Source organism: Dipodomys ordii, unplaced genomic scaffold (assembly GCF_000151885.1).
Source record: "Dipodomys ordii isolate 6190 unplaced genomic scaffold, Dord_2.0 Scaffold136, whole genome shotgun sequence".
Classification (NCBI taxonomy): Eukaryota; Metazoa; Chordata; class Mammalia; order Rodentia; family Heteromyidae; genus Dipodomys; species Dipodomys ordii.
Window position 1 is genome coordinate 11,515 of NW_012267352.1, and position 144,179 is coordinate 155,693.

Genomic DNA, 144,179 nt, shown 5'->3' on the forward strand with positions numbered 1-144,179 from the left:
AAGATTAAGTGGTGAGAGTAGTCTCCTCAAATGCAGAGGCAAACAAAAGTAGACTGTTATAGAGCTTAAAAAATAATAAAAACTAAAAAAAAAACCTGTAAGCCAGCCTTTGATGATACTAACACCAGCAATGCTAAACACTTAATATAAAAGCTTCCTCCCTTATTTGATCAACATTACAATTATGACTGCATTATAATAATATATCATTACTGGATGTATATGTTATCACAACTCATATGTATATATGTGTATATATACAAACTTCAAATAAGCACACTATGATCATCAATCCTTCCATAATTTATGATAAGATATTATTACAATGAATCCCTGAAAGTGAGTTTCAGGAGTTGGCACTTACACAGTCTACCCGAAACACCTCTGGACTCAGCTACATGAGATCATTTCAAAAGTAAATTAATAATGATTCAGTCATTCAAGTTGCCTTTGGGCACAGTTTGCCTCCAACCCGGAAGTATACACCCTGCAGTCAGCATCCAATGTGTAATCAGTAGCTTCAAGGTAAACAATGACAGCACAGATTGCAAAGACAAAGATACAGAAATTACTTTGCTTTTGTCATTGGATGTTACCACAGGAGTTTTTATTTGAACTTAACATTTTAAGTGACAAAGGCCTGCAAACTGGAAGATGTTTATTGACTTGGTTAATACAAATTTTAATTTATACTTGAAATGGTTTACCAAATTTGAATAAAATATTTAAAAATGGCATTCAGTCTTTTGAAATTGTGTTTATTATTTTTTTAAAGACAAATCTTGGAAACGAAGATGATTACTAACTTAACCATGATAATTGCTAAAATAGTTTCATGATATGTATAATATATAATGTATATAATGTGAATGTTTATATAATACATAATATTACATATAATTAATAATACATTGATATATAAGAAAACAACAATATAAATATATAATGTATATTAGATATACTGTTAATCAAGGTGATAATGTGGGCCATTCCTCCCTTCCTTTAAAAGTATTTTAGTATCACCTCTCTTCTTTTTTATTATATCAATATTTTAAAATAGTTGTACAAAAGGGTTTCAACTCAACAAATCATTATGTAAGTGCAATGCATCTTGGTTAATGTCATCCCTTGCATCATTTCCTCCCATCTTTCTCAACTCTACACATACCTTCAAGTTACAGGATTCCATTTTGACATAAGTACATTAAAGATAATGATATTTGCCCACCCTCCCTCTCTCCATTTATCTTCCCTCTCTCCCCTTGATCCTCTCTCCATCTCTGATAAAACACATATCAGTTTCCTGGTATTTATTTTGTTAAACTCTTCAAAAGTTGTTCAGAGGTTTTACCACTGGAATCCTTCCCTGAGCGTACCATACTTTAGTAAATTTGTTATACATGCACATGATGTTTTCACATATGAAAGAAAGCACACACCATTTGTCTCTCTGAACCTGATTTTTTTTCATCTAATGCATATTTTTCCAGGTCCATCTATTTCTCTGAAAATATATTATTCCTTCTGAAAGATGAGTAAAATCCATTCTATATAAGTCACATTTTCTTGGTCATCTCCTTTACAGTCCTCCTGTTTTCAAGCTTTCCTGTTTCAGCTTCCTTCACACATATTCTCTTAGGCATCCCTCTCTGTTGGCTGTCTCTTTTGCAAGATCACCTCCTTCTCAATCCTTGACACACCACACCATTGCACATGGTTATTTTGTCCTACCGACCTCCAAGGCTCCTGAGCAATCACTAAAGTTGTATGGTTTCAATAATCATCTGTATGTGCACAACTCCCACATCTATCACTTTGGCTACTTTTTTCTCTCCTGCAGTAACAACCATTCAACTCTTTGCTGAACATCTTCCCTGAAACCTAACTTAGATGTGCCAAATTTAAATTTAACAGTAGGAAATTGAGCTTCACCTTTATAACTTCAGAGCTCGGCCTCTGGGTTACTATTTCAGTAGCCTTCATAGGCAACTGGTTTTCTTTTGCTTACTAAGCATTGTTCATTCTATTTTCATTCTGTAAGTTCTGAGGAAAACATTACATCCTCTGCAAAGTCTGACCAGGCTTGCAGTTGGATTAGAGGCTTCCCTACTATACCTTGTGAGAACACTCATCAGTCATTGCAGTTTTTCTTCCCTGTAAGTCCTTCATTGCACTTAAATTCTAAGATGGATACCTGATCGGTCTTATTCATCATTGTATTTCTAGGGCCTTATTAGGTGCTTTTATAGAGTTGGTGCTAATAAATATTTTGTAAAATGAATGAATACATGTATGAATTGCTTCTACTCTGACTACAATTTCTCCAAACCATGCATCATGGCTCCTCTGTCACACACTATCAATTGTTCCATTTTGACTCATTTCATTCCTAGAGAACCTTTTGTATGCTTTATTATTTATAATCACATTAATGATTTAGTTCAGAATGTATTGTAGTATAAAAATGATACACGATAAATGAAATCTGGCAGGTTTTTATTTTCACCCTCAGGAAGGAAATGGAGGTATAAATATATTTAAAATCCACCATGTGGTGATGGAAAACAGGGCTTTTGGCCAAACAGATTATTTTTTTTTTCAATTTTCAATCCACACACCAACAGAAATGATCACTTTAAGTCTCTTCTCACTCTACATTTCAAGGGATGTATGGACATAGAATGGATGTTTCCTGATTTCCAAATAAAGAGATACACACAAAAATGAGAGGGCTTTCAAAAAGGAGATGATGATTTTTTTTTCACTGAAAAGGCACAGCTAAAGTCTTAGGCTAAGTAAGAGAGGGTCTTCTCATACTGTTTAGCCAGCACAACCTTCTTTTCATGTTTATATCAACAACAGTCACTGGCTCCTGGTCAGATGTACATAAAAAGATGAGAAGCCACTGGATGATACTCTTATTCCATGCTGGCTCAAGGCAGGGCTGATGGCAGCAGGTAACAGGCACCTGCACAGGGCTCCTCATGGGCCATCAGGGGTTCTAATCAGCTTCTCTTAGCTGGCAGATTTTGAACAGTGGGTATGTTCCAAATATGTCAGGGCATATTTTTCAAACATCACTGCAGATTCACTCGTTACGTCTTGCCTTTTTTTAGACCTTGACAATAAAGGAACAGTTTTAAACAAGGAAGGAAAAAGGAAGCCAGTTCACACTGATATTTTATGACATGCTAGGATCCACAGTGAGATTAGCCTATTTCTTTAGCATCTTTGGGGTTCTCTTATCAGAGAATCCTTGTTATTTGCCACTTTACAGCTGCAATTATATCTCCAAGAACCCAACTTCACTTTTACGTCTACGTGCTCTTAATTTCTACCAGTATCAAAAGTATATACCTGAAGGAAGATATTGAAAAAACACGGGCTCTGTATGTGCTCTAGCTGTTTATATAGATGTGTGTTCTCATAAATTCTTGAGAATCTCAACTTAGAATATAAATATCTGAAGCACCAGAATCTCATCATGCCTTTATTTTTCTTCACAGGACAAAAAGCACTTGATATTTAATAAATTCTCTCTTTCTCTCTCTCTCTCTGTCACACACACACACACACACACACACACACACACACACACACACACACACACACACCCTTAAAAAATGCTTTCCAATCTATTTTGTGCCCGTACCGACCCAACAAAGATATTAAAGATAGAAAATCTGGAGTACTAAAATAGACTTCTCTGTATTTTATTTACTTCCTATGTGGTAGTAAATGGTATGTTAGATTCTTAGGACTTCTGGAACAAATTGACACAAATAAGAGAAACAAGAGAATTTTAACGTGGCTTAAGACAACTGAAATTTATTTTTATACTTTTCTGGCGACCAGATATACAAAATGAGTTTCACTAGCCACAATTCAGGTGTCAGCAGGAACATACTTCCTCCAAAGTCTCTACAGAAGAATCAGTTCCTTGGTTCTGCCAGCTTCTAATGGTTGCTGACATGCCTTGGCTTGTGGCCCCCTCTATTTTACATTGTCTTCTCTCCTGGTTGTATGAATTTGTACCACTGTTCCTCTCTTGTAAGAAGACATTTGATTGCAAGTATTACCAGCCTATATTATCTACAATAATCTCCTAACCTATGAATGCTAATCTTAATGTTTTTATTTCTGGTTGTTACACTCACAGAGTGATATTTCCCTACTTCTGCCATGCCTTTTCCTTAGAGATAGGGGTTGGTGAAAGAGAAGATTAAAAACTTCTACTTGGAGAAAACAAAATGAAAAACACAGATGTTTGAGATACAAACTTGAGAGAATTCTCTCGCTAAATGAATAGAAGCAAGGACCCAGGGATGAATTAGGGACTAGGACATGCTCACTCTTGAACACAGTAATTCTGACATTAGAGATGAGAAAGAAGCAGAGATGATTTTCTCAAGGACTACCATTTAGAGAAGAAATAGTTTTTCAGCATGAACTAGTGAATGTAAAAGAATCTGTTTGCAGAGGTTGTTAATACATAAATAAAGGTGATCCCTAGTGGATTAGAAACTGTCAGCAAATCTTGAAAACTACAGTTATCCACTTAGCAAGAACATTCAAGGGCAATTTAATAAACTAATCAGCCTAAACCACAATCGTCCTATGTGCTGAAATTGGCTTTGGGATGTGTTTAGGTTCAAACTGAATATCCAACTTTGGAAAAGAAAGAAAAGTTTAATCACATAAACATGTTGAAATAAACCAATAAGTATAATGATATCCAGGTAGACTGTACCACAAACGAGCATCCCTGTATTTTTTAGATTGACATAAAATGAAAGAAGTTCATCCTCATTCTTTTTGAGTCCTACAGTATAGTTCTGCTCATCTCCTTTCCAGTTATATGTGGATCTCATCTCCTAAATTAAATTTTTTCCTTTGGATTATTTTTGTTTGAAATCCCTATGGCTTGTTCCTTTTAGCTTCTAGCCTATTATCTGTCATCTGAAAAAAGTTAATAAATAAAGAAAAAAACTGAGGTCCACACAAATGCTCACACTGTAGTGTTTATAGCAGCTATATCTCTAATTGCCAGAAATTTGGTGGGGGGAAAATGTCTTTCAATAGGCAACTAGATAAACAAAATTATCTAGAATGGATTATTAGCCAGCAATATAAAACTATGAGCTAGCCGGGTGCCAGTGGCTCATGCTTGTAATTCTAGCTCTCTGGAGACTGAGATCTGAGGATTTTAGTTCAAAAACATCCTGGGCAGGAAAGTCTATGAGACTTTTATCTCCAGTTAAGCACCATAAAGGCCAGAAGTAGAGTTATGGCTCAAGTGGTAAGAGTGCTAAACTTGAACAGAAAAGTTCAGGTACAGCTCCCAGACCTCGAGTTCAAGCCCCCAAAAACCCCAAAAACCACTGAGCAATCAAAACTATAAAAAGAGATGGAAAAAAAACTTTAAAATGTCTATCACTAAGTGAAAGATGCAACTCTGGAAGGTTATGTACTGATAAATTCCGATTATATGCAGTTCTGGCAAAAAAAAAAAAAATCCTATTGTGAGAGCAATGGTTTTCAGGACCTTGCAGTGAGAGGTGAACCAGGAAGGAAGCACAGGGGAACTTTAGGGCACCAGCCACCCCTAGATAATACTGTATGGTGGGTAGGTAGATGTCACAAATTTAAAGTTCATATGAACAAGCCCCATCATGAAGGGTAGATTTTAGTTACTAATGTATTAATATTGATTACTCAATTGTAACAAGTGTGACACACTAGTCTAATCAGGATGTGAATAAAAGAAGGAAAACTTGGTATAAGGGAAATTTTTTCCACTTGGGTTTTCTGGTAGCATATATATATATATATATATATATATATATGTATACACACACATACATACATACATATACGCATATGCATATACTACATATATACATATATAGTTCTAGATTCCAAAGTGTCACTGAAACCCTTACAAAGTGAATGTATAACCAAATACCCGAGACTATCAGCTCATAAAGAGGAAAGGTTTCTTTTTGTTTCACAGGATTTGACTTTTCAATCTATGGTTAGTTTATCTTGTTGCTTAGGGTCTATGTTGATATATCACAGTGGTAACAGGTAGTGAAGAAAACCATTTATCTAGGGCCAGGAAGAGCAAAAGGAAGAGATCAGAGCCTCAAATATTTCCTTCAAGGGCATGGTTCCCATTGGCCTCGGAACCTCCCATTAAGCTCCAATTCGTAAAAGTCCCACCGCATCCCAACAGTGCCAAGCTTTGAGTCTTAATGCATAGGTATCTGAGGCACTTTCCAGATGTGAAGTATAGCACTAAAGTCAGTGTCCACTCCATATGTAATGCATGGCTTCATATCACATTACCTTAGGTTTACACATTTTCCTCAGGGTGAAGAGATGATGGAAAGAAATCTGATTTTAAAATATGCAGACTCACAAAAACAAACTCCTTATTTGTGATGTGAAAATAAAAGTAGGATTATTCTCTATATACAACTAGAAAGTCTTTTTTTCTCTAAAGATAGCAAAGGGCTTTAAAAAAATTGTACAGTGTTTAGTGATCAATACCAGGGTTTTGAGCATGCTTGGGAAGCGCTCTGTCACTGAGCTACATTTCTTCCTAGAAACTAATAGGACAAAACAAAATAATATAGGGAGAGTCTGCTCATCCTGACCAAAGCTAGGGTCATCATACATAAAACTTTTGTCCTCCAATATACACATCCCTGTCTTCAGATATTTCTAATTACACAAGTCCTCCCTTGAAATATTCCCTTTGAGAAAGACAGTATTTTAAATTTTTATTTTTAAGTAGTTGCACAAAGGAGTTGCCTTTCAACAGAAAAGAGTCTTGAAGCCAGAGATACCTATTTTTTTTGGTAGAAGAAACCATACTGGGCAGAAATCACACTGAGTTATGTTTATTAGTACTTCATGCTTAGAGGAAGCCGTCTATTCAATCCCTATTGAAAATCAATCTCCTCATCCCAATACTGTAAATTTAAAATTTTCAGTGCCGGCGGAGAGATGTCAAATGCAACCAGAGTAATTTCAGTGAAGACCTTATTTCCTCTCTTAGGAGCTAGGGATAGTAAATAAGTAATTTTTTTTTCTGGGTAAAGAAAATGCAGAACTTAATTTCATGGAATCACAATAAAAAGGAAATTATAACCAATCAGTCCAATTCCACAGATAAAATAAAGTGGTATTTCTGGAGATTTATTTATTCTTGTTATACACCTTCTTCTGGCATAACAAAATGCAAAATAGGTCAAAACTTCTACTCTATTCACCAAACATGCATTTCCAGGACGAACTAAAAGAAATCCCCTCATCTTTAGGGGGCTACTTGGCAGCAAAGCTGACTTGACAGCAAGGACATGGCATTTCCATGGTTACAAGCAACTGCAAAGAGATCTGAAAGGACCCACTTGCTCTTCATGTTGGAAAGACTGCCATGATTATCTTTATTCGCAGAAAACTAAGTAAAGTGGGACATTAGTATATTTGATTATAGAAGTGAAAGTGTATGTAAGAGCACGTAATGATGTCAGAGCCCATTAAGCCCTGAATTACTGTTATCTTCTGCTTGGAGTATCCCTAGAGTTTAGTTATGAGTCCCTATATTTAGACTACTTAAGAGATAAGTATCTGTGTATGCTTTTGGGAGTAGGGAGGGGTGAAAAAAGCTGCTTTCCCATTTTGTTGCCAACAAGAACAAAAGCAAAATTGTCCTATGGATATATGCCCAGATTTGTATGAACATATGCAAAGGCCACTTACTTTTAATGAAGTACTTTATATAGTTGAAGTGGGTTGGGGTGATGTGAAGGTGGGTAATAACTCTGAAGCCATTCTCTTTTGATGGACAGTGTTTACTAGTAATAGAGAAACATTAGGGAATAAGGAGAAAATGGTCTTAGCTGGAATTCCATAGTTCACTGACCCATGTTATGGCATTTAGTCCACTGGTCTTGTTCTTTTGTCTTGTGACTAAATTGAGCTTTTTTTTTAAATCCATATTTGGATCCATGCTGTATTTTCTAGAATATTTTCACCAAAATCAAAGGTGATTCAAAGGGAAAATCATAGTTTAGAACTTGAGGACTTGGTGAAGGTTTGGATTAGCATCACAGTTTCGTCTTTTGAATTTTTTTTAACCAGGTAAGGAGAATTTCCCTTAAAAACTCTACAGATTCAAAGATGCTATGGTAAAGCCAATGGGAAAATATAAAATTCAAAGGCAGGATGTTCTAGAAGATAGTGCAAGGCTAGCTGGTACACCCAATGGAGTGCTAGTGTTTTCACAAGATTTCAGCATGCTCATGGAAAGCTTCACCATAATGGCTGCCAGAGGCAACGCTACATCAGAGAACACTGTAGCTTGCTAGGTCTTTTCCTTTTCCAATATAATCCCCACAGATAAAAGGTTATCATTCAAAATGAGCAAAACATAACTGAAAAACACTATTTAGAATGTTCAAAACTCATCTTCTGACGGTGGAAGTATGCTATCTTAGTTACTCCTGGCAAGATTCATACATTTACTTGCAGACATTTTTAAGAGCACACCAAAAATGTGGCCGAATTTATGAGATTTTAGTTTCCTTCCAATTATTACACTACTTGAGAGTACATGGGATTTAGAACAGGTAGCCTTAAACTTAATTATGATGACTTCATGAAAATGGCATATTATTAGACTAACTAGAGAACTAGAATAATAATTTAATAATAAATGCTAGCAAACTACTCTGAAAAGATGTCATACCACTTTATTCTTTGTCTACACATTTTATGGAATAAACAAAAAATAAGGGTTGACCCAATAATGGAACATTTAGAATCATTTTCTGTAGTCTAACATGTCAGTTTAGAAAGTTTAAAAAAGTTATTTCCTCACTCATAAGCTTGAAATAAAACTTCACATAGGTAATGAATTACAAGGAGTTGAATTTAAATCATAAAAAAAAACACCCCCACACAAAAAAAACAAAAAAAAAGGGCTCTTAAAATTCCTCCATTTGTTACTTTACCTATTTGCCAGGCTTTTTTACCATATAACCTAATAAAACATGGCTGTACACTCTCATTCTGCTGGTAGCATCTATATATAAGAAAGTGCAATTTTTTTCACACACTAATAATGTAAAAAGCAGGATGTATTTCCAGTTTTTAAATGCTTTTATTTACTTATTTCTAATATCCTGGCAGGCACTGTCCATAGAACCAAGGCCTTGCACAAGCTAGGCCAGTTATCATTGACTTACAAGTTGAAACAGTTTAAAAAAAATTATACCCATCTATAGAACCTGGATTATATCGATTTTAGTCCTAGAAAATGGAACTCATCTTTGAAAAATTCCTTTGTCCCAAGTCAAACTAATCTATTTTTCTAAACCACTAGGCCATAGGATAAGAAAGGTAGAAGATTTTCACTAAAAAAGAAAAAAATTACTTATATTTAACCACTCATAACCAACACACATGCGGTATACAGTTGCATATGTAACTGTATGGACAGGTACAGCAATCACTTTTGAATGATCAAATATTTTTTCTTCTTTTGAAAATAAACACTGATGGGGAATTCATAAAAGCTCTAAAACAAAGGCTGTATACTTATATGGAATCAACTTCTTTAATACTATACAAATCTTTTTTCATTAAAAAAAATTTAGTGGCCATTCAATCACAAATTGATTGGGGAAAGTGAAATTCTAGTCTTATTGCCATTTTGAGCTTCATTATAATTATCTTATTTTAAATGTTATAACTTGCTAGCCAGCTTCTTTTTCCTTTTAAGAAAGGGAAAACATCTTTGAAAATCTATTTTTACAACCTGGACTTGTAGGTTTATAGACATCTAAATACCAGAGGAAGTTCACAAAATAACAGTCATTTCAAACTAGAGGCGATACAGTTTTTGTGTATTTTTTTTGTTCTCTCATTTATTCAAATTCACTGCAGGAAGTAAACACTAAAAGATTAAAAAAAAACAAAAAATTCACACTGCAGTATGTACAGTTTCAAGACATCACATGAAAAATTAAATTCCTAATAAAAATGACAAATTATATTACTGAGCAGATCGCATCACAACTGGCTTTGTAAACCCCACATTTCTTACCATGAATGGTAATGTGCCTGTATTCCAGTATTTGCTAGAATACTCCTGGTATAATATTATGTTTCCAACAGGATTTAAAAAATTCATGAAAGTGAATTGATTTGGAAAATAAAAATTAAGACCCTTGGATTCAAAGCACATTCTTTCACAAATCTTAAGCCACAGAAGTTATATCCAGAAATGGAATACTGTCATGATGCGATGAACATCTGATCTGACTTAAGACATTTTGCCAAATGCACAGATGCACAGGGTTCCCCATGCGCTTTTCATGCAGCAGGTAATCACAACTTAAATAAAAGGTTTATTCTATACATTTGTCCAGACTTGCAACTGTATACATACATGCACAATTTTTAAACCTGTCTGATTATATTTACACTTATACATGGAATATACAGAAACCAAAGTGGATTAAAAGGCTTTTCTGTTGCATTAGAACAATACAAAATATGTATTTCTCATTAAGGAAATCACTATTTACATCACCTTTAAAAACCAATTTTAACATCTTCATGTAACAAGTCAATATATATATATACATATTATATATATATATATAAAATATATACTCTCACCAGTTTACTCTTCTATATGTAGTAGCAGAGAATAAACAGGTAATGCTACCATACTGATGTCAATGAAAGCTATAGTACCCTTTCACAAACGACTTTATTAGCAAGAAATTGCCTAGGTATCTAAAATAGTCCTTGAAAATGTGAATATGTGCATTCTTGTATCTACATATGTATAAACAAAGTGGATCTGTGGATGTATGCCTTTGCTCAGTGCTCTTCTTTAAAAATCACTCTAAATTGAAATTGGGAATATCGTGTAGTAAATCAGAACAGCATTTTTTTTTGCAGTCATATTTATTTCTGTATTACATACCCTCATTCCTTTAATTGTTAACAAAAATAACCAACCAACTAAAACAAACCAACCAACAAACAAACAAAAAAAAAAAGCACTGTTGGCTCTGGTTACTTTCACCCCACCTGAATGTCACTCTCTTGTTTAAGAGAAATATTCGGAGGAAGAAGAATTTTCTGAAACACTTCTAAGTCTCTAGACCTTTTGCAATGACCAAGAAAAATGATTCACTTCAACGCTTGTTTATACAGGATAGACATTGAGATTGTCACAGTATGGACATGGAGAATAAATTCACTGGCCAGTGGAATTTTCATGTCAGAACAAGCATGTGCCTTCACCTCTCTATAATGTAGCATCAGATACACTCCTGACTATTGTGAGATATCCAGTAACTATGTACAAGTCACTTTGAGAAAAAAAATATTTAGACTTTTAGATCATATTAGGAAAAAATGTCTATTTTTAATATAAAAAATCTTAGAAACAACATCAAGTAGAACAACTTTTAATTTCCTACCCATTAATAATTGCCTATACAGTAATTTTTTGACAGGCCAGTTGCTTACCTGGTTCACAATTGTAAACAAAAATACGTGTGTGTGTGTCTGTGTGTGTATATATGTCAACTATGGATTGTAAAACTTGAACTTAAAAATATTTATTTCCACAATGAAATCCCATGTGGCTCAATAATGTTCTATAACTGTCAGTTTTCTTTGCGTCATTGTTTAGAAGGAATAGATCCAGGGGAGTGACTGTACATTCGGAATGTACATTCTGTCATGGATAAGTGCCCTCTGTTCTTTTGCTTTAGTCAATCTCAGTTTTAGTGCCTTTCTTGAGGTTGAACTAAATGCTTCTAATATTTGTCAGCATTGTTCATAGGACAATGGTCTTAATAGAAGATAAGGATGTATTCAGGAGAAGTTTCCAAACCATCCTGGAATCACCTGAGTTTGGTAAGTGGCCCTGTTATTCCATCCCTAAGGCTAATTAAGTAGATGTTACTCATTAGAACACATAAATAATCACAGATTTTCCTGAGATGTTGAGCCAGATATGAAAGTTGTCCCCTCTACCCAATTTTTTTCTCATAAAAAGTATTCTGAACCCGATTTCCAAAGACAAAACGAACAGCAATATAGGAACTACAATAATGCAAATTTTGAGTTATGTGTAGCTGTATTGGGGAAAATATAGGCATCAAATAGTTTTACAGTCCCATGTTCTGAGAAAAGTCATAGCAATGGTTTTCAATCATCGGTATGCAGAAGAAACACCTAGGGAGCATGCTAAGACGCAGATGGAAGAGTCCCAGATCCACTTAGCAGAGATCCTCGTGCTTGTAGCTCTGAGATGCTGCCTATGAATCTGCATTTTAAAGCAAGTGCTCCAGATGATTCCAATACAGATAGATGGTCTGAGTCCAGCTTTAAGAAATCCTGCTCATAAGACTCACAAGGTACCATAGGAATGGTGAGAACTTTTACAAGAGATGGTGCAAATTGTCCAAAGAAAAACCATTTTGCTTTTATTAAAAACAAATTCATAAATAGTCAACAATTCAGGAAACCACCTGAAGATAAGTGTTAACTTTCCAAATTCTGTAAAAGGAGGAGTATTAATTTAGTAAAGTAGTTAAAATACAAAAATGGAAATCTGCCTGTTTTTTTTAAGGATCTATCAAACTGCCTTCTTTTGTAATCAATTTTTACTAAATAGTACAAGGTTTTAAAGAAATATATATTGAAAAGGTCTGAGGTGGAACAGACACATTGAGAACCACAAAACCACCTCCAAGAGTTAAAAATAAATGTGTTCTTTTTTTCTGTTTTTGTTTTTTTTTAGCAAAAGTGAAAAATGTATGTTTTTTCCTAATTTATTCTTGAATTGAAAATGAGAGGTGAATCAGAGCTTTTTTTTAAAATTTAATAATTATTCTTTAAAGAGTTAACTGTTTGGACATTAAAAATGTTATGTAGACTGACTTCTGAGATGCAAAATAAAGTACCCTCATAAAGGCAGCAAAATGCATTGATCCACTAGGATGGAGTTTTACATTTCAATTTATGCCTCTTATTCATTATTACAAAAGATTTTATTCATAGGCTACTCACAGTTGTTCTCTGATGCATACAGAAGTGTTAAACAACCAATTGCTAGTTCAAATAGTTTCCTCATGACATCTAATGTTAAGCAAAAATTAGTATGCATATTTAAACATCACCAGTAACCAGTACTTTTCAAAATGAAAAAAAAAGTTTCAATTATACCATGCTTGTCTCAAATCATGCTCTTATTTATACAGATCTCAAGTTCATACTAATTAGTTTTAAAAAGATCTGGGGCTGGATGATGGCAGCTACATTTTATTCTGATTCCTTTTTTATTGTTAGCACGTTTCCCAGAAGTCCATAAACTTCTCCATTTGCACTGTGTGGGCGAGAAGCATTATTTCCCATATGGCTATTGTAAGGGCTTCTTAAATTAAAGAAAGAAGCTTTAGTTTCTGCAGGAGGAAGTAACTCTTCCTTGACTGTAACTTGTGAGACACTTTCAGTAGATGAAGACTCCCTCCAGATGTCCTTGTCCTGTGTCTCTTGACTGGTAACAGCAGTGCCTCCCTTCTGAAGCATGTAATACAGTATTGGATTTGTTTTGGTCAGTCTTGGAGAGTCTTTTTCATACTCATTCTTATCCACATCTGTGATAACCCACTTAATGGGCCCCTTCTCACTAGTCATGGTACACCCATTCAAAAGCCCAGGTTCTAGCCTAGACCCTGAACAGCCCAAGTGCTCAGGGAAAGAAGGGCTCACAGGAGTTTTCATCAATCCTGGGTATGGAAATGTCCTACTATCCACACAACTGTTGGGTTGAGTGTTGCTGTACATCAGTCCATTTAAAGAAGAAATGCTGAATTCAGGTTTGCTACTGGTCACATGATTTTTGTGTCCCTTTTTTTTAATGTCCATGACAGAGTTACTCCTGTGTGGGGACAAATCTCGCACACAGTTTTCTGAGAGAAGAAGCTGTTTTAGAACATTGAAGCTTTTGCTCTCTCTGACCCAACTCCGATGTTCATTGTCGCTGGTGGAAGCATGACCAGAAGGATACTTAAATTCAAGATCATTTCTGCTCAGTTTTAGCTCTTCCTGGTTAAGCAAGGGCCCATAGAGTACTTCTGGAGCACTGTGATTATTTGCAGCATCAACAAGGTTGTTTTTCATTTTTTTAAATGGACTTTCTAATGGCTCAGTATAAAGCTTCCTTTTCTTAGGAACGGTGCAAAGACTCTTTGATTCTGGAGGTGCCAGTTCACTATTTCTATGATTCTTGTCTGTATCATCGGCTGTGTAACTCTCTTGGTTCTGTCTCAGCAATCGACTTAACAGACCATTTTTCGAGAAAGAAAAGTCCTGAGGTGAACCAGGCTCGGACTTGAAGTCCTCGGACACAGGTAAGGCAGTTGCGCTTCTCTGCATGGAGGGAGTCCTCCCTAAGAACGGGGTGGTCTTGGCATCATGGCTCAAGTGCATGTTGGTGTTATGAATATGTAAGTCATCGCTGGGTTCCGATTTTATTTTCACCATCAATATTTGTTCATTTAAAGCTCTCTCTCCATGCTCCTGGGTGCTCTCATCTCTTAGGGATGGTTTCTCTTTCTTCTCACTCTTCCCTTTATTGGGATTTCCCAGTAGTAACTGGAGGACAGTACGTCTTTCTAGCAGGTTTTCTATTTCAGAACCAGAAAGTCCTGGTTCAGGACCTGTTGGTTGGCTACTAAAAGACTTATTTTCTTCAACTGCATTTGTTTTAGTTGAGAGCAGAGGGCTATTTATTCTGTCAATCATACCTACAGTTTTATCTGTGTTTACACTTAACAGCGGTTTGCTAGGTCGTGGCTCTTCAATTGGCATGGAAGACTGCATTCCACACTGTGCCAAATTCTGTAACAGTTTACTGGCACTGAAGGTTGCAGAATTCTGTGCACCTTCATTTGGCGCTGGTTTCTCTCCTTGTGATTCTTTGCTTTTTGAAAGGTCCATCAAGTGGTTAGATGCAGTGTTTGTCAGGTTTTCAGATGGTGTACCACAGGAATATGGTGGGGAATTCCACTTGATGACCAGAGAGTGTTGAGAAAGATTGATGGGAGAGTCTGCTTTGGTTGCTGTGTGTAATGGTGGAGTGCTCACTGGAGTAGTCCTGTTAATACTGGGGCTTTCTATCACCGAAGTCCTTGTATAATTTTGTGTACTGAATTTTGTCACATCGCTGTGTATTCCCTGAGGGCTGGTGTTTGTTTCTACATTTTCTTCATTTTTATGGCCAAGAAGTAACTGAAGAAGTGTTACCTTCTGGTGTGAATTTAGTTTAGAATTTTTTGAGGTATCTTGCTCTTTGATATCCATTTCTGGGACTTTTGGATCCCAGGTGTTTAGTAAGGACTGAGTTAAATTATCAAAAGAGACAGGTTGGTCAGATTCAGGTTTTTCTATCCGGTGCTTACAGGACAAGTCTATGGGAACACAGTTGGAATATGAACTTTCATCACCACTGCTGTCATCTGTAAAACTTGGGTTGTTATCTGAATATTCATCCATAGTGGTTGGTGTACTACTATCCTCAAAAATGCTTCCTCTCTCATTCTGGCTGTGTCCATTCATTGGCTTAGGTATGGTCTGGCTTTTAAGAAGATGTAAAAGCAAACTACTGTTAGCAGCTTGCTTTATATTGTTTCGTTCCAGGGAGTTCTTATAGCCTGAACTTTTAGGGGAAGAAGGAACAGTACCCATTGGATTTTGAAATGTCGCAGCACTGTTTTTGCTACCCATCACCTTGCTTGAAGATGTTCTTGCCTGACCATTAAGATGGCTTGTCATTCCTTTTGACAGCTGAAAACTGCTGACATCCTTCTGACCATTTTCCTGTAATCTGGCCATGGCAGCAAGTCTTTCACTTGCTGCCTGATTTGCATTTTGGGTTTTTAAAGCGTGTTCCCGAGAATACTGCTGCAGATGGGCTTCGCTTGAAAGGAGCAATGCTAGCTGACTACAAGCAACGCTAGGTTTCGGTGATGTGGCAGGACTAGCCCTTTTCTCCACCATGCTGGCGACAGCCTGCAGCCGTGCGGCACATGACAAGGGTTCACTCAAGACTTTTGTTCCACTCTGTCCCCCAGGATGAGGCGACTCCACAAACCTGTCTCTGATGAGGTTTTTAGTTACATCAGGAAGACTGGTATCAGGCTTTTGATCTTTAGCTTTACTTTTCTTCAACAGAGTTTTTAAGTGACTGGAGGCAACACCATAGCACCTTAAATCCTTCTCTACTTTTAGAGAATCATGACTGAGGGCATATCCTTGCTCCTTGAGGCTCTGCCTAATTTGTTGTGACAGAGCAACAGTCTGCAGCCTAGAGCTGAATGACTGAAGCAAAGAGGCCAGTAATGTGCTATCCTGTTTGCCTTTAGGCACCGTGTCAACCATGCCAGCTAGCAAAGCTTCCTTCTTTACATTTAAATTCACGATGGAATCAGACAGCCTCTTCCGCTTTGCTGCATTCCAGTCCTCAGAAGACTGCAACAACCTGGCTTTTTTGAGATGCAGCATGCCAGATCCCTGGTAAGTATGTGTATTGGGAACTGGACCATTACTTTGACAGGTGGGAAATGCACTGCCAGAAATGTTAAAGTTCTGATCGTCTTCATTGTGTCCAGCAGACTTTTTGTCGACGGCGGTGCCTGATCCCCCCGCTGCCTGATGCATTAGTAATCCTTCTAGGTAAGTTAAAACTATAGAATCCTGATGCACATCAGAGCCAAGCTCTTCTCCATGAGTCATGTTCAATAGAAGTGTTCACAGGGGCTTGGTTTCTAGTCACCTTAAAGAATGTTTTTTTTTGTTGTTGGTGGTGGTGGTGGTGGAGGGGAGCAAGATGTAACTTTAAAAAGCAAGTGACAGTTTATCACTTTCCATAGCAATTAGACAGAGCTGTGCTGTTACATTCTGACCAGAATTTCCTCTGGCAATGGAAAGACAACAGGCAAGTAAACTTGATTGCAGTCTGACCACAGCGTTGATCAACTTCCCAATAAGAAGCTGAGGAATCCTGTAATATGTAGGTATGTAGTAGCAAGTAGATGTCTTAACGAATATATTGGTTTTCTTTCTTCATTTTTAATTCTTCATCAAATGCAAATAGCAGTATTCTAAAAATAAAAATGAAAATAGTTAAGGAATAAGTAGAATCATGGTCTCTCAGTAAGCAAAAGAATGTAGATTTACTAAATATACACATATGCAATACACACATGTATACACATCAGTCACTTCTTTAGTAATTTACTTTATAATTCCTTATCCTGGAAGTCCATGAGTTAGTCCACAATCTTACATAATCAACACATTTAGAAAAGAGGAAAAAATGGTTTGTGACTTTCAAAACCCATCAAAATTTTAAATATTCATGACAATCTTGCTGTGAATTAATGTGGATGTTAAATTTGCTTTCAAGTTTTCTGTCTCTTTAAGGGAACTAGAATTTATTCCCTTATATTACTGGGTGCTTAGGAAGAAACATAAGGAAATGTGCTTAAAAAGGACAATGAAATAATATAGCATGATGTACGTGATACAACAGAACACATTCACCTCAAACATAACCACACACCAAATATTTAATAATTTTTCAATTTAACATAAATGGAAGAGTCAAGAAGTAGAGTAAGATTAACATGAAAATCCAAGTGACATCTAACTGTCTTTGTCCCTTGTTATGTATCTTAAAGGTAAAGATACACATAGTAACTCTTGCTTATAATTCCAGTTACTCAGAAAGTGTAAGTCAGGAGGATTGCAGTTCAAGTCAAAGACAAATTACTCACACTTAAAAATCCCAGTTATTTGGGAAGATGTGATCCTAGGCAAAAAGTATGAGACTCTATCTGAAAAATAACAAAGCTCAAAAAGGGCTGGGAGTGTGGCTCAAGCAGTGGAGCACCTGACTAGTAGGTGCGAGGCTTTGAGTTCAAACTCTACTATGACTAAACAAGACAAAAAAACTTAAAGTGAAACAGAAGAATAAAATCATTGGAGCACTTTTGGGTTAATCACATTACTCATAAATATCTATATTACTCAAAATAATATAATTCCTAAGTTTCCATATATCACTCATTTCTTAAAAAAAGAATGAGTACATTTTTCAATTTACAAAGGACTACAGACTGTTTTAACAGGGACTACCATAGTTTCTGTCTTCAAAGAAGACAGATGAATAAAAATCCCAGGAAAACAAAATGACTCTTAAGAATGTTAAATATATTGGGTCTATGGCCATGCTAATCATTTGTAAAGTGTTAACACCCTCAAAATGTAACTGAAAGTAACAATACATTTTTATACTTGTACACATAATGAGCTTCTCCTCTAAAAATATGGCTAAGTATGAACCTGAAGCAAGTAAAATGGTAAATGTAAAAACACACACAATCAGATCATCACGGTAAGCCAAAGGAATGGCAGGGCAAGGGTATACTAAATATGTAATTTACTAATCTCATATAAATCAATACAATAGAAGTTATTGGACTCCTAATCTTGGAGACCTGTTCAAGGACTAAGGGATTATGTCAGTTTAAGGACTAGGGGAGATGTTATAAAGAAAATGGAGATGATCAAGCAGGCAAATCTGTCCTCAGTTTCTAGACTGTTCCTAATATAAATGATTTCTTTTTCCCCACCCATATTATTTCTTTTCAGGTGACATTCTTCATCAATAAGTACAAATAAATTTTAAAAGTTAATATGATTACCATAATATAATGCTAACTGTATATATATATATATATACACACACAAATATATATATATATATATATATATATACTAAATTATCATACTTTTTAGAAAAGTGGATATGAAAGAAAATTTAGAACAACTTTTTTTGGGGGGGTCCAGTCATGGGGCCTGAACTCTGGGCCTGGGCACTGTCCCTCAGCTCTTCAGTTCAAGGCTAGCACTCTACCACTTGAGCCACAGCGCTACTTTCGGCTTTTTTCTTTCTGCTTATATTGTGCTGAGGAAATGAACCCGGGGCCTCATGCATGCAAGGCAAGCGCTCTACCACTGAACCACCTTCCCAGCCCTAGAACAAATTTGATGGGAAGAATAATTGCAAAAATACTCTAAAGTCAAGGTGACTATTTTTCATTAATTTTGTTGAACAGACATGCTATGGAAAGCAATGATGATATGAAGCAGTGGAGAAAAATGGGTTTGTCCGGAAAGTTAGTTTTTTTTTAAAAAAAATAACATGAATTTATAAATCAAAGGCTGTGGTTATCTGGAGAGCTTGCCTGAAGTTATACCACGGCCAATATGTACTACCACCCTACCAGAAAATGAAATGTCCAAGAAAGCAGTTGTTCTGAAACTATGTAAGGTCTGAAATAGTTAGATTCGAAACTGAAAGGTCTTTCAGGGGTAGAATGAGCCAAATTTCTTCATATAACTTATTTCTTTTAACATCTTACACAATTAAAAAGGAAGAAGTCATTATCATCCCTGTTCACATTTGCATATCATAGTTTTTCATTTCTATGGTACAAAATGTAACTGAGAAATGCTAAAAAGAGGTATGATATTGGATATAGTATAGATCTTCACCAGTGACAATTACCACCTAAGAAACATTGTAAAGTTAAAAATGTTACTGTTTTCAATATCATCCTGACTCAATGTCTACAGTAAAGGATGACGATGTTTTGAAGAACTAGGAAAGTATACCTCTATGTGTGTCTGTGAGGAGATCTGCAAAGAATGTGGATGAATGTATTGCATGGGTTAGGGACCAAGACAGAATGAAGAGTGGCAAAGAGAAGGCTAAGTATCAGACAATGTCTGCCCTCTGTGACTCTGCTACCTGGCTACCAAAATGCAAAATTTTCTCTTTTTTTTGGGTCCGGTCATGGAACCTGAACTCTGGGCCTGGGCGCTGTCCCTCAGCTCTTCAGTCAAGGCTAGCGCGCTACCACTTGAGCCACAGCACCACTTCCGGCTTTTTTCTTTTTGCTTATGTGGTGCTGAGGAATCGAACCCAGGGCCTCAGGCATGCAAGGCAAGCGCTCTACCACTGATCCACCTTCCCAGACCTAAAATGCAAGATTTTCTGCCCTACATCATCTTCCCAACATGATGGACCTCTGAGGCTATAAGGGAAAATAAATCTTTCCTCCTTTTGCTCAGGTATTTTGGTGCAGTGACAAGAAGTCTAATACAGTTTCTAAGACAATAAAATGGAGAAACACTTTAAAGATAGAAATAGTAAAATTCCTAAAATTCTATCACTTACCTTCAATTTATGAAAGGTTCCAATAGATGCAATATTGCTAATAGCAAAGTATACTTTATTATATTAAAATATATTCATAATAATTTGTTTTGATCATCCATGGGGCTTGAACTCAGGGCCTAGGCCCTGTCTCTGAGCTCTTTTGCTCAAGGGTAGCAGTCTACCACTCTGGTTTTCTGATGGTTAAGTGAAAATAACCTAAGTATTAACATAATAATCTAATAATAAATAATCTAAGTATTAAGATTATGTCAAAGTCGTTTTTATTGAATCTTTTATTTCAACAATACAATGCAAGGCAAATAATTTAGAGAACTCTTGGTGTTGTCTTAAGTCAAGCTATGAAAAGAAGTTTTAAAAGTTAAACAGGAAGCAAAAACCCAAGAACAATTTAAATCAGGATGTAACAGCAAGCATTTCATCCAAATGGATGACACAGCATTCCAAAACAAGAGCCAAATAAATTAAGAGCAATAAAACTCAATGCTTCATCTCATAGAACAAGAAAGAAAAAGGTATCATTTTAGAGAAGGATTCTAAAGCTTCATTCGAATGTGAAGACTAGAGAAGGATTCTAAAGCTTCATTCGAATGTGAAGACTTTGTATTTAGTGAAGAAAACAAAAATGAAGACTACATTTTTCCTCTATTCAAAATTAAATGTTAGAAAGCTGTTGGATGTAAAACAAATAAGAAAAGTAAGGAAAACATTCAAGTGTTGCCAGGGCACAATGGAAAATAAAAATGCAATAGAAGAATAAGTGTGAATATTTATGTATTAGAATACATTTCTAATTTATTGCAAAATGAATCAAAATCAGCGTATATCTTTTTGAGAAAGTTTGAATCCCCAAGACAGTAACTTTCTGTTGAGGAAATGTCTTTACCAAAAGACACAGGTATGGCTATACAACTTAATAGGCACAACAAAAAAGAAATGAACCTATTTAAAACAAAAGAAATGAACCTATTTAAAACATTTTTACTCAACTGAGTCCTACCATTTGAGATTAGCCCTTAGAAGCCTTACCTTTCCATAGCTTCTCACTTTAGGTATGAATATGCTTCAGAGACAGGTAGCACAACGAAGGCACTGGCATTGTAGCCAGAGGAATAGCTGCCCGAACTGCTCTCTACTGCAACCTGAAGGATTTAACAGATTTTTGCCCAAGGCCAAATTTGCTCCCAACTTCCAGGTCCATCAGCTTTAACTTGTCAGCTACTTCACAGGACTAAAATAGGTGGCAGTCATATTTCCTAGTCTAAAAGAGACTGGAGACACTACTGCATGACTAACTAAAGCGTTCAACCAAAGGACTTAAGTCTATGAGATCTTCTTCATTTTTGTGATTCCAAGTAATCTGTCAAACTGGAGTTGATAAAAATGACAAGTATTTTAAACAGAAAGATGATATGCTGTTACAGAGTGGTACAAATTGCCCTGACAAATATGTTTTATGGTCTTGTTAGTGAATTTCTAGTGGAAAGGGAAGGTTTTGAGATGGCCATACACCCAACCTACCAAATTCCAGAATGTTATTTACCACCCACTATCTTTTTTTTTTGTCAGTAGGATCACAAAATTTCAAGCACGTTTACTTACATATGAATTTATATTCAGACAAGAAATCTTGCCCATCTCATATTGTCTATATAGTAAGTAAAATATAATCTTATTAACATGATCCATGAGGAAATAGTCAAATGTTAAGAGATGAATTAATTGTCCTGGTATCAGAAACGAATAGTTCTATAACTAATACAATAAAATAATACAGGATTTATTTTTTCTCAATTACCCTCAGAAGGGTATGTATATGACTCAGATTCAACAAAACTGTGCTGGCTATCTAGTAAATGTTCACTATTAACTTCACTCTGACTGTATAGTCGATCTAAAAAGAAATCAAAGTTAATTTAAGATGAAAATGTTAGAAATTCTAAGTTAAAAATAAAAGAAGTAGAGAATCAAAGGAGCTATAGGAAGGCCTAAACATTTGTTTTTATTTAAAAATACAATATATGCTTCTATATTGTGCTATATTGTCTTGAAAAATATAAAAACTGTATTTTTTTAAATCCAGGAAAAGATACACTCAACAGTTATTAGTGCTACAGTCTATTCATTATCTGGTACTTTTTCTTTTCTTTTTATTATGTTATTTTGAGACAGAGCCTTCCTGTGTACCTGAGCTAGTTTTGTACATATGGCTTCTTCTCTACATTTCTTTAAAAAGAAATAATAGTTTCACAGAACCCAAATCATTACTTCATTTTTTAAAAAAAGAATAAAAGAATCTAAATCTGAAACTAACAGAAGGTAAGAATTTCTCTTGACCCAGCTTAACAGCCCTTCAAAGTTGTTAGTGCTTTCTACCACTTTTCAAAAGAATAATTTTTTTCCACTCAATCAAAATAAGAAGTATAATGGAAAGTTGACTTTTCTTCTGGAATTGTTCGAGTGTTGATAGTGTATATACAGGAACATCCTTTAAGATTGGTGCGTAAATCTTATCAAACTCAACTATGGTTTCCCCATCCCTAAAATAGATTTGACACACACAGACAGAAGCACAAGGTCGAGGTCACAGATCAGCAAGAACGATTACCAACAGAACTGATGTAACAGCTGGCACTTGATCAAAGCTCCTAGGGTTTTTAGTACATTAAGCAGACATTCTGCATTTACTCAAGGGGTACACTCTGTTAAAAATATTCCTCCCATCTGAGGACAAGATCTTCCTATACTTTTTATTATACAGCATGGTCTAAAATATATATTGTATTACACCAAACAGTAAGAAGAGAAACCTGTGTGAGTTTTAGGAATGTTCATTTTTAATGCATGTATATGTGTATATGTATATATGTCTGAATTTTTGGAAATTTTTGGAAATTTTGGTCTTTGTCATGTGAATTTTGTGACTAACTTAATTCCCTAACTATACAAATCTTCCTATCAGAGGCTGAAATGAACACTAGGTTCTAAGATATCTTGGGCAATATACAGATTTCTTAAGTATTAGTAAATTTTTTACTTTTTTTTTTTGTCCAAGACTGGGACTTGAACTCAATATCTGACACTTTTGCTCATTAGCAGGCATCAAACTCCAACCCCAGTAAATCTTTGTTTCCTATTAGTTCAAGCAGGAAAGTGCAATAATGTATCCAGTTTTCCTTAACCATTTTCAAGTCATAATATAGGTAGAATGAGGGAATGGAAGGTACTACAAGAAAGGAAATCTGATCTCATTACCTGACATGTAATTGTAATCCCTCTTTTGGTCACTTTATAATAATAATAAAGTGAATTTTAAAAAAGGAATTAACAGGCCAAAAAAAAACTGCCTACAAGTGATTTTTATTGGAGAATGCAATTATCTAACAAAACTGATTCTTTCATAGTTCAAACAAGACAATGAATTTTTTAAAAGTATATTTATGAGAGCATGAGTTATATGATGACAGTTCCCACTAAAGCATTATAATCAAGAAGCCTTCCTTCCTTCCTTCCTTGTGCCAAGATTGAAACCAGGGCCTTATACATGCTAGATAAGGACCCTCTTCCAACCCTACCCTTAAGAAATTCTTTTTAAGAGGATACAATACCATTGAGACAAATTCACAGTATTTAAGCTTTTGTTATTAAATCAAATACTACCTGCTATAGCTTTATATAATTTCTAAGTTATTTATGATACATAAAAATGTTCTTGAAAAACATTAAGGGAAAAAGTCTTATCAAATTACCAAATTAGATATCATTAAAAATGAAACTTCCTCTATTTGGCAGGAGTAAACTGTCAATATAACAAAGGTAGAGTTAATGGATGAATCACAAATACTTTGTCTTAAAACTCTAAGGATACATTCTTTAAAAAAAAAATTATTTCCTTAAAAAATATACTATCATAGCCAGGTGCCAGTGGCTCACGTCTATAATACTAGCTACTCAAGAGGCTGAGATCTGAGGATCATAGTTCAAAGCCAGCCGGGGCAGGAAACTCTGTGAGACTCTTATTTCCAATAAACCACTAGAAAAACCAGAAGTGGCACTGTGGCTCAAGTGGTAGAGCGCTTGCTTTGAGCTGAAGAGCTGAGGGACAGCGCCCAAGCACAGAGTTCAAGCTCCACGACCAACAACAACAAAAAAAATCCAAAACAAAAAACACCATCAAGTCTTTTTAGATGAATCACTTATCAGTTAATAAATACTTCTTTATGTGGTATCTGGGCAAAAGTGCTGACTTGCTGTGGCTGGACCATGAACTTTGATTTAATTTCTATGTGACATTACTCTTGCTAGTATTGGCCCAGAATACAAAGAGTTTTAGGTTGGTATGTAGAAAAGAAATATCACTACAGACACAATCCATGGTGAGACAGACAATATTTGAAAAGTGAAGTCAATAAATTTGACAGGATCCCACACTAGATGATTAATAAACAAGACCAAAGAATGCTAAATGGACAATGCACCTGGAAAATTTCTCTATGTCTTTAAATAGTAGATGAAGTCACTGGCACACCATTAGTAGATTTCCTTTCAATTGTTTCATACTTATTGCCCTATGTACCTTTCCCTGATCTCTCTTTGGTTCACTGTGCATATAACCCAGTGTTTGAAGTAATTATCTCAGTAATTACAGCTGGTCACTGCTAATCTGAGACCCAGCTTTGCTACTGTCAGGTCTAACCACTTTCAGTGCCAGCGCAATGGCAGCCTGCACATGCTCCCTGCCTTGGCACCCACCACTCGGAGGTAGAGATGGACTGAGGTGAGAGCAGTAAGGAGATTTTACAAAAGACTCCTGTGAGCTGGAGCAGAAATGGGGAGAGCAGTAACTTAGGTAACAATGGACCAGGCTTTTCTTACTCTACATCCTGAACAAACGTATTTCACAATTTTCCCTTCACATTAAAATCATCAAAAGAACTATTTGTTGTCTACCACTGGCATAATTTAATAAAATGAAATCATACTAGTACCAAAGTACACCTCAACTTAGTGGAAACCACCCATTACCTTTCTATGTCCATTCACTGCTTTATGAGATAGAACGATATGTGCAATAGGACATATATGTGCATCTTCTTACATTAATATTCCGTACTATTCATGTTTTCTTTGTGGTTTTGTCTCTGTGGTTTCATTTATGGTATTTGAATGAAATAAATCATTTATATTATGTGAAAATTCTTGTTATGACATACAAGGATATAAATAGCAAAGCAAGGAAATGACAATGGGCTACAGGAGAAAGAATGTTTTCTGTTTAGTGCCTTTCCTCCCATTTGTCCATCTGATCTCTATCATTATCGTCTGATGACCTTTATCATTTTAAAAAACAAATAGCTAATCATATAGACAGCCTTTCCTGAACTCTAGAAGTCATCGTGGAGACTCTGTAGCACCGAAATTTTCAATCACCTTACTTACAAAAGTGTATTTTGCTATATATATGTCTAGCTCCTCAGCAGCTCCTGCTCATGGGCAGGAGTTATATTATCCTTGTCATCCTATGTCCCTGGGCTGGGCAGATACATCCTTCTAAGGAGAACATACAGCAAGTCAACCTCTTGGGAGACTCAGTCTGAAAAAAGAAAGATGGATTGTCATGGTTGTAAGGTGCCTCAGGTTTTAAAATAAGATGCTATTCCCAATGTTTGGCTTCAAAATGAGGACATCTTCAGAATATAAGCTATCAAAAATGACAAAATTAAAAAGCAATGAAGTTTTTTTTTTTAATTCTACATAGAAGTCCAGTAGGCTTGGAAACTATGAGAAGCCATTCTGGTGGAAAATAAAATGGGCCAAGAAAACATGGTATATCTACACTCATCCATGCATTTATCCATGCGAAAGAATGACATTGTATCTTTTGTAAAGAAATGGAAACACCTAGAAAATAATTTATGTGAAACAAATAAGTCAGGCCCTTAGAGACAAAGGATGCATGATTTACCTTACAATTAGAAATTAGAATTAGTTTATAAGCTTATAAGTAAGGATGATGAATGGTATCCATGTGTCTACAAATGTATTAAATGAAATATGGTAGATTCAAGAGAATTTAAATAGTGTAATTCCTTAAAAAGTCAAAAGCAAAGTTCAACAAAATAAACACCAGGAAGCTGGTACCTGAAAGTAGTGGAGTAGGATCAAGGGGAAAAGAGTAAAGGAATGGAGAAGAAGGGCAAAATGTAGTCAAGAATGCAATGTATATCTTATAAAATTAAGAAGATCAAGGAGACTGAGATCTGAGGATTGCAGTTCAAAGCCAGTCTGGGCAGGAAAGTCCATGAGACTCTTATCTCCAATTACCTTCTCAAAATCAAGAAGTGGAGCTGCAGCTCAAGTGATAGAATACTATGAGCATAAAGCTAAGGAACAGTGTTCAGACCCTAAATTCAAGTCTGGAGATACATGTGAGCACATGCATGCAAACACACACACACACACACACACACACACACACACACTTTTAGAAGACTATGAAGTCAACCTTTATTTTAACATTTCTTTATAAAAACTCATTGTTTAGTTTCTTTTAATCATTATATTCTGAGAGGATTAAAAGCTTCAATGTAATCAAACTACACCAAGAATGAACTTATGTTTCAGCTTGCTGGTACCATTACGTTCATCATCCCCTCTCCAATTATTTCCATTATAGAAAGATGAATAAAATTCACTGAACACTGAAGTATCACTTTGCAATGTTTTGATTGAGATATATTAAGAAATGAATTATCACTGGGAACTGGTGGCTCGTGTCTCTAATCCTAGTTACTCCAAAGGATGGTGGTTGGAGCCCAATAAAGACAGAAAAAATCTGCTTGACTCTGCCTCTAAAATAACCAGCAAAAAAACAAGGCTGATGTTATGAGTCAAATAGGAGAGTGCCAGTCTAGTGAGCATTGGGTGCTGAGTTTAAACCATAGGCAATGGAGAGAGAGAGAGACAGAGACAGAGACAGACAGACAGACACAGACACAGAGAGAAACATAGAGAGAGATGGGCAGAGAGGTAGAGAGAGAGAGAGAGAGAGAGAGAGAGAGAGAGCACCAACAAAGAAATAAAGTATTATACCAAAGTACTCAATCCTAGAAGCCAGGCATATCAAAACATTCTACTACAGTGAAACATGAAAAGTAATTTTAACTTTACTGTAAGAAGCATATTTAGAAAATATTTCTCTACACCCATGTTTGATATTAAATACTGAGGAAGATAATAAATATATACTAAAGAATTTAAATTGTTTAAATTGTGATAAAGATTAAATCAAATTGGTCAAAGCTATTTTTGGAATAACCCTTTTCATTGGAACCCATGCTGACTAGAGAGCATCAATAAAAATTTTATCTTAAAACTAAAGTGATTCAGGGCTGGGATGTAGCTCAGTGGCAAAGCGCTTGCCTAACAAGTGCAACGTCCTGGGTTCGATCCCCAGTACCAAAAAAGAAAAGACAAAAAAAAAAAAAACTAAAGTGATTCAGTGGGAATATATAAATGTAATCAAATTACCCTGTAAGGATTATTCAATAAACTAAAAACTAGTTCAACAAAAAAGTTATCCCCGTAAGTTTGACTTATATTTTGATAAAATGTGAGTCAACATACCAATGCCATGTGTATTCTAGTTTTTACTAAACTTTTAAGATGCAATTAGTAGAAAAAAAATTGGCAAAACAGAGGAGGCAACAATGCTCAATAGGATATGTACTCATTACCTTGCTCATGTAACTGTAACTCTGTACAGCATTTTTACAATAAACAACCTACAAAATAAAAAAGAAATAAAATCAAGGCAATATGTGTTGAAGAACTGTATTGTGTGTTAAAGAGCTATGGTTTTGGTAGTCTTGTTTCTTGTAGTGGCATTAAGCTGTAATATTTTCTCAGGTATAAGAAGGCTAAGCAGTCATCTGTGCAGATAACATCTAGCTTTGATAGGGATGGGTAAGAAGAATAGCAAGATATAATTTAATCTGTACTAAAAACAAAGTAACACGCATCTTACTGTATTGTAAAAGCTAATGGTTCCTTATTAATGCTAAACATGTAACTATAATGCTAGGTATTCAAATTCATGGACTTTGTAGGAAGTTGGAAGAACAGCTAACAGTTAAATCTTTTTTCCTCTAACAATTCTATTACCAGGTTTCATTTTTGAAACAGTATGATTAACAAAGTGATCTCTAAATATGACAGAATCACAGAACCTCTAGGTTAGAAGATAGCTGAAGAGTTATGTGCTTAATCATTTGATGCCTGATCCCCTTCATAATCTATTTGTCAAATAACTTGTTCGCTCAGCTTATTTCTGCAAACCTCTAGTGGCCATTGCCTGTTTTCCAAGATGGTATCTTTTGGAATCATATGGCTGTTGGTACAAATTTTGGCTCTTTTATTTACCAACTATTTTACCACTCTTGAAAGTTAGTAATTTACGAATTCACAAAACTAATTAATATCTATTGCATACAACCATCATGAGGAATAAATGTGACCAACCTCACATAGGCTGAGCACAGGATTAATAAGATTATCTTGTTTAAAAACTTGATCTGGGGGTTGGGAAGGTGGCTCAGTGGTAGAGCACTTGCCTTGCATGCCTGAGGCCCTGGGTTCGATTCCTCAGCACCACATAAGCAAAAAGAAAAAAGCTGGAAGTGACGCTGTGGCTCAAGTGGTAGAGCGCTAGCCTTGAGCTGAAGAGCTGAGGGACAGCGCCTAGGCACAGAGTTCAGGCCCCACGACCGGACCCCCCCACCAAAAAAATAGAAAAACTTGTTCTGTGTTAGTACAAATGTAATAGTACAAACTTCTTCCTCTTCCTGAGCTATCACCTCTTTGTAGTCCGATCACTGCTCCTTTGAAGCTACAGAACACAAGGCTAATCCTTCAATGTTGCAAAGGTACAATTCCTTACAAAATTTTGACTGGCCGAAGAAGTATATAAAATCTCGTGGGAGCTCTCTGCCACACACTGTTGACTCCTACTAAGTGTATTATACATTTTCAAAGCTCTGGTTTTTCAAAAGTGCTTTAAGCAGCCCCTTTTCCTTTATCAAATGAAATACCACAGTATATTTTCTTTCATTTGCCTCATGTGGTAGTTAAGATAATCTGTCTCCATCCACATTTTACCAAACAAAGACATAACAACTCAGATAAACTAAGAGATTGGTTGTAGAAAGTATAATACAAAACAAGGTATTCTTTTCTATGTAATCCACAAACAACAAGGAAAATGAATCTGGAATCCTTTGGAAAGGGAAACAGTTCTGTAGCATTAAGAGAATCGGGGGTTACTTTTCTTACCCTAAAACCTTGTCTCTACAATTTTAAATATCTTTTTTTTAGAAAACCCAGAGTCCAATAATTAAGAAAACAGTTTCTAGGTTCCTGTGATTCAGTACTGGTTGATTTGGGTTGATCTACTTCTCCTTATTAGGCTCTGTCTCCTTAGCTGAAAAAGTGAAGCGGAATAATTGTATCCACCTCATAAAGCTGATAGATTAAATGGAATATGTAGGTAAACTGTATCATAGCTAACATTTCCTAAGAACATGACAAATTTAACCCTTCAGTTATTTGTAGATGGAAAAACAGACCAGAGAACTTTCTCACTTTTTTTCCCCATTTGCTTGTCACTTGCTATATATAAAGTTCCTTGATATCTATGGATTCCTAGAACATCACTGAAAATTATGTTTGAGCATATTCTGTGTGAGTCTTGAAAAACTTAAAATGTATTTAAATATGTGCAGTAATTTGCTTAACCTAACTAATTTTTGAATTTCTCAATCTGATAACACTGATCCACTAATAAAAAGAACAACCCCATGTACAGCTCACCTTTGCTACAGTTTTTTTTTTTAAATAAAATCTGTTCCCTACACAAACCTTTAGAACCTGACTGAAAGGCACAGATTATCTCTCCTTGTATCTAGAATTCAGAAAAAGCAAGCTTCGTTAGGTGTGGGTAGCTTTAATGAGGCCATATTTTAGCTGCATTACAGGGGAGTTAGTATGCTGAAATGAAGACTAAGGCAAACACACAGTGAGAAAGAGATGAGAAAAGTAAAATGGAAGAGAGGGAAGACCAGCAAGGAATTGGTGAACTGCCTTCCTGTTTTGAGGTGAATCAGAACACTCCTGCGAGGAGTTCCTGAAGATCCAACTTCATATCTCCACTAAATCTCCCCTGAACCTAGCTTTGTTGAACAGGATCTATTTCATCACTATGATGCTGCACCACTAAGGTCTAAGACCCTAAAGAACTCCATACATAAATATTAATCTTCTTGTTCCTTCCTTACTCTTCTTGGGACAACTTCACCTTCAGTATGGCAAAAAGAGTAATATGTATCTCTGCTCTTCAAATGAGGAAAGCTAATGGCACAAAGGGTTAAAGAGATATCCAAGGTCACACTCAGGATTTGTAGGGGTGGAGTTGATAACAGAATCTCCAATTTCTTATTCCCAGGGGCCTGCACTAACCAATAAACCAGCTGTTTCTCTTGATAGATCTAAACTATGCCAATTAGCCAAACAGTGTAGGAAACATTGACCAAAACAGGGGTTAATTGGACATTGGTTGTTTTAATTCCATAATCAGTTCTTTCCCTTAGCTACCCTGGGAGTGAATAACATATCTTTTGCAGGAATGGGAAGGAGGCCAACATAGGCCATCTGGCTGAACATGTCCTTTCCTCAAGTCATCCCTGCAGCTGTGTGAAACTTAACTGATGAAGAACTTTACAGTTGAAAATTGTTTCACTAGTTTCCATCCACTCTAGTAGATTTTAAAGTAGAATAATTTTTTTTTAATATGAGCCGGGTCATTTCGCTGATTGTCAAGTTATTAACATATGCTGATTGTCAAGTTATTGTATAATCAAAAACATTAATACTCAGTGTGTACATGTGAGTGTGCATGCGTAGGCAGGGGTGAGATGAAGTCTGCTTTTTTTAATGTTAAAAAAGACTTCTCATAAGAATATAATTTTTTTTTAAAAAAAGACTTCTTATTTTTAAAAAGAGGGCAAATCAGACTAGGACGAGTAACAAAACCTCAGTTCTTTTGATATGACAAATGAAATGGCTGAACATCAGTGTTTCATGCTTATCATACTAGCTCCTAAGAAGGACGAGATTCAGAGGATCAAGGTTCAAAGCTGGTCTAGGCATACATGTCTGCAAAACTTTCACTTCCAAAATTACCAGCAAAGTAACAGGGGTGGAAGTATGGCTCAAATGGTAGAGCATCAGCTGCACAAGCACATAGATCTGCATTCTGCCCGCTTCCCCTCTCCCTAACTCATATACAATGGTCTTCCCATTGATCAAGGAAAAATGTAGCCATGAATTGACATATATCCTACTTCCTCAGCCATTTTTGTTCCCTTTCCTGCTATATAACTTTGCTAAATGACAAAATGTCTGGATTACTGAATTCAAGAACACTGCCTAATACCTAAGAAATAGATGTGCTTGAGATTGCACCTCACCCCAGTTAGAATGGCTACAATCAAGAAATCTAATAAGAACAGATGCTGGAGGGGATGTGGCCAAAAGGGAACCTTACTACATTGTTGGTGGGAGTGTAAACTTGTTCAGCCACTTTGGGAGGCAGTATGGAGGTTCCTCAAAAGACTCCACATAGAGCTCCCCTATGATCCAGCAATCCCACTTTTGGGTATTTACCCAAATGATCACAAACAAGACCACACTAAAGCTACCAGCACAACTATGTTTATTGCAGCATTATTTACCATAGCGAAGATATAGAACCAACCCGGATGCCCCTCAGTGGATGAATGGATCAAGAAAATATGGTATATTTTTTCATACAATGGAATTTTATGCCTCCATCAGAAAGAGTGACATCGCCCCATTTGTTAGGAAATGGAAAGACTTGGAAAAAATTATGTTAAGTGAAGTAAGCCAGGCCCAAAAAACATAGGTCCCATGGTTTCCCTTATTTGCAATAACTAGTGTAAGTCTAGGACAAGCAGAAAAGGCCAAAAGCTATGTACATATAACCATATAAGATGGTATTAAGCGAAATGAATTCCAAGATAGGGACACAAGTTGTTTTTTTCTTTCTTGCTATTGTTTTTAACGTATTTAAAATGTACTATCTGATTTTTTGGTTTCTCTTATATGTTCTTCCCCGACAGTATAACCCCTGTTGTCACTGTATTTGATGTCACTGCCCTGCATCTTGTATATAAATTTTTCTAATTTGGGGAGGGGAGGGAAATAACAAAATGCTGAAATAAGGATACAGGCTGACCCATTGTAACAATGAGATGTACAGGACAGTATGTTGAAAATGAACTTTACAACTTGGGGGCAGGGAGGAGTTAGGAGGTGGGGAGGGAAGGGATGGTAGGGGAAAAATAAAGGAGGTAACAATGCTCGACAGGAAATGTACTCATTACCCTACTCATGTAACTAACCCCTCTGGACAGTATTTTTACAACCAAAAAAAACATAAAAAAATTTAAAAAAGAAATAGATGTGCATCTATCAAGTGGGTTTTAGTGCTACAGGATTTTAGTGCTACTAGCCTCAAAGCCATGCTACATGTAAGAACAAACTTTTTACCTCCCATCTGTTCTTGCTCCCAGCCTTCCCTGACCCCACCTCTTGTATGGCTTAGGCTTTGTCTCTTTTCTTTTTTCCACCTTTTAAATCTCAAGTTTTACATTCTTGGCATTCATCACTATAAAGGATCCTCAGACTGCCATAAAAGCCACATTCTTTTTGTTAGGAATGCTATACTACGGTGGGTTGGGGTTTCTCTTAAGCAACACAAGTATTAATGCCCAAGTGTGTGTGCAAGCCTCATAAAGTGAATGTTGAGTCCTGAGTAGAATTTGGGAAATGAATGGATGAAAGAAAGGCAAGTAATGGAGGAAATCTCTACTCTACCCAATGTCTGGTTTGGTGCTCTGTCTACAAATTGTAAGACAGTAGTGGTCCATGTTGGGAAGTAACAATCAAAACCAGAGAAGAAGGGATTAAATGTTGAGGAGAGGGCTAATGCTCAACCTGTATGTGTGGGAAAAAAGGAAAATTAATTTCACATGAAACCTGAAAGTGGGTGAATGTTTATGCTGAAGTTCCCTAGCAAACAAAGATCAAATGGTCCTTCCTGGGCGTTGTAGATTGCACAATGTTAGATAAGTTGGTCTTGATTCAACCAACATATACCTAGCAAAATAGTCACCTATTTCCCATGAAATGTGGGATGGTGTCTAACTGTAAACAGCCCTTACACTCTGGATATTACAAAAGTTCATCAAAGAAGCTGAGTGGGAAGAAGCTTTACCCTGGGTTAGATAAGGGTAGCTCCAGCTAAGTGCTCCGTGCTTCTCTTGTTTCTTTACTGCTATAAACTATTGGGTTTCGACATATGAGTCTCCATTCTTAATCCTTGGCAGCTCGTGGTCATGGATTATAGCTCTGGCACCAAATATTTTAACTATGTTAAAAAAAGGGGAGGAGTCAGAAATAATAATTATTCCAACATGGAATAATCACGAAAAAGAGGAAGGTACGTTCCACTGCTGTGGTTCTCCAACTACTTCTTAATCAATTACTTCCAGAGTATCATGTAACCTGTCTCTTGCTTAACAAGGCAGGCAGCATCAACAGCAGGGAGACAGAATTTGCCATGAGGACCAACTCTGGGTCTCTGAGAGGTATGGAAGAAGATATCCAACACAGTGTACTTCACTTGACCCATTTTAAGGTGGGAAGTTAGCAAGCTCCTCATTAAGATTGTGCCACATCTAACTGTGTTCTAGTTGCTCTCTCCCCTTATTTTAAAGGCCTGCTACAGCTAAACCTAATCACTTTGGTCTCCATTTATCTTTTCTACCTTTTAGGACTGATGTTTCATTCGGGCCCAAGTAGGCACTATTGCTCTAAATTGAATGAATTGTCTAGTTCATCTTTTCTTCTTAACCATAAATAGGAGACTTTGGGGGGGGGTCAGTCATGGCCTGAACTCTGAGCCTGGGCGCTGTCCCTCAGCTCTTCAGCTCAAGGCTAGTGCTCTACCACTTGAGCCACAATGCCACTTCCAGTTTTTTCTGCTGATGTGGTACTGAGGAATCGAACCCAGGGCCTCATGCATGAGAGGCAAGCACTGTACCACCGAGCCACCTTCCCAGCCCCAAATAGGAGATTTTCTTTAGAAGTGTCCTTACGTACCAATGGTTCTAAAGCCAGACAGACCAGGGGAAATTGAACTGTGGTCAGCTTACAGCAAATACAGGTGATATTCCTTCATGTACTTCCCTTAAAACTAAGGGACCAAAGTCATTTAGGGGAAAATGAAACAGGATAACTGAGGCCTGGTGAAGAAACTCAGAAATATGGTATTTAGAATCACAGAAGCGCCATCTTTGCTTCAAAGAGAGACACCAGGATGCATTCCTTCCTGAGGGATGCAATTCTCACCCCAAGAATGAACACTTGTCTGACAGGATATATGCCCTCCTGAAAAAAATGCTTCCTGCCAAACTCAGAAAGTAACAACAGGTGTGATTAGAGCAAAGAAAAAACACTTATCTTTGCATAACTTTGAAGACAAACCCCATGCCTTTACCCTATAAATACCCCAACAGTCCAAGGAGCTGTGTGTGTGTCTCTATTGCCCTGCCCTTCTGTTTGTCTGCTGTTTGTCTGCCTGCATACTTATTCAATAAAGCTCTGCCAAGTTTTCTTATATTGTGACTTGTCTAGAAATTCTTATTCTGCGATTGAAGTCAAGGATCCTAAGAGTTCCTACATTTGAAGAGGAAATTCACTAACCTTCACCTTCACCCAGTGAGAGTTCCTTTCTATAATCCTAACTACTTAGAAGGCTGAAAACTGAGAGTTGCAGTTTGGAGCAATTAATTAGCAAAATGTTGCAACTTAAGGAGTGGCTCAAATAGTAGAGAGCCAGTCATGAGAGAAAAAGCTGAATGGGAGACCCTGACTTCAAGTCCTAATACTGGTGTGGAAGGAAGCAGCTTCATCCCAGATGTAGTTAACCTGTAAACATACTGACCAAGAATACTAAAAGAAAATAAAATGTGCATAAATGAGAGGAAGTTTTCAAAAAGTGAACAATAACAAAAATATACTCTCCTCGAGATAGGAACAAATGAAAGAACACAGGTAGTTACTGTTCCATTTGCTTCTTTACAACCATCCCAGAGGATGGTTGTAATACTAGCTACTCAGGAGGCTGAGATCTGAGGATCATGGTTTGTAACCAATCTGGACAGGAAAAGTCAGTGACACTCTTATCTCCAATTAACTACCAAAAAAAAAAAAAGAAAGAAAAGGAAAAAATCCAGAAGTAGAGCTGTGCTTCAAGTGATCTAGCCTTTAGGAAAAAAGCTCAGGGACAGTGTCCATGCACTAGGTTCAAACACTCCTCCTCCCCCTGACTGGCACATATTTATAATTTTCTTCCTATGTCTAGTTGCAAATGTGGATTTCATCAGAGATTATTTAGAAAAGTTATTTATCAAGTAAGATGCTCCTCCAAAAATGCCATATATACTGTAGAAATTCTAACACAATGGAGGTAACATACTTGTATGTGCTAAAAACACTCCCGAAATTTTGCAATATTTTTCTTCCAAATATATTATTTAGTAGCATGAACATGTAGCAGAACTTCTTAGGCTATATGTTCAGCAATAAATAAATAAATAGGATAAGTGGAGTTCTGCATAATCAGCAAAAAATAACAAAGATGTGGGATTAAAACATTAGAATATTAAAATGATAAGATTAAACAGAAAATTTACAAGGCAGAGATGATAAGGGAGGCACAGAGGTCATTAGAAGTGAAAACTGTGGTGAGACACAAGAAGAATCCACTATACTAACTCCAATGTTTCATTTGTAAATTTTGTTTATAAATGCAGCTTTGGGGGAGCAGTAAGTCAGTGAAATGTTAGTCAATATACAATATCAAACATTAAAATCTGCATATTGGTAAGGAATCTCTCCTTTTAACTATGGAGCTAAAAGAGGGCAGATAGCTGATAAATTTATCAAACCTTGTAATTGTGACAGAGGGAAAAAAATGGATTGGTTAAACCTTAAAATCTCTGTTCAATAATTAGGTTAGATGCTAATATGAAAATATTTCCAGAACAACTACAGAGAACAATATTTATGTTTCATTGCTATATATGTTTATCTTTGTGTTATTAGTGATGAGTCTAAAGATAAAACACTGGAAGTAGGGCTGGGAAGGTGGCTCAGTGGCAGAGCGCTTGCCTTGCATGCATGAGGCCCTGGGTTCGATTCCTCAGCACCACATAAGCAAAAAGAGAAAAGCCAGAAGTGGCGCTGTGGCTCAAGTGGTAGAGCGCTAGCCTTGAGCTGAAGAGCTGAGGGACAGTGCCCAGGCCCAGAGTTCAGGCCCCACAACCGGACCCCCCCAAAAAAAATCAAAACACTGGGAGTAATAAAGAGTAATGAAGACCAATAACAAAAAATACTATGAGAAAATTCCTATATTTAATTTCACAAACTATTTTATAGCATTGATTATTCATAGGACTATATACCAGGTATCAATCTTAATAATTTGTTATTTCTTATGTTAGTCCTGACAACTTAAAGTAAATATAAGAGTTATTTTTGCAGCTGTCTTAGAATGTCTTTCATTTTGCATATTTTTTTTGCCTTGCTTTCTTTGTCTTTTTATACTTGTTTACCACCTATCTTTCACCAGTGGACTGTAATTACTCTTCCACAAAGACAAGGACTACTTTTATTCTTTTAACCATGGGCAAGTTTGAGAAACTAATTATGCGGAATAAATGCATGTCTAGTCATGTTCCTAGGGTCTGTCTGACCTCATATAAATATACAAACCTAGAAAACAAGTGGTAATAAAATTTACATTCATTCAGAGAGAAAAAAATATAAATAAATATACTCAATTATTTAAATTATCAGGTAAACCAAAGATGTGTATAGGGTACAGCTTAAAGACCTTTCTTAGTTTCAAGTTGTATGCTTTTATAAGGATCATAAGAAATAATTTCATTTAGAATCGTAAGTGTCATCTAGTGAAAAAGTAAAACACATTATTTAAATTTAGCTCAACTTATAAGGTATGTCAAATTCATTCTTAAAGTCTAATAAAAAATCACATCATTGATCGACAATCATATTAGCAATCGTATTATTAAAGTAATAGACCATTTTTTTAGGTTAAAATCAGAAAACAGCAGAACAGAAAAGTTTAGAAGCAGCTTCATCATGCTGTAAATAATATCTGGAAAGACTGTAACTAAAAATGTAAGAGTTTTCTACATCCTATGAGAGTAACATAGTCAAATGCTCTATTGTTTTGGAGGAAAAAGTAAATAAATAATCCATTTCATACCAGTATAGAACATCATCGTCTTATACTCAGAAATGTGAACTCACAAAAACAGTATCAATGTATGTATGTATGTATGTATGTATGTATGTATGCATGCATGCATACATGCCTGCATTCATGTAATGCTCTGGGTCCAACACATATATCTTTCCATTTAATCCTCTTAATAACTTAAAAAAAAGAACCTATAACAGTCCTTATTTTGCAGGTGGGGAAGAGCAGTTGGGAGAAGTGAATTTGTTTACAAACTATTGAACTAAAAGAAACTTCTGAAAATTACTTTCTGACCAAAGGGCTAAAGAAGATTAAAAGCATTTAAACCATTCCTATTCCATTCCCTCGATTTGTATGCTTATAAACTTAATTGTGAGCATGAGACAAGCCAAGTCCCCACACCACATCTGTACTGCAGACTCATTTCCCCACTGCCTCCATGGTTGGTCAATATGGTTTCTAAATGTATCTGCTTCTTCCTGGAAATAAACTTAGTAGATGAATGAAGGCCTCACCTACTCACAGCTAAATCTAGTTTTGTCAGCCTTGTGAAATAGGCACTTGATTGTTTGATGAATTTTCCTGGACACCTTTTTATTTATTCTCTGGGACTTACCTATAATCCCTTAACTTTTCATCCTGAAGTCTAACTGTTCATAAGCAATCTGAGTTAGAATCTTTGTTGAATATGACAATTGAGCATTTAATTAGCCTTGGAAGAATTCCATACTCTGTATCACCCATTAAGGGATAATCCACAGGTTTCTTCCTTTCTTAGCCTAGCCATGATTACAATATTAAAGAAAATATAACTCCCAAATTTTAAATATTAATAGATTATAATGAATTTATTTGTGATTATATTTTTCTAAATTTATTAGATACTGTAAGAGTTAGGCAGACTTCCTACCATTTGAGGCACATCCTCAGACCGGTGATAATCTAACTGTATACAAAATTTTCTTTAAATTTTTCATTTTTCTTGGTAATATCCAATAATTTGACACATGCTCTTGGCATAAAAGTATACTGTGTCTACACTCATATTAGGCAGTCCACAGCTCTGTGTATGTGTGTGTGTATACAAAAGCACATGTGTGTACCATGCATAATGTCTATTTAAGTTCCCTTTGGTTGTGAACTAAAATTTATTTTGGATCCAGGTATAAAATTTGGTTAATAGTAACATTATTTTAAAGACACATGAAATTAAATAGAGATGATATGTTTAAGATTACTTCTTAAAAATCCCGGCAATTTATATTTTAGCCCTAAGTACTAAGGCATTCTATAACAATGACTTAAGTTACAATCTATACAAAGCTCTGTGTTCTCATCAGTTACACAAACTCTTCACACTATTTCCTAAAATTTTTCTTGCTCAAACAACACTATGGTAAGTGTAGATAATAATGACACCAAACAATAAAAATATTTGATTCTGCAATAGGCTTAGGAATGTCCTCCACATACAGTTGTTCTTGTACAAACTGTCATTTCATGGCTTTACTTAATAGTCATAATAGGATGTCACGTTTTTTTATTTTGTCTATAACTTAGTGTTCCTAGATAGCCCTGACTAAAATTAACATGATTTGGTTGGATGTTTAGAATACCTTGTTGGTCTTGGTAATAAACATAATGTAGCCAAATTCATAGAACAACACTATAAGAAATAGTTTCACAGCTTCAAAACTTCAATGTCACAAAAAGAGTGGAGGCAATCTAAGGTGACAAACAACACATTTGGAGGAAGAAAATAGAGTTATTGGATTGGTTTAAAAAGAATTGGATACTATTCTTTTAATTAGAATATATTCAGAAGACAAATGAATGCTTGCTTCTATGGATATATAGAATTAAAGTTACAAATAAACAAGAGAGAAGAAAGTGGAGGGAAATACTTGAGTATTCATCATTTTTTTCCAACAAATATTTACTGAACATCTACAGTGTTCCAGGCAAAAAACTACGCACTATGGACCATTTGGTAAACAAAACATAGTCCTTCACTATTAAAAGTAACCCAAGAATAAGAATAAGGCAAAAAAACATAAATTCTAGTTTTCTTTTTGGTATTTCATTCTTCCATTGTTTATTGTCTATAGCTAATTATTGTACGTGTATATATAGGTTTATAATAAGCATAATTGTTTGGTTATACATATATATATACACAATCACATATACATATATGTATTGCACAACAAGTATTTCTTTGAAAGAGTGAAAGATTGCAAATTTTTTTCAGATTAACTAGAAAATTAAAATGAGAAAGTTTTAAAGGACAGTTTCTCATCCTGAAAAGTAATATATTATGATTCCTAGTTTTGTGATTCATTTTTCCTATTTGCTGATACCATTTTCATCAGTAAGTAAAACCCCCAACAAAACTACATATATAAAAACAGTTTGATGACTACATTCAATTGAAAATAATTTAATAATTTTATTTTTGCTGTGGAACTCAAAAGTTCTTTGAAAATATTCTATTTCACTTATATAGAACATGACCTGAAATAGTTAATTTCTTCATTGTTTTATGTCAAAATTTGTGTACTTGTCTCTGATTTCAATGAACACATTCCTATTCACACTTTAATGCATCTGCTCTAATGCATTAAATACATTTCTACTTGTCCATTTTCTAAAAAAAAAAATCGATGTCCACAGCATACATGGCTATGTCTTTATCCTGCTGTCTTTAGTCATGCTCACATTTAAATTTCTAAAAAAGTAATCACATGTAAAGCTACCTATTAATTTCAAGACTACAAAAGTTCACAATGTAAAAACAACTTCAATTCATCAATGTAGTAGTCTAAGCAAATTTACTTCCTTTCTCCTAAATCAAGCGCTGTGAATACAATCAGAGCATTAGGAAGAGGGCAGAGGAGGCAAAGGGCACCTGCAGTTCACATGTGGCCAGAAGCTTGGACACGAGAAATACCTTCTTCCCTTTCACTGTACAGATTTATACACAACCTAAAACATAACACTACAGCCACCTTTCAAAAATCCTGGCAAGAGGTTCAATTTGAATCACAGAAAATTTAACCATGTTGGTAAAATGTTAAAACCATGTACTCGATTCAAAGTAGGTAATCCCAAATTGTAGTGCATGAATTAGAGTACATACAGAGTCAGTATATGGAAAACATTCACAGATATTAAAAAAAAAATCTGAGAAAGATAATAATGAAATTTCCTTACCTACTAAACAATCAAACAGTTAATGTTAATACAAATAAATTAACCAAAGGATAAAGTAAACAACATGTTTCTTAGTAATAGTTTAAGGAAGTACAGAAGCCATCTCATCTTTTTTTAATGAAAGTCTCTTTCTACCACATAGGACCACTAAGAATATGATGTACTGAAATGAACTTAAAATAATTTCCTCAACTAATTATGTCTGTAACAACCTCCATGTTATCACCCAATTTGTAGTCAAAAATCGTACATTAGCTTGAATTTCATCTTTCCCTGACATATTTCCAACAGGAAAACATATTCGTGTCTCAGAACACTTTCCAGGGTTTCAGTATCAATCAGTTTATATTCCCAGTGACGCTTTCAGCAAAACGATCTTATTCGAATGAACTCATTGACTGAAGTAAACAAAGCTGTAGCCTACTGCCCTTTCACACTTTTCATTCATTTCTTTCCCTTTTCTTTACTTAGACTTGCAGCACGTGTCACAGAAAAAGTGCATGTTAAATATTCCTGGAGTGTCACAATATGTAATACAATAAAACAGATTACAGCCCTACCTTTCTTTCACAGCAGTGGTGCCAAGCACAGGTACACCGAAGCAATCAATTTGTTCTGCAGACAGTAAGGCTTTCATGGAATACTAATGCAAAATCTCTTTTCTTTCTCCTTTGCCTTGACTCCCCAATGCCCTGGTCCCGACCAATACAAGGAGGAGGGCGGTATGTCTTCTGCTGAGATAACCACAACTACTAATCAAGTATATGTGTACAAGGGCACAGGATTAAACCTCCACCACGCTTGAGTCAGGGTTTGAGAGCAGCTAAGCACATGCACAACACGGTCAAAATTAAACACATACACACACACACACACACACTTTCACATTCTCTCTTCCCAACCCCTATTCTCCTACACACATGCTAGAAACATACAAATCCATCTACTTCTGTAAACTAATTCATCATGCTTTACCATTCCTCATTCTTCTTTATGTGTGTGTGTGCATGTATTATTTTAATTTTGGAAACATAAAATTGCATTCTGTTGAAGGGCTTTTATCCAACAGTGCCCAACAATTGTTTTCCCAGAAATGAGAATCATGTTCAGTATTCTCTATATTCAATGGTTCACTATTTTTAAAACAATAAATTTTATTTTTTATAAGTTATATTGCCAATACAGTTCTCTTGGATTACTACTTTCAATTATGAACACAGGGTTAATAGACTCAGCATGGAATCTTAGGCTTTTACACTTTTAAAAACATACTGTTAAAGTGTAAGCAATAGCTTTTTAACTAAAGAAAGTACATTACTAATATCAAAAAGGGATCCATAATATTTCCATTTATCCTGAAGCTTCAAGATAATCCCACACTACTTAAATAATATTTTCAGGTCTCAGATATAAGGTAAAAAAATACCTTTAACACTTTTATAATTATGGTAGTACAATGGCATTTTTGATCTAATAAATCTAGAGTTTTAAGATTATTTTTAATTAGGCTCTTTTATTTGGCTTATTTTTGTTTTATTCAGAATATGAAAAGGCATGTCAATCATTGACAGAAGTTAAACATTAAACTAATGACTTCACTTTGCTATAATTTTCAAGTAACTCTTGTAAAGACAGTCAAGGGGCTGCAAAGAAGCAGTAACTAAGGACCAAATACTAAAGAAACTTATCAGAAGACTTTCCACATCAACTTTAATATCATGTAAACAACTGCTCTGCCTCCATGGTTAAAATACGCCTATCATATTCTATATTCTTGTTTTTCTTAAAACAAAAACCAGTAGGATGATTAAAGAATGCTAGGGAACCCAATGAAGTATTGCAATCATGTTTAATCGATGCTGATGCATTTGTCCTTGACACAGTGACCATGTCATCAGGCTACTGTCATGTGATATCATGTCATTTCTCCACCTGGCTCATGACCTTGTCCTCTAAATGACCTAAAGCTTCCCTGAAGTAGCAGGAGGCCCCTCCCCGCTGTCTCAGCAAGGTCGAATGGGTCAGCTTGTCCTCATCTATAATCCACCACCATTTGTCAGCAGGGAGGCTGGAGGAGGCAGGCTTGCTACAAGGGGAGAATGCCCAATTAGGCAGCTGTCACACAAAGCATAGGCTGCAAAATTATCCCCTGTCAAAAGAAAGAGCAGCTGCGGGTGCCAATTACAGCAACCTTTCAACCCTTTAGGTACTGGAAACTACACAGAAGTAAATGAAGAACAATTAGTGATAACAAATCGATGAATTAGGACAGTAAATTAGAAATTACTAGCAGGTGAGCTTGGGTCATACATGACATTTAGAGCATAGCAGACTCCAGGCAAGGACAAGATGCGAGTAACACGAACCAATTCTTTGCATACAGATCGTCCCTCCGATGTATTCTTTCTGCAAACCTGAACTCCTTTAAAATACCCATGTTAGATAAAAAATATGTATTGTTGTGAATTTCATCTTTTTTTTCTCTTTAGCGGCCCAAAGGCAGTATTTCTTGACAAGAGGAAATTTTTTCAGAATAATGAATGTAATAAATTCTAAGTTGTTCTTACATAATCCATCATGTTATCCCTTCAAAGTTAAAATTTTGAATATGGCCCACAAAAGTCTGTTCAAATAATCATACTTATAGTGCTACACATCTTTACCTAGTACTCATCTTTGATTCTACTTTAACCACACTTAACAGAAAAACGTGGATTTTAGAAAGCAAACTGGGTATGAATTCTGAAAAAAAAAATTGATCTGCTGAGATTATGAGGCTGAAGTAAAATTTCTCTACCAGAATGTGATCTTGTATACAGAGTAACTGGAAGATGTGCTTTTATATGTAAAATCTATAAAACATCAACCATAAAACTACTGTCTTAGATTACTTGACTCCCAACCTATGAAGGTGATATGCATTATGTCTGAAGCATGGCAAAGCAAGTTACATAGAATCTATTTCACAAATGTACTTACTTGGTATTAGCATTAGCTGGCAAGGGAAGAGGAAGAAGGAGTCCCACGGTAGAGAAGGAATCCAATGTAGCTGTTCAATGTTTATGAACATGGTGTCATGAAGCCTTAAAATGTGTGTTCAGAAACAACTTTTGTAAAGTCCATTTTAAACTAAAATTAAGTTTTATGTCCTCAGAAAAAAAGTCCTCACACTCATCCAATAAAAGGAGAAACTGAAAGATAGGCGCTGTAATTTCTAAAGAGGTATGTTACAGAGCTCCATGATGTATCCAAGGCACAGATGTGTAAAAAGAAGAGAAGGTTTCTACATAAAAAAGTGTTAACACACACACACACACTGCAAATGAAACACACACACACACTGCAAATGAAACACACACACACACACTGCAAATGAAACACACACACACACACACACACACACACACACACAGAGCAAATGAACCACATTTGCCAGAGAGACAAGCCAGTCTCTAATTCCTACTTTCTAAATCAAACCATTTCAACTTGAAGCAGATGAATGTCATGGGGGAAAAAAACCCAAAACTTCTCCATTAAAAGTTTATCAGAGCCAGGATCTGAGGATCATGGTTCAAAGCCAGCCCAGGCAGGAAAGTCCATGAGACTCTTATCTCCAATAAATCACTAGAAAACTGGAAGTGGCACTGTGGCTCAAGTGGTAGAGTGCTAGCCTTGAGCTGAAGAGCAGAGCACAGGGACAGTGCCAAAGCCCAGAGTTCAAGCCCCAGGACCAACAAAAAGAATAGTTTATCAGAATGTGAGTTAAAAACTGTATGTAATCCTTGTAAAAATAGCTCTTCCTTCCCCCCTCTACATATTATATGTACACAATTTATTTATTTAGGTATGTATATATTTAATTTTAGAATACAGCCCTCTAAAACATACAGAATTCAAAGAAAGGGCAAGGGGACAGAAATGAAGGAGTTAAAGCCTTTAGAATTCCATTTTCATCATACATGGGTGACTATCTCTTTAAATAATTTAAATCCTTTCCATCAACTACAAAGCTGTTTTGAAGCCATTTAGCTTTGTTCTTTACATGTGTTCTAATTAAGAAATGACCTTGTCATCACACACACCAGAAATCCGGGATTATTTCCTACAGCAAAAAATTCACAAGGCGCCCCCAAAAAAGGAAGGAAAAGGAAAAACAGACTTCTTCCTCAGTTCCACACTAAAGGAAGTTGTTGGATGGCTGAATGCTGAAGCAGTTTCACCGCATAATTTTTTTTGTTGTTGTTGAATGTCACAGGGCGGGTTAGTGTGACCTTGAGCTGCATCAGCAGCACAGCAAGGGTCGAGATGCCTGCAGGCGCCCTTGTACTGGATTTGCAAGACAAAAACCTTCAAACTGGCTGAAGGACATCTTAAATCTCTTCAAAGGTTTTCTGAACTAATCTGGGCTGCTCTTAGCAGGATCTGAGCCAGTGTGAGAAGCAAAATTAAAAACAAGGTCTCAGACAGGATGTTGTCTCCTCTTAACCCTTCCTAAGCAGAAGAGAACCAATCTCCAGCATTCCAGAAAAGGGTTTACCTAGAAGCTTTCTTTCATAACAAATTATGTAAGCAAGCAGTCACAAAAGACTGGACAGCTAATAGTACTTAAAAAAAGAGTAAACAACCTTTGCATTGTGCTTACTAATAAATTCTCCTTGATTTTTTTCCTTGTACATATTTTCATGTAATAACTAAAAGCTCTTTGTGTACTTTTAGATTTGTAGCACACCCACAACTTAGCATAACAGAAATATTTCCATCAACATTAATCTCTAGAATTTTCAATTTTAAAAGAATAAGCTTTTAACTGGTTAAACCACAAACTTCATGCATATTGCATCTGGGATACTAAAATTACAAAGAATAAAACTGCATCCTATGGTTAACAGATTTCTTATTCCTAAGTGAATGGATATAAAGAAAGAAGGGAAAAAATCAGAATATCAGAAGTGCACATAGGTAAAACAATGTCAGTCTTGTTGTAAGAAAGATTGGCATGTTGTAAGAAAGATCAGCATTTTGCTATTATTGCTTTTTAACATGGATAAAAGTATTAGCCACAGCAGAGTTGACCCGGAATGAGTCCCCCCAAAATTCATGCTTTATAAACTTCATCTCCAAATTCAGGAGTTAATGTTAATAGTCTTTGCAGATGGGGCCTTTGGGGGATAATTGGGATTAGATAAGGTCATGGAGGTAAAGTACTCACAAGGCATAGGGACAAGGAACCACTCAGCTTAGCAGGTTTGAATCTAGCCACAAATCAACCTCTGACATCTTGTGCTGCAGCAAGACGACCCTCACGAATACCAAGTACCATATTCCTGGAATTCTCAGTCTCTAGAATCATGAGTAAATTCATCTGCATTCTTTATTAATTAATCTCAGATATTTTGTATAGCAGCAGAAAACAGATTAAGACAAGTGTGTTTGATTTTTCCCTTGGCAATACCCCCAGATGAATGAAACAGTCCCAGCTCTCAGAAATGAAAAGTCCAATGAAATAAATGACTGTAATACTTAAGATGCATTAACCTAAAATCAGCATATTAACATTTATGATGGTAGTTCACCATTATCAGGTGTAAGATACATCATGATTATTGCTAAAGAGTAATTAATGTAAGGTAAGAAGTTTCTTAATGTCTAAGAATGTACAATGTATATTCCCTTTAAAAAAACAATAAATCCAAGATTGCGTTGAATAACAACTGCACTCAAATTCATTCAAAGACACTTTCCCAAAGTACAGGAAAAGGGTAGAGTGATCTGTGTTCATAACACATGGAAATGAACAGTACACACAAATCCCTATGCAAAATGACAGAGTAGACACTGATTGCATGAACTGCTATAACCGAAGTATGTACAAAGTAACCTAAAACACAAAGTAGGCTATGTATACACTATGTTTCTCATTCCTATCTCTATGTGCAGGTGATAATGAGAGATGTGTAAAGGCTAGTCTGGCAGAAAAGAATGGCAGCTATTCTTGGCTGCACAAATACACTTGCAAAGTCAGGGAAGAACTGATTGTGACAGGAAAGAGGACTCTTCCTCTTGACTGGAGATTAGGTTGGAAATGCTACTAGACCAAAGACTTTTTTTTGGGGGGGGGTCAGTTCTGAGACTTGAACTGGTCTGTTCTGGGCCTGGGCACTGTCCCTGAGCTCTTCAGCTCAAGCCAAGTGCTCCACCACTTGAGCCATAGTGCCATTTCCAGTTTCCTGGTGGTTAATGGAGATCAGAGTCTCCTGGACTTTCCTGCTTGGGCTGGCTTTGAACCATGATTCTCAGATCTCAACCTCCTAAGTTGCTAGGATTACAGGCATGAGCCACCGGCACCTGGCTTAGACCAAGGACTTTTGAGTCAAGGCCATGCCAAGGAGCTTCTGGCCTTTATCTGGTGGACAGTGGAAGGTTTATAGGCAGTGAGATGATTACATGCATATTTTAAAACAAAAACAGCAGCTCTGGGATTGTTGATAGCTTAGAGATGAGAAGAACTTGTAGAGCAGCTAGTGCAGAGAAGCATAGTCAAAATAAGGCAGGGGCAGGAAAGTAGAAGAAAAAGCTCTGAAAACAATGAAAGATTGTTTAAATATTCAGAAAAGTTTGCAGCACATAAACTGTGCTATAAAATAGGAGCTATTTAACAGCTAATGATGAAAATAATTAATATAACTTCAATAGTTTAAACCTAAGGTGTATAAAAAATTATGTTGGAGTGATTCATATCAAGTTTCAAGGAAAACAAAAATTTTGTTAGTTTTTTTTTTAAACAAGTCAGCATTAGCTCTTGTTTGGAATCTGAACTTTATACATTTTGAATATCAATCTTCACTAAGTATTAGGTAAGGGTTCTTCTTGTTAAGAAAGACACATGTACCTGTCCAGAATAATCTGAAGACATGTTTCCTTTGGCTCTGATAGGGAGTGAGAAGTGACGGATTGTTTGGCTTAAATTATCTGGTTAAGTTATTGTTGGAGTTAATAGTTTCATCTAACACTAATAAGAAAAAAATTAACTGGGCAAGTATTTACTATTTGCACCTACTATGTTTGGACATAGCATTAAAAGATAAAAACTTCCAACATTCTGTGAGCTTTGGCTTCTAGATTATCACTCATTAATGATACTAAGTCCCCAAATTCCAGTCAAATCATGACATCATCTTACAATAAAAAGACCATGAGTTAAAAGAGCTGTTAATAAATCAAGAGTCTGAGTAGCAGCCATCTTGTATTGCCATCCAACTGAAAGGTACATAATGCATTCCCAGAACCCTCAGGGAAGACCCTGTACCTACGCAATTTGAAGAGTCGTTAAATACTCTAGAGACTGACTGTCCTGCTAAGACCTCAGAAAGAATTTAACAGAGTATCAGCCAAGGTAAGAGAGTAGAGAGTGAAAAAGAACAGGAGCCACTAGAGCCAAGTAAATATCTGCCAGAGAGCAGACTGTACTCTCAGAAAAGGAGTTCCAACATCAGGGATCAGGTTAAGGCAAGAGGAGGAGAAGGTCAGACAAAGGAGAGATGAAGGAAAGACTTAAAGAGAAACCTATTACTGCCACCAAAGAAGACATCAACTGTATTCCAGTGACCTCATTGAGAAAATTACTAAACCCCCAAACCTCGGGAGAAAGAAGAATCCTTTTAAGGGGAATCATTTTGAGGAGTATTTGGAAGTTCACAAGTCATTTAAAAGCCAGGGTTACTGTCAGGGCATAACTAGGAATGACCTTAACAGTATCCACAAATAAAATGACTTCTCCTTGAGTAAGCATCTCTTGTCTCATGACTGCCAAGCTAGCACTGGTAATTAGTTCCAGCACATTCTATGTCTAGACATTAATAGGAGAGATGGTAATATGAGAGGTCTTGAAGATGTTAAAAAAATACCACCAAAACTAACCTAGAAACATGAAAGCTAAGTTGTATTACTAAAACAAAATACAGACTCTGAAAAGTCCTGCAACACAGCAGTTTTCAAAGTGTGGTCCAGGGCTCCCAAGGATACTGATGATCATCTATTCAGTAGGGGCAGGAGATCAACTACTTCTACAAGACTAAATACTAACTGCTTTTTTGGTATTTTTCTCTCTTGAGTGTACAGTGGCATTGTCCAGAGGCTATGTCATTGCTCTGATAACAAATGAAGTGTTTTCTGTGTATTTAAACTTTTCTCATTTTAAATTTTGAATGTGGCAAGTATCATGATATATGCCTCCTACCAACAAAAACTTAGTTGGGACCTGAATGGTTTTAAGAATCTAAAAGGATCCTAAGAACAGGAAGTTGAAGTACTTCTGTGCTACTGAGGTAAAAGAAGGACAGTCTTGGTTGTCTTCAAACAAAATATCTACTTTCTAATTCCAAGAATTTCTCCCATAACTATCCAGATAAAGAATGTTTTTTATGCATCATCTAGTTGAAGTAAGAACAATCTTTTTGTAAAGAAGAATAATAGACTAAGGATGTCTTAAAACATCTCAGCATTATCCTGAATTTACTAAAAGTACCAAACCCACAAATTCACAAATGTTTGTAAAGAAGCTGGCAGATGTTAACAGCTGAAACTACAAGGATAACTAAGTGATAAAGTAGAGTTTACTAAGTCCACAATCTGGTCATGAGAAAATATAATCTGTGATGTAGTGTGACAATACTTAAGAAAAGGCATGGACAAAATGGAGAAAGCACCAAAGGGCAAATTTGGGGAAAAAGAAAAGGAGACAAAGGAGGGAATTATCTTCAGAAGAGGCATGTAGATAATGTAGATAACTCTAGGGATAATCAAGGCTTTGCCAAATGGAAAATAAACTTCAGCATTCTTTAGAGTGAGGGACTTCAGCCCAAGAAAGGGAGTGTCCATGAAATAAAGTATATGTTAGAAAAGCTTTGCCGGGCTCTAGTACCTGCCTATAATCCTAGCTACTCAGGAAGCTGAGACCTAGAGGATGGAGGTTTGAGGTTAGAAAGGCAGGAAAAGTCTGCAAGACCCATCTTCAAAGTAACTAGTAAAACTGGTCTGGAGTTCAGGCCCCATGACTGACAAAATACAAAAAACAAACAAACAAAAAACTGGTCTAGCAGACTAGCTCAAGTGGTGGAAGGGCAGCCACCAGCAAGAAAGTGAATGACAGTATAAGGCCCTGAGTTTAATCTCCAGTATCATAAAGGAAAAAAAGGGGGGGAGGAAATTCCTCAAAGAACAGAATTGCTAATAACTGGGTAACTTTTGTAGAACGAAACAATAACCCAATGTCTACTGAATTTAATGACAAAATATTGGGGCTTAGTTTCCATCTTTTTCTCAATTTCCAAGTTGACATGGGCCAAAGCCTTTTAAAAGTATACTAGAGTTGTATACTTAAGTATACAACTCAAGTATACTTGAGTTACTCAAAAGTTGAAATAAAATGAAAACACACAAGCAAGAACTGGACCACCATCAGGGATACTTTGAGATGTTCCAGCCTAGAGGTCAGTCTTCAATAGGCAGGGAGGGAGCAGAGAGGCCTGGCAACAGCTGGAGAATAGCTTTACAACAGAAGCGTGGTAGACTGGCAATAAGAACCATCTTGCATATAAAATGAAAAATAAGAGATCAAGATAGTTAAAAATTACTAGTTTATTTCTCATCTAGAAATGGAAGGTTCTAGCTTTTTTAAATAAAATGTATAATAAAAACTCTTAGAATAGCACCAAATTCAGATGTGCAAACCACAGACCACAAAGTTGAAGGGTAAATGTGAAAAGAATCAAGGAGAATATCAAGTTCACCAGTTAGCCCAAGCAAAAAAGACAAAGTGAAATGGCAGTACCATCCACAGATTTTTAAATTATTTTATTTATTGGAAAACTTTCAGAGAAAAGAATTCATATGGGGGTTTTAGTATAGTAGGAATTTCCCTTGATCAATGAAAGGACTAAGTAAAAGAGATAAAACATGTCCTGTTTTAAAGATATTATACTTAGAAAATGCATTAATAATAATAACATTTTCTACTGCAATAGCAAAATAAGGTTGATCATTATGCTATACAAATCACTACGTTTGTTTTCATAGAGAAGTGACATATACAGTGGCATTTTCGGAAGCTCTGGTCACATCAGTAAAGAGGAAATGATAAGACTAAAATAAGATGGTTGGCTGTGAGAAAGGAAATTAGAGTGAATGGAAGCAATGTTGAAAAGTAACAACACTTCATCTGAGCCAAGCAATCAGATTTTCTTACCAGGGTTGTCCACGAAGCCAAGGAAATGCCAATGAGACAGCCAAACTGGATAATGGCAATTACAGCCATGTTGGTATATGGCGATTAATGGTTACCGAATTAACTTACTCAGACTAGGTATTGATCTTGTTTTGCCAGTAACATGTTCTTCCTAAAAGTTGGGGGTAGATGTTTAAAGAGTTTTTTATAACCTGCTATTTCTTCTTATCAGTGGCTTTGTTTTCTACAGTTTTAGTCATCTGGGATTCAGTTTGGTTAGTACCATACACTAAGATATATTTGAGAAAGAGAAAACAACTTTTTGCTAATTTTATAATAGTGTTACAGTTGTTCTAGTTTATTACAAGTCATTATTCTTCTGTTGTGCCTAATTCATAAACTATGCCAGGCATGTAGGTATAGAAAACAGTGTGGAGCTGTAGATGTAGAATTCTGTAGTACTCTGGCATCAGGCATCCAACTGAGAAGTATGGATAAGAAGGGGAAACCACTATTCTTCCATTGCTATTGCATCAACAAGCCGTTTGTAACAATCTGGCAACCTAACCTGTCAGAACTAGCTGAATCACTGGCTATTTTTGTATCATTATACAAATGGCTCTACATGTAACATAAAAGTAACACAAGAACTCAATGCATTTATGCCAAGTCATCAACAATTCAATCACACATTAATAAAAAGCACAAAAAAATACAACAAAGATGAGTTTTATTTTGTTAGCTACTATATAAGATGAATATATCCTTGACAAGAGGTTAAGTATTAAAGTAAGGAAGGAAAATTTGGTCTAACACATAAAACCTTTATGACATTTGTGAAATTCAATAACAAAATTATTTTCTCCCTATACTCTTCATTTTGCTCTCATTCAAAGTGACATTCTTAAAAATAAAACATTAATCTTTTAGAATGTTACTATATGACAAAATATACAAGTACAAAGTCTTCAACTAGTCAAATACTGATCTATCAGATTCACCATTTTTGAGACACAAGCTCCTGATGAATGGGAAGCCTACTGAGAAGAAATGAGACCCACATCTCCCAATTTATTTGACCAGGAGCTCCTCATTCCAAATGCTGAATTGCTTAATAATAAATGCATTATAGAACATATGCACCTGACGTATTCACTATTAAAATATTGAAATGTTTTTGAAACACTTCTTATGCTTTTAAAGTTATTTACTATTTTAGAAAATCAATTTTTAATCTAGAAAGAAAATCCAACTCTGATTTTTTCTTTTCCCTTCCTCCATCCCTTCCTCTCTGTCTCTCTCTGTACCCCTTTTTGCTTTGTTCCCTTCCATTTTTAGAAATGCCTTGACTAATGCCACCTCCCATGTAGCCTATTCTGGCCCCAAACTCTCAATCCCACTACCTCGATCTCCAGAGTGTTAGATTATTGAATGAATTTGACACATTGGTATGATTATAAGATATAATAAATAAACAGTAAAGAGCAAGACTGAAATGATTACATCACTTGGTTTTCTGAATATAAACAGAGTAATTAAAGAAATGTACTATAATCACTGGACAAGCGTATTAATTCCTTTTTTCTATTTTCTTTCTTTCTTTCTTTCTTTCTTTCTTTCTTTCTTTCTTTCTTTCTTTCTTTCTTTCTTTCTTACCAGTCATAGGGCTTGAACTGAAGGCCTGGGCACTGTCTCTGACCTTTTTTTGCTCAAAGCTAGCGTTCTACCATTTGAGCCACAATGCCACTTCCGGCCTTCATGCATGCTAGGCAAGCACTCTACCATTAAGCCTATTCCAAGCCCCAGGAATATTATTTATATAGATAAAGGTTTGGCTCAAAGTTACCTTCCCTATTTGGAAATATCATGGTAAATTATTGACACTGAGTTTTAGAACACTGTATCTTCCACCTCCCTTCTACCTGAGTCTGCAGTACACTAGCTGAAAGTGAACTCATCATAGTGCTTTGCACTTGCCCAAAAATAAATAGCATAAGGTTTAAAAGTATAAGACATGGCAAATGAATTTAGGTTGTAGCTATACTAGAAAACAGGAATGTTAGCCAGGCGCCAGTGGCTCATGCCTGTAATCCTAGATACTGAGGAGGCTGAGATCTGAGGATCACGGTTCAAAGCCAGCCCAGGCAGGAAAGTCCATGAGACTCTTATCTCCAATAAACCACCAGAAAACTGGAAGTGGCACTGTGGCTCAAGCATTAGAGCACTCGCCTTGAGCTGAAGAGCACAGGGACAGCGCCCAAGACCAGCGTTCAAACCCCACAATCGACAGAAAAAGAAAAAGAAAACAGGAATGCTAATCCAACTAGAATGAACTACTCAATCATCTGTTTTGTTCACTGCTCACCTACTTATGTTAATGTAATCCAATTATTCTATCATTTCTCTGAAATGTCTTGTAAGTGGTAACCATTTTGCAGAATTCCAAAAGTAATCGGTGACCTATACCATAATTAACCCACAATAACAATACATTTTGCTATTTTTCTTGAAAACAATAATTAACTTTTACTTGAGGTCAGATTGCTATTTCAGGTTTTATATTAACCTTTTATTTCCTGTGGGTTTTTTTGTTGTTGTTAAAAACTAATAAAGTAACATCAGCACAAATATTATTTATTATGTTAAGCTTCCCAACCTCTCTCCAGAAGTAGCCTGTCCATGGCATCCTCAAGAATATGTTTGTTTTTCTATTTAACCTTTTTGTTGTGTTTAATTAATTTATTTATATTTATCCTTTACTTATAAATTCCTTCAAGGTAGGATGTTGGTCTCTTTATTTTCTTAACCACATTGTGTAGTGAAAAAATTCACACAGGTAAAGCACAGAATATGTATTTGGGATTCTAAGATAATTTACAACTGAGAAAGAATTGTCTGAAATACATTAAAGCTACAATGATTAAGCCCAAAGAACTCAGGAAAAATATTCTCACCCTCTGTTTCCAAGCTTTGAGTGTCTTGCTTTCCGAGAAGGAAAACTGAGAAGGCTGCTGAAAAGTAGCTCTGGTGTCATCTGCAGTCTTCAGATTCTCCCCTCCTCTCTCGGTCAGCTGTGCACCATAACAAGACAGAAAAAGATAGTTTGGTAACAATTCCAAACAAGTTGCAAGTCTATCTAATGCGATTCAATAAATGTGGTACCTTTTCTTCTTCAGTACAATATAGAAAGAGTCCTTTGGCAGGGAAATATAAATTGTGTGTATGTGTGTGTGTGACACATAAGTATGTCTTTTTTTCTTTGATTTAGCTATTCCAAGCCTAGAATTACTCTGATTAGAAGAAACAAAACAAAACAACAATAACAAAAACCCAGCTGTGGAGGACATGTACATATATTTAGCTTTAAGGATGTTCCCTATACACATTGTTTCTAATACCAAAAAAATTAGAAATATCTATTAAATGTCAATTTTTTTAAAAAACTAGAGGTATATTAAGAGATTATTATTCCACTGGGATCTATGTAGTCTCTAAAATATTATATTAGGAAAATCAGTTAAACTGGATGCTATCAAATAAGTGATAAAAAGGAAGTAACCTTTTGTTCAACATAATTGCATTTAAAATTTTACAAACATAAATGTAGCAATTACTCTTGCATTTGAAAGTATTATTTTATCTTCCTTATAATTCATTCTAGTTTCTCTACAATAAAAAACATATTGCTTTTCTAATTAAAAGGTTGAAGGATGAAAACACTCATAATTTTTTTTTTTTGGTTGGTCATGGGGCTAGAACTGTATGGGCCTGGGCACTGTCCCTCAGCTCTTCAGCTCAAGGCTAGTGCTTTACCATTTGAACCACAGTGCCACTTCTGTTTTTTTCTGTTTATGTGGTGCTAAGGTATGAAACTCAGAGCCTTATGCATGCAAGGTAAGCACTCTACCACTGAGCCACCTTCCTAGCCAGAAGACAGTCACGATTTTAAACTACCTACTTCATAGTAGAAGTATGAAATAACAATTCTAAGAGGGAGGTACACACTATGGAGGTAGTTCTTTCTGGATTTTCATGCCATCTCCATTGAATAAAGAAGCAGGTTTGGTCAGAAGAAGGAAAAATGGAAGCAGTCATTAAGCAAGACACATGCTTCACCAGTTGGCTGCAAAGTTCTTTCACAAACAGTGTCTTATTTGATCTTCTAACTCAGTGAAATAACTAGAGTTCAGATACTGAGTAGAAAACCAAAATGTATCTTAAAATAAAATCAGTCCTTGATTTTAATTCTGATAAAAGTTTTCAGAGGAGCAGGAAACAATCATATTCCTTAATCATTTATAACTAGAAAAAAGCTAGTTGCACATGTATTTAAAAATACCAAATTTGCAGTAATACTTATTAGAATGTGATAAGAACTTCAGGAAGGGGGATTGGGAGGGGAAGAGGGAGAAAACTGAGGGAAGGGGTAACAAGTTAGACAAGAAGTACAATCACTACCTTACTTACGTGACTGTAACCCTTCTGTATATCACCTTGACAATAAAATTTTTAAAAGAAAAGAAATGGATAGAACTAAAGAGGAAAGGAAGAATCATGAAAAAATTTTAAAATAAGAACTTCAGGAATTTTCTCAAATTATAATCTCCAACCTTGGATACCATACCCAAAGCAAACCCATCCAGCAGCTTGTCAATGTTATCTATCAAATCAATGAAATTTTAGCAGAATTTAATTGTCCCATTCTCAGTTAGATTTCTCTCCTTCTTGAAATATATTATTACCTTCTATTTTAAAGTTAGAACAAGAAAGTAACCGTGACTATATTTAAGAATGCTGTCAATGGTGACCTACAAATTGATGTCAAATGATTCAACTTGATGGGATTTTGAAATTTTATCTTTCTAGCTTACTCTTTTTTCAGTATAGTTACCCAGAAAAGAAAGTCTCCAAAAGACATATTCTGTTTAAAAAAAAAAAAAAGCAAACTACCAACTATTATACAAGAGTAATAATAAACATTTTAAAGGAATGTTATTAAAGGGTACCTCAGAATATGATGCTCCAAAAAAGCAAGATCCTGTTCATTTGCAATGAACATAACTTAGTTCAACACTGTGCTGGAATTACTACATGAGTTAGACAAACATGGAATCAGAGTAATTGAAGCAGTGAACCTAAGGAAAAAGAGAAAGCTGCTTTACTAAAACCTTGAGGAACTGCTTCTTGGAAGAAACAATGCAATGATACCCAAATATCCTGAAGCTCTCATCATTAAAATAATAATAACCAAAATATTTTCCAAAGGCCAAGAAGAAAACAGGACTTGATTACCTCAACCTGAAGATGACAAGGAGTGATAAGAAGTAAGCAAAGCAGAAAAATGGAGAAAAATGAGAATAGAGTAATTCGGTTTGTTTTCAGTAACATGTATATGGACTGAACACACAAAGACTCACTATATGGCAAGAATAAAGACCACAATTTAAGTGGTAAGTCTAGAAACAAAGTCTACATAAATCTAAAAACAAAGTTTCAGTTTTTGTTCATGTTTTCTACAAGCTCAAAAATTAGCTGTATAAAACATCAGAGTGAGAAAAACTATCTTTAGAACCTACAGTCCAATGTTGAATCAAAGTAGTACTCTGTTCCCAACTTTTAAGGGGAGAAGTCAACTTTTCCCTACAATTATACATTAGCTGTAGGATTTTCTGTTGTTGCTTTCTCTACTTATGGTTTGAGTTTGTTCATTTGCAGGATGCTATCAAAAGCTTTTTCTACATCTACTGAGACAATCAGCAGATTTGGGTCCTTTGTTCTATTAATAATGCATATTACATTAATTGACTCTGTTAAAAACAACCCTTCTAGTGTGAATGTGAGTTACACAGCAAGCATCATGCAAGTGGTACAAGACCCAATGCATTTTTCTGTAAGGTCACAAAAAAGGCAACGAATATAAACAATGATATCCCCACAATACAATAAAGCAAGAAAAATGAAGCTAAATGGGTTGAAAAAAAAGTTCAAAATATCCTTGTACGTAGTCCTTATCATTTTGTGTGTTGGTAATTCTAAGAATCTGCTAAAAAGAAACCCTTTTTCAAATGCTTAGAAATATAAACAATAAAATCCCCTAAACCAAAACCCATTTGCATTTCATTTATATGCTAGGAATGCCATTACCTATTCTAAAAATGAATTCATTCATTTACAGCACAGCTAAAAAAATGACTTATTAATAAGCTTAACTAAAGGACAAATCCTGCATACTCAAAACTACAAAGCACTGTAGACAGAAATTAAAGATCTAAACATAAAATGATATAACCCATTTTCCTCTTGATAAGACAAAAAGATTCAACTGACAATCAAATTGATTGGTCAATTGCCCAAACTAACAGAACAAAATCCCACCTTGATTGTTTTTTTAACATTAAAGTTACAGGTCTTAAGTTACCTGACATCAAAACTTACTATAAAGCTATACACAAAAATATAAATAGGAGAACAGAATAAGTGTACAGAAGAATAAATGCACATTTGTGTCATTTATTTTTTTCTCAATGTTTCATCGCAATTTAATGAAAAAAAGTTTGTCTTTTGAATAAATGGTGTTGAAATATTTGGGTAGCTATGTGCAAAAGTGAATAGATATGTCAGTAAGTATAAATTTTTATAACAACATAAACAATGAGGATCATATTTGAATCAATTAAGACAATCAGACCTCCAAAAAGAAGAAACAAGCAGAAAGCTTAGAAACTTAAGCTAGGAAGATTGCTTAAGTAGAGCAAGAAAAACACAATCCATTTTTAAAAACTAAAATACTGCAAAAATCTTCAAATGACACAAGTAAGAAAAAAAAAAGCAAATCCTAGAGTGGGAGAAAACATTTGCAACTCACAAAAAGAAAAAGAATTGATAACTATAATTTACTAAAATCCTCAGAGAACTCACCAATAAAATGAATTAACCATTTTAGCCATTTTTTTAAATCGGCAAAAGACACAAAGGCAAGTCACCCAAAACAAGACAACATATGAATATTAAGTTAACATATAAAGAGATGTTCAATATAAATCATTACTCATTAGAAAATGCACATAAAATCCTACTAAGATAACTATAACTTTTAAAAATTGATCAAATAAATGTCAAGTTGGGAGGGAACAGAGAGAAATAGCTACCTATCACAATGCTAGTAAGAATACAAAACAGGCTATCTGCTTTGGAAAACAGTTTGGTAGTTTGGTAGTTACAAAGTAGCACAAATACACACATTTTCAATACCCAACAATTTAAAACTTAGACATTAAACAAATAATGATAGCAGTGTCCATCATAAAAGCCAAAGTTGTAAACAAATTGAAACTATACATCAATTGGTAGAGAGATTAAATATAAAGTGATAATAAAAAATTAAAAAATGGCAAATGCAATGAACTGATAACAAAAAAGCACAAATTGCAGCAATGTAATACTTAGTAGAAAAAGCTACACCCAAAGAAAATTGTATTAACTGACTCTATTTATGTCTGAAATATCTAGAACTACTAAAATTGTATTTTAAAACAATTTTACCTCCTGAAGAAGACAAAGAGGGAAGCAGTACAGATGAACCTTAAGAAACTTTGTAGCAGTCAAAATGTTCTAAACCTGGACTGTGGCAATGCTTTCACATCTAAATAAACTCACTCAAATTTATCAAATAGAATAATTACGATTGGTGCATTTCATAGGATTTAAATTATACACCCAGCTAAAATTTCAGTAGGTGTACACTGCCTGGCACAGGTGGCTTATGCCTATAATCCTAGCTACTCAGGAGCTGAGGATCATGGCTCAAAGCCAGCCCGGAGTCTCTTAGCTCCAATTAATCACTCAAAACCAGAAATAGAGCTGTGACTCAAAGTGGTAGAGAGCTAGCCTTGAGCACAAACACAAAGGGACAGGGCACAGGCTCTGAGTTCAAGCCCCACCACCAACCAAAAAAAAAAAAAAAGAATATACACAAAGAAGGTATGGTGGTACATGCCTAGAATTCCAAGTACTAGGCAGGCAGAGATACAAGGATCATAGTCTCAAGCCAGTGAGGGAAAAAGTGTAAGACTCTGGGAAAAACAAAACAAAACTAAATTAACCAATAGCAAAAGAACTGGGGTGTAGCTCAAATGGTAAATTGCTTGACAAGCAAATGCTAGGCTGAGTTCACTTACCCCCCAAGAACCCACAAGAACGGGCTTCTTTTTCTTTTTAAATAATTTTTAAAAAATGTATCTTTAAGTAGTTGTAAAAAGGAGTTGCCACTTAAAGCAGTTTATGAATATGTCTTGATCAACGCCACGCCTTTCAACATTCTCACGATCCCTTCTCTACCCACCCCTCCCTTTACTCTTCTTAATTTTTTAGGATATACTTGGATCTTGTCTATATTTCTCCCCTCTTCTCCTCTTCATTTGTCTACTCCTTCCCCCTTGATCCCTTTCAAGTACAGGCTTTCTGGTGTGTTTTCTTTTTCTGAACTTTGACTTTGACTTTCTAAGGAATCATACCATTGGAGATCTCCACTGAATCTACCATACTGCAATTAAAATACATTCATATACACTTGCATACCACCCAATGTTTTTATTTATGAATTTGTAAGCTAAATCTAGCTTCCACCTATATACAGGAAAACATACATCCTTAGTCTCTCTGGGCCTGAATTTTTTCACTTAACACAATGTTTCCAAGTCTTTCCATGTCTTTACAAATGGCACTATGTCATTCTAATAGATAAATAGAATCCCACTGTAGATATATACTGCAGTTTCTTGATCCATTCATCTACTGAGGGGTATCTGGTCTGATTCTATACACTGATTCTATAGTGAGGCAATAAACACGGTTGTGCTGGCAGCTTTACCATATCCTGGTTTATAATCTTTTGGGAAAATGTCCAGGAACAGAATTGCTGGATCATAGGTTAATTCTATGTTTAATTTGTTGAGGAATCTCCACGCTGCTTTCCAAAGTCATTAAACAAGTTTCCAGTCCCACCAACACTGTATTTGGGTTCCCTTGTGGCTGCATCCTTGCCTGCATCTGTAACTGATAGGAATATTCATTCCAAAATCATTGTACCACTAGTTAGCATGCCAGCACAGTCTGAAATCATCTAGGTGAGGACTTTGAAGGACATAATTTAAAATCTCATACCCCTTCTCTCAGATCTTCCATTCTGCCTTCTTTGCTTCTACTTTATTCAGCATTTATTAGTAAGATACCATAACTGCCAGTTGGGGTGGTATACACTGGAAAGGCCAGCCTTTTGAAAGGTAGAGACAAGAAGACTGCTTTTTCAGACCAACCAAATATTAGAGTCCCTATCTAAAAATAGACCAGATATGGTGGCTCACATTTATATATATATATATACATATAAATATATATATATATATATATATATAATCCCACCTACTTAGGTAGTGAAAATAGGAGGATCATAGTCTGAGACTGGCTGGAAGCAGGAGGAGGGACTGGAAGTATGAGTCAGTGAGAGTGCCTGCCTAGCAAGTACAAGGTCTTAAGTTCCAACCACAGCAATGCAAAGAAAAACAACAACAACAAAAATCACCAGAAAATAGAATGGATTTGTCTATTTACAAAAAAAAAAAATGTAAGCTCCACAAAGACAAAGAAGGATTTTCTTCTCTTTAGTTGAGTGCTAAGGCCTAGCACCTAGAACATCTATAATTCATTAAGTAGGCACTCCACAAGCCTGACTATTTTGTGATCTCAGAGGAGAGTTGGAAAAAATTTGAAAAACACTACAATCTTCACTGGATATGAAAATGTTATGGCCTCAAACTTACTTGCTGGCAGAGCTCACCCTCTTTCTCTTAGGAGATAAATCCTAATTAGGCCAAGCTACTTGTGACAAGTAATGTTTACTCCAGTAATAAGGGGCATGGACTTAAGTACATGATGCAAATTTTCCCAATGGAACTTACTAAAAATGTCTCTGTACTTCAAACAGTAGAGGAAAATGCGGACTGCAGCTAGGAACACTGCCACTGTCATGTTCAAGATGCAGGGAAGGGAAGGAAAGTACCAGGTTGAATGGTCTTTGAGAACATCTTTAGGACAACTAACTACTGGTACTTTGAATTTCCAGGTGGGTGAGTTGAGATACTACTGACTGTTTTATGTTAGTATTCATACAATCTTCTATAACTTATGTTTTCATTAACAGAATATTTTTTCAACTATTCACACAATTTCATGTAAAATGCCCACAATAAATTAAAATGTAAGTGGGTTCATTCACCTGAGGGAAAAGACACATAATTTTAAGTCACATTTTTCTCATGGGAACCTTATAAACATCAGCATAACATTTCACTGATCCTAATTAAATTGAAAATAAATATATGTCAAAGCAAAGGCTTTCCAAATATATTATTGAAAATAACTGAAATGGTAAAATCATGCTCCATATTACCACCTAGCTAATGATGTTCTGCAGAACTGTACGTGCTCATCCAAAGGAAAGAAAATGGGAAGGAGAGGAAATGTAATCACTGGAAGAAGGAGAAAGGTCCCAAGGCCAAATACACTCAGGAGATGATGAATTAAACAGAGGATGCAAAGACACAGTGGACACAAGGGGAAATAACACTGTAGGTGAATGCCCTGTAGGAGTAAAGTGGAGAACCCTACCAGGTGAGATGCTCTCCTGTCATTCTTCAAGTAGTCCTACATTACAGGTCAAGTTGGAAACGGAGTGGGTCAATAATGGTCTGAGTCACAGGACTAATTTGAGTCAAAGGGCTTTTATTTCTAACTCAAAGCTAGGTATTGATGGCTCACACCTGTAATCCTCTCTACTCAAGAAGTCAGACTAGGGAACGAAAAATCTGTTAAGACTATACTTCCAATTAACCAACAGTAAGCCAGAAGTGGAGCTGTGGCTCAAGTGGCAGAGTGCTAACCTTGAGCAAAATAGCTTAGGCACAGAGCCCAGGCCCTTGAATTCAAGTCCCAGAACTAACACAAAAAACAAACAACAAAAACAAAACCCTACAATTTTAGTTAGTAGCCGTTCTAAAACTTTATTTAAATCTAGAAATCTTCAAGTTTTATAACAATGTAACATGTTACAATGCCTCTTTGTACAATATTTAGTAATGGGACTTAAGAATTCTTATAAATTCATCAATTTCCCACTAGAAATGGGAAATTTACTTAAAATAAACAATAAACTTGAAAATAAACTTAACTCTATAAGTAACATCAACATTTGGCTATCATTTTCAAAAAAATATTTAATCATGTCTCAGAAAAAACAATACATGTAAAGCCACTAAAAGTAAGAGATTTCCTTCAAAAAGTTTAAACCATATTCTCTAGTACTACTGGAATTATTAAATTGGTACAGTTTTAAAACACAGTCAATGAGCTGGGCATTGGTATTTCACACTGATAATCCTAGCTAGTCAGGATGCTAAAATCTGAGGAGAGAAATTCAAAGCCACCAGGGCAGAAAAATCCAACAAACAGAAGCAGAAAAAGCCAAGCAAAAATTCAAGGCTCTGTGTTCATGCCCCAAAACTGGCACAAAAATACCAAAAACCAACAAACCAACTCACTAAACAAAAGAAACCCAACCTACTTTCATTGAATCAATTCAACTAAAGACTTTAGAGAAGATAGATATATGCTTAAGGCTTATAATATATTGATCTTAAGGACAGAGTTTTCTCCCATTCCCCCTTGCTCCTTCTTTGGACCCAAAATACATAAGAAATCTAGCAGAAGGAACAGCAATCTTGCTGTCAAACTACCAAATGAATAATAATATATATGATATTAAAATATTTGTAAAATAATCTCCTAGACGACAGAGAATCAGAATATGGTACAGATAAAAAGTAATAGAAGGTAAAAATTAAAATAATCATCTTTGAACTACCTTATATTAACATAAATCAAAGAGATAAGTAGTATTCAAATAAAATGAGAAACTATTTAATCCCCAAATTCTAACATTAATCGCCCATCAAAGAACTCCCCATGGGCAGAGAAACCCAAACAGCCATACAGAAAAATGAGGCTTTCATTTATATTTTCCAAAACAACACTATGAACTGCCCATTTTATAGAACAGAACATGAACATTAGTTAGGGCATCTGCCCAAAGTAACCTATCAGTGAGTGAATACCAGAGTTGGGATTCCCACTTAGATTATCAGGTTCTATGTGAAACCATGACAGTGTTGATTTCAATCTTCTTGGGATCAAAGGTGGTAGCTTAACAACTTCAAGCAGATTCAAATACCTTTTTCTGAACCTGGATATGTGGGAGGAAATTAGTCCTACACTGTACTCTCAATATGAAATATAAATTTATATAAGCATAAATTTCCCAATATGAAATATAAATATAAATTTTAAGCTATTTAATGAGTTATTCCTGGTTATTATGTTTAGCTTTTACAAAGCAGATGCAAGTAAATACCAACTATTTCTAATACTACTGAAGTCTAATGGTACCTCAATCATTATCCATAAAATAGATAAAAATAGATATAATCCAGTTTACAGATGAGTAAAGATGAGTCATTTGCAGGGAAGAGGCAGAAGTAGGATTCAAATTCAAGCCAGTCTGTTTTTGTAATATGTTTCACAAATGCCATCTAATAAAGTCCTTCTTCGCTTAGTACCAATGCATAAACACTCAGGATTTTCCTTACAAGGAGAAACCCTGCTAAAACTTTTTTCCCCCCTCCAGGACTTTTTAAGTATCAAAAAGCCGAGGAAATGTTGGTACTTTAAAATAAATCTTGACCCAGTAAGAACTGGCACTGGGCCTTTTATTTTCTTATACTCAGCAAAATACAAACCTATAAAAATTCAAATAGTAGTGAGTCACTTCCAAACACGGACCTTATACTGAAAACTTTTTTTTAAACCTGGATATATGGGAAGAAAACATATTTAAAACCTATAACTCCAACATAATGGGAGGAAAAAGCAAGCCTATGAGGAATTTTACTAATTGTTTTTCTGGAAATCGTGTGCCCTAGGGGAAAATCAATAACTATTATTACTATTGACTCTGATATACCACCTTACCTTAAAGTGGAAAGTCAGAAACTGTCAATCCTACTCTGGACTGGTCTAGATCTTTGCAAAAATGAAATAAAGGCCAGTTTAATCACATTATGACATTTGCAATAAAACAAATGGATATGGGGAGGGAAATGTGATGAAAGCAGAGAACTGGGTCAAGTAGATAGCAGTCTTAACTGGTTCAATGATTTTACTATTAGGGATAATTGCTATGCATAGGTTCTAAGGCATTTAAAAGAGGGCCCCTGTGGATTTCCAGAGGCAGTCCTGATCAACTTATCCATGGACAAAGAAAGGATGACTCAGTAGTTGCCCCTTATCCAAAGCTTTACTTTGCACTCATTGAGTTTGTCTGAGATCAACTATGATCCAAACATATTAAATGGAAAAACCCAAAAATAATGTGCAAGTTTTTGCATTACGTGTCATTGTGAGTGGTAATGAAATCTCATGCCACATCCATGAAGAGAACTACCTCTTTGTCCACAATATCCATTCTGCTCCTCATTACTTCCCATTAGTTACTTAGTAGCTCTTCTATCACAGTACAGGTGTTCAGGTAACACTTATTTTACTTAATAGGAGCACAAAGCATAAGAATAGTGAAACTCTCCATTTGCATATACCAAAAAGACAAACTTTTAAATAAAAAAAGTAAAAGTTCCCTACTTCATAAATTGCTAAGATGTACATAAGAACAATTGATCCATGAAATTGTTAAGAAGAAAAAATTAATCTGTGTTACTTTTGTTGCCATATTTCAAGCTAGAGTTAAGAAATACACATAACCTAGCATATGCTCAGGAATAAGCACAGTACATATGAAGATCATCAGTACTATTGTTTTAAGGATCCACTGAAAGTCTCAGAATGTACCTTTTGTGGACTAAGAAAGATAAACTCTTTTCATTTTATACAGTGGTATATAAACAAAAGCCAACTGGATCACACTCTTAAGCCTATCTATTCAGGAGACTGAAATATAAAGGATCATGACTTAAGACCAGCCTGAGCAAAAAAAAAAAATGTCAGAACTTACTCAATTAACAAATTGGGTATGGTGTTACTTGTTTGTTATCCCAGCTACCTGGGAAGTATAATAGGAAGATAAAGCTCCAAGCAAACCTAGGCATATAAGCAACTGACAAGCAGAGGAAAATAATGCTTCTTTGCCAGTAGTGAGCATGCTTTAACACAGTTTTTCAAATGTTTATTACCATAAAAAACTGCTTCCATCAAATCACAGAAATGCCTACTGACAAGTGATTCAGAAAATGTGTAAAAGTGGTTTGTGTTATTTTATATGAATAGATACCATGAATATTCAGTATATAAGTATATATTTAAACAATTGGTCTAGTCGCTGCAACATAAACAATATTATTTTATTGTGTGCATTTATATACCCTTCCTTTATCTATTTCTATTCCAAGCTAGATGTCTACCAAAAAGGTGGTGGTATTGTTTTTTGTTTTGTTTTTTTTTGTCAGTTGTGGGACTTGAACTCTGGACCTGAGCGTTGTCCCTGAGTTCTTCAGCTCAAGGTGAGTGCTCTACCACCTGAGCCCCAGTTTTCTCATGGTTAACTGGAGGGAAGAGTCTCACAAGCTTTCCTGCCTGGGCTGGCGTTGAATCGTGATCCTCAGATCTCATCCTCCTGAGTAACAAGGATTACAGGTGTGAGCCACCAGTGCCAGGCTCAAAAGGTTTTTTAAAAGAAAAAAATGCAAGTCAGCAGAGCTATAAAGGTAGAGAGAGACACTAAGAAGGAAGCCAGGGTGCTCTGGTCTGAATATAAAGTATTCCTGAAAAGGGCTCCTCTGTGAGAGGCTTGGTCACAGTTATTAGGATGAGGGTATAACCTGTATCAATGGATTGCTCCACTGATGAGTTCCTAGGTGAATGGCTACTGGGAGCAAGGCCTGCTGGAGGATGTACGTCACTGGGGCTGTAGCGCTGAGGGTTGCATCGTTCTCTCCTTGTCTTTCTCTGTTACCTGGCCATCATGAGGTGAGTGGTTTCGCAAAAGCATATACTACTGCTACCATGATCTACTACTGCTTCTTCGTGGGCACAGACACAATGCAGCTGGCGAGTAAATAGACTGAAACCTATAAAACTGTGAGCTAAAAGAAATATTTCCTCCTGGCTAGTGGCACAGGAGCCAACTACTTTGGAGGTAGAGATGGGGGAGAATTGTAGTTTGAGGCCAGCCAGAAGAAAAAAACCCTCTCTCAACCAACAATCTGGGCAAAGAGTTTCAGAACTGTAATCTCAGTTTCTCGGGAGACAGGTAGAAGGATCATAAATGAGACCAGGCTATAGGCAAAAGTGAGATCCTACCTGAAAAATAGAATCTTACCTGAAAAATAGCAAAAGGGGCTGGGAGTATGACTCAAGAAGAGCAACTGTCTAGCAAGTGTGAGGCCCTGAGTTCAAACCCCACTACCAAAGGGAAATCTGCTGAAGTTGTTTTGTTACAGCAATGAACATGTATCTAGTGCACTTGGATACATATCAGTAGGAGTTTGTTTACCACAGACTTTATCCAAATCATCTTTGGGGTATGCTACAGTGAGTGTTTGTATCCCTCAGATTCATATACTGAAGCCTATTTATAGATGGTAGTGCACAGGAGTGGGTATTTAAGAAGTGATTAAGTCTTGAATGCATTGACATCATGAGAAGGAATTAATACCTTTACAAAAGAGGCTCAGGCACTTCCTACCCGTTTCTGCTCTGTGAAGTTACAGCAAGAAGATGGCCAACTATGAAGATGAGGGGCCTTCAGCAGACAAGGAGTCTGCTGGACTTCCAGCCTTCACAACTAAGAAATAAACTTGTTCTTTAAAAGCTACCCAATCTGCAGGGCGCCGGTGGCTCATGCCTATAATCCTAGCTACTCAGGAGGCTGAGATCTGAGGATCATGGTTCAAAGCCAGCCTGGGCAGGAAAGTCCATGAGACTCTTATCTCCAATAAACCACTAAAAAACTGGAAGTGGTGCTGTGGCTCAAGCGGTCTCGCCTTGAGCTGAAGAGCGCAGGGACAGGGCCCAGGCCCAGAGTTCAAGCCCCACAACCGACAAAAACAGAAATAACAACAACAAAAAAAGTACCCAATCTATGCCATTTTGTTATAGCTACCCACGTAAAATAAGGTACCAAAACAAAAACAAAAAAGAAAAAGCAGGTAAGTTTCTCAACTAATGATCTTTAACAGCCTTTCTTCCCATCAACATGTCACATATAACTAGGTCTACAAGCAGATCAATTACAAATCTACCTCAATGAAACAAAGGTGGAAATGCTATGAAGGAACTTAGCTGATGGAAGGAAGCTCAGAGGAAGAGCCAGGTGGCCTGGTGAAAAAAGGCTATGGGCCTTGCCAACAGGCTGACAGAAATACAGATGGCAGCTGATCCCTACATTGGAGGGGAGAGCTGTCACGGACAGGGGTGACTGAGATGCCTGCCTAAGCGTTCAGTAGATGTCACACTGTCTTACATAAACAGGAACTTTAAATATCTCATTTTCTAATCAAGGTATTCTTTAAATGAATGCTATACTTTCTAGTAGCAACCACTATACTTATACCTGACTTATACTGCTATACTCTAATAGCTACAACTTTTTAGTAAAGTAAATCTTTCAGATGATTAAAATGGATAGAATTAGTTTAATATAAATAAGAATTTGGGGCTGGGAAGGTAGCTCAGTGATAGAGCGCTTGCCTTGCATGCATGAGGCCCTGGGTTCGATTCCTAAGCACCACATAAGCAAAAAGCAAAAAAGCCGGAAGTGGCACTGTGGCTCAAGTGGTAGAGCGCTAGCTTTAAGCTGAAGAGCTGAGGGACAGCGCCCAGACCCAGAGTTCAGGCCCCACGAACAGACCCAAAAATAAATAAATAAATAAATAAGAATTTTTACTTTCCTATCATTGGAAAAACTTCATTTTGTGAGGGGAAATATAGAAAAGTAAGATAAAATACAATACCTTCTGTTTCTCCCAATGTAAAAATTATGCGCCCTGCAAAGAGTCCTGAAAGGTTTCAATCCAAACACTTCCTGAAAATTAAAAGAAATATGTGTTACTCTACGTGCATCTCAATACTCTAAGTTACTCTCAGTGCATTTCAGTAGTGTTTTAAAATGGGAATTTCACTGCTGACTAAAACACATCATCTCAAAAACTAGATAAAACGATGTTAAAACTGTAATTTCTCATACATGCTCCCCTAGAGTAGAACTGCCAATCACAGTTTACACTACAAAATTATTTACAAAACTTAAAAAAAGAAACTATTTACAAAAAAATGACACTATTTATCTGACTTTGCGCTAGCATACAAGTGTCATCTATTCTCAGGGATGTGAGAAGTTTAGTGCCAAGATAAAAAGGAATTTAGTTCGTGGATTTTTGGAGGACAATATTAGAATTATCTTACAACCATCATCGTAAAGACCCCATTCTTCTCCAGGATCAGAAAGAATGAAAAATATTAACCAATCTTATGACAGACAAACACACATGAACAAGTTTATATTTTCAGGCAAAAAAAAAAGAATGGATTAAAGTTTTTGTTTGTTTTTGGATCAGGTTGTGGGGCCTGAACTCTGGGCCTGGGCGCTGTCCCTCAGCTCTTCAGCTCAAGGCTAGCTCTCTCCCACTTGAGCCACAGCGCCACTTCCGGCTTTTTTCATTTTTGCTTATGTGGTGCTGAGGAATTGAACCAAGGGCCTCAGGCATGCAAGGCAAGCGCTCTACCACTGAGCCACCTGGATGAAAGTTTTTGGCCTTCAAGAGACAGAGACTTTTTTGTATCGTGATGACAATAGTGGAAACTTTTAAGTTGGTCAACATGCCAATGAGCAGTGAAGCTAGCAGGTATTAAGGAAGATAGGAAACCGACTCTCTGGTTCCATTACAGCAGGGTACCATGTGGAGCCGCCATTTACATCTGACTGACACAGCTAGCCTCCTCCATTTCTAGCCTATGCTCAATTCCCAAGAACACAGCTTTGACTAAAATTGAAACCATCTACATGAAATCTAGCCTTCCCAAACTAACTAGCTACTGTTCCCTATTACTTCATTTCATTCTCCTTGAAGCATATATAGAGACACCAAATTTCTTAGTGGGATGTTACCCCGAGCCAAGTATCAACCACTATTTTCTCAAGGTTGCTTTTCCTTATTGTTTTCCTCACTGTAGCTGATAAATTAATCACAAATCTTAAATAATACTAATACTTTGAAAGGAAAGGAAGTAGCTGTATGGGCCAACTACAACGAAAAGCACTTGTCTTTCTGCTGATTACTATATATTTCCACAGACATTCACTCAATTCTTCAATTCACTCCGTTTTTATGAGTAAAACTTCTAGTGCCTATGTTGATACAGTCCCAGCCCCCGACACTTGGTCAAATTATGCCATAGGTTCTCCATTTGCCCAGGTGATTTAAGGTTCTCAATTCCTGCTATTTAAAGTCCTGCAACATCTTGCACGGTAAAAGTACATGTATCAGCCACACCAAAACTACCAGAAGTAGCAAGCAATATTACCTACATGTATACATCAACTATAGCTAGAATTATACCTAAGTGGAAATGTCTTCAATATCTTAGAAACAGACAGCATCTCTTTAAAACAGCTTATAATCAGGGAGGAAAAACAAAACAGAAAAACCCTGAAAAAATTCTCCATGTGATAGGAGAAAGAAAGAAAAAAGGGAGGGGGAGGAATTAGGAGGGAGAGAGAAAGATAGTGTGTATTACCATTTTCTATTAGGACACCTCTTTTTCAGCAGCTAAATAAAAACATTACCAAATCATTTAGTGTAATAAAATTTAACCTTATATTGACCTTCCTCATAAAGCAAACAGACTCTATCCAATAAGGTTTCATCTGAACTATGTAAGATGATAAGCAATACCTTAATTGCCTTCATTTACATGACTTTGAAACTATTCTGGGCTGAAGTCATTGACTGCAAGGTCACAGAATACAAAAAAGCAGAATATATACAATTTACTGAGGAAGAGCAATCCTTTTCAAACAGTGTAGAAGCACCTTCTCTATATCTCATTAGGAATTACTAGCTGCTTAATGCAATCAACAAGTGTTGCCATCTCTTCTTGAAATAAATCACACACACATACATATACATGCATTGATTTTAAGTGCATATAATGTATTAAGAATATATATTTGAAAAAATGCACCACATATTATAGCTTTCTTATTAAAATTAATCTACCTAGAAACCAAAAATAACTCTGTACCCTACCAGCATGTAAAATTAAGACACAAATAGGACTATTCTTTTTTTCCTTTTTTTTTTTTTGGTAAGCATTTCATAAATCTAAAATCCAAGGCACAAAACAACAGTTTTAGGAAAATATTTGCAAACCAAGGATGTTAAGTATATTCAGAGTTGCTGATTTCATTATTTAAAACTTAATTCAGGTAATTTGTTCAGAGGTATATGCTGTATGTATTTCATACCAAATAATATTGAAGAAAACAAAATACAACAGACTGACAAAAATCAACTATCATCACTTATAGGGGACAATGTGTATTCTTCAAAAATAAATTTGAATATATCAAAAACAGTTAACTCTATTGAAAGGGTTACCTTTAATAAAATTCAAGCTAGATATCATTGGTATTTGAATTTACTAGAAAAGGGCACTAAAAGTATTTTTACAATGTTTACAATATTAGCACAATAAATAAAGGTATTTTTACAATGTTTACAATATTAACACAAATGTGGAGTCTCAAGTGGTAGTAATAGGTTTAAACATAATATCACCAGAACATTAATTTAAGAGGCTTCTGTTATCAAATGAGGTAAATCTCTCATATTTAATTTGCAACCCAAGCACTTTTATATAACTGAAGCCAATTTATTTAATTTAAAAATGACTTAGGGAAAGAGATGCAATGATATTAGAAACTTTATATTGCTGTACATTCTCTCCCTACAGAGAAGCACAAGGCTGTTCCATGAAACTATGAAACAATCCATCCAAATCACTGCAGCTTATCGTTCTGTACAAAGAACACAGGATGAATGCATGTTTATTTCAATATTCTTAAACTCTGATACCATGGTGTCACTTTGTCCTTTTAAAAAAGGAAATTATATCTCTCAACTTCTATCTATGAATTGAGCCACTCCACTCGGGATGGATGAGCTAAATTTTAAAATAAATGCATACATAGTTAACAAAATATTAACTACACGTAATATTAATATTAATAAAATATCAACTATTATTTATACGCAACTTGACCACATCTTTAGGTGTTTTGGTTTTCTTTCTGTAAGAAGCAACTCAAGATCAGATGAGCAACTTCATAACTATGCAAAAAGAAATTGCTAGTTCCCACTTCTTTGATAAGAGTATGTGAGGTCAGTCAGAAGCTGGGAACCATGTTAACCATGTTCTGTTCCTGTTTACTTATTTTTTTAATGAAATCTCAGATTGAAGATAATTCTCTGATACAGTATTTTGTTTCTCTCCAGAACTTCTTTCTCTGCTCACCCCAAAAGACTGATTTACTTTATGCTCTTAACAGATTGGATAGGAGGACAATATCTGAAATTCTACCCCATAAAACTTGCCTTGTGCAAAAGCCTATCTTTATAACCACAACTTAACCTCTGTATATCTTTAAATGAGCTACAATTTTGAATTGGAAATGGATTATATGAATGCCGTCACTCTCATAGTTTCCATGAAGAAAAAAGTTAAATTCGAGTTTTGGTTAAGATGCAATCCAATCTTGGGTGAATACAGCAAAACCCAGAAAAAAAAGTGCATATATTTATGCTTACATTGATAACAGTTTCACGTTCTCTAAATTATGATGTAGTGACAATTGAATGACCTTTATCACTGTCTCTTGGGGGCTAGCTCTTCTTTTTAGTATGCGACCATTTTAATTGCCACATGGTCATTTTCAAGAGGGCGAAGAGTTGGATCTCAAAACAATTTCCATTTAAGGTTCTTTTATACAGAAACTGCCATCATGACTGATACTTAAAATATCTGCTGTGTTGCAAGACTCATTAGCCAACTCTTAAGAGACAATGAAGGAGGCTGGTGCCTGTGGCTCATGCTTATAATCTTAGCCACTCAGGAGGCTGAGATGTGAAGACTGTAGTCTAAAATCAGCTGGGAAAGGAAAGTCTGTGAGACTCTTATCTGAAATTAGCAAAAATGCCTGACTGGAGGTATGGTTCAAGTAGTAGAGCACGAGTCATGAAGGAAAAAAAATAACGGAAAGCACAAGATTCTGAGTTCAAGTTCCCATACTCATTCACACACACACACACACACACACACACACACACAAAGGTATAACTCCTAAAGGTTACACTGCTCTGGCTTGCTTTTCTAACAAGCCTTACAATCTAAGCTTTTCACTAGCTCTTCTGCCCACTGCACTGATCAATGCTGCCATTCTCTCCTTTTGCCTGTATAGCATGCCATATCTCCAATGACCCATGAGTCTAATCAGCACCATTTTCGGGAGCTTCTCTTGTTTCTCCTCTGTGATTGCACCTGACTAACCACATAAAAGAATACAGAACTCTGTGTGTGTGTGTGTGTGTGTGTGTGTGTGTGTGTGTGTGTATACATGCACTGATGCATGTGCATACCTATCTTCATTTCCTGTTTTCTTTCCCTTTCACCAGGGTGTCAAAATAAACAAAGTGATCACTTTAATATATACATATATAAAGATATATATATATATATAAAAAGATATAAAAAATATAGGATCCAACTGCTTGAAGGTAACTTTAAAAAAAAAACTAGCAATTCTGTATGCAAAGTTAAATCCCGAATTGCCACTGCTGCTCAACTAACACAAAAGAACAATGTGACTTTGCACTGTAATGGACAGGTCAAAAACACTTCATAAAACTTGAAACACCTGTTATGGAATATGTTAATGCATAATTTAATCGAGGAAATATTTCTCTTCCTCCCTCACCTGTTCCCCCACCCATCCTGCATTCAACTCCATAAACTGCAGTTATCCCCCATTATAAAACAGTTGACGGTTAAAACAATGAGCCAACCAAGAAAGTACGATATTCTATAACTGACATTTACTGCCATTGGCCTTGGACTTCTAATCTTTACCAGACGGGCACACAAATCAATCCATCAGCTCATAAAGGTGTGCTTTTTTAACCTCTAAAACAGATGGGATTGGCCAGAAGTGTCTGGCATGTCAAACTGCTAATCACTGCTGCCCTTTGCACAAAATAACCCACTTAAGTTGAGGCATGGTTGCACTGTAACCGACATTAGTCTGTGGGAAACCCATTTAACTGTCACACACTCCTGCCACTCCTGCTCTCCCTTAATTAAGCCTAATGCCTTATTCTTTGACCTTTTGTTCTAGCCTATTAACCCTATCTAGTACAAGTTCAATTATGTTAAACTAAAAACTTTGCTGTAAAATATTAAATGTCAAGTTCAAAAATCATAAGAAACATCCTCCTAGCCTTAAGTTCTATGCACTCTGATATTCCATACATTCAAAAAATAAAACCTCATGTTTGTTCGAGGTAATTCTGACTCTCCGAGAGTTAAGAATTTCATTGCTATTCTAGCCCAACTCATCCATGCTCTGCCCCCAATTTTTTTCCACAAAACAAAGTCACAACCAGAAAATTTCAAATAAGGAACCATTTCAGAGTCTTTCCTCAGCAAATTGATGATGATGATGCTGATCATGATGATATATCTAATCAACAGTTTAACCACTCAGCACTCTAAGGATACTAGTATTCTCACCATAAATTGTCACTTCTCAAATCTTCCAGAACATATTAAAAAGACAAATCTAAATAAATAAATAATTTAATACAGTGTAGAAGCAATTTTTCCTTTCTCCTCTCACACGCCATGGTCACTAAGAATTGCTAAATCCTGCAACACTCAAAAATATGTAAGAATAATGTATTTATTTTTTCCTTTCTGCATGCTTCACTGAAGTACTAAATACAGCCAACAACTTAAGTGATCACAAGTATTGGACAAATTCACAGGTTTAAGGACAAGTACTTTTCACACTTCCATACTAAAGATGGCTGTTCACATAGCAATCCTAAAAAAACAAAACACTTCAAAATTCACAGTAAGTTTCTATAGCTTCACATGTATTCTCCACCAGCATAATCATCACAGATGTCTCAGTTCTATCACTCAGTGATATGTGCTACTATTTCCCCCCCATTCACTTCATTCAACTAGAGAAAATTCTACCACTCTCCCTATAACACACACTAAAAGATCAGTGACTTAAAATGTTAAACTCTACACTAAACATGAAAAACAATGGATAGTAAGTTAAAATTCTAGAAAGATTCTTCCGTGTGGATGGTCCAAAGGCCCATCTTTGTAAATTATTCTCAATATTAATGGCTATTGTCATTTTCTGCCTTGACAACCCTAAGGTGTACAAAGTTTAAGGAAAATTTCCATTAAATGAAACATGTATAGTAGAAGGGTGTTTAAAATGTAAAATATGCAGATAGGCAAGTGGTCAAAACAAAAGAAACATTTGCTTAGAGACATCCATTGCCAAGCATAGATAAAGTAAGTTCTGGTGAAAAACTTGGTCTTCCAAAAGCAGGAAACTAGGTTGAAGTTATTTTTAAAGCATCCATTAAAAACAATGCTATAAACACTTATCCAGGAAATGTCCTTTATTTAAGATTTGGAAATTAATTTCTCATGTAAAATTTCTGAGTCAACTTCAATTGAATTTTATTTTCTGCCTTTCATCAGCAACAATTAATAATTAAAGAGCACGATGACATCACAATATTACCCTATTTATTGGTTAATATTCTATTTTTAATAGTCAGAAAATCCTACATTTTTCTGGTTTTTATTGTCAAGATGATGTATAGAGGGGGTACAGTTACATAAGTAAGGTAAGAAGTACATTTCTTGTCAAACTTGTTGCCCCTTACCTCATTTTTCCCCTACTTTCCCTCCCCCAAATCCTACATTTTAAAACCTAACAAAAGGGTTTCATTTATTGCTTAATTCCTGTAACTTTATCAGGCTTTGGATTATCAGTCATCCTTGATAGCCTCTAACTTTTAAGGTTATTGAAGACAGGAATAATGGCAGGCAGGAAATTTTGAGATGATTTCATGTTACCAATCAGTCAAATCCAACATAATTCAATGTGTCAAGCAAGTGGGTCCTTTGACTACTAGAAGTGACCTAAGAATACTACCTAAAAGTCTTTGAAATAGGTTGCTTCACTCCCTTAACAAAGAAAAAGAAAAAAGAAATTAAATGTTGCCTCTAAAGTTTTGCTGAACATGTTTTCTAACATATTACAATGTCCATACTTTGAATACATTCAAGATTATAGCAAATTGTTTCAAGGGACAATGGCAGTGTCACCAACAGTTTCATTTTTCCTTTTCATAACAAATGAGGGTGGAAAGATGGTCATTTTTTAAGGCTACAGTGTTATTCTTGAAAGGGGGCTAAATCAAACAGACTAAAGAGATACAGAAGAACTATTATTTACACGTTACATATAATAAAGAGCTGTTCCCTATAAATATATAAAAGCTCCACCCCCTGACTTAAATGAGCTAGATTTTACCCTTCATAGGGATGGGAACAGCTCTAATCACCAGTGTTTCCAGAGAGCCTTGAAGATGGCCAGGCATAGAGGAATGGGCCATACAGCGATGAGTAAGCTCCTGGAGCTTACAGTCTACTGAGGAAACAGATACTGGCAAGTCTGATGGAGAGGCACACTACAGCGTGCACAGAGGAAAATACTGATTCAGGCTTGGGAACTGCAGTAAGCCTTTAAATACTCTTACCTACTGTCCCTCAAGCAATTTGCACGTGGCCACATAAAGAAGGGGTTATTGCTAGCTTTACTCTCTTCTTTCTCCCAAGAATTGTGATCATCTAGGATACAAAACACATTATCACTGCTTGTTTACACAATGTCCCTTCATTTATTACTTTCTATAATAGAAAGCAGGAATGGGGTCCATAACCTTTGCATTATGTGCTCAATTGAACCAAAGACCCAAACACCTCCACTGATAGTTGTAGGTTATAAATTAGACCAGTGTTCTGCTTATATCAGTCAAGTAGAAGTACCTGATGGTTCATCTACAAAAAGAAAGCTTCCCTATTGCTTACTTGTTTGCTTGCTTGTGTGGTTGCACACCCAGGTGTTATGGCTTGAATTTAGGGTCTGGGTGCTATGCCTGGGTTCTTTGTGCTCAAGGCAAGTGTTCTACCACTTGAGTACTACTTTGGCTTTCTGTAGTTACTGGAGGTAAGAGTCTCAGACTTTTCTTAACCAAGCTGGCTTCAAACTACCTCAGCCTCCTGGGTAGATAAGATAACAGGTGTGACCCACCAGTACCCAATCCCACCCCCCTGACACTGCATTTCAAACAGAACTTTAAATGCCTATGTATAAACAAAGCATGCTTTCATACTTCTCTCTTCAAAATTCTCAGCCTACAAAATTGTATTGAATTATAGAATTATCAAATGGACTCAAGACTGCTGAAGATTACAAGGATTTAAGGTACTAGATCCAAGGTAATGTATCGACCCTTTCACACTCTACTTCTCAGGACCCAGTATTGATCACAATAGATCCTGTCTTGGCCTTAGCTTGGGCTTTACTCTTAGATCCATTGACAAAGGTGGGTAACCTTCCTTCACACACGATTCCCAAACTTTTCTTCCTGAGACTGCCTAAACAAAAACAAATAAACCAATTGTGTCAATAAGCCAAGACTGACTTCTCTCACTCTGGGTCAACCTAATTGCCATCTAAATGACTTTCAACTTATTTAAATGATGATGTGTTAGAAATTTTACACTAATAAAAGAGAAACCATTGGAAGATAAAGTATTAATTTACCAAGTTTTAGCACATGGATTCCTAGTCAATTAAAGAAAATGGGCTAGGAATTTGCCAAATTATGGGACATCTGAAAGGAAGCCAAAAAAGAAAAAAGAGGATCAACAAAAGAAAACGGTACATATGTGCTGAGTGTTCTTTAGCTTTTAGCACTATTTGATTTATAAACTCCACCGTGTGTCCTCTCATAGAAAGGATGCCTCTATAAACTGTTTGCTTAATAATGGAGAAGGTAGGAACGATGCTTCTAAGAGAAGAGTGCTGAAGTTCATAGCATCCATACCGTTTGGTCACAGTCTTCTATGAAATGATTTCAATGTGTTAAAGTCCAGGCAAAAGAAATTCAACATTGAAAAAAAAATGTTTTAAATAAAACATAACACTGATCCCTAGCAGTCAAGTATTGCCAGGCGATGTGAAAAATTTTTTTTCAGAACTACAGCCAGACAATGCCTTGGGTTTTGCTTGAATAACACCAAATATGCAGCCATTGGGAATGAACTGGATAGCGAATTAAAGACTTATTTCAATCCCATGTTTGGCATCAGCTACACTCCGTCTATTTCAACCAGCTTTTTTCTTTTCCACAAAGTGGCATGGATGGTTTAGAGAAATAATACAAATATATATATCTAAAGCTGAAGAAAAATATTTCTCCCAGGTACCTCACATTAACTGTTTCTCTCTTTGTTGGCCAAAATACAGTCTTCTCATAAAAAAAATAGAAACAAAGCATTCCTTTCAGCTTTATATGAAATCTTTGTTTTCCCAACATTTACTCAGCAATTCCAAATCCAGAGCACGCTAGAAAATATTACAAATACATGCCTTATTACTCATCCTATGTCTCTATTATAGTTTCCATTTGTACCTTTCAATGTATAGAGAACCACTCAGCTAGAGTGGTTTGGGGTTCAAAATTCCATAAATTTTAAATGAGGAAAGCAAAAAGAGGTAAAGAGGTTTGGAACTCCATTTCTCATGGACTCAACACTAAATACACATACCTGGTATATACTAAAAACTACAGAGCTTGCCACAAACCTACCTAACTCAGACCTCTTCTTCTTCCAAGGTTCTAGTCCCACAATGAAACCAACCATCTATCTCTCTACTTCTGAACAATTCACAACTTCTGGTTTGTATTACAGCGAGTATCAACCTTGCACCATCTTTAACACAATTGTTGTGGGGGAAGCCAGGATAATAAGAAAGGGAAAAAAAAATTACTGTAAGAACCTTCGTAGTCAAGGGTTGTTACTTTTCAGCCAGGAAAAACTATGGCTCTGAATTTGTTACAACTGCTCCTTGAAGTGGACAAACATAATTAGCCTTGGGAACACTGAGATTAAGACCATGACAAGCTATTTTAATGAATTATATCAAGAAACACCGTTGCTTTCACTGCCTCAAAGAGCACTGCAGTAATTCTGTGGCACACTTCAGCAGAGCTAGCCCAGGAGGGCAAGGTGCCACTGCCCTTGGGTATCCAGGTTCTCTTTTCTCTCACACACGTGGTACAGGTGGCAGCACAGCTCAGAGAGAACTAAGTACATCAATTGACAGCCATGCGCCTTCCCAGGCTGGGTAATTTGTACATGCTGCCTGAGTTTCATTGTCACATATTAGGTAGGGAGCATGATTGCCTGAAAATCTGCTGGTGACTGATTTTCTTCTCAAAAGATGGCACATTCTCACGAAAAACCAAATTATCAATGAAATTAGCTGTAGGGCCTCAGGCAAGTTACTGACACCTCTCACATTTCTTTATCTATACACCAGAGAAAATAGCATATGTATTTCAGGGAGGTTGTAGGCAATAATTGAGAAAATGTATATAAAGGAGCTATTACAATGGCAGGCACAAAACACTTGCCCTCAAAACAATAGTTCTCTTCCTTTTCGGGCTCCTCCCCCACAAGCTAAAAAAAAAATTGTCCAAGCATTTGGACAACTTTCTATTCCATGTTTCTTACTTTTAAAAACCATATGCTTAAAACCATAGCATATATTGACATAGAGTCCAAACTTCAGAATCTACTCATGCTATATTGTCCATGGAGATAAAAAGAACCTATTATTTTTTGTACCATTTGTCGAGTTAATAGAAGAACCTAAAAAATAAAAATGGATTAAGAGAATTTTTAAAATTTTATTCAAAAATCAAACCTGTATGACCCATTGTGTAAATAATGCCTTCAGGGCAAAAATGGCAAAGGCTATTAACTCATATGTGAACGCTGCTTTCCCATTTCCCGTTTGGGGTATTTCACACACCTCCAAATACTTTTTCTTGATTCTCTTAACCTTTTGTCCTGCTTCTTCCCCATTATACATCTACTTCTTCATTACAGATTATTAGAAATTCTAAATTAAGGCGCCAAACCATTTAAGAAAGGGTTCTTTGCACAAACCAATTACCATCCCTTGTACATTTCTCCTTTGAGACATTCTTTAAGAGAAAAATAATATTTTATTCTGAACTTCTAATTCTCAGATGTGTGTTGTTACATGCCAGGTTCTTATCCACATTGTAAGCACTATAAGACTGCATATCAACATAACCCCCTCTCTCCTCTCTCACTAATAAATGACCGTTTAACATTTAATACAGTAACATATTTAACATGTTCATACATTACATATAGACAAGCTCCACAATTGAAAGTTCATAAATGTAAGTAGTTAGCTTAGTCTCTGCGTGTGACTTAACTAGCAGCCCTTTATCTAGTACTCTCACTTAGCTGGTAAACAAGACAAATAAAATAATCAAAGCAGACTACTAACACAAGCTCCAAACTCCACTGAGTTGCCCTCAATAGCTTGCAGGAGCTGAAAATTACAGTTTTGAAAACAAGCAGTGGCCTTGACTATCATTTACCAGGTGGCTGAGAAATGACTTGTTTAATTAGAAGGCTCAGAGTGAGAGACTCCTTTCCAGCAAAGCTCTGAATAAACACCTACATCAGGTCAATCAGAGTTGTCCTGTCCCCGTGGTATCTTAAGCTGATGACTCAAATTCCTCTCAAGGCTTCAAGTTTAATATTTCTTGAAACCCTGGGCTTAGTCACAGAGAATTCAGGGCAAATAAGGCTTTCTTCCTTTCATTGCAAAGATTTTTTTTACTAAACAACACAAAGTTAAAGAGGCAAGATGGATTTTAACTTAGAGCTTTTATTCCCTGAGGTGGAAGAAGTTAAAAATTTTCTAGGGAGATGGAACCATGATAGTTTATAATTTCAAACACAACTAATAACTCTGCCAGAGACAACTTTATTTCCAAGTTGAACAAAACCCTTTTACCTCAGCCCTAGAAACTGAAAGTGAAGGAGGAAAGGAGGAAAGAAAGAACCAGTGAATAATGAGTAGATATTACAATCACCTGTCTAGCTTAAATTTCAACATATGATGGTGCTTTTTAAAATTATTTAAAAATAAGGTGGCTCAGTGGTAGAGTGCTTGCCTCGCATGCATGAGACCCTGGGTTTGATTCCTCAGCACCACATAAGCAGAAATACCTGGAAGTGGTGCTGTGGCTCACGTGGTAGAGCACTAGCCTTGAGCTGAAGAGCTGAGGGACAGCGCCCAGGCCCAGAGTTCAGGCCCTTTTTTCCTCCACATGTTTGAACTGCCAAATTTCTAAGTTCTTCAAAATTGTTTTTTGTTGTTTTTTTTTAACAATTCTTTCAAGAGGTTTAGCTAACTATCTCCAGCATAATTCAAAGGATAAATTTCAACAAGTTCCTAATACAGTGGTAAAACTATCCCACTTTCAATTATATTACTGTTCTCTGCTTTATGAATTTAAGGAAAACTAGAGTATGTTTCTGGTGCAATGATTTTCTATAATATCACCAATTTTGTAATGTTTTATTCATTATATTTGCAGAAAAGTGTGGGGATCAATGCATTTGGTGTAACAGTCACACGTTAGTATACTATCCTACTCAGAATCTATATTCATTACGGAAACCTGTAACTACCTTTGCTACCTGTAGCAAAACCTGAGGTGATTTCTGTTGTAAATTGGCTCTAATCTTCACAATGCTGCACATTCAAGATCTATCCAATTGAACATTAAATTTCAAAGAAAGAAAAAACAGGCAGTTATTTAACAGCTTGCAAGGAAATTCTGGTAGGACTTCAGTTCTCTTTGGTCTCAATTTCTCCTCGCCTTTAACAATAAGAAAACACTCTTCTATATTTGCATCAAGTCTATCAAAGATCCTATAAAAGATTTCTTCAGTTCACCACCCAAACCCCATCAAGGAACTCATTTTCCTTGTTTGACAAGGATCCATGTGAAACTCCAGATCTTTAAAGAATAAAGAAGAGACTTAATGTTCATTCGTTTCACCAAAGCAAAGGATGACTCCTGGTATCATGCTAGTCCCTAATTTTGACCATTTACTTTAGATATACTTAAGACATATTCAAAAGCAAAGAGTGCATATGCACAAATGAGGAACTTGTCATTTTTCTCTGCCTCAGACAACCACTATTTATTTATATAATATTGCTGGCCTCATAAAAGGGAATCCATTACCATCAGCAATTCATGTCTCTGCTTCAGCATCAGATGCAAACAGGATACGGAAACAAGATCTCTCTCCTCCATTTACTTTTTGTTCATTCCACCCCCTGGATAAAATCCTCAGCTCCATTCCATTGGCTTGCTTCACCATCTGACACTCCTAGCTTTTACCTTCTCAAGCCTTAGTGACCATCCTGGTGTTAGATTTCTGATTGTTGTTTTATCTAAATACTACTGAATGAGTTTGCTCATCCCATATCCCCACAATCCTCAAAAAAAAATACTACTTAAGAAAATAAATCTTATTTAACAGATCCAAATATCCACACCCTGCAAATAACCCAGCCTTAGCCTGCTGAAAATGTTTGACTTTTCAAAAGTAATTAATATTTTTTAAATAATTGTTTTGCTAGGTGGAAGACCTGAGCATACAGAGTTTCAAGACAGCAAATGCTTTTTCCTCAGTTATTATCCATGTAAAAAGTAAGGCATTAATTTAAAAAGTAAAATCCATACCTGGTTGATATCAGTAACCTAGGTGACTGGAAAAAAATAAAAGAATAAATAAAAGAAACTTGACCTGACCTCCACAGATAAAATTTGAGAAGCTACAAATTTAAGGCAGGGAAAAGAAGAAAATACCAAAACTTGTAGAATCTCTTTTATGCCAGAGAAGATAGGAGGGAGAGCAAAATGGACAGGAGGAATGAGTGTAGAAAGAGAAAAATAAACCTCCATTAACCCATACTTTAAAAACTTAAGTCAGGCAATCAAAACTTTGAACAGTCCATCTGATCCTTATCACAATGTAAAGTGAACTAAGTTATTAAGAATTATATTTTGTAAACGTTTTAATCAGAATTGCCTTTTTAACATTATACACTAAATACTACTGCTTTTCTGGACCTCTTAAAAAGAAGTGCTTAACAATCTTTATCTTTTAAAAACAAATGGAAGACTTTATTCCTTTAACCTCATGTGTCCTAGTCACTCTGATTTAAAATTACTTCTACATCACAGTTTTCTAAGTGCCGGTTTGCAAAGGAATCTGTGCAATTAATAATAGCCTTCCCTCAGTCTCCTCTTTCTAAAAAGCTGAGGATGGCATATCTCCTTATCTTCCTATTTGTTCCATTAGATTGACATATTTTGCCTCATCTGTCACCTCCCATAAAACTCTGCTTTCAGATATGAGTTAATTCATTTTTAGTTGTCCTCAATGTTCTAAAATAGTGATGTTTGACAGAATTAATACAGTGCTCCAGTTCTTTCTGTTCAACTGATATTTAATTAAAGATCTTGGAGGCCATCTTTCTCTAGGGCTACACCATTTAAAGGTGAAACAACACTTCCTCCTTGGACAATGTAGTAAGCCACATGGCAGCAAATCTGCCTCCCTTAAGTCTCCAGTAACAGGCTGCTTTACTACATATAAAGTATGAACAAAATGGATTATCACTTTATTTCACATTGATTGACCTGACTCCCATCTCTGAACCACAACTCTACTATTGCCTACATTCTCCTTAACCTTTTAAGTTCCAGAATTTCTATAACTGTCAGGGCCTCATTGTTTCAGCATGGTTTTTGCTCCTGCTGGATTTCAAAAGGATCTAATGGCGCTTTATTTGTAAGGTTTATTGAACATCTGATATCACAGACAATCTACCTTGGAGTACAAACCGAAAATTCCCTCTTTTAAATTCTTTTAAAGTAATATCTTTTGGAGACTAGCCCACTTGACTTGGTATGTCATAATAATTTTCTATTCAAAAGGTGGCACAGATAATTTAAATTGGCAGTTGCTATTTATTACATAAATAATTGTTCTCTTGGATGGCCTTTGGAAAGCTTGCAATACTTAATCTTTTTTTTTTTTTTTTACTATACTGGAACCATAAGAAGCATGTCAATTTAAGCAAACTTCTGGAGCAATAAACTAACAAACAGACTCTAGGTGGTGGTATAGGTTATTTTTTATCACACTGTTTTGCTCTTAAAACTCCAAGAGTCAGAAGGGCCTTCACCTCCTATACACACATTTTTTTTTCTTTTACTTTGAGTTTACAATACTTCAGGGTATTTAAATTAGGAAAGATCTGAATTTTATCGTTTGAAGCTGCAGATAAGACTTGATTCTAAGTTAAGTCTTCTTATACACACTCAACTGATTTTCAACTACTTCCAAGGCTTTAATAAGTAAAACTCAATGTGTAAACCCCCTCCCCCGCCTTTTTATTTTTAAAATAACATCTTTCCTTCCTAGGGGATTTTTAAAAGTAAGTTTGGAAAGAACTCTTTCCACACCAGTATGAAAAGCCTAGAGGAGTGCTTGCTCCCCTGACTGACTCCTTCCTTTGTCTCTAGGAAATCTGTCCAGGCAGAGAAAGTTACTAATGGTGATGGAGCCACTGTTCCATGAAGAGTCAAATCCTATCCTGGGAAAAAGCAGAGCAACTCACTTGGAAGTTGAAACACATTTCAACATACTGCAGACAGCAACCTACACTTAGGGGCCAGGCAGATGAAGCACCATTTGTTTAAAAAGTCAACTGATTTCACTGTCTCTTCAACAAAGGTACCAAACTGATGATTAAACATTGGATAATCACATCTGGAAGTTACCACCCACTTGCTAAGCCTATGATTCACTAATAAGCAGGTTCCATGCAATTCATAACTTTAAAGAATGAATTACTTAAACCCTTTGCTTCACAAATTCCCGAGAGACAAAAAAAAGAATATTCGTCACGTGTGTATAGGTAACCTAAATGTATTTTACTTTGGCCATCAACATCCTTTGGCCATCTCGGATCCTCTAATAGTTTATTCCCTCACAGTATCACACTTAATCCACTTACATTGCCAGAGACAAACTCTAACTCACTTGAAAGTTCCTGCACCTAGAAACACCTCAACTTTTCCCGAAATAAAATGTCCTAAAGAATATTAAAAAAAAATAACCTATCATTCTGCTCTTCTTCAGAATCGGATGATATTACTATCCTGGTAACAGCGAGGAAGAACTCCTAGAATGCTTCTGAGATCAACATGTGTCACAGACTCCCAGTGTGTCCGCCTCAACAACACAGTCGATCCCTTTGTTCTTTTAGCCCGGAACACCAACTCCTGATGAAAATCTGGACACTACTTTGGGGAGGGTGGTAGGGTCTGCACGAGATAATCCGCAGAAACCCTTCCTAAACTAACAATGCTCAGTCGCAGGAGTGGGCAGGATACAGTGTGAAGTGGGCAATGCAGCCTGCCAGGACTACGGGGGAGTCTGATTCCTTGTCCCAAGGGGTAAAACGACGAACAGGCCTAGGGGTCCCAAGGGCCTGGGGGTCCCAGGGACCTGGCCTTCAAGAGGCCAGAAGCCCGGGCGAGCACTGGGCCTGGCCTGGGACTGAGAACGGACTCTTCCCCATACACTCTTCCAGGCCGGGAATCGAGCGAGCCCGGGGCAGGGAGTCGCCAGGGCGGAAGGCGGGGAAGCGGTGCCCAGCGCCACCCGGGACGCGGCTGGGTAGCACCGGACTCGCAGCGCCCGGGAGGCCGGCGGGACACGGGGCGGAGAGGACCCCAGCCCCGCGCCTGAGCCACGCGCGTGGGTCCCCGCTTAGGGAGCGCACGGCGGCCACCCCTCGGCCCAGGACTGGGCACAGAAAGAAGAACGGACGGACGGACGGACGTGCGAACCCCACGGAGCTGTAACTCCACAACTTGCCAGCTCCGCCGCCCGGGCCGCCCCCCCTTCCTGCTCCCCGAGTTCCGGAAGGAGCTTCGGAAGCCGGGGCGAGTAGCACGATTCTCCCCCGCAAGCCGTCCGTGCCCGCGGCCGTGTCCCCGCCGCCGCCTGCAATCGCCGCCGCGTCCGGGCCGCGCAGGGCCGCCCCGACGCCCCCGCGGCCCAAACGGCCGCCGCCGCGGGCAGCGCTCCCGGGTCGTTTCCGGCGCCGCCGCAGGCTGCTGCTCCTAGCTTCCCCGGGGCCGCGATTACCACTCACCCGGGGCCGCCGGACTCCCAGTATTTCCGGATCCATCAGGCTCGCTCCGCATAGGCGCCTTCGCCGCCCCGTCCCGTCCTTCCCGGCCGCCCCAGCTGCTGGTCGCCCCCCGAGCCGCCGCGCCGCCGTGCGCGCAGCGGAGGAACCGCGAGGTCCCCCGGCGGGTGCGCGCGGCTGGGTCGAGCCTCCGCCTGGGCCGCCTCCGCCTCGGCCGCCGCCGCCTTCCTTCCCCGCCGCCGCCGCCGCCGCCGCCTCCCGAGTTCGGGGCTCTGCTGCAATGTCTGCGAGGCTGACTTTGAGCGCCTCGCTCGCCGCCCGCCCGCCCGCGGCCGCGCTCCTCCCTCCGCCCGCGACTCCGCCGCGGCCCAGTCCCTCCCCTCGCCGCCCCACGCCATTCAGCTCCTCAGCCAAGTTTCTTAACCCTTTTCCTCCCCTCCTCCCATTGTCACCCCGGCGGGGGGGGCGGGGAGCGCTCGGGTCCCGCCGCTCGCTCGGGAGGAGGAACCCCGCTGTGTGTTTGGTCGGGGTGCTACGATCTTATTTTTCTTTTATTGTCCCCTATCCCCGCCATCCAGGTGGCCTGGCCTGGAACCCTCAGGGCCCGGGAAATGGGGTGGGAGTGGGGGGTAGCAGCCGGCAAACGTGGGTGCTCGGGGCTCCCGAGGGAAGGGGGGGTCCCCCTTGATTCCCCGCCTGGACAGATCCTCCCCCAGGGGAGGGGACAGGCGACATTGCTAGTACCCCGGCCTAAAGGCTTACCGGCGGGAGGGGGTGTGTGTCACAGTACGGGAATCGGGGTGTCCTGACCTCCCCAGGAACCCCGGCCCGGATGCTGGCGCCTTAAATGTGTCCCTCCTCCCATTCCAGCCCTCCCCGCGCGCGCGCACACGCGCACACACACACACACACACACACACACACACACACACACACGCACGCACACACCACCACGCGTTTTCTTGGCTTCTGTTTCAGCCACCCTCAATTTCCACCTTGTAATCTTGTGTCCTGCCTGTCATCTGGGGGTGGTTGGGAGGAAACAGGGGTACCCCTATAACTCTAGGTCACTCTGGACACCCCCCCTCCGCTCCTCCCCTCCCCCTTCATGTCTAACTGCGGGTAATAAAGGTTCAGAGACTCCCGGGAAGGAAAGCTGAGGAGTGAGGGGACCCCCCCCCTTCACCCGGCTCTGCCGCTCCTCACTCTCGCTCCCCGGAGGGAGGGAGGGACCCCGGGAGCTGGGTTTAATCTCCAGCTGCTTTGTCACTGCCAAATCTCCAGGCCAATCTCTACCCTGCCCGGGTGCCCAAGACAAGGCACCCGGAGCCGGGTGGCGACTTCTTCTTGGGCAGCTCTCCTGGGCCCCGTCTCCGAATAAATAACAATTACATCACGAGGGCCGGGGAGGCAGCGCCGTGACACCCGCCTGCTTCTCCTGCAGCTGAGGCTGGCTGAACCCGCCTCTACATGGTGGGTGGGGGAAGGGTGGGGAGAAAAGGGGTACAGATTGGTGAAGCGAGAAAGTAGGAGGAGAGAGTCACACGAAACCATAACCCCCACCCCGCTTCTTGTAGGATGCTGCTTTAAAAAAATCATCATATTCTCCAGGCTCCCCAAATATGCAACTAGAACCATGAACGCCCCCCAACACCTCCCCAGATGTCAGCTTGCTTTCTGACTTTTGCATCTAGCATTTGGTAACTCGCCATGAAAAAGAATTTTTTTAAAAAAAATATTGTTTTTAAAGTGCCAGGGGAAATGAGAGCTTGTTGTTGCTGAAATTGTTTCAGCTTGACAGAGAAACGCTGAAGTGTAGAGCTGAGGCTCTGAAATGGCAAGCCTGTGTGAAAACATTTACTAGATAGAGGAGTGCACGAAGCTCTCTCTCTCGTCGTCGGTAGGTTTTCATATCCTAACGAATTGGATAACATTTCGAAACAAAAGTTGTTAGTGTACTTCAAAGCAAAGCAAAACATCCGACTCCTAAAACTGTATTCTGTGCATGTTATGTAATCACTGTGTTGTGCATTCAAAATTTAACCTTTAAAAAAAATGAATGAATTCTGGAATACCTTCTCAATCTGGGAAGTGAAAGCAGTTTTTCAAATTAGTTCTTCATAAATCTAGTTCCTAGCACAGGGCTGGATAAAGATTAGCAACGTTTTACTCAATGGCAATGGTGCATTTTAAAACGTTTATCCTGCATCACCATAGTTATTCAACTATGGAATCCATTGCCACGTAATATAGTGTAGACCTCATATATTAAATAACATATGTCTATATGCTACAGTTCAAACTCTGCTAAAGGAAAGTTAGTAAAGATTATTTTTCTATGGTGTATCCTTTATCCAGAATTGATACAGAGTAAATCAATAAATAATAATCAGCAGCATCAGAGCTTAACCCTCTAAGTGGGTCACATTTCTTTAATCTATAATTATTCAAAGGCTTTCTAAAATATATTTCTGATTTCTCAAGCATTTATTTGGCTTCCTTTGAAAATGCAGTGCCATACCATTAAAAGTAATGATTATAATAGTTGATAGTAAATTCAAGAAATACTTTTCAGCTAGGGTCCCAGTGGTTCAGAGTGTAATACTAGCCACTGGAGGCCAAGATCCCAAAATTTACATTCAAAGCTAACCTGAACATAATAGAGTGTGTAATTCCATCTCCAAAATAGGCATCAAAGAGCTGAGCTGGAGATATGGTTCAAAGGGTAGAGAACCAACAGAGCAAGCAAGCCAAGCAAGGAGAAGACCTTGAGTTCAAACTCCAGTACTGCCAACAAAGAAAAAAAAATATATATATATATACATATATATATCTATATACGTGTATGTATATGGAGGGGGAGAGAGAAACAGAGTGTCAACATTATATTTTCATCACTTAAGAGAGAAAAAAAAAAAGCAAATTAGAGGCCTGTGTTATACAGCAAGTCCCTGACTACTGTGAGCTATGTCTGAAGACTTGTTACAAAAATACAAGAGCTGGGGATGTTGGGAAGTGGGGAAATGGTAAAATATTTACTTCTCTTTTCTGTCAGTGGCTATTCAGACTGCTCTGGCTGCTTGATTACCTCTACACTTTGTAATATATCTCTCTCCCCATTGACTAATAATGTATTGTCTTTTCCCTGTTTTTAGCATTTCTGCTTCTAACATTGACGCTTTGTAATTGGCAGTTTTTGAGTCTGGGAAACTGGACAGCTTCACTTGTCATGATTCTGTCTAAAGTAGAACTGAATAGATTGTATGTAAGAGACTGACGATGTGTTCAACCACAGAGTAAGGCAGATGCACTTTTCTGCATAGATTTGAAGATGCCTATTTGCATTACCCAAATGTTATTTTAAAAAGCAAACTGGTTTTAAAACCAGGTTTTGAATCATTGAGATTGTCCAACAAGCCAAGTGATGGCTTTGCATTCCAACGTAAGTGCTCAAAATCCACTGACTTATGTTAAATAACTTCCTGAAGAAGCTACTCAAGTCTTGCTAATTTATCTTCTCAACCCCATAGAAATAGTCATTGAAACCCTGAACTCTATTTGATGGTGGATTAGTGTTAAATTAATTGCACACCTCTTGTAGAATTCATTTTAACGTAATCATGCTAATTGTGTAGAGACTATTTTGTTGTTGTTCTTTGTTTATTAAAAAATCAATAGGTATGTTGCCAGGCTAAGAATGTCATTGCAAGGATATTGGGGCATATGATTAATACAAGAATGTCTATACAATAATGTATAGTTTGAAGTCAACTTTCACCAAACCATTTGTGATGGGGAAATATGCCAATTCCATTTCTTATTCCCTAAGATCATCATTCCTGTGCAATCTTATACTATGTTTTAGGCTTCCTATACCTATCTGGCTACTAAGAGTCTTAAAAAAGATAAGTTGATATGTTCACTAAATCTCTCATGGTTGGCATTTTCCAAAGCATTTCTTCCAAAGCATTTCATGACAGAGTATATACTCATCAGTGTCCTGTTCTATGTGAGTATATACAGGCATGGGGTGCATTCGCTGGAGAGTACATGCACTCCCTTCAGCCACGGACCCTATGCGGAATGAACAGAAGTCACTCAGTAGTTGTTGACCAAGATGCTGCCATATCCCAGAACAGAGTGTTTATTTCCTATTTGAGGTATAGATGATGTATAGTAGAGGGAGTCCAAAGAAAATTTTTACAGTGAGAAACATGCCTCCTGTGGCTATTAAAAGTTTGCCTATTGAGCAAAATAAGAAAGGGATTCTCAGGCTGTTGAACACTAAAATGGTATAAGAAAACAAAAGTATTCCCTGAGAATTGTGCCCTATTAACACTCTAGATTGAACTAGGACATCTGGGAAGATGTATATAATTGATAATATGCAAAAGGAACCACAGGACAATAAAGCTATTAGCCTTTCAATTCATAGTATCTTAGGAGAGCACAGATTCATAAGAACATGAAGTGATCAAATTTAAGCTACATGCATAATTTAAAAATTCTTAGTAGCCTCAGTTAAAGAGTGTGCACCATATAGATACTTTATGTTATATTTTATTCTTTTGAAGATGAAACCTTCAAAATCCAGTACCTTTCATATGCACATCACGTCTCATTTTAGAGGAGATTTCACGTGTTTGGCAGACGTGTGGCTACTGACTACCAAACAGAGTAGCATAACTCTAGACAATGTGGAAATCATATAACTGTTTAGTGGTATAGTTAAGGAAGGTTATTTTTCTTACAATGAAAATCAAAATCTTGTAAAGTTTTAAGATTTTATTTGTGTTGATTACCAGGTTTTAATAATACTATCCCATAAAGCCTACTTTTGTATGTCTAGGCTTTTATGCCAATTAGAGAATCAGCAAAGTTTACATTTTATGTACTCTGTCTTCATTAACCATACTGTGGTTACAACGACTCCAATGTCTATTAACTCTGGTGGGTGGACTGTAAATGTAAACTGCTTTATGGCAGAAATAAAACGCTATAAATTGTGGGTTGAATAAGCTTTAGAAAAGTCTTCCTTAGAATAAGAAACTGCCTCTATTCTACTTACCGTCAAGTATCTTCCTAGCTGTATAGCAGGGAATTGCTTTTTAATTCCTCCATGCCCACTTACTTGCGGCCTTCAGATTACAGCCCTGCCTTTATTTTGGACAGTTACCTATCTCAAGCTGCAGCGGTAAGGATGTATGACTCCTTGAATACTGAGAAAAATCCTAAGAACTAAAATGGAAGATATTTAGACTTTCTATGTGGTTTTCCCTAATGGGATTGGAATCTTTTTACTTTGAGTAGGACTTTGGTGCCAACAACTGGTAAGACCAGAAAAAGGCGGGTGTTTCAGTGAAAGGCAAATTTGTACAATTCCTTATCATTCCTTCCCAAAATAAGAAAATATCTAGAATAGTTCATTAGACCAGAAAGCTAAGCCATCCCAGCGAAGCAAGAAGACTCTATCAGGTGTGATGATATATCAGCTTAATTTGTATAAACAAATGAGAGTAAGTTTACTATTTGTGCAATTGTTTGACTCTCCAAAGAAATGGAAGTACTCTTGTTTCTAACTTGTTTAGATTGAAAAGGCCAAATCAAAGGCCAAATCAAAATTATCTTTACCTTCAATATACCAAAATTTAAAAGTGTGTACTTTTTATGTGTTTTTAATAGTATTCACTTTTAAGCATTCATTCTCTCTTCTCTCTGTTCTCTCTGTCTCTTGTCTCTCTCTCTTTCACACACACACACACTTTTTATGTGTTTTTAATAGTATTCACTTTTAAGCATTCATTCTCTCTTCTCTCTGTTCTCTCTGTCTCTTGTCTCTCTCTCTTTCACACACACACACACACACACACACACACACACACACACACACACACACACACCTGTAAGATTTCACAAAGTTCAATGGGAATGAATACTCTTTTCAACAAATGATACTTAGAGACTCAGAAACCTGAGGATACACATGTAAAAGAAATAAATTAGAACCTTTCTTCCCACCATATACAAAAACTAACTTAAATGGATCTGAGACAAATCTGTAAGAACTAAACTAGAAAATATCTTGAAGAAAATATAGTAATAACTCATCCAAACCCTGGTTAAGCAAAATGCTCTAAAATATGACACCAAAGGCACAAATGGCAATAGAAAAAAAAGGGTATATTTTATTAATCAAGCATAAATTATTTTAGGCATTTGTGGATGCTAACAAGAAAATGAAAACCCACAGAACAAAAAAAACTACTAACAAATTATGTATCTGATAAGGTATTTATGTCTAGAATATTATAAAGAAAATTCATATAATTCAATAGTAAAAAAAAATCAACTTTGTAAAAATCACTCATGAATTTCAATAGAACTTTCTCCAAAAAAGATGTACAATGATCACTTGAGAAGATATTCCACATATTTATTTAACCATCAGAAGGTTATAAATCAAAACTATAGTGTGATACTACTTTACATTCAGTACAAATGGTTACAATAATAATGATGATGACAATAAATAAGTTACTGGTGAGAATGTAGAGTTGATGAATAACAAATCCCAAAATTTAGTGGATTGAAACCTGAACACTTAATTACCACAGTGATTCTAGGGGAAAAGAATGCTCCAAAACAGCCCAATAATCCTGACACACCTATGTCTTGTGATTGCAGTATGGACACCAGCAGACACTTGAAGATTTCCCTAGATCTGGAGAACGAAATTTTCAAAGGCTTTCACATGGCTATTGGACATCTCAGGTCCTCAGTACATTGGTGTCTCCACAGGTTGCTTCAACAACCTCACAGATAAAACAAGCATCCAAGAAGAGCAATGATGAAGTCATGATGTGTTATGACCTGACCAGGTCCTAATTCACACATGATTATTTCATTGTATTCTAATTAGAAATGAGTCACTAGGTTCATTCCACATTCAAGGGGAAAGTCATCTTGAAGGTAGAGTTATCAAATAACATTTAGACATGAGTTCATCCATGTAACAGGTTCCCTGTGTTCCTTATAGGAAAAAGATCTAAGTGTCTTCCAAATCTACTGCTCAAGATTTCTGAAGGATGTGTAGCTTTTGCCTGGATTGGGGCCTCTTGGAAGAGGCCAACCAATAAACTAAAGACATATTTAACTACCAGTCCATTTAAGTTTCCAGTGGCAAAGAAGGAACTGAATCACGGTATTAAATCATTTATTTAGAAAAGGGAGTGTAAGTCACGATTCCACAATAATTTCCAAAATCTACTGAGCAGGAATAACCAATAGTCCTTTCTCTTTATAACAGCAGAAACTTCTACATTTTTTCCAATTTGGTGGTACCAGAATCTCTCAAATGTTCTTTTGCCATCTCTTCTGCCATTCCTGGAACTACCCTTGGGAAATTCATAGGTGAAAATTCCCCTCAATAAATATATCTGAGTGAGGCACGGGGAAGAACAATCTTCTTGAAGATCACATGGATTTTTCAATATTGTGACCCAACTTAAAATTTCAATGATCTCAGAGAACTGTGGCTAAGTTTGGGATCTCTCTGGGAAGTCAAGTCCTTCAAATGTGTAGTAAGCTTGGTTTGTTTCCATTCCACTCCATGTACAAGCTACCGCAGTCCAAAGTCTTGCCAAAGTCTTGGTTTTTTAGGGCTGCAGTTTCTCAGCTTTTATTTAGTAGGCTCTGCCCATCCTCCTAGCTTTTAAATTAATAGTGGCTACCTTGAGAACACCTGAAATAATAGGCTTAGGTGGGGAAGCAATACAATTTATCACCTCTTGCCAGCACTATCACTGCTGCTTTATGACAGAGCAAGAGTCTTACCTCCTGCTAAGCCTGCAGTTTCATGGTCACAGCTTAAAGTTTCTTCAATTTTAGGTACAGAACAGGTAACTTTTAACACGGCAAGGACCAAATCACTTGATTCTCCTTCAGGGTAGTTAGCTAGCAGGCATAGACAGAGTCCATTCCTTAGCAGATCTTTGCTTCATTCCATCCCTGATTCTAAAACGTTTGGTTCTAGTTTTAGTTGATCTGATTCAACTAAAAATAATAAATATGGATAACGACCTCACAATACTATGAAGTTTACGTACCATTTCCCTTAATGTTAAAGCCTCTGTCAGCAAACAGCCTACTTTCCAAAGTAAGCAAGTAACAACTCAACTTTTTGCCACATTGCAAATGGACTTTCATTGTATACTGCCAAACAGTTCCCCTTAAATCAATGATACTTTTATCTGCACATCCTTTTTCTGGTACCAGGTGTTACGGTAGCCTTGGTTAAAAAAAAAAAAAAAACTTTACTAGTTGGAGCAGAAATGGATTTACTATAATAGGTAGTGATCTAACTTCTGTTGATTCCCAGGACCCAGATTTTGTGATATAGAAGAAATGTGTAACTACATATAGTTTACCAAGTAAAAATTCTGCCCAACTATATGTCGCTTTCTATTACTGTGACAAAATACCTAAGACAACCCTCTTAAGGAAGGAAAGACTTATTTTGGTTCATGGTTTCAATCCATGATTGCTTGGCCCTGTTATTTGGGCTCTATGATGCCAGAAGCACAGGGTAGGATAAAGATGCACACCTCACAGGAATCTGAAAGAAGAGACACCGAGGAGGAGGAGCTGGGGGCCCAATATACCTTTCAAGGGCCACATCCTTAGTACCCCACTTCCATCAAGCAGGCCCCACTTCCCAAAGTTTCTACCACCTCCAATTGCACAAACACAGGAGCCTTTGGAGAACATTCCAGATCTACTGTATACCAGTACCTCCACTGCAGCATTTCCATTTCCAAGCACTTCCATTTCACCCACCGCACTTGCCAAACAGCACTTTACATCCTGCCTCTTGACATGTATTTCCATCTTCCATGTGTTATGCTGTTATGTTCCATCGGGTTGATGGAAATCAGGAACTATACAAAACCTTACTTTCACCAGAGTGTGTGAAATGTGTGTCTTTCTGCAGTATCTATCAATAATCACGTGTTTATTTCTGAATTTTACTTGTATTTTAACATTCTCAACTTTGAGGATCATCATAAGTTCCTATAACATAAAATTAATAAATACATTACACTGACTTACTAGTTTCCCCTTTTTACCTAGCATTATTTTTCTTCTAATGGGTAAAACTAGAAGAGTAAGATGGGTGTAGTAGATCAATAAACTTATTTCTCTCCGAGAGTCATTATCTTTTACATCACATAAATTAAGACCTGTGTAGTAGCTGTTGTAGTTTTTCTGGCATACATTTCTATTTTAAAGCCACTAATATTCCAAAAATTACATATACACACATACATATGTATATATACATAAGTATGTATATATACACATTTATGTATATGTATATATACACATACATATATGTTTCTTTGTGCAGGAAATCAATAACTACACTTCTCACCCCCACAGTTTCCAATACTAATAAAGGATTCTCCTTTGTTCCTTGCTCTTCCCAGTATAAACACAGGAGTGGAACATGGTGTGAGACCACATATTGGAGCTGGTAATAGTCATAATTGAGTACAGAATAGAGCTGAGACCAAGGAACATAATTGCATGGTGGTGAATATATAGTCTCATCTGGGGTAAACATGGGTCAAAATTAAGGGAGAATGAAATATATCTGGTAGAAAGATCAAGACAAAGTTTCTGAAGTGCATGAATATTTTAGATCATAAAATGAACAATATTTAATTCATCTAAGGCTCATTAAGCTTGGGTAAATTTTGCATTTATAGTTCATTTTATCTAGGTCTCAGAAAGTTGGCTAACTTTAATCAATACATTATATAATGCTTTTATGGGGATACAAATATGTATACTTACTCTCTGATAAGGTTCCTTTGGTTTTAAGGGATACATACATAAATTAACTTGTTAAGAAGAAATTCATTGTATTATCATTATTAGTAGTATATTCTAATTATGCAAAAGAATGGGTTTCATTGAGACATATTCATGCATGAATATAATGTGTTTTGGTCATATCTATTAATGAATTACCCTTATGTTCTACAGAAAAAAATTAAGACACACAAGTCATGGTATGTAAAAAAAAGCTGTATCACCATCTTCAATAAACTATAACTTGTCATTATAATTCTCCTTAAATAATGTACCTCGGCTATTAATCAGCCTTGAACATTGGCCCAATTCTCCAAAAAGAAAATTTGATTAACTGTTGCATAGCCAATGCACTATTTCTTTTATGAGCAATCTGATCTAAAAAGCCATACCCAGAGGAGGTGAAGGAAAATTCACTTTGTTCAAAGGATTAGTATTCCCAAGTCTGCTCATAGAGCTGGTAAAGCTAGAAGAGTAAGACAGGCATAGTAGATCAACAAATAGTCTTTAATAGAGTCATTATCTTTTATATCACAAAATTAAAATCTATCATGTTCTAAAAGACACAACCTCACTTAAAAACTGCTTGCTATTAGTGCATGTGGTTTTATATGCAAAATGCATTAAATGCATTTATATTCTCTCACCAGTCCTTTACATATTGTCTACAAAGTATCCTGCTGTATATTATTTCAAGTGTCTTGATACCAAATGATCAAATCATGGTGCCTTCTTTTGTGGTGCCCATATGGAGAAGCAGAGCTAATACTTAATCTTTTAATAAAGGCATGATTAAGTTAGAGATGACAAGCAAAGTATCAGGTCCTATTTTGAGAATTCAAGGAATATTTTCCCCTTGAAAAAGTGATTTTGGAAGAAAATCATAAATGATGAATTGCCAAGAGGCTTTATTCTGTGGTTATCACTCATCATAACATCTTTTTATCGTCATATTTTTCAGGTGTTACTATCCTACCGGGATCTTCATTGATTCACAATGTGTCAACATAGTTGTTTATAATGGTATTTTATTATTTAACAGCAGATTTAGAAACCTCCCATTACATTGTTTTTCCTTTTGGTAATAATCCTACACATTGCACGCATGTCAGAACTTTTCAGGTTAGCTGGGCTCCAGTGGCTCATGCCTGTAATCCTAGCTACTCAGGAGGTTGAGATCTGAGGATCATGGTTCAAAGCCAGCCCAGGCAGGAAAGTCCGTGAGACTCTTATCTCCAATTAACCACCAGAAATCCGGAAGTGTATGTGGCTCAAGTGGTAGAATGCTAGCCTTGAGCTGAAGAGCTGAGGGAAAGCACCCAAGCCCCAGTAATTCAAGCTCCACAACTGACAAAAAAAAAAAAAAATCAGGTGTCTTTACTAGTTGTGGTCATTTTCTTGCTCTTTTCCTTGATGTCAAGGCTAGTTTTGTTTTTTTTTGGGGGGGGGGGTCCAGTCGTGGGGCCTGAACTCTGGTCCTGGGCGCTGTCCCTCAGCTCTTCAGCTCAAGGCTAGTGCTCTACCACTTGAACCACAATGCCACTTCTGGCTTTTTTCATTTTGCTTATGTGGTGCTGAGGAATCGAACCCAGGGCCTCATGCATGCAAGGGAAGCACTCTACCACTGAGCCAACTTCCCAGCCTTCAATGCTAGTCTTAAACAAAGTTGTCAAATGTTTTGAACTTACATTTGATGTCAATATATGTTCTTCTTGAAACTGACTTTAATATGACATTATTTTGATGCCTAGTAACTCCACAATTGTATTTTTATAGACCACATGTTCTTGGCACTGCCATATTAGCACCCTTTTAAAGACTCCTAAAAAAGAAGATTTAACCAATTAAACGATGGCAAATGCTTTCTTTTCATATAGAATTATAATTTTACACTTGCTGGACTAGGTTTGTTAGATTTATTTGCTATAGATTTGCTATATCACTCTACATACAAATAAGAAGGTAATATAAGTGAAATATATTATCTTTTATTGTTATTATCTTTAAGTGGTTGTAGTGAAGAGTTTCAATTCAACATGTCAGTTTATGAGTACAATGTATCTTGGTCAATGTCATTGCTTTCCTATTCCTCCATATCTTCTTTTTTTTGGGGGGGGTCCGGTTGTGGGGCCTGAACTCTGGACCTGTCCCTCAGCTCTTCAGCTCAAGGCTAGTGCTCTACCACGTGAGCCACAGCGCCACTTCCGGCTTTTTTTTCTTTTTGCTTATGTGGGGCTGAGGAATCGAACCCAGGGCCTCAGGCATGCAAGGCAAGCGCTCTACCACTGAGCCACCTTCCCAGCCCCCTAATCCTCCCTCTCTTCTAACCCCACACATGCCTTGGATTCACCCGGCTCCATTTTCACAGATGTACATTGAGTATTATGGCTGTATTTCCTACCCTTCCTCACTGTCTGAAATACAGTCTTAAAAGCAACTAAAACATTGTCATATTGAATCTGCCTTCCAAGAATCGCTGTTTGACTTAGTCATCAATGTTTGGATTTTCTTAAGCATAGTTGAGTCCTTTGTGCCATCAAGCAATGCTTGGGTTGATAAAGCATTTCTTGAAAGTGTACTACAATCTCTGGAATTAATTTTTCTAAGCTACTAGAGAAGATGACAAATGATGACCAGTGCATGGCTACTTGGTCTCATAGTTTTGGATATGTTTTGATGTAGGTGTGTGCAAAATGGTCCCATGGTCAGAAAGGATAGCCGTGTCCCATTTCAGAGATGTCAAAATATCAGAAAATCAAATTGTCATGACTTAAATCAAACATGGACAAGTGGCATTACTTGATCACTTCCAGAGTCTTAAGGCACATATTGCATCTCTTCAGTCCTCATAATACTGTAAGTTGGGTAGATGTCGATTCTCATTTTATAAATGAAGTACTGTATGCCTCAAAATAAAAGGAACTTGATCCAAAGACACAAAGCTCTGGAACTATCGTTGGTAGTATTGGAGAATTTTACTCATAATTCCAGAGTCTTTGGCCATTTTATGAAACTTCTCATGGTATTTCTTAGCTATTCAGGGATCTGAAATATAATTCTCAATGTCCTAAACAACAATAAAAACCCAGCAGCACTGTGTTCTAAAAAGCACTGATGTCTAAAGATTTTTTTTTCTTTTTAAAAATCAAATAATAGTCATCATCTCCCAATTTGCAGAGGAATAAAATTACCTATCAGATACTATTTTTAAGCCAAACTTTTATCATATTTCCTTTAAAATTTCTTATTGATTCTTTCATTTGAGGAAATAAGCATTTTGTTTCCAAAGGTATCACATTTACAGAAAACATTTTAATTCAACACAGCAATATTTTACTCTAGTTTCGTTTATTAAACAAATATAAAACCACTTTGATTTTATTCAATCTTTGTAAAGCTGCTCTTTTCTAGATTCATAGGTATGCAGGGGCTCAGACACACTAACTTTTATTAGTAAGTTGGAGACTTACTGTATTAGACTGCCTATTACAGTCCATTTGAAATTCATAATGAATAAATTAAGGAGTGTAAATTTGATACACTCAATAAGACAATGGAGGGTTGTTTTTCATGAGCCCAGATTTTAAAATAATTTCTTCAACTACTTAATATGAACAAGACATTCTCATTTCGAGACAACCCTACCTTTGAGCAGTACTTTTCCAAGTCCATTCTAGAAAAAGTTTCTCAAGCTTATGTCAAAAGAACAAATTTATAGCTCATTCTACCCAGGAAAGAGCTGATGCACTTAATTAATCTATCCAGGAAGCCAGGCAGACTTTCATTCCTTGAACACATTGTATGTTTAAAGCATGTATAATTCAATCCTATTTGAATGATGTGTGAAAGAGAATTGACATAAAATAGCAAGAAAGCTCTGAAGTGAACTGAGCTATGTAATTTGAGCATAAGCATTCTTAATATCACCTTTAACAGAACTTGAAATGTATTTGCTGGTGGGAGAAATTTTAGTATAGACTTGAAAACTATCAAACTGCATCTGCTGCCTTCTCCATTTCGATGACAACATGCTCATAGGGAAAACAGGGGCTTATCTGCTAAGTCAAATGTGAACAAAACATTTATTAAAATAATCTCTTTAATTTGGACAACACTTGGCAATAAAGTGCACTCCCTGGATCATTGGCCTGTGTTGTGAGTCTTCAGAGTTAACTGAGCACAGCTAAGTCTAATATGGTAATGAGCTCTTCGTTGAAACTTGGGCATATGCATTTCCTTGTGCTCTGTTGTGTCCTACTCTGGTGAAGAGAGATAAGAAATGTTATTGTGATGGTATTAGAGTTTTCTCATTGGCACATCTAAATACCATGAGCCTGAGCTGTCCTACTCCAGCAAGTCCTATTTCCATTATATCTTCTGGATCAAAAGGTAGGGATCATTAAAGCTCAGGTAAAGAATGAGGATAAGCAATAGTAATCAAGTCATCAAAATACAAGTTGGGAATTAGTGTTCAAAACTGTGTAAATCCTCTTTGAATTAGCATATGATAGCTCATATGCAAATACCATACTTCTGGCATGTGAAACTAAGTCATTACAGGAGATATTAACAGTGGAAGATAGAAATAACTTTATTAACAATGTTCTGTGATTTTATTTAAAATTTAGAATTTTCAAATTAGTAGATTACTATTTAAATTGTGCTTTGTGTTGGCATCCACCATTTACAATAAATTGGCAAGTGGACTTAAATTAGATTTTAAAAAGCTATACCTTGATCTTGTATTCTGTATATTCACACATGTATACTTGGAACAACAGATCCATACATAACCAGGCCAGTCATTATTTTGAAAGCTTTTCTTGCTTTTATGTTTTTGTACTATTAAAACAATAGAAGAATGACCTTTTTAGCAGCATTTACCATTATCATTGTCTGAAATGGTCTTTTATTATTCCTTGTCTCTAAAAAAATCTTTCTACTTAGCCTGTCAGCACAAATAACCCTCTTTTCATAAGGTCTTTTCCTTCCTGTTTAGTATGTTTTGTATACTTCTTCTTACTTTATTTCCATATTCTCTTGTTCTGTTAGATTGGAAGTTCTTGGAAGGCAGGGATATTGGCTGATCTGGGAGCAGCTAAAGAAGCTGCAAAGGGGCAGAGGCTGCTGCAAAGACATTACTGCCAGAGGCCCTGCCAGTGGCAGACCACGAATAAGCAGACAAGACATAAGTCAGAGGAGCAGTCCCTCACTACAAACAGATTCAGATGCTTCAATATATTTCCATACTTTCCCTTCCACTGACAGATTTTATAATTAAGTTTTGAAAAATAATTTGCAATTACTCTCTTTTTGTCATAGAAATATGACTAAAGAGTTGTTTTTTGGGGGTGGGGGGGAAGGGCACATGGGACTTGAAATTGGGGTCTGGGAGCTGTCCTTGAGATCATTTGCTCAAGGCTAGTGCTCTACCACTGTAAGCCACGGTGCTGCTTCTGGTTTCCTGGTAGTTAATTGGAGATAAAGAGTTTTAAGGACTTTCCTACCCCAGCTGGCTTTGAACAACAATCATCAAATCTCAGCTTCTTGAGTAGCTAGGATTACAGGTGTAAGCCACCAGCAGCCTGGCTAGACTAAATATAATCATTATTTCTCTGGATAAGTTTCCTCCATCCTTACTGCTAGAAAAATAGTTTCTCAAGAATCTACTTAGTTGAATCTACTTAGTTTCTCAAGAATCTACTTACAGGAGCAACTTGGAATCAAACAAAATGTCAAACAATGTCCTTTACACCAGGTAATTGTTAAGAGACTGTTTCTCTCTCCTTAGTCAAGTATTTTCAGGGATTGATTAGCACACTACCCAGGACACTTATAAGCTTCAGTAAATATTTGTTAACTGAAGGACTAATACTAAATCATATTTACTTGGAGTTTGTCAGACATGGTGCAAACTATAAATACCATGTCATTTAATACTAGTTACTACTATTACTGTTTTATGAGAGAACTTGAGATAGTAAATAACTTGCTTGATGTTACATAGCTAGTAGGTAGTAGAATTGGGATTTGCACAAAGTGCCAGAGCTTTTAAAACTGTATATATCACCTCCTTATACTGAGAAAACATAAGAAAGAAAGAATGAATGCTTGGTAGGAGACAATCATGCTGTATTTTAATGCTACTTCAGATGCATAAACCTGGTTAATAACAGTACAAGAATTCAGGACACTTTCTATCCTTCTACACATTTTGTTTATGAAACAGTAACTAATTTTTTTGCTTATTTTCATTTAAAATTGGATGACATGTCCCATCAAATTTTTTCAACATTATTTTTAAACATAACACATCTACATGATAAAAGACACTTAAGATGATGACTATTTCAGCAAAGAATGATAAGCAAAGCACCAGATGCTACATATTTCCAACTGCAAAAATATCACGAGGAGCCAGCTGTATCTTCTAAGATTTCATGATGTCATCATATGGTTTCAGGATCTATTTAGTTGGCTCATAATCTTATTAGCTTATCGCTGCTTCCAGTCATGCCCTAAGCCTTAATTGCATAGGTTTGTTTATAACATTGTTAGAATTAGAGGTCTCATATTTCATGTAAGAAGCATCTTACAGGATAGTGCACGAAAACTTGCCACCCTGAGCAATTCTTAGTGACCCTTTGCAAACTGATGTCACTGTCCCAGTTTTTCAAATAGGTCATTGCTTCCTGGCATTGAGCGAACACACTAGTGACTCAGTTTTTGATCTTGTTCAACTTTTCCAAAGAGTTCAAATCTAAGATGATGATTTCAAGTCTAAGATGATGGGAGCAAAGTGGTACAGCTGAGCAACTTTCAGTGGCATAGCAGAATTTACCATGTTTTCCAAGCATCACTTATGCTGCCAGGTTCAGAGAGATTTCAGTTATACTGGGGATAAGAAAACTGCATTTCTCATACTTTTTCTGTGAATTTCATTGCTCCATCTCTTTGAATCTCCACCAACTTTAATTTTTGTTCATGTTGTGTTCACTCACTCTTAAATCTACTTTCTTTCACATGTTGATATTTTTCTTATTAAAATTTACGGAAGCTAGAGGCAGATATTTTCTTAAGGAAGCTCAAGAAATAAGTGGTATCTACCACTTGGAAATATTTGGAAAGTAGTGATACAATTATTGCTCACCATTGTTCCCATGACACCACCAGAGTTAAGGCTAGGTCTTCGAAGGAAATGATTAGAAAATCATCTTTGTAACATATTATTCCTGCCCCTTATCTACTGTTAGGAGGGTTATAAAAAATGAGACTATATTTCTACCTCTCACTTTCTTTCATGAGTAAATCCTACTTATTAGGACATTTCTCTGTGCAATGAAAACTCAGTCTAAACTGACTAAAGGAGTTTTAAAAAATGGATTACATCATGTACTTAAGAAATGCAAGAGTACAGACAAGTCAAGGCATGCCTGCTAAGCAAGAGCTGACGTGGTTCCATGCAGGTCATACTTGCTTTCAGTCCTTTGTTGGAGTCAGTGGCCCACCCTTGTCAGGTTCACTCAGTCACAGAGACAAAATGGTAGAAATCTCTCCTGACTTTAGTTTCCCAAATTCCTAGCCCAATAGACTATATCTATCTATTTATCTCTCTATATAGTCTCCCTCCCTCTCTCTCTCTCTCTCTACATATATATATATATATATATATATATATATGCAAGTGTATATGTGTGTGTAATTAATTTATTTTTCTCAAACAAGCAATATAAATTTCCCCAAATCACTGTCATTGGCTCTGACTGATCTGACTTATTCTATGAGGTCACTGGGAATCCATTCCTGTTGCCAGGAATATTCGATGCTGATTTGTCTGAGTCATGTACCACCTTGGGAGTCAGGGTAGCATTTTATCCAGAGACTCCAACAAGTGAGATGTGAAAAAGCATACATCTCTCACATAGGTAAATGGGGGAAAAATTGTAAATTGGGATAAAAAATATTAGATACCTACTAACAAGCAGATGTCCACTGTAGTACCATATCCATTTTCTTTATCATATCAAGGACTTTTTTGTTTGTTTCCTGTTTCTTTCAACAATAGAATAAATGTGGAGGAAGCAAACAGAGAAGGCCCCCACTGGGTGTGGATCCTGCCTGTAATTCTAGCCCCTCAGCAAGCTGAGATCTGAGGACCAAGGTTCAAAGTTAACCTCCTAGATAAATCTAGGAGACACTTAACTCCAATTAACCAGAAAAAAGATAAAACTGGAGGTGTAGCTCATGTGGTAGAGCATGAACCATGAGTGAAATATCCAAGTGAGAACACAAGGTCGTGAGTTCAAGTGCCAGTTCTGGTACTCTCTCTCTCTCTCTCTCTCTCTCTCTCTCTCAAATAAATCTAGAAAGGGAATCAGAAATAATTTCAGATTTATGGCTTAAGCAATTGACTATAAGCATTATAGATGCTGTAATTAATATTATTTATTTCTTGATAGGCAATAAGTTTTGTTTAGTTTTAAATTTGCATTTCTCTTAATGTGTCTATTGGACAAAATGGCCTTTCAGTTTAATGATTTTGTTTTTTGTTTTTGTTTTTGTTTTGGGTCAGTTGTTGAGCCTTGGTGCTATCCTTGAAGCTCTTTGTGCTCAAGGCTAGTTTTCTACTACTTGAGCCACAGTGCCAGTCCCAGTGTTTGAGTGGTTAATTGGAGATAAGAGCCTCATAGGGACTTTTCTGTCTGGATTGGCTTTGACCCGCAATTCTTAGATCTCAGCCTCCTGAGTAGCTAGGTTTATAGGTGTGAGTCACCAGGGCCTGGGTATTTTATGTTGACTATCATAGCAAATATAATATTTTTTCTAAATGTTAAAATTGATAATAAATGAGATATTAAATTCTTTGTTAGAAACTAAACCATTGGAAGTTATTAAGATGTATTAGTAAGTGATAACAAAGCAGTACAGGGGGCTGGGAATGTGGCTTAGTGATAGAGTGCTTGCCTAGCATGCACAAAGCCCTGGGTTCAATTCCTCAACACCACATAAACAGAAAAAGCCAGAAGTGGTGCTGTGGCTCAATTGGTAAAGTGCTAGCCTTGAGCAAAAATAAGCTCAGGGATGGTGTTCAGGACCTGAGTTCAAGGCTCAAGACTGGCAATGTGTATATATATATTCTACGTACATATGTAATAATACACATACATTTCTAGATTAACTGTATTTGCAAATGCTTTGACTGTCAATAATAGGACATTTAAGATAACTGGGAAGCTAGGAGATAGAGGGAAATTTATTTTCCCTGTATACTTTGTCTGTCTTTTGAATTTAATACCATATGCAGATATTGTGAGCTTCAAAGTTATATCACACTAATAACAGGTTTATCTGATGGCTTTGCTTGAATAAATATATGACAGACTTTAGAATCTAATGATCTTGTTATCTCCGGGCTATTTTATCAACTGGATATGGTAAGTATACCCAATAGTTTGTAGAAGAATTCATTTTAGAATATGCTTTCTCAAAAATATATATTGTCATAACAATTCAATATTTTAAAAAATCATTATTAGTGAATGGTTGCTGGCAACCTGAGACCTTTAGTGAAAGTAGTTTCTGTGCATTAGTGTATTCTATTTGTGTACTATATACACCCATGTACCAATTATTTACTACTCACTATTGAGCTTGTACTTCACTCTCGTTGATTCATAACTGTGGCTCCTGTGCCACCTGCCACTTAATCATTTCCTACTCATTAACAGCTCCAATGGGCATGGTCATAAAGGGAAAGCAAAACTCAAATTTATTTGTTATTGTTAATTGCACATATGAAAACGGCTTTATGAAAAAGGTTTAGTGTGGTGATTAAGGTGAGTAATTTCCGTAAGTTGAATTTATTATTTTTCACTTCCAGTTCTTTCATATTTATTCACTCTACCTATACCAAGCATGACCTTTTCTCTTTTGTGACTCACTAAAAAATATTATCTGCTGCTTTGTACAACTACTTGGGCATAATTTTTTTAAAGTATTGTCTAAGTAAAGGACTACTGAGGAGCTCATTCAGCTTTCTAACATTTATCCGCAAGTACAAGTAATTTGAAAAACAAAATAGTAATAGGTATTGATGTGAGTTTCAGGATTTAGAATTGTTATCATGTATAAAAGAAAACAAAAATTTAATACTATATAAAAAACACAAAACATACACACAGAGAAAGAAAGAAAGAAACAAACAAACAAAAAACCCCACAAAGTGATGTGAGCATGAACCACAGTAAAGGCTACAATGTTGTTCTTTAAATTGATATGTTAAATAAACACATGGAAAAATTGTACCCAGCTTCTGACTCATGAAAAAGGTATGATGCTAGTAATGCTTTTGGGTAATTTGCTACATATTAATATACTCAATGCATATTGCATAGCTTATTTTATAGTCATACTTTGTGAACTTTGTCATTAAACATTGTGATTTTTTTTTTTGTCAGTCGTGGGATCTGAACTCTGAGCTTGAGCACTGTCCCTCAGCTCTTCAGCTCAAGGCTAGCGCTCTACCATTTGAGCCACAGGGCCACTTCTGGCTTTTTCTGATTGTGTGGTGCTGAGGAATCAAACCCAGGGCCTCATGCATGCAAGGCAAGCGCTCTACCACTGAGCCACTTTCCCAGGCCAATCATTGTGATATTTAATGTATTCATTCTCTTCCTTTTTGAAATACATACCCAGAGAAAAAGAATCTTGTATATTTGATCTACAAAATACCTATAGCACTTATAATTCTGAAAAATATGTGGTAAATAAGTGAAGTGACATTTTGGATGTATAAAATTATCTTTAAGTGAATTTATCACTTTTATTTTAAAAAATCTGAAGTATGCAAATTCTTTGAACCAGAAATTTCTTATTAGGCATTTATTTGAGAAAATAAAATTTTATCTAGAATAATGTTCATTATAGCTGTGTTTAGAGCAACAAAATAAAGTAAACAAACTATGTTTAACAAAAGTATTAAAATATAGTACATCTGTATCAATTAACAATTATGACACCTTTTTGTATTACCAATATTTACTATATTTACTATACACTGATAAATGATGAAACCAAGTTACAGATCAGAAATACAATATTAGATCATGTTCACTGAAAATTTAGTGTGTTCTAGTCACTGGAATATGCATCTTTCCTATGTTATCTCATATACACATGCTTTTATATAAATAATTACATAAATGGAAAATCATATATGGTGTGTGTAGTAACAGACCTGTAATATTTCTACAAAGATATATCACCAAAATACTTCCAGTGATTATCTTTTAAAGGATAAGTAGGATTATTTTTGCTTTTGGTTTCTTTTCTTCATTTTTCTACAGTAAGAATGAACCTAAGGCCCAAAATGCCAAAAGGAAAGTTGCCAAATGATAAGGGTTACAGATACTAAAGCTAGAAAATGGAGCCAGAGAGACAAAGAGCAGAGCAATAGATCAGGGCTTGGGCAGGAATCCAGGACATGTCTAGAATAAGGAGCTATTGTTAATGGTTCTGCTGGGATATGCTGCCACTTTTCTGAGATAATAGGGATCCTGTGAAGTATGAGCAAGATTCTGGGTAGTATCTTGGTTAGGCACTGATGTAGGCATTTCTAGTGGATACAGTGTCTAGCTGGGCAGGCCTGGAGGTCCCCAGGTTCCAGGAGTGTTTAGAAAAATCCTTCTCTACTGAGATTTACTAGTTTGTATGAGTTTGTATCTGCTTGGTGTTGATTACTCAGGAATGAAGCATTTGAAGAACAATACCCATCTTACCCTAGGTACAGTATTTTGGCTACCTTGATTCTCCTAACCAACAGTATTAAGGGGCCTTGTTATCACTTGCTTAGGGATTTGAGGTTTCAGTCAAATCCCTAAGCAAACCTCAGATAGACTGCCAAAATTTCCTTTTCTGTAACCCATGATGATGTCAGATGGGAATTAGTGTCTAGTGAGACGAGTTTGGAGATTTCCTGAGCCATGGTGCTGTAGTAACAGAAGCCCCAGTCTTGGTGGAAGGTCAGGCAGCATTGACATAAAAATATGAGTTATCTACTTGCTGTAAAGCTAGAGGATCATCCATGAACCAGATTACTCACATCTTAACGATTGTGGTATAAAGGTTGAGCATGAGGTGTTATTGGTGTCTAAAAAATTACAGGAATAGTACTACCATTTATTTATTTATTTATTGTCGGTCGTGGGGGCTTGAACTCTGGGCCTGAACACTATCCCTCAGCTCTTCAGCTCAAGGCTAGTGCTCTACCACTTGATCTACAGAGCTACTTACAAGTAATACCTTTTAAATTATTCTTCATCTCTGTGATTAAAGATACTTGTGTCTACCAGGAATCCCACTTCCATATTTCCTCCATATATGTTATTAGCATTTGTGCAGGATTCACATTGTATTTATAACAGTCCCAGGAACTTGAGGAAAGGAGTTCAGTATTATATATCAGGAAGAGTTCAACATTTAAGATTCTGTTTGATTCACAGACTTCTTTACAATCAACCATTGGGACATTAAATGTAATCTCAGGGCATTTTAAAGCTCAGTAAATTGTCATCCATTTGCCATCCTTTGAGAAATTAGATGAGACCAAATGATCCCAACCATCATTAAGCTAGTCCTAGCATGTGTGTTTGAGGACACCAAAAGGGAATGCTACAGATATGGAAAACAGAGTTTTCACTTGTTTTCCAAAGGGCTTCTATGGGATTGAATATGTTTTCAATAAGTATCCTTATCCATATTACTTTGAATATGTAAAACTGGATATTCCTGCTACGTGGGGACTTGTAAGCAATAATGCTTTCACAGACCTCCCCCAAACTACATATTTGTGCTATCAGAGTTCCCAACCTGGAGTCTCTAAAACATGATCTAATCACTACGTCTATTTGACTCTAAGTCAATCAAGATCAGATTTAGATATGGCTTCCTTCTAGCTTTTCTCCATCACTTGCAAATCACTTGACTTTCTTCTCCACTTGGGGTGTAGTGAAGTATGAAACAGGTCCTGACTTACTCCCTTTCTCTCATGCCCTTGGATTGGGTATATGCATACAAAGTACTCTAATTTGGCTACTTCTATTCAAAGCAGTGAGTGCAGTTAGCAATTTCCAAATTTTAAACTTGGTCCTCTAATGTCACAATTCCTAGCTACCAGGCATGAATATTGGCTACAACCACACAGATTGTTCTTGGAGAATGGGAAAGAGTAAAGACCAATCAGGCCAACAAGGTTCACTGGATCAAAAGCAGAATGGATAATGATGCTCAAACAGGTTTGGAAGAGATGTTTAACCAAATTGTTCATTTAAGTATTGTTTATGTCAACAAAGTGTTGTTAGTTAAGCTATTTAGTGCAAATCCTTCAACCTTTTCAATACTACTAGGGAAAATTACATGTGTAGACTAAGGAATAGGCCCACAGACTTCACGAATTATTTAATTTAAGCACAAACTGGAAGCAAAAACTTAACAATCTATTAAGTCAACTATTTCCTTTAACAAACCTGTGTTTTTCAGAAAACACAAATGAGAGTTAAAAAATCACATTTTTCTTCTGATGAGATTAAGGTTAAAATTGTTCCTCAGCATGTCAGTATATAAGAATTTTTTAATTTATTTTTATTTTTTATTTTTGGGTCCAGTCGTGAGGCCTGAACTCTGGGCCTGGGCACTGTCGCTCAGCTCTTCAGCTCAAGGCTAGTGCTCTACCACTTGAGCCACAGTGCTTTTTTTCTTTTTGCTAAGGAATCGAACCCATGCAGGCAAGGCAAGCACTGTACCACTGAACCACCTACCCAGCCCAGTATATAAAAATTTGACCTGAAATGAAATTCTTAAATATTCAATATTGAGTCTTTACCTGACAAGATTAGTTACTACCCTCTAGCTTAAATTTATCCTATTGATCTAGTAAGATAAAAAGAGATGAAATTTCCTGGAAAAATTATGGCTATTTCTTTAATGTCAATATTATTACTTGATATCTGTCATGTTACCTCCATATTTGTTTGTAGTCTTTTTTTGTTATTAGAAACTATTGTTTTATGCTATCATTTCAGGATGCAAAATCATTCATCTTTCTGAAAAAATTACAATAAAGTATGTTTGATCACCTTTCCCTCTGACCCAGCTCTATCCATTTCAGTGGGGAGAAAAAAAGCTGCAGAAACAATTTGAGTCATTAGTTTTTGAAAAAAAAAAGTTCTTCAAAGCTCTATTGATTGCCAAAAAAACTATTACTATGAAAAGAGAAATCGTCAACTACCTCTAAAATAATTGACTGGACATATGTTATATGTGACCCAATGACACAAAAAAGCATTTCATTTAATCAACAAAATAGATCTTTCACATAAAAGTGAACCTGCTATAATGACATGTAATAATCACCAATTTCATGGTAGACTCCAATACTAAAGAAGCCTTTCTGAAAGCAATTGGATTTTAACTGCTCTTTATATATATATATATATATATATATATGATCATACTCACCTGCTGCACAAACTAAATTGTACTGGTCAGTTCTAATGTAGACTGGACAGTTAAGAAATCCTCTTATCAGAGGAGCTTTTGGAGAGATTTCACGCCCATAAGATCAGGATGTAAGGCGATGTCCACGCGAGATGGCTTGTCTTGGATTTTGAATGTAAACTGTGAAGAAGGAATTCTAAAGAATTCTTTAGAAGAATGATGTTTTGTTTTTGTGTGTGGTGCTATGTATATGGGGATGTATGCATGAATGTAGATTGAGATTTAGGAAATTCTGGCTATAATCTGGGCGGGTCACATGGTAATAGTGTATTGTTTATTGAGACATCTCATCCTTACTCAAGGTGACATCAGTTTTATTAGGACTTGCAGCCAGAATTTCATTATATGATTAACTTTCCAGTCAGTTTGAATTAATCCAACTTTTCACCTTAATGCCAACAGAAATTAAAATTTTGTGAGCAAAAATTCCTTCAGTAGTCACAAAAGTGAAAGAATGCAGGCCAATAGCTTCCCCTCCCCCACCTTCACAGGAAATTCTTGGAAACCATTGCATTTTAGACTCTGTTGAGAAGGTTGATAGTATAGAGTGAGAGAATGGAGAAAGGAGAGATGTTAAGTACTCAGAACAATCTATAACCATTCAATGGTGAAGACATGAATTTAAAGCCATAACACTGGTCAAAATTATTTTATACTTTCTCTTTTGACTTGTTTTGTGGCTTTAATTTCATTAGTAATTAGCATAATTGCTGTACTGAAAAGTCAGAACTATGTATTTTTGGTCTTAGGCATATTTGAATAAGTTTTACAAAGCAAGTATTTGCCCTGACTTTCTCATTAGCTTGATACTAAAATTGATTCTGTCTACAGGTGGCCACTGGATCAATTACTTTTATCTGAATTTCTCTCTTTATCTGACATCTTGATCATTTAGTTGTGCTCAGCTGATTACATTGATAACCTGATTTAATGAAAAGACAGTTGAAATATCAAAACGAGCTGTTCTGCATGCACTTGAGTTTTTATTTCTTCATGCAAATTTAGTACAAAGGTTCACTTTGCATCCATTCATTTATGCTGTCTGAAAGTTTTCCAGAGTTTATGACTTAAAACTATGTATTTCAGATCTCAAGTAAGCTGCTTTCTTCTCAAACTGCTGAAGGAATGCAAAATTGCTTCACAATTTAATAACATTCAAATGGTCAGCCTATCTCTATTATTTTCTTACATACACATACACACACATTTAGTTACTTAGAGTATTGTCTGTATTTCTATATAAAAATCATGGAGAAATTGGAACCTTATACACAAAAAGCAAGTGCTCTACTCTTAAGCTATATCTCTTCACCTTAGTCTTTTATCCTTATTTTTTCTCATATATAAATATAAATATATACTCACAAGTATTGGGTTACAAGGGATGAATCAGCTTTGTAAGGAAAATATAGATAAAATTTGAAACAAGTTAGGTAAAAAATTGAATTTATCATATATGCAGAATAATTCCATTGCTATGAGTTTAAAAATAAACAAGAGGATGTATTGCATATAGATTTGTTTCAAACTAAAGAAAAGGGTATATTGCTTATCTGTATATTGTTTATGTTTCCATAATATATATATCATATAGATATATTGTTTATAGGATATATATTTTATAATAAAATGATAAACTAAAGGAATCTCTCTCCTTCAGGATAGTAGCTGTCTTTGAGGAGTGAGTAAGTGAGTGTATGAGTGAGTAAGAAAAGGCTGGAAAAAGGATCAGGAGTGATATGAAAGGCAATAATATCTCTTGCCATTCTAGTTCTTTAAGAACTAAAATCAGTGGACTGGAAAGGTGGCTCAGTGGTAGAGTGCTTGCCTTGCATGAATGAGGCCCTGGGTTCGATTCCTTACCACCACATAAGCAAAAAGAAAAATGCCAGAAGTGATGCTGTGGCTCAAGTGGTAGAGCTCTAGCCTTGAGCTGAATTGCTGAGGGACAGCGCCCAGGCCCAGAATTCAGGCCCCACAACCGGACCCAAAAAATAATAATAATAAAAAGAACTAAAATCACATTTGGCAAAGTATTAATATTTGGCATATTTGGTTGGTGACTAAAAGAGCACAGTTGGCCCTCTGGATTCATGGGTTCTGCATGTGCAGATTCAAACAGGCAAGTATATGTGTAATATATTATATATGTGCATAATATATACATATACAGTGTTATATATGCATACATTTATAATATACATATATACATACATATGTAGGATATATATATATATATATATGCATGCATATATTGTGTTGACAATGGTTGTGAAACTGCCACTTTCTTCATTGCCAGTGGAAATGCAAATTAGGACAATTTGCTAATAAGTATCATGAGCCTGTAAAGCACTGCCTTTTCTAACTCAGTGGTTCCTTCTTGTGAAAAAAGAATCCACAATAGAGAAAATCTGAACAGCAGTGTTAGTTTGTCATAAGACAAACTACTATAAACAGCTTAAATGTCTAACAATAATGAGATAGACAAATTGTCATTGTATACCTACAATGGAATATTCTATAACCCTTTAAAAATAGAATACTTTGCAGCCATTGACAATGATACCAGGGGAGTACATTTATTAACATGCATAAGGAAAATATTCATGATACATTTTGTTCAAGGAAAAGAGCAGGCTATAATGTGGTATATATAATAGTGCCAATCTTATAAAATATGTATGCAAGTTTATATATACAAATGGCAGAGAGAATAGTTTAAATGTTATTACCTTATGATTTTTATTTGTTCTTCATTCATTTCTATTTTGTAAATGTCCTACAATAAACATGTTTTAATTTCCATAATAAAAAAGTTCAGGAAAAAAAATTGAACGCTAAAATTGTAAACAGTTTTGCAGTCTTCCATTTACTTTTTACAACAATCATTTCATGCAGAAAGCAAACTGCTGAATAAGTCAAAAGATTCAAATTGGCTTTCATCTAACATTTTTTTTGTGGCTTCGAAGTTCCCAGATTTGTCATCTGTAAAACTAAGTGATAATACACAATATCCCTAATGAGTTAGTGTGCTGGATTAATACCTGGCTTAAGAAGTCATTCGAAATCTGTACGTTTAAGCTTTCTTTTTTTCTATTCTTTCCAGAATATTGAATCATCTCTTCTGTGTTCCCCATTCACTTCCTATTTTTTTCTACACACTTTCAAATGAGCCCATGTAAAAGTTTGGGCCCTAATTCATAGTACGTACCATGTGGTGTTTCAATTACTTGTTACCATTTACACTTTAAGACTCTTGGAGTCAGTTATCATGTTTTATTTTTCTTTATCCTATTAGTACCCAGCACAATTTCTGAGTTGCTATCAATTACTATTTTTCCAGTGAATGGATAATTTAGAATGTATACCATGAACAAATTTGCCAACTGCAAAGTGCTAGAAAGCATTATTTATGTGTGCAAAGCTTTATGCATTCAGGGTGTATTAGCAAAACAATGTAATAGGAGTTGAACAAGACATTAGGCTCTTTTGTAGACTCTAAAATGAACAAATTTTCCTAGACTCGGCCACCAAGAAATTTCAAAGCAAGCAGTATTTGAAATAGCTGAAAAAAGAAATCCTATAAAATCCTACAAGAATAGCATATAATGACAAATAAATCAATAGAAAAAGTGATCAATATCAACATTTAGTAGGAAAGGCATAGCTGCAGCTGTAATCTCAATATCATGGCTATTAATTATCCACACAGAACAACTTGCCACAGTGTGAGGTCTGCTGTGAGTCCATGGTTATGAAAGCTAATATAACATGAGGATGAACTTGCATCCACCACAAAGCACAAAATGCTGCAATTGCCAACAAACGATCTAGAAGCTCAAATGAAGCCAGGCACTTAGAAGGCTTTGTCCCATTTGGGGCTCTATATTTTTTAAGTGATTTGGAAACTTGGAAATGAACCAGAGAAGAGCAACAAAAATAATTAGTGTTGGCAAATAGACCTATCAGGAACAAAAGGGAAAAGAACTTGGAATTATTTGAGCTGGAGAAGAAATTGCTGCAGGGTGACCTCATAATCATTTTCAACTGATGGAGGGGTATCATAAGGATAATAGGTACTGGGGATTGAGCAGGCCAATTAATTATTTTCCCTCCTCACTTCCGGCTCTAAAATTTCCAGAACCAAAATGAGAATAGATCAAAGCAACCAGGTGAGAATATAAGGATAAAATCCACTTTCTGTTTCTGTTGGGCAATGCAGCCTGAGATCTGAGTGAAGATTACTATCCCTGCTTTTTCTTCCACTCACAATCCTACATTCACTCTTCAAAGCCACACAACTTATCCCAAAGCTCACATAATGTCACAGCTGAGCGTACAAAGCGATACATCCACCAGCCCATGGAGGTTAATCTCCTGATGCAAGCAAGACTTCTCTTAAAACCAGGAATAACCAAGATAGCTGTCTGAAAGATAGCTTAAATTTTCTTTGACACTCTTCTAGTGATTCTAATCATTGGATTAACATTGCTCAAAATTTGAGCCTATGTAATTGTAATTCCATGAGATCTCAGCAGGAGCCCTGTTTTTCAAAATGGTTCTGTAGTTTCATTCTTTTGGAGAACACTAGATTATACTGCATTATCAAATTTATTCTTCTGGCTAAGTAGATTACTTAGCTTAGATTTGAAGACATATACTTTCAAAAATGAAGCCTTTGGATGCTTCTGTTAACCTAACCTAGACAGTAAAACCAGAGTCTGTCTACAAGCCCCTTCGAGTTCTGTGATTTCATGAGTAAGTCTGTTGCAGTGACTCATCTTATTACACACTAATCATAAACTTTCACCCAGCATCAACCTATACGTGATTGGTCTAGTTTTATTAATGGGCATGACACTTGAATCCAGTAGACTATATCTCATTGTTAAATGATAATGTTCTGAAGTAACAATACCTCCTGGCAAAACTATGGATAAAAAACCCCACAATTCAAATTCACTTACAATTTTTTTTGTCTACATTGAGCAGTAATGTGCTTGTTGCTCAGATGGTTAGAAAAAGGTGCTAATAAACATGAGTTTAATAATAGACAATGTTACTTTCTTTCACTGTTGTTTATGATTGTATTTCATCTTTCCATTGGAGAGGCACACAGAAAAAAAAAAGTGCACTATAGCAGGGGAAATTCATGGTTGCTTCTGCCGAACAAATCATAGTATGTCTTTTCCTATAGTAACATCACACCACCCTAGAGAAGAAAATTTTCTTTTTCCTTTCTCAGGAGAAAAGGATAATATGAACCCCCAAAGGCCTCTGGTATCTTTTATTTGGCTTTAAATAAGAGCCTTATGTCAATTTTCACATTCTGATAATGATCCCTTTAAAGTTTTCTGTTCTTCTGGATAATGAAGTGGTGTCTGAAACAACGCACTCCATTCAGTTCGGTGCTTTGGCAGGAAGTGGCGGATAGAAATTGCTTCCATAGGCAGGGAAACCTGCTGAGGCTGCATGACAGCGGTGGAGGGAGGACTCTCAGCTGCTTTAAGGCTTTTGCAGCTTGGTTGGTTAGTCCAGAGGATGGTAATTAAAGGATCCCTTCAAGGGAAAGAATTGCTTCAAGAAAGTGCAAGATTTATGAGTAAATTAGGAAAGCTTCACAATTCCGGTGCCGCATGCTGCCCGTATCTGGGAATGCATACCTGAATGCCTCTGAGAAAACACAGCCTCATTTTATTTCTTGTACAGGGCTCTGAGTTCCTTAAAGAGTTGCTCTGCTGTCAGCATCTGTGTGTACCACCTTTTACAAGAGAGTACTGGGAATGAGAGAACATATTATGTTTCCAGTTCTGACGTACTTGTTTTGGCTATATTGTTTGGAATCTGGCATTTCTTCCGGAGGTTTTAATCAGCCAGTCTGTGGGTCCTGTCACTTAGGAACTGGGTAGTATAAGGCCCGTCTTGAACAAAGTGATGAAAATGAGGCAGCTGCTACATAGTGAAAAGTCAAATATGATCAGAGGCATACACGAAAGACTGGCCACACATCGCTAGGAGCTAGGATGGCCCAGTCAGAGCTCTGAAGTTTGCCAGAACAAACAAAGCTAAATATACACATATTTCTGTTGCCCACAAGCCCTCAAACCTTTACCTACTTTGCTCAGATACTTAATGCTTCAAAGGTTCAGACTCAACACAGAACCCATGTGCACACAAAAAATGAAACCTTCTACACAACTTGGATTTACCTGGTTAGCGATGACCTGGAATAAATGAAAAGAACTGGGCCAAGCGATACCCTCTGTGAAGCCTATTTACAATGAACAGCACAGACAACGACCAGCTCAGTCTGGGAATGGATCAAGGAATTCTAGGACATTGAGAAAATATCTTGAGTTTCTTACTGTACTGTAAATAAATAACTGGGCATCTAAGAAATAGAGTGACAAATACAGCAAATAATTCTTTTCTTCACAAAAGAGTTATAATCTGTTTGTGATCATTGTCACAGAGCAGACTTCCCCAAAGCCAAGAACAACACAAACATTTTACCCAAGAAGAAAGTATTCAGTCTGCATGATCAAGTGAATATGGTCAAAGAGAGCAGTTTCAGGTGATGGTATCATCAAGAATGAGAGATGAGAACATAAGACAATGCCAGGAAAAACAAGTGGGGCTCCTTCAAAAACCCACCATTTTGATTTTTAATGGTTATGTAAAATAAAGTCGACAAAGGAAAGTAGGCTAGGGAAATGAGTGATATAATGGTAAATGATCAATAAACACAGCAAAGCCTTTCTTCCTCAACCTAACTAGTAGTATGAGAAGAGGAAAGCAAAGTGACAATGATATAGCATCTGACTTATCAAATTACAAAACAAGCAAACAGGTTGTTTCTCTTCAATTGCTATTTGGGGTTGTGGGTTATGCATTACTAAAGACAGGTGAAAGCCGGGCACCAGTGGCTCACACCTGTAATCCTAGCTACTCAGGAGGCTGAGATTTGAGGATCCCGGTTCAAAGCCAGCACAGGCAGGAAAGACCATAAGACTCTTATCTCCAATAAACCAGGAGGAAACCGGAAGTGGTGCTGTACCTCAAGTGGTAGAGCGCTTGCCTTGACCTGAAGAGCTGAGGGACAGTGCCCAGGCCCAGAGTTCAAGCCCGACAATCCACAAAAAAAAAAAAAAAAGACAGGTGAAGCCAGGCTCCAGTGGCTCACACCTGTAATATTTGCTACACAGGAAGCTAAGATCTGAGGATCATAGTTGGAAGCCAGCGTGGGCAGGAAAATCTGGGAGATTCTTACCTGCAATTAACCACCAGAAAACTGGAAGGAATACTGTGGCTTAAAGTGGTAGAGCAATAGCCTTGAGTGAAAAACTCAGGGACAGCACCTAGACCCTAAATTCAAGCCCCTGACCTACAGATAAAAGTAAATAAAATAAAAGAAGACACATGAATTGCCTAAGCTACCTTGTGAAGTACTTAGGCATTATATAATGTGGAATATGTATGTGCTTGTACATACACATGTACTTCTGGCTCAGCAATTATACAGGAAGATATTTGCTATTATTATTTTATTATTTTGTTGCAGAGTAAAATGCCCAGAGATGTCTGTAGAATCATTACTTGTGATCGCAAGACAACTGAAAAAAATTGGTATATTTGTAAGTAAGGAATTATTGAATACACTGTGGAACATTTGAATTAGGGTCTATTACTCAGCCATTCAAAAGAATATGCTAATGTTTTTCTTTGAATGTTTTCAACAATAGGTAGCTAGGTGGGAAATCAATATACAGACAACTATTAGATAAATGAGTCCACCTTGGAGCTATAATAGCAAATTCTTTACATGCATTTACAAATATTTGATCAAGGTAAAGATGTCAGTGGAAAGGGAGAGAAGGCAAATAATGTAGGAAAATAGTTTTTCATTTTACTAAAAAACATTATCTTATTTAAATAACATCATATAGATTTATCTATAAAAATAGATGTTAAGAGATGGTTACTTAAGTATTAATGGGTTTCTGAGAGGTAGAATTTGAGATAAATCTTGCTCTTTTTCTTATGTGCTTCTTCATTATTTAAAACCAAAAACTCTATTATTTTTAAGAAAAACATATTATCAGGAAATCTTAAAATTCCAATATCCTTTCTCAAAAATATCGGTTAGCATAATATCCTTAGAAAAAATTGTGCAGATTCCCAGTGAAGGAGGTGGGAAAGAGCCTGGGGATAGGAACATTTTAGCAAGTGTGCAGCCTTTTTATGCCCTGCACTTTAGATCTATTCAAATCTTGTCTCCCACTGAGGGATTCAGTGCAGAACTAAAATATGATGACTTACTTGGCAACAGCAAAAAAAGAGCATTTACTCAAATGCAATAAAGATAAGCAATAAGTTTCAGTGATGCATATAGTATGTTCTCTGCTCGCCTGCTTGTTCTTTCTTCCCTCAGCAGAAGTTCAACTGAAAATAAGCTCAAACAGCAATTTACCAAATTAGCTAGTCACCTCACTTGTGACCAAATCACACCCGACAGAGAGTGCTAAACCCGACAGAGAGTGCTAAACCCTCAAGCTTTTGCTTCCTGAAATATAGGTAAATTGAAAAGACTTTCATCAAGCATCAAAAAGGTAGGCTGAGTACTTCCAGAATAATATTTGTGTTTTGTATCCACAGACAATTCCCCAGTTATCACCTTCCAAACTCCTTCTATCTAAAATGGATATGAAACAATACATATTGTTCCTTTCTCAATTCTCCCAAACTGAGAAGAAAGTAAAATAATAAATGGTTATTAAATTACTAAAAAGAAAACTATAGAAAGGAAAAAAGAGAAAACAAAATATAGATACAATGGCTATGTAATATATTAGAGTGTGGTTTGATGGTTGATGCATTCAACTTTTACAGGCGGGATATTTCTTTGGAGACACTAAGGATATGTCTTTTTTAGTAAGTTTTTCTCTCTCTGTCTGTGATTGGCAATGCTTAGCTAAGATAAACAATGCTGAAATGATCCTTATACATAGATTCAATACAAACAGAGGAGAGTTTGAGATATTCTGATTGACCAACATGAACCAAGAAATCAACCCGGTAGAAGAGACAGTGCCAAGTAAACTGAGCTAATCATGATTATCTGTATCGGGTCTTTGCATGTGTGTTACAGAAGATATCAGTTCTGATCAGTGCACAGACTCTGAAGAAAGGAAAGTCTCCTGGTTGGATAAAGTAGAAAAAGGCATCTTTTCACTTGACATAATCTTATCTGGTCATATGTACATAGCTTTTGACCTTTTCTACTTGTCCCAGACATATACTAGTTATTGCAAATAAGGGAAACCATTTGACCTATGTTTCTTTGGGCCTGGCTTACTTCACTTAATATAATTTTTTCCAGGTCTTTACATTTCCTAACAGATGGGGTGATGTCATTCTTTCTGATGGAGTCATAGAACCACAAGATAGGGACACAAGTGTTTTTTTTTCTTTCTTGCTATTGTTTCTAACGTATTTATAATGTACCATGTGATTTTTTTGTTTCTTTGTATGTTCCTCCCCCACGGTGGAACCCCTGTTGTCAAGATGTCAGTGCCCTGCATCTTGTATATACCCTTCTCTAGCTTGGGGAGGGGAAGAGAAAATACAAAATGGTTAAATAGGGATACAGGTTGGCCCATTGTAACAATGAGATGTACAAGACACTATGTTGAAAAACAAACTTTACAATTTAGGCGGGGGTGGGGGAAGGTGTAGTCGTGGAGGTGGGAGGGGAATAGAGGGTAGGGGAAAAACAAAGGAGGAGGTAACAATGCTTAATAGGAAATGTACTCATTACCTGTACATGTAACTGGAACACCGCTGTACAGTATTTTTACAATAAAAATGTATTTAAAAAGTAAAGGAAAAGGAAAAAAAAAAGGCATCTTGCCTTTTAGGTTGACGCTTGCGTAATGAAATGTGGATGAGCTTTCACCACTGTTCACACCCTGGCAGGTTACCCCAAGCACGTGCTGAGCTGACAGCCTTAGGCTGAGGCCCATTTGGGCTCCACGCATTCTCCAAACCCACCTTGCAATCAGCAGCGCTCATTTATGAAACTTACACACACCATGAAATCTCTTGCTGTGGGCCTAGGTGGCTGCCTTTGTCAGGATCAAACTTACATGAGAAGAGTTTGGTTCAAAATGTCAATGGCAACGTTTTACATATAACACTGGAGTATAAAATTTTACAAATAAGTTGCTGTATAAACTATTAGTAAGATGAATTTTATATGAACCAATTTAAGGAGATGTTTGTGTTCTAACTTTAGATTTTACATTAACCTTCTCCATTTTATGATTTAAGTGTAGAAACACAGGATTCAGGGGGAAGAGAGTCAGAAAAAGAATCCATTAGCTATTTTCTAAATTGTCCAAAGTTATAATCAGGTCTAAGAATTAAAACCCAACAGATAGAAGTTGAGATTTATTATGTGTACCTATCAACAACCATAAACATTGTCAATACAAAGTTGGCTGAGTTTTTAACTGAAATAATTAATATTTAATGGAAATTGACTTGGCATGTACTCTACCACCTGAACTAGGCCTGCAACCCCTTTGTATGTTAGTTATTTTTGAGGTGGGGTGAGTATTGCTTTATGTCTAGGCTGCCCTGGGCAGCAGTCTTCTTTCTTGTGTTGCTGGATTGCATTTATCAGCTCCATGCTGACCACCAGTTGAGATGCAATCACATGAAATTTTATTCCCAGTCCCGCCTGAAATCATAGTCCTCAGATCTCTACTTCCAACCATGATTTTGACATTTCTGCCTCCTAAATAGCTAGGATGACAGGCCACCTGTTCCTGGCCCGATTTTTAACATTTAATGTGGAACTTACGAATTCTTATAAGCTTTTCAAAGATTAACTTAGCATTCATTGACTATTAAAACATTTGTTTTAACGCAACATGTTGGTGATGTCAAAAAGAGGCCAAATTTACTTTCCATCTTGAGAGAAAGGAGTATTTGTTTTTATTTTTATGACACAAGGCAGCAATGAGAGAAAAAAATATAACTTTAAAAGGTCATCAGAAAGTACAACTCTAAATAATGGTGTGTGTGTGTCGGGGGAGAATACATCTCTTTTGTTTAACCTCAGTGTTTGTTACTTGCCTGTAGAACATTTTGCTTCTAATCTTGAACTTTAAGAGTCATACATCGAGAATATGAGTCTCTAGGGGCCTGGGTCAAAGTCCAAGCTTACAGCTTGGTACTGTTATCCACGTGGCTGCAATAAAAACACAGTACTTGTTATAACATCCAGGATTGAAACCCATTTAAGGATTTGATATCTTTATTTGAGTTCAAGCTCTTTCCAGAGTAATCTTTTAGTGACAGAAATTTCCAATTTGGTTTTAAAATTCTGTTTATTTTGGCATCACTCTTTAGAAACACATAGGTCATGTCTTTGGCTCTCTATAACTTTTAAATGCTAGGGTAATTTCCATATAGTCACTTAGTTACCACTCCATTATGAAACAGACCCAAGACTGAAATGATGCCAATGGATCCTGCACTGAAACCAGGTACCAATGGCTCACCCCTGTAATCCTAACAACTTTGGAATGGGAAAATTGTAATTTGAGGCCAAACTGGGAAGAAAGCTTATAAGGCCCCTTCTCAACCAATAGCCCAAGATGGTGTCATCATGTGCTCTAAGGGAGGCTGAGATTGGAGAATCTCTATTTCAGGTCACCCTGGTCAGAAAAGTCTGTAACCATTCATCTCAACCCAAGGAAGCTGGGATGGTCTCACAAGGCTGCCATCACAGCTGGAATAGGAAGTCTAAAATAAGTGGGTCATAATCCTGGCACCTGCACGGAAAAGAAGAACGATCCTCTCACAAAAATAACCAAAGCAAAAAAAAAAGGGGGGCTTGGAAGGAAGGCTCAGTAGTAAACTGCTTAGCAAATCAGAACTTAGTTCCAACCTCAGTATCACAAACAAACAAACAAACCCAAACAAAGAGGGCAGATTCACTTACTGAAAGAAAAAGGGCCAAACAAATAATGATAGAGTTAAAGAGCACAAAATTGATCAATCAAAAAACCTCAGGAAGAACCTGTATCTTGTACTTGTCTAGTCAAACAGTTATCCATTGTTCATTTTTAAACTCTTTCTTAGATGCCTCATAAGTCATATATTGTGATTAATCCACATGTGGCTTAATCTTCTACAGCTTTATGCATTATTGTAGATATTCAATAAATATTGATTCTCAAAATACTGATGGGGAAAAAATCATGTCTGCTAAAATCTCTTGAAGAAAAGATAAAAAAAATCATCAGTCAATAGAGTAAATAGTTTAGCAAAAAAACATTATGTGAGCCTCCCAGTTGATTAGGAGGTTGAATTCTTTAACTGTTTTCTCGTAAAGTAGAAATTTTTGAAAATTTTGAGATAATAAATATCTTCACTAAGAGCCAATGAATTCATATGGATTCTGTATCTAAACTAATTCAATTAATCACCTAAAATGCCAACTATCCATGTTGTACTATGTTCAGTTGTAGGCATAGACTTTCATGTTGAAAATAAATTCCTTATTATCCCTTGCCTTTAAGAAGTAGAAGATAATAGAAGTAGGGCATGATAAAATATTCATTTTCCTTATCTTAGTGTGTGCTTCCCTTTCTTGTTTGTGTTCTGGAAGATGTTTGTGACAACTTTTGATTTTTCATACTAAGCTATCAAGATTCTAGAAAGCTAGCAAGATAAATATGACTGCACCACCCAAATAAAACATTCTCCTAGTATCTGGATAACTCAAGAGTAAATAAGAGATGTCATGTAGTCCAGAATCCAATAAAAACTTATGCAATTTTTCATTTGTATTTTTCAGTTCTGTGAACCAGGGTTCAAAAAGTTTATGAACCATTATTATTGCTCCTGTGAATGTAGGATTATTTAAAAAATTTAAAAGATGGCTTATTTCATAACACATATGAAAAACCATACTCAAGAAATGAAAATCAGCAGATTGGTAGAAATCACTCAAGAGAGAACAAAACATAAAAAGTTAGGTTGTGATTTGAAAAAATGTCAAAAAGCAAGCACTAAAGCAAATTATTAGACCATTAGACAGACTAAATCCCCAAATCAATAGACAAGTACTATTTTAAGAAGCAAAAATTTATTTCTAGTCAGGTGTAGAGGCTCAAGGCTGTAACCTTAGCTACTTGACAGAGTTGGGGATCATGGTTCAAAACAAGACTAGGCAAAAAAGGTTTTGTTCTTTGAGTTAGAAAACTTCATCTCAACCAATAGGTTGGGTGAGGTGGAAGATGCCTGCTGAGCACAGTGGTATGTTTGTCAACTACAGTGACAAAACACAGGAGAAGAATTGAAACCCCAGGCATAAACTAAAACAACAGAAAAAATATGGTGAAAATACATAGCAATTTTACTTAAGAGTTTAGTTTTACCTCGGAGTCAAAGCAGACACTCTGAAAACATTACAGGATGGGATAGGAGAAACCCTAGGTCTCCTTGGCGCAGGTCAAAATTTTCTTAATAAAGACCCAGAAACACAACAAATCAAGAAAGGTTGAACAAATGGGATTGCATGAAATTGCAGAGCTTCTGCTTGGCAAAGGACAAAGCTAGCAAGATCAATAGAAAACCCATGGATTAGCAGAAGATCTTCACTAGCTATATAACCGACAAGAATCTCATATCTAAAGTATACCTGGAACTCAAAAAATTAAGTCCCCCAACAACAAATCCTCAAAGAAACAACTGCCCAATAAATAAGTGTACTAAAGACTTAAAGAGAAACTTCTCTGAAGAGAAAAGAAGGATGGCCAATAGACACATGAAGAAATGCTCAGCCTCCTTAGCCATAAAAGAAATGCAAATCAAAACAACATTGAGATACCACCTCATCCCAGTTAGAATGGCTAGAATCAAGAACTCTAATAACAACAGATGCTGGAGGGGATGTGGACAGAAGGGAACCTTACTGCATTGTTGGTGGGAATGTAAACTTGTTCAATCACTTTGGAAAGTAGTATGGAGGTTCCTCAAAAGACTCCACATAGAGCTCCCCTATGACCCAGCAGTCCCACTTTTGGGCATTTATCCAAGTGTTCACAAACAAAACCACACTAAAGCTACCAGCACAACTATGTTTATTGCAGCATTATTACCATAGCTAAGATATGGAACCAACCCAGATGCCCCTCAGTAGATGAATGGATCAAGAAAATGTGGTATATATACATATGGAATTCTATGCCTCCATCAGAAAGAATGACATTGCCCCATTTGTTAGGAAATGGAAAGGCTTGGAAAAATTATATTAAGTGAAGTTAGCCAGGCCCAAAGAAACATAGGTCCCATGGTTTCCCTTATTTGCAATAACTAGTATATGTCTGAGTCAAGCAGAAAAGGTCAGATAAGTTGAACGTAGGGAAATAAACCCTAAGATATGTATTCAAATGTTTCTTTTCTTTCATGCAATTGTTTCTAACACATTTATAAAATGATTTCTGTGTTGCTTTGTATGTCCCTCCCCCCACAGTATAACCCCTGCTTTCACTGTATTTCATGTCGGTATAATTTGTGGAGGGGAAGGGAAAAAACAAATCGTTTAACTAGGGATACAGGTGTACCCATTGCAATAATGAAATGTACAAGTCGTTATGTGGAAAACAAACTTTACAACTTTGGTGGGGGGCGGGAGGAGGATAGGGTAGGGGAGGCGGGGGGATGGGAAGGGATGGGAAGGGGAAACAAAGGAGGAGGCTACAATGCTTTATAAGAAATGTACTCATTATCTTGCCCATGTAATTGTAACCGCTCTGTACAGTATTTTCACAGTAAAAAAAGAAGAGTTTAGTTTTGATTTTGACAGCTGAGTCTAAAGCTAACCAATTATCCTAATGTTTGTCCAAGAATGGAGCTATAACTAGTACAGGAAAATGTAACTAGTCATGTCTAGCTGTCTACTTTGATGACAGAAATAAGCAATATTAAAGATATCACTTGAAAAAAAATTTCTCTATATCAATTATCAATTTCTTTTTTCTTTCTTGCCAGTCCTGGTGCTTGAACTCATGGCCTCGACACTGACCTTGCGTTTCTTTTGCTCAAGGCTAGTGCTCTATCACTTGAGCTATAGCACCACTTCCAGCTTTTTCTGAGTAGTCTATTGAGGATAAGGTTTTCAGGACTTTCCTATTCAGCTGGCTTCAAACAACAATCCTGATCTCTTAGTCACCTGAGTAGGATTACAGGTGTGAGCCATCTGGCACCTGGCTCAATTGCCAATTTCTAAAGGAAGGAATTGGTTAATTCTTCCTAATGTTTAGAATAATGTTGAGAAATCTGAAGAGTACTTTGCATACTTCTTGCACATGACTACTATCATTTCTTCTCATTGCTTTCAGATGGTTGACATAAAGTGGTGACTTTTGCACTACCCACCATCGCCTCTGAGAGACTTGTAGGAATAATCCCTTCTCATCAAGAAACTTTTATATGAAGATTGAAAAGTGGCAAATAAAAAGGAGAACAGAACTCCCTAAAGGGAGTAAAAGAGTTCAGAACTCAAAATTTAGCCTAACTGCTAGACATGGCAACTGTGTGTGACATTCGCAATGTCATTAAGACTCTGTGCCGCCATTTGTTTTTGTCTAAAATGGGATTGCCATGGACCCATACCCTAGGGTTGAAAAGAAGATTAAAAGGGGGGGAGTAATAATAGTATACATGTTCTTATTTATTATATTTGTAACTATTATTATAAAAGTGTTCAAGAGGAAGTGGCGCTGTAGCTCAAGTGGTAGAGTGCTTGCCTTGAGCTGAAGAGCTGAGGTACAGCGCCCAGGCCCAGAGTTCAAGCGCCACGACCGACAAAAAAAAAAAAAAAAGTGTTCAAGAAAGCCACTAGGTTTCTATTTTAGAATGTGAATAATCCAATCCCTTTTTATAAGACCCCCCCTCCATTACAGTAAAAACAAAATTAATTGTGGATGAATTACACCGAAGCTAAGAGCTCCAAACCAATACAAATGTGGATTTTCTCAAATCAAAAAAATTTCCTCTTTTACTTGGTGTTGACATCAACTATCGTTTATTTATTAAGTCAACAAACACTTATGGAGAACCTAATGTAAGACAAGCATTATTCTAGATGTATGGAATGTGGCAGTGAGTTGATATTACCTGAAAGAATAGATCTGAAAGAAATAACAGGTGATTTTTTAAAATTCATTTTTGCCATGGAATACATGGCTCATGAAGACAAATACGGTTTCTATGATGTGGTATGAAGGCAGGATGAAGTAGTAAATGAGAAGTAAAAGTACCAAAGGCAGACAAAGAATGCCACAGGGCAGGTAAGAGAATGCCATGGTAAGACTTCTTATTTCAAAAATGGATTTAAGCCTGTGACACAGTTGACAATACATTTCTCCTTTAACTCCCTTTCTTCCTTCTCTTCTTGGGGGACCAAGAATACATTGTGTAATATAATTCTCACAGTCTGTCCTGGGTGGACTAAATAGTCATTTATAGAATGCCTGAGGGTCCTAATGATGCTGTGGAATATGAATCTATTATAGGTGTCAATGTTCTAAACAATCTGCTTCCAAATAACACTTGGGAGCACAATTCATTTGCCCACTGGAATCTATATTTTTTATTATCTTTGTAAGAATTTTCTGTTTCTGACAATAAGTGTTATGAATATAATAGAACAGATGATGATATTTTCATTTTCGTTATGTGTGCGGTTACCATTTCTTTTCTGGATAGTTTTTATATAGTTTAAAGCTAATAACTTTATTTTCAATATTGTGTTACAAAAAGTCTTAAAAGAGAACAAGGCGAGCAGATAAGTGATTTATACTTGAAAATAAATGAATTTACTAGTTATAGTGGAGAACTTGAAATTAGAGTGAAAAAGTTTGCATATTATCCAAACTGGAGTATAAAAGAGAAAAATATGGCTCTTGTTTTATTAAAAAGAAACATGCCAAATAGAGAAATGAAAACAAAAGATTTTGTTATTACAGAAGAAAAATGGGTTGTCTCAAAAATTCTACTTAACATATTAATTTTGACTTGTTTTTTTCCTTTTAATTAACAGTACTGTTACTCCAAATTTAGATTTGACCTGTATTGACTACTACCTGAAATGAGGATGATTCAGTATCAGAAAATGAAAATATTGTATACTTTTCAGATGCAAGCAAAAAACTCAAAGCACTCAATTTATGATGTTTAAAAAATAAAATATGAGAAAACAATGGCACAAAAAGTCCACAGTCATATAACTACTCCATACTAAACCACCCCAGTAAAATCAAGTTGACTTACATAAGAACTAGTTTTAGAAATATTTGACTGTCATCCATGGCTTTCTACAAAATTTCCATAGTGCTACATGGCATCTGGGGTTTGCTAGTAGACTTATCCTCATTTTGTATCTCTGAACTAATTTTGTGAAAGAGACTGGGTTCTTATACTATCTCTGTGTACTTGCTTCCAGAATGCACACATTAGCATTGCAAAGTTTTAGGTGTCCAGATGTCTCTTGTACTTTTTCTTTGATTTAGACTTTGAGGATTGGAAACCTTTCAGAAATGAGCTGCTATGCTCGCATCTCCATCCTTATTCTTGCGAGGTCTAATGAGGAAATGGGAACAATGATCCGGATGAGATGCCGGCTTGCTACCTCTGCTCTAAAAGATCACTGTAGTATTGAAGGGATTTATGCTTCCTCATTACTTTAATCTGCACAGTTCACTTCTTTCCTCATAGAGTGCATCTGAACTGGAGGAACTAAGATGTGTTGGAGAGTTCAGAAGAAAAAGAAGCTCTGAGAGAGAGAAAGAATGAGAGAGAGAAAGAGACAGAGACAGAGGAGAGAAAGAAAGACAGAGACAGAGAGAGGAGATGAATAGACAGATGGAGGGAGGAAGAGAAAGAAAGAGAGGGAGAGAGAGAGAGGAAACCCACACATACAGTGAATGTATTTAACAGCCAGTATGAAAGAATGAAATTTGTTCTAAGTTATGACGATGTGGCTCTACAAGACAGAAAGGTTGGAATGAAAGGTCTCAAAAGTGTTGATAATCAGTAGTCTTTCAATGTTTTATTCAGGCCTCAGGGGCAGTAAGAGCTTTGAAAGTTGCTGAAAAGCAAACTTTGTACTTTTACCTATAATGTTCTCATAATCAGGAGTTATCCTAAGTTGTTTGGTTGACGAAATACCCTACACACTAGAAAATGGATGGAGATTTTTTGTCCTTTTCTTTGCTTTCTTTCTTTCTTTCTTTCTTTCTTTTTTTTTTTTGAGCTGGTACTGGTGCTTGTACTTAGGGCCTGGGCACTGTCACGTACTTTTTTTGCCTTAGGCTGTAAATCTACCACTTGAACCACAGCTCTACTTTCCATATTTCTGGTTAATTGGAAAGAGGAGTCTCACAAACTTTCTTTTCCTAGGCTGTCCTCAGATCTCAACCTCCTAAGTAGGTAGGATTATAGGCAGAAGACACTGCAGGTGCCCAGCTTGAGATTTAACTTTCTTCCCACCAAATAAAGTAGTCAAAACATGCTTTCTGATAAGATAGAAATAATTAAATAACTATAACTGACTGAGTTTAAATGAACTCTCTTGTGTGATATGAACTAATATTAATACTTTTTGTGGTTATTGACATTGGTTAAAAAAAAAAGAATTGTGACGTACAACTTCGTAGCTCTGGACTGACTTTCCCCATAATCTCATCTTTATAGTCAGACTAAATTTGGCTAGCTATGATTTACAAAAATGCAGTTTTATGTATTGTGCTATTCTCCACTGTAATTTCAACAAATATTGACTAAGCACCTGTATGTTTTAGGAAATATTTCAAGTGCTAGGATGCAGTAATGAATGCAAATCAGTGCCTTTTCAAACCATATAGTAAGAGAAAGATGCTATGAAACCCTTTTACCTTAATGGACTTACCTAATAACCATTGTGGTAAGCCTAAATAATGAATAGGAAGGTCCAGGAAAAACAGTGGGAAGCAAAGTTAATCTTGTAACAGTGGAAGAATGAAGAAAGGCACTGGTGGTCTCAGTAGAAGAAAGAATATGGGTGAAGATTCTGATACACCTTTAAATCTAACTTCAAAATAACTTGTGCAAAGTGGCAACACTTATTAACAGGAGTGTTGATTAGTCTGTACCCCAATGGCAGCATCTTGTAGTGCCTACTGATGTAAAATGGAATGATTTGTTACAATACTATGGTCCTTTTCTACCATTTTTACATGCAATCAACTGTATGTGCATATGTATGTATGCATGTTTAACTATAGAAAACTTGACTTTATGCAAATATTCATGTAAACTATGCCACCAACATTGGGTAGCGAACTAGCCCATCACAAAAGATCTCCTTCAGGTTTACTTTTGCTTTTTTTTTCTGTCAGTCATGGGGCTTAAACTCATGGCACTGTCCCTGAGCTTTTTCTGCTCAAGGCTAGTGCTCTACCACTTTGAGTCACAACTCCATTTCTAGTTTTCTGGTGGTTAAATGGTGATAAGAGTCTCGAGAACTTTCATGCCCCACCTGGCTTTGAACCGTGATCTTCAGATCTCAGCTTCCTGAGTAGCTAGGATTACAGGTATGAGCCACTGGCACCTGGCTTCAAGTTAATCCTTTACAGCCAGCCACTCATCCTTATTTATATTCATTAGTAATACTAATCATCTCTCTACCTTCAGAGCTTTCTAAATTAAAGAATGTTACATAAGTAGATATATGTAATATGCAACCTTTAAGACTGATTTTTTCCCCTAAGTATGAGGCCCTTAAAACACATTCAAATTGTATGTTATCAGGAATTCACCCCCTCCTTCCAGGTACTATTTTATCCTAGATATGTTAGAGTTGAACCACTTAGCCTTTGAAGGACATATGTTTTACTTTCTGTGTAAGGATATTACAAATAAAGCTGGGCTGAACATTTGTGTACTCCTATGTATTTTAAGGAAGGTGATAAAGGTAATTCTGGTTCACAACATGAGTTTTATTTTTGGGGAATGTCCAGTTATGCAAATCACAACTTTTTTCTGGATATAAAGGTACAGAAATGAATACATAAATAAGAAGAAACTGAATGTAAACATGGTATCTTTAAAACACTTTTTTTTGGTGTTATATCAGATATCCAGATGGTTCCCTTTTATTTTCGAATTTTCAGTCTAACTGTTTGCACATAATGTGGTGGTCAGAATTGAATACAAGTTTGCAGATGGGCTAGTGGTAGTCCTTACTTGGGATAGCTCATTAAAACATAATTCTAAAAACAGGCTTACAAAAAGTTTTCTTTCTTCCGCTCACTTGGAAAAGAACTTATACTTCAGTATATGAAATTATGGGACGCAAAGAATTGAAAACCATCAGGTCAGCTCCTACAAGTTAAAGGAGATTTTTTACCTACTAATATTTTGATTAAAAATTCAGAACAACAAATGGAGAAAGCAAAAATATTCAGGAATAATATCACCAGTTTGGACCAAGTCAAAGGTCTGCCAGCAAATGCAAGATGAGAAGGGAAAACCAACAAGATAGATTTTTTAATCAAATCACCCCTATCTGACTTCAGCCAGTTTACTTAGTTGTACATAGAAAGCACTGCACTCACTTGAATCTCAGAAGTTTCTGTCTTTGTTTTTCATGTCCTACAAATGCTTCCATCCTTCAAGTCTAGATATTCTTCCTATGAAGCCTATCTCATACTGTTATCTTCCTTTACTGACCTCAATCCCTGTTATAGTACAAGGATCACATGGCTTAATATTCGATTTATGTCAAGTTGTTACACTTCTTATGCCCAGCCAAACTTAACCCATTTAAAGGTAAAATCAAAATAACAAAATATAAAGATTGAAAAATAAGAAAAAGAGGGATAGGAGGGGAAGATGCAGAATATCATTATCCATGTGCTATTTTTCAAAACTCTTTCAATGTCATGATAATAGTGCTTAGTGTTTGGAGGGTGTGGTAAAATAGACATACTGCTACATTCATGATGGTATTTTGGAGGGAACTATTCTTTCTAGAAAATGATCTAGACTCCTAAAAGTTCTTTATAATCATGGACCTATTAAATCTGTGTCTAAGACCTCTAAATCTAATATTAGATGTTTATCTCTTCTTGGTTTATCAGATTTTCAAAACAAGCCATGGCATCTACCAAAGTTAAGGACAGATTTAGAAATTTGTACTTTATTATATACCTACCGATTGATTTTACACAATTAGAACAAAATACATTTAATGCTCAGCACATGCAATCTAAAACTTAGAAAGCTGGAAGTTAATGTTTTGCGAATTATTTATCTTAAATCAGTTAGAGTTAGAAACGATTTTCTACATAAGACTGACAAATTATGCCACAGTCTGTATTTTATTTTATAGAGAGCTATATTACTCTTGCATGTGGCCTTTGGAAATAATGTTGTCTTGTAGTTTTAGAACTCTTGTTCTACCTGATATAGTGATGTGACACTGTGAAGTCTTCTTAGCTTTCAGAATCTCAGTTTCTTTACCTATGAAATGAACATAAGCAGTTCGTCACCCCCCAAGGATTATTTATGTATGTGTATGTGTATGGAGTTCATAAGTTTTTAATAATTGATGAGAAATTTGAAGCACATCACCTCTAATGACTCTCCTAGATGCAAAATTTTTTGACTATGTGATTTCATGACATCTATTTCATCTCCTGTTATATTGCTCATCTCTTTGTAACTGATGACCTGTCTTCCTTTGAATTCCCTCCAAGTTGCCTTAATGAGCACAAATGCTTTCAGATAAAATGAGGTCCTATCAGACTGCCAAAGGAGTTCCTCAAAGCATGCAGAAAATTGTGAGAGTCAATGTTGCTCAGGAACAAAACTGTGAAGTTATGAATAACCTTCCTTTGGTATTGCTACCATATTTGGGGAGATAGAGATTAAATATGCTTAGTATGTTGATGGGAGACTGAAAACAAAATTCCTTTTCCTTTGATAAAAAGCCATGAAGGGTGATGTTTCAACCAAAATGGTTAATGGTAGATTCTGACTCTTAGAACTGAGAATCAAACTAAAAAAATAGATAAGACAAATTGGCTTCAAATTTTAAGTTAGTTTATCAAAGTTGACAAGAAGACTGTACTATACTGGCTTGAGGATTCTAACATTTTAGAAATGTGCAGTTATTTTTTGGAAAATATATGAAGTTGTCAAAAAGAAGCAAAAGGTTGTAGTTAGGAGTAGGCCTCTAACATTGGAGGATTGGAAGTAATGCTCAAATAGAGATAGCTCTCCTCCTCAGCTGACAAATAAGACACTCAAAGTCATAGCTAAGCAATGAGATCAACAATCTGAAGTCAGTGATATATGTTTCATTCATGTAGAAAGAATCAAAGGTATAGTCTACTTCAATAGAGAGGTATATACCTATCAATCCTATTTGTTAAAAACTTGCTAGAGTACATCTGAACTCTCTTCTTGCAATTTAAGGGATGGTTGGTGGGCCAAAAGACTCACTACAGTATGTACTGCACACTCCATGGATTCGCTTTAATTCATTAGTTGCTAATTTTTATTGATGGCATAATCATTTCTTCACATATTTCATATGCTTTCTTTACTTTATTTCCTCTCATTTTGGATGTAACATACAAATATGAACAATTGAAATAGATTCCAGCAATTTACATTACTGAAAAACCATAAAATGTTATCAATAAATATTTTGGTTTAATGGGCCTGATGCACTACTGCATATTTATGTTAACTCACTCTTTAAATGTCAAATGAAATTCAAAAATCTGTTTGGTTCCAAATACAGAACTATTAATTTTATGGTCTAATATCTAATTAAATTTAACTGTGCTTCTAAGAGTATGTAGATTCTACACATTCTACGGGCTGACTATTCAATTCCATCATTCTAAGTGGAATTGAATCCCATCTTGCCAAATATGATAATATCCTGGGGTAAGGAGGATAAAACAACAGAAGATGTTGGAAGGCTCTGTAAATTGTGTTTTTCAGTTGGGATGCTAACCAAAATATTTTAATGCCTCCAGATCTACATAGTTGAGAAAAACTAAAAGCAAAAAAGCATAATGTTTTAGTAATTTCTCTTGGATTGACAAACCTATATAAATATGTGGACTTCACTAAAGCAAAATGTCTGGGAACGAAGGATAGGCTATATTGAGAACTTTGGGCTACGTAACTAACAGGGCACATTTCTAAGACTTTCCCAAAGCTAACTTTTGAAGTAATGACATCTTGAATCCAAGAAAAAGAACATAGGCAAGTTTATACATATAATTCCCTAGAATCCTGCTGACCAGTTCATTAAACAGAGCTGGCAATGGGATCTTAAAAGTTCTTGATTGCTTCCAGGCAGGAAGAAAAGTGTTGAATGACACGTTTAAGTAACAAGGGAAAGGGAAGGGTAAGCTCTGGTAGCAATGATGTCTTCATGAACAATTGTGAGAGAAATACTGGTTAGAATACTTCAGCTTGATACTAATGAATTAATGAATATTCCCAGCCCCATCTCCCAAAGTAAGTCACTTTGGATACCCTTACACATCAATGGTACCACTTGTGGAAATAGTTTGGTCTTTGTGATGATTCTTTCTCCTGAACCACTGCATTTGTTCTTGACTTTAGTTCCATTATTGGCTTGTGATACTTTGAGGAAATTACATGAAGATACTTTAGTGGGAATAGCAACTTTTATTATTTTATCTGTAAATATTCTGCATCCTCTCTTAATACATGATTGCATGTAGGAGAATACCTACTGGACCCAATGGCTCATGCTTATAACCGTGGATATGGGGAGACTGAGACTGAGAGGCTCACAATATAAAGAAAACAGCCTAGACAGAAAATTTCCTAACATTACATCTCAACCAATGGGTGTAGGTATGTATATGTCAGTTTTTCCAGCTGATTGGAAAGTAGAAATAGAATAATCACAGTGCAGGCTGGTCTGGGAAAAAAAATGAGCAAAAAGGGTTAGGAGAGTGACTCAAGTGTTAGAATTTCTGCCTAGCAAGCACAAGATTCCGAGTTTAAATCCAATATTGCCAAACCAAAAAAAAAGTGTTTATCGTACTTTTTAATTTAATCAGTGTAATTTGTTGGTATTGTATGTATTAGAATATATCATTAGGAATGGGTTTGCTGGAGGAAAATACAATGTTAAGAAGTCAACTGTCTGTGGAGATAATATTTGTCTCAATGTATCCATGGAATATTTTTTATATATTTTTATATATTTTATATATATAATATATATAAGTATACATATTTTTATATATTATATTATATATATATTATATATACATATATTTTTATATATCTTATATATTTTTTATATTACTTTTATAAACTCAATGTAATCCCCATTATCTGCCACCAGTTTCTATACTTTTGATCTTTTCACTAAAAATCTAATGTTTTTATGTAGGCATTATCCTTTAGTTACTAGAAATTTTATAGATTTATTACCTTATTAGTAAATATGTATAACATATGAAAATTACATTTTAAAATTATCTTATCTTTAATAAGAGATCATTTTCAGTTTAATTTCTAATTATTTTCCAAATTCAAATGCTTTCCAGGAAAAATCTAATTAAAATGTGCTAGACTCAGCTTTAATTCTTGTTTCATTTAAAGAAGAAATGATGTTATGTTGTATATACCACTCATTTTCATTGTGGTTTCTACATGCTTTCACATTTCTCTGTAACTAGGGGAAAACGACTAGTTTAATAAATTGAATTTTAAATGATCTTAATGGAGCATTTACATAACCTTAAAATGATTATAACAGAGCCAAAAAGTAATTAAAGCTTCATAAATGCACAGTGACATCATCCCATCAGCTCTTTACATTCAAAGTTCAAAGTAAGAGGACCCGGAAAATCACTAATTAATATGAGAAGATCAAATAGGAAGAAGAGAAAAAAAGAGAAGCTGGTTTTGAGGGAAGAAAGTCATATTAGTAGATAAGGACAGAAGACTGGTTTTAAGAATGATTTTCCTTGTGAGAACAAAATTATAAAAAATATGCTGCTTATAAAATATTTATGTCAGAAACAATGATTTTTAATAGTAGCAATAGAAACACAATAATTATAAAGTGACAAAAGATATCATCATCACAGTTACAGTTAATTCATTTGGTATATCTGAGAGCAGATGTTTCCACCACGTCACATAAATTTCATGTGTAAAATAATTATAAACATAAGATTTTTTTGTTTTTGTTTTTGCTGAGGGTTTAGTTCAGTTTAAGAACATTTGCCTTGTCTGGAAAAAGACCTTGAGTTGATTTGAGCACTGCAAAAAAACAAGCCAAAATTTTTAAAAATTGCAAGTGATAGAAAATATTCATTTTCTCTAGTAACTATATCCTACAGGAGTAAAGAAGGAAGTAGGCAATAAAGGGAGTCAGAGAGAGTACAAAGGAAGGAAAAAAGAACAAAGGCAGCAGAGTGCAGGTGTCTCAGGACTATCATTCTACCAGAGGCTGAGATCTGAGAATCCTGGTTCAAAACCAGCTTGTGCAAGAAAGTCCATAAGACCCTTATTTCCATTGAAGCTCATAAAAAAACAGAAATGGAGCTGTGGTTCAAGGGGCAGAGCAATAGCCTTGAGGGAAAAAAAAAGGTTAGGAACAGCACCCAGAACCTGAGTTCACTTCACGTTCCAGGCCCTGCAAAGTTTTTTTTTTTTTTTAAAAAGGGAAAGAAAAAAGAAAAAAAGATGGAAAGAAAAAGGAAAAAGAGAAATGTGTAGCAGTAAAGTATGCTATTTATGTTTTAAATATTTTAATCTTATTAAATAAAATAATGTTGCTAACAATCTTTGGTCATTCCAGTCACCGAACGGCATTTCTTCTTAGCCTATCACAACTATTTCAAAGTGAACATATCCCAAATCTCATTCACCTCATTAGCTCTCTTCCCACCTATTTGACTTTCTGTGCTTCCTACAGTAACCATATTTCCCAGGTCTTCCAGGTTATATGTGTAAGTGCATTTTAACACTACTTTCTATCAATTCAATATCAAGACTGTACTTCATATACTTTCTCCCTACCTCCAATGCCATGCCGCTAAACTGTCTGAAAGTGAATTTAGCCATGCTGATTCCTGTCTGAAAAGCTTGCCATAAACAGCTTAGTTAGACTTCTCCAACTCCCTCACCTCCTGATATAGTACTTTTAGGTGAAATTGGCAAACAAATAACCAGAACAACAGCAAAACCCTCTTGCTGTTCCCCAATGGCTCGTTGATGATCAAAGACCAAACATTTCATCTATGCCTGTAAGAATCAAATTCTTATGTTACCTTCATCCTCTGTCTAGCATCCTACTTCTTTACTGTGTGATATTCCACTAATTTAGCTCACTCGTTGATTTTCACATTAAAGGTCCTACTGACATAACTACAACTTCAGCAGACTTGGAGAGTTCAGAGAAAAGCTGAAGAATGGTTTCAACATTAGCAATGCAAATAAGTTCAAAAGGAGCAGAGAGGTAATTGTTCTTAAAATATCTTTCATTTTCCCTTACACCATGGATATTGTAACCTTGTTTCTGAACATACTTCTTGCTTCTCTTTGAGTTCTCCTTGTCCTTTGTCTCTCCATTTCTCATCTTCTATTTTTCAGAACAATTCAGTTAACCCTAACCCCAACCTCTTATCCAACAATGCCCATCAAATCACAGACAAAATGCACCTCCATTCCATTTGCTACCTTCTTCTTAGAAAGTAGTTGAAGCTATAAATAAAAGAATAGGGTCTGGGTGCTGGTGGCTCACGCCTGTAATCCTAGCTACTCAGGAAGCTGAGATCTGAGGATCACAGTTCAAAGTCAGCCCAGGCAGGAAAGTCCCTGAGATTCTTATCTCCAATAAACCACCAGAAAATCAGAAGTAGCATTGTGGCTCAAGTGGTAGAATGCTGGTCTTGAGCTAAAGAGCTGAAGGACAGCACCCAGGCCCAGAGTTCAAGACCCATGACTGGTAAAAAAAAAAAAAAAAAAGAAATGAAACTTTAAATAAATACTATATAAATACTATATTCTGACTGTCTGTCTGTCTGTCTCCTTTTTCCACTCCTCCCATATACACATATTCACATGCATGCACCTTTCTAATTCTCCAAGTTCAGGCAACTTTTCACTTGTCTTTGAACAATGTAGCCATAACACACTAGTATTATGGGTTTATTTCCTACCTCTGTAATAAAACAATCTTTCAATAAAGTGAGTTACAAAAATTGCTTTCGTTTGCCATTGGGTTATAAATTTTTTTATGCTGTCTTGCATTTTATTAACTATGCAATAGCATTATGTCTAAAAGTATATAACATTTAGTTTTAAAATACCTTATTGCTAAAAATGGTAGCAATCCTGTGGCCCTTCAGTGAATTGTAATTGTTTTGCTGATGAGCACATGCTGTTAGAAAAGCGGTGTCCATTGACTTTTCTGATGACGGATTATCTAAAAAAAAAAAAAAACCAAACCAAAAACCCTTCCATTTGTTAAAAGAAAATGTTCTTTCTCTACCACAAATAATAAAGCAAACAAATTCAGTAAAATGAGATATGCTTATAAAACATAATAGTATAATCTACCTTTTTCCTAATGACCTAGGCCACTTTCTTTTGCTTAATGGAGTTCCACAAATTCCTCAAGTTTTTCCTGAGGTGTTCTTCAGAGCCTAAGAGTTTACCACAATCTCACACAGCATCTTTATTTTGTTGTTTGAAAACACCTCTGTCCCCACCCCTGGATTGGGTGATGCTTCACCAGTCAGACACTGTGTTCTGGAAAGGTATTCAGCCATTCTCAGCGCTTGGGAAATACTTACTGAGCACCATGATAGCTCTACACCTTCCAGTGAAGTGGTGATGGATGTGCTCATTTTATGTTCATAGTTTATTCACAGATTCTATAATCTAATTATCTTTTAAAACTGCATTACATTTCTATATGGTGCTATGTTCTGAATATTTTGGTGTCACTTCAAGTCATACGTTGAAATTCGAACGCTCATATAATAGTATTTTGGAGACGGGGCATTTGTAGAAGATGCTCATCAACTTGGAGCCCTCATGAGAATGATTAGTGCCCTTATAAGAAGGAAGATGCTTCCTCTAGCCCACAAGGTGAAGACACAGAAAGTGAAGTCCCTGTACCAGGAAACTGACTTTCACCAAACACCAAAGGCCAGTGTTCCTGATTTGGAACTTCTCAATTTTCAGAACCATGTGAGATTCGTTTTTGTTATTAATAAGTTACCAACTCTGTGGTATTTTGCTATAGCAGCTTGAGCAGACGAAGACATATGTCACAGCTCCAAGTGTAGAGTTTAATATCTCAGTTTTTAGGTGGAAAACCTTTAAATCTTTTATTGCAATGATGTATTGCAGGTGGGAGAACTTATACAATAACCCATACATCATCTTCTCTGAGGATGTCTCTTCAGCTCTTTATCTACTGCCACATACTACTCACTACATACCATACACTGGCCACATACTCTGTATGTGTACATTGTACTATACATTCCCTCTGGCTGCATAGCTCATGATAAAGATGTATGCTGGAGGTTTGAACCTTTTATCTAGTGACAGAATCGGGACCTGGTACTCTAATGTGCCAGACAGAGCTGAATTGCTGTTCAGGTCTGATCCTCATTTTTGTAGAAAGGGAACCAAGAGCCTAGCTAACTGCTCTTAGATCATGTGGCTAGTTGGAATGACAAAGTTTGATCTAGGGTTCAGGTATGTTGAGATCTAAGGCAATGAGAACCATGATTGATATTGGGAATACAAATCCAAACTCTGTTGTTTTCATGTTTGAAGAAGCCACTGATACATTCTGTATTAAAATATGTAATTTTGAGATGTTGTCCTCACATCAAAACTGACTTGACTGAATTAGAATATACAAAGTAGAACTCATAAAAAATATTTTCCCACACAATCTACAAAATGAGTGCTTTGACAATTTCTTGTTTCCACATTGAAGTTAGTTTTTTTGAGGTTTGCATAGAGTTAAGGCAAGATGACTATGGACTGAGAATTTCAGAAACTGTAAGAATGTTACTTATCTTCAGTGCTCCTATACCTGCGTTTGTGATGATAGCTTTGAGCAGAGGAGACAGTGGTGGTGTTAAGGCCCAGAAATAAACATAGGACACTATTGGGCTCCATCTATAGAAGCAAACTTACAAATCACAAATAATTTCCTAAGGGAATTCTGCTTATTTACAAAATATATAATAATAGTATTCTGATAGTTCAGGGATGGATGAATGCTTCTGAATCATATTTTTAGACAGTGGATATTTTACAAGAGGCTTTTTTAAATCACTCTTTTTGGCAGACCAACTGACCCAGCATGAGGGCAGTTTAGCCCGGAGAAGATAAAAGCATGAATGAGCAAAAAACAAGGCATAGCTATCATTTATGTATTTCAGTCAAACTTCTTAATCTTTTAATGAGACATTGAAAATAAACACATACCTGAATTAAAAGGAAAAATTATATAACAGGAACATAAAAATAGGCTTTAATCTGATGCTCAGGGGTTGGATTTTTAGGTCAGGATAGAAGTTCAAGAAGGGCCAATAAGAGACATTTCTTGCTTTGAAAAAAAAAAAAACAGATGCACCCATTAAAAAATCAGAACCAGATTGCAAATGCAATTTAGAATAAAATAAAACTCTGTTAGAAATATCTGGCTTGGTAGAAAATAGATTTCTGAGTTGTCATGGCATGCAACCAATGTTGTGCCAGTTAATAGCTCCACCCTCAAGCAACCTTGATGAACTGAGCAAGATCAAGGCCAGATTGTAATCCCTTGAAGCATTGATGATAAGCACACTCTGGTTAAAGGACACAAATTACTCTTGTATTCATAATGCAGGTACATACACTGGATGTAAGAATAATGTGATTCAAACTAATTTAGGACTATGCCAAGCAAGAAGAGAAAGTCCTTCGGGCATTCAAGAACATTTAGACAAAGTAAAACAAGAAGGAGAATTTGTGGTTACCAGGAAGCTGTTGCTCATTTATATTTTATCCAAGGCTTAAAATGTTAGGCAAAGGAGTCTGTCTATAACAGAGAGAGAAAATCTAAATACATGTGTTTTGTAACTGAAATAATCAACTAGGAAAAAGAGTAAGCAGCAAGAGAAGTGGAAGGGTGTTCTCTTTTCAATTAGATATATCAATATAGACTTTTCTTGTGTCTTACTGTGGTGCCTCATATCTGATTTACCACTCTTATATGTTAATCAGGTGAATCCCTTCCAATTATACAGATTACTATGAAAAGTCATGAGACATCACATTATATTAAATGGGAAATACTATTGATCTAACCAGAGCCATCGAACAGTTGAAGGGGTTCATTTTTTACTGTGTACTCTCTTCAGCAATGTTGAATGAACGTACTGGTGTGAAAAGGAAGAATGAATTTTTTTTGTACCTTTAGATGTCTATATAGTTTTAGCTATATGCATAATAATTTGTTAATAAACTCATAAACAATGTTTTAATTGCCCATGTAGCATGGACAAGGCTTTATACATTTTAGGATATGTTTAATAAATAGCAGTGCTTCCTTGTAGGAGTTTATAATCAGAGACTAATGATAATAATACAGAGAAGTTCACTTAGAAAATATGTCTTGTGACTCAATAAATCACTGTTGAAGCACTGGTATTCTAATGTAAATAAAGGATAACTTCTACCAAAAGGAAGAATAGTTTCACTAGCTACAAATATAATTGTGTTCAAAAATACTTTCACTGTACTACAAATATAAAAATTTGCTGACAATGAAAAGATGAAAGCAAATATCTCTTATTGTGAAGTAACTTCTTGCTGGTTAGGGAATGTAAGAAACAATTATTTGACACATGTAAAAAGTAAATATCTACGTATCTACCTATTAATATTTATCTAAGCATCAAAATGGAGAATATGCAAAGTGAACAATCAAGGATTCACTAGACTGTGGTACATTAAGAGGTGTGATGGATATGAGAAGTGGGAAAATGGTTAATAAAGTATCTTAAAAGTTATAAAGACATTGCAATTGAATAACAGAATCTTACACCTGACTTATAGGGAGATTTGCAAAAATTAAATGCCCTAAGAAACATATTCACACACAAACTAAGGGACAAATATGCATGGTGGCACAAGTCTATAATTTCAGCACTCAGGAAGCTGTAACAGAAGGATTAAAAGCCTGAGATCATTTGGGGCTATGTAGTAAGATCCTGATCAAAAATAAATAAGTAAGAATGCTTTAGCTGAAAAACTGAAGAATTATGCAGAGCAGAAAACATTATGATTTGGCACTGGGGTGTGTTCAGATTCATATTTATTTATTTTGCAGGTCATGGGGCTTGAACTCTGGGCCTAGGCACTGTCCCTCAGCTCTTCAGCTCAAGGCTAGCACTCTACCACTTGAACCACAGTGCTACTTCCAGCTTTTTCCGCTTATGTGGTGCTAAGGAATTGAACCCAGGGCTTCATGCATGCAAGGCAAGCACTCTACCACTGAGCTACTTTCCCTGCCCCAGATTCATATTTAAATCAAAGATTATATATATAAGCTATAAAACAGAAAGAAGTTTACAGAGACTCATTATTTTTCATTGGAATAATATATTTCTGTGCTTTTGATTATATCATTTCTGAGATAGAACATGTTGGCAATTAAAATAACAGAGTAAACAGATAATAGAACAGTCTATTCACCTGTCAGACTACTTTAATCATCAAATTGTGAAACAATGCACAAAATCCATTTGTTTGTGCAGGCATCACTGAAAAAAATATTAATTGGCTGTACTTTGCAATACATAGGGGCAAAAAGTTACTACAAAAAATGTCAATTGAACACAGAGTACCTTTAAAATGTTACCCTGCACAGATATTGTAGAAAAAATAATCCATTGGAAGTGTTGAGAACAAGACAAATCAGACTCTGAAAATGTCATGACTGAAAGAGCAGATTTAATTGGGAACTGGAAATAGAAATTGACAAACAACCAAGAATCAGTGGGGAACTGGATTCAGGAGCTTTTTTGTTTATCAATGTTTTCTTCTCAGGAGTAGATGTTGGGTATGGGAAAAGTTCATGGAAGATGACAAACTTCTCTTTCATACAAGAAAGTTATATGCAATGTTCAGGACTATAGGGAATATAGAAATTTACCCAATAGATAATGAACATTGATTCATCCAACATTGTTTAGCCTTCTGTATTTTGCAACAACTGGCCAGCCATTGAGGGGATCTACTACAAAGAAAGCATGGCTTTGGCTATCTGTGAGTCAGCCACACAGGAAATGAATGAGTCAAAACAAGTTCAGACACCCCCTGTAATGTGGCAGGTAGGGGATTTGGGGTGAAGGGTCTTGAAAGCAGATGAGGTGAGAGGCAGACTAAATGGGGAAAGAAGCTCAGGAGTCAAGAAGGGAGAGTTGTGTAATTGGTTATCAGCAGTGTCAGATTCTGTACATAGGTCAAGGAGCATCACGATGGAGAAGTGCCATTTCATCTTGGCAGTGAGCATGTTACTGGAGACCTTGGCAAGGCTAGCTTCTGGGAAGTGGCGTGGGTGAGAGCTGGACTGGATCAGGTTCAGGAGTATTTTCACGGAGGAACTGAGTGCCTCTGGTGCACTCTAGGAGTTAGGAGTCGAAGGGGAAGGAAACAGTTGTCAGAGGGTATGTATTTCTTGAGACCTAGAGGTATGTGAGACACTGAAGAAAGCCTCCAACACAGATCTTCTTTTAGCTCTATTTGGTCAAAAATCTAGCTTTCTGCTGGCAATAAGGAAATAGTATTTACATATTGAAGTCTTTGTTGAGCTTGTTTGTTCTATCTGGCTGTGAGTCATTGTAACACTGACCCTGCCTTTGAAGTCAGCAGATTCTATTTGGAGAGCATTGGTAATTGTAGGGAAAGTCATTTAAAATGTTGACAAAAACACTTACTCTCCCTGATATGTTAAACACCTGTGTGCACTAGTTTTGACTTCTGGCTATTCGTTCAGGAAGAGGCAAATGCTATGTGTGAGTCAAACAAAAAAAAAAAAAGTAGGAGGTCTCATCTCTGGAAAGAGTTAAATGTTGGTGACAAAGAAAATGTTATCATGCTTTCTATTTTGGTTTTCTCTTGTCTGAAAAAAAAGAGTTTTATAGAGAAAAATAGTTCTGAAAACGCCAAGCTCAATTAAAATGCTAAGTGCAAGTTGTAGTTTCCCCATCTCTGCCAGAGGGAATGTGTCCAACATGACCAGCCACCTGTTTCCCTTCATAAGAGCTCAAGACTGCTGCCTCTTCCAGCGTACTCCTCACTGACACTAAATATCAGTGTGATGATGAATCAAAAGTCATCAGCAGCCGAGCTTTATTTACCAAGAAATGACACTTAGTAAGGTCATCTCCTTGTGAGAGGACACTACAGCCATTAGGCAAATGTAGCAGAGATGTATTCGAACCGAAATAAGACATAAAGAAAGAATGTGTAAAGGGTATGGAATCTGGGTATTGGGTATTTTCAACTTGATCATATGTATATATATGCCCAAACGCTGGTTGAAAATATTGGAGCAGGTTGTAAGTGGCATATGGTGTGTGATGATTTGGCTAGGCACAGTGAAGGTCACAGAAGTAGAAATTTAAGCATCAGTTACAAAACAGTTGAAGTTGCTGTCTATAGGAGTAGGTTTGAAGTCAGTATGATCTGTGTTCTAATGATAGCTTTATTTGAAGTGAGATACTAATCAGATGACTTTAATTTCTAAGCTGGTTTCCTCATCTGTTAAATGCAAATAATAAATAAGCTATTTGAGGGATGAAATGACATATATATCATAAGC

General features: G+C 36.4%; 1 protein-coding gene across 2 annotated transcripts; it reads right to left on the bottom strand.

Annotated features, from left to right (window-relative positions):
* Window positions 1-12,656: 12,656 nt before the first annotated feature.
* On the bottom strand, window positions 12,657-85,867 carry Nrip1 (nuclear receptor interacting protein 1). Of its 2 annotated transcripts, none has more exons than XM_013031044.1 (4): window positions 85,784-85,867; window positions 68,277-68,347; window positions 54,159-54,275; window positions 12,657-17,201 (listed from the first exon to the last, which is right to left on the bottom strand). In XM_013031044.1, the coding sequence occupies exon 4, from the start codon at window positions 16,831-16,833 to the stop codon at window positions 13,360-13,362; it is 3,474 nt and encodes a 1,157-aa protein (XP_012886498.1). In that variant the 5' UTR covers window positions 16,834-17,201; window positions 54,159-54,275; window positions 68,277-68,347; window positions 85,784-85,867; the 3' UTR covers window positions 12,657-13,359. The 2 variants fall into 2 exon arrangements, with proteins under 2 accessions (XP_012886498.1, XP_012886499.1); XM_013031045.1 differs by having other exon boundaries at window positions 68,277-68,343; window positions 85,784-85,859.
* Window positions 85,868-144,179: the final 58,312 nt, after the last annotated feature.

Coding starts and splice junctions, on each gene's coding strand:
- Nrip1 (XM_013031044.1), bottom strand. CDS start 16,833: ATGACTCATGGAGAAGAGCTTGGCTCTGATGTGCATCAGGATTCTATA.